The sequence below is a fragment of the Cynocephalus volans genome, chromosome 6 (assembly GCF_027409185.1).
Source record: "Cynocephalus volans isolate mCynVol1 chromosome 6, mCynVol1.pri, whole genome shotgun sequence".
NCBI lineage: Eukaryota > Metazoa > Chordata > Mammalia > Dermoptera > Cynocephalidae > Cynocephalus > Cynocephalus volans.
Window position 1 is genome coordinate 113,556,069 of NC_084465.1, and position 138,767 is coordinate 113,694,835.

The window sequence follows — 138,767 nt, forward strand, 5'->3', positions numbered from 1 at the left end:
AAGCTGGCTGTGACCTTGAATAGGTCATTTAATCTCCCTGTGACTCATATTCCTTTTCTGTAAAATAAGGGAAAGAACCTTCACTCATAGTTTTTGTGAGAAATTAGTTAATATATGTAAAGCATTTAGGACTGCGCCTATTAGAACCATTAACTATTATCAATACAATTACATAAATGTTTTTTATTCTTTTTTACAGTTACATGGTAGTCTATTATATAAGGGTACTTCAAAAGGTTCGTGGAAAAATGGAATTAAAAGATAGTACGAATCTTTCAATGAACTTTTTGAAGACCCATTGTATAAAAGTATCATAATTTATTTTAAACATAATTGATAAACAATTAAATTTTTTCTGGTACGTTATTATAAACAGCACAGTATTAATTAAGATATCCTTTCCCACACTGGTAAGTACATCCGTAGGATAAAATCCTAGAATTGGAATTGCTGGGTCAAATGTGTATGTGCAGTTGTTATTTTAATAGATACAGGCAAATGGCCCTTCATAGGTATATCACAGATTCTCATATATATTAACTTAGAGAGATATAGAAATTTAAAAATAAAACAGACCCAGGTAAGCACATCCGACGCAGGGAGAGGGAAAGTGACTCCCACAGGCAGCCAGTGGCGCAAACAGCATCAGAACCCATGCGGATGTCTGGACTTTGAGTCATTATATTGATGCTGCAGTTTGCTTACTTAATGGTAGCACCTTAATTTCTAATTTCTCATTCTTTCCGACTTTTCCCTTGAGCTATTTTCCTACCCTGGACTGATCATGTGCTCTGTCAAGGGACCCTTGGACAATTCTGACCGTCATAAGGATTGCCGAGTGACCGGTCTCCCTTCGTCTGCGAGAATGCCGGACTTGGTAAAGTGACTCGAGGGGAGCAGAGTTCCGCCAGCCACTTCCAAGAGATCATTCGAATTACGAAAGGTCAAGGGCTCGGATTCCCTTATCGGCCAGCCGCCATAAAAGGAAAAACAAAAAACAAAAAAACAAGGTGAGCGAACTAAAGTATCTGACAATCTGCACTCTTCCTCGGATCAGTTTTGCAAACGGATGGTCGATTTGCAATACACCTTTTAGAGGAAAGGAAGCCCGCGTCTGGGCGGCAGAGTCGTCATTGGATGGTGCGGCTGTCAATCATCACGGGTATAAATAAAGGAAGCCGGCGCTCCTCCCTTAGGGAGGTCAGGAGTTTGTCGCGTGGGTTGATCCGCCTTGCGCGAGTCGTGTGGGGAGACTGCGAGTGGTGGTTGACTGTTACTCCGTATTACCTTGAGTAGAAGGGAAAAGGGTCCTCTCCTCCCTCCCTGCCAGGCGGGCGCGATGGCGGAAGCTGCGGCGACGGGCGCCAGCGGGGAGGCGGGGGCGGCGGCGGAAGGCTGCTCGGGCCCGGCGGGCTGGTCTCTGAGTGGGGGTTTCTCGAGCTACCGGCCCTTCGAGCCCCAGGCGTTGGGCCTCAGCCCGAGCTGGAGGTTGACGGGCTTCTCCGGCATGAAGGGCTGAGGCTGTAAGGTCCCCCAGGAGACGCTGCTCAAACTCCTGGAGGGACTGAAGCGGCCGGACTTGCGGCCCCCGCTGGGCCGGGGCCTGGTTGGAGGCCAGGAAGAGGCGGCACAGGAAGCCGGCCTGCCAGCCGTGCCGGGCCCCAGCCCGCCCTTCCCAGCCCTGGGCATTGGGATGGACTCCTGCGTCATCCCCCTGAGGCATGGGGGCCTGTCACTGGTACAGACCACAGACTTCTTTTACCCCTTGGTGGAAGACCCCTACATGATGGGGCGCATAGCCTGTGCCAACGTGCTGAGCGACCTCTATGCCATGGGCATTACTGAATGTGACAACATGTTGATGTTACTCAGCGTCAGCCAGAGTATGAGTGACGAGGAGCGAGAGAAAGTAACACCACTCATGATCAAAGGCTTTCGAGATGCGGCTGAGGAAGGAGGGACTGTGGTGACTGGTGGACAAACGGTGGTCAACCCTTGGATTATCGTCGGTGGAGTTGCCACTGTGGTATGTCAGCCAAATGAATTCATAATGCCCGACAGTGCAGTAGTTGGGGATGTGCTCGTGTTAACCAAACCCTTAGGAACCCAAGTTGCTGTCAATGCCCACCAATGGCTGGATAATCCTGAAAAGTGGAATAAGATAAAGATGGTGGTTTCCAGAGAAGAGGTAGAGCTGGCCTATCAGGAAGCTATGTTCAATATGGCTACCCTAAACAGAACTGCTGCTGGATTAATGCACACTTTTAATGCCCACGCGGCCACAGATATCACGGGCTTTGGCATTCTAGGACACTCTCAGAACCTTGCCAAACAACAAAGAAATGAAGTGTCCTTTGTCATTCATAATCTGCCAGTCATTGCCAAGATGGTTGCCATCAGCAAGGCTAGTGGGCGGTTTGGACTTCTTCAGGGAACCTCAGCTGAAACCTCTGGGGGATTACTGATTTGTCTACCAAGGGAACAGGCGGCTCGCTTTTGTTCTGAAATCAAGTCTTCCAAGTATGGAGAGGGTCACCAGGCATGGATCGTCGGCATTGTGGAAAAAGGAAACCGCACGGCCCGGATCATTGACAAGCCTCGAGTTATTGAGGTCCTACCTCGTGGGGCCACTGCTGCGGCTCTTGTTCCTGACAATTCCAGTGCTTCCTCTGAGCCTAGCTCATGAGATGGAATAGCACAAATTGTTTGGCACTTAGAGGCTTTGTACAAGATCATGAACAATTCTCAAGAGTTGATTTTAAGAAATTTTCAAAGAAGGCTGCCTGCATAGTGGTACCAGCTGCTGTTTGTAGATGATTTGAATCAGCCCATCAAAAACTGAGGCTACGCACATTCTGAGGCCAGAACTAACTTTTGAACTTTGGGAGAATGTTTATTCATCTCTTGGACAGGAGTGGAAAAACCTCTGTTTCCTCCTTCCAAAGCCAGATGAGGCTATTCCAGTTGGAAGGATTTTTCTTTGCACTGAGTTAATTAATTTCTGCACAGGGAGTGAGATTACTTATTAAGGTTACATTACACACACCAAAAAAAAAAAAAAAAAAATTGCAAAATGAAAAAACTTTATATCAGAGGCAAATGAGTTTGGACCAATACTGTTGGTAATATAAATTGTTAAGAGAGCTCTTATAATGCTTGTCAAATTCTTTATTAGATTTTTCCAAAGTACTGGTTCTTTCCCGCTATGGACAAGAATTGAGCAGCTTGTCCAATGACTGGGAAAGGAGGACCTGCAACCATCTGACTTGGTCTCTGTTAATGATGTCTCTTTCTCTAAACCCCATAAGGACTGGAAGAGGCAGAGTAAGCCCCAGAGCCCAGGTCTTGGTGGTTATTAAGATGTTAAGTCTTGTGCTGAAAATTCCTGGTGATTTAATAAAGTAATTTCTAGCTAAATAAATAAAAGGGACTTTATTGAAAAACTCTTCTGGCTATTGTCTGGTTCCGTGGAATTCTCAATCTTTTACAGTCTTATAGAATGAACCAGTTGATACATTTAGAGTTTGGCAAAGTGGAGATTTGAGTGTTTTTCCTGATAAACTCCGATTTCAGTTTGTACCTTCCCCCGATATGACAGAAAAGGGCTCAAAAGTGGCATAAACTCCAAGAATTAGAGGATGGGAGAGGAAATAGCAAAAGAAAGGTGACAACAATTCTTGCAAGATGGGAGGAAGTGGAAGAGGGGTAACTGACTTAGCAAAATAGAGGAAAACTTCAGAGTGGGGAAATAAGAAACGAGATAAGCTCTGGAGGTGCTTAGGAAGGTGGGGTTATGGGGTGGGTGGAAAGCCTATATGCAGGATAATTACATCTTTATAGTTCTCAAGCCTTTCCCCCAATTTCACATAGCTGGGTGACTGCCTCTCACCTCTGCAGGTAAAATGACTGGGGACTGTCAGGAACACCAGGCACAGAAGAGGACAAGGAGCCTCATGGAAAAGAATAAAAACGGCTGGTTATATCAGTTAGTTAGAGGATGGTGTTGATAACACCAAGTCAAGGGTTCAGATTCCCTCGCTGGCCAGCTGCCAAAATAAAAATAAAAACTGAAACATGAGACTGGCCCAGCCCCCCTCCTCAGCTTAGCTATTAAAACATTGGCCTAAGGGCTGGCTGGTTAGCTAAGTCGGTTAGAGTGTGGTGCTGATAACACCGAGGTCCAGAGTTTGATCCTGTACCCCCCAGCCACAAAAAAACCCCCAAAACAAGAACCAAACACTGGCCAGCTTATACCACCCCCTGCCTGGCACAGGTGAAAGGTTGGAGAATACTCTGGAGAAAATGAACATGCTCAGAAAAAAGATGTATAAATATAAATATTTAGGAGATCCCCAGTGAAAATCACTGAGCCATGAAGCCTCCCAGTTGAGAAGCCTCATTCAAGGACATTAAGATTTTTAGTGCCGTGTTCTTAGATATGAGCAGTCAAGGATTGCCAGACATTTGAGGCAAGACTTGAAAGTAGTTGAAGCAACAGAAAAAAGAAACTCGGAATAAAGAGACAATGTAGGGAGTAGATGAGAAAGATAAAAAAAGAGAAAGTATCTACAAAATGACAATTGATAACGCACTTAGAATATCTGATAAAGCTAAAATTTTAAAATTCAGTAAGAAAAAGTTGAGGCAATTTATCAAAGTAGAACAAAAAGACAAAAAGATGCACAATAGAAGAGAAAAATGTATGAAAATAAGAGGTGAGCCAGGAATTTCAACATCTAAGAGGAGTTCTAGAAAGAAGTAAAGCAGATGGAAGAAAATGATTATTGAATAATAGAAGTTTTCTAAAACTTATTAAAAGTAGTAAGTTACATACCTCTTGAACCCCCAGCATAGTGAATTTTAAAAGACCCACACTAGGGCCAGCACGTGGCTCACTCAGGAGAGTGCAGTGCTGATAACACCAAGGCCATGGGTTCAGATCCCTATATAGGGATGGCTGATTAGCTCACTGGTTGAGCGTGGTGCTGACAACACCAAGCCAAGGGTTAAGATCCCCTTACTGGTCATCTTTTTAAAGAAAATAAATGAATGAATAAATGAATGAACGACCCACACTGATTTTATTAAATTTCAAAATGCCAGGGATAAAGAGACCCTAATAATAATACTGTAATAACAAATGTTTATATATTATGTGCTTAGTGGCAGGCACTTAGTGCTTTATATGTATTAATTCATTCAATCTTCTGATAAGCCCATTTTGCAAATAAGGAAGCTGAGGTGCCTGGAGATTAGAAGTTCGTCCAAGGTCACACAGGCAGTCTTCCAGGCAGCCTTGATTCCAGAACCTGTGCTTCTTTTTTTTTTTTTAAAGATGACGGGTAAGGGGATCTTAACCCTTGACTTGGTGTTGTCAGCATCACGCTCTCCCAAGTGAGCTAACCGGCCATCCCTATATGGGATCCGAACCCGTGGCCTTGGTGTTATCAGCACCGCACTCTCCCGAGTGAGCCACAGGCCGGCCCCTCAGAACCTGTGCTTCTAATCACTATGATCTCAAAGAAAGGTTTGGGGATAAGTATGATACCAGACTTCTCAACAGCGAATTGGAAGCTGAAAGATAACGAGGCAGTTTTCAAAATTCTGAGGGTAAGCGATTTTCTATGTTGCATTCTATACCAAGACATATTTTTCAAGCAAGTAGAATAAAAATATCTTTAGACATTCAAGGTATCAGAATGGCTTTATCCTATGCACTCTTAAGAAACCACTGGAAGATATGCTCCAGCAGAACAAGGGAGCAAACAGAAAAACATGGGATCCAGGAAATGGGACCCAGCACAGGAGGTGAGGGTAATAGCTGTACAGCAGGATTAGAGAGCAACTGGCCCATACTAGACCAGGAGCCTGGAAAGCTTCCAGGAAAGAAAACAATGGAACTGATGTTGTATTGGTACATTTAATTGTGTGAAAAAATTGTATTGGAGGGATGATGGAAGATGTAGACAGAATTGGTGATAATCATACAGAAAACTAGTTAATAAAAAAATAATAAAGCAGTTATCAACTCCAGTTAAAGATAACCTTGTAGGGCCGGCCCGTGGCTCACTCGGGAGAGTGTGGTGTTGATAACACCAAGGCCACGGGTTCGGATCCCATATAGGGATGGCCGGTTAGCTCACTTGGGAGAGCGTGATGCTGACAACACCAAGTCTAGGGTTAAGATCCCCTTACTGGTCATCTTTAAAAAAAAAAAAAAAAATTGTCCCATTCCTTCCAGCATACACATGATGGGTCCTTGGAGGCCACCTAGGCCAGATCTCTATTATACATATAGGGAAACTGAAGCTCGGAGAAGAGAAACAACCTTCCCAAGGGCATTGGTGGATGGATGCCCCATCACCTGATTCCTAGTTTCCCATCACACCCTGTTGTCTCTGGGACCTCTGACCAGTAGAAGTTCCCCCCCCCACACACACACCACCTGCCCAGCTGTCGGCCTCTACTACTTTGTTCTACAGGCACCACCACCTCCTCCACTCCAGGTTTTCCCAAAGAGCCATACTGAGATCAATTACACCAACTTGGCTGTAGAGGGGAAGGTGGCCAGACTCTGAGCAGCAGAAGGGAGTGCGCATGCGCTTGTTCTCCTGTCCTGTCCATCCATCTGTCATTACACATTTATTGGCTTGCACTGGTGAAATGCCTTTGGTCTGAAAAGACTAGGGTGCCCAGTCTCTTGGGAGGATAGGCATATAAAGAGCTAAACACAGACACCAACCAAAAGACAAGACCCAACACACTGAGGCCCTGATTAAAGCAGGGAGGTTGGGTTGCTGAGATGTGTCTGAGGAGAATGGAGAAAACTGACTAGATAAGAGGTGAGGGATGGGGAAGAGCCTGGAATGCAGAGTCCAGATGAAGGGGTCAGTTATACGTTCATGTCTATTCCCTCTGTTCTGGGTTTGGCTGGTCTTCAGAGGGTGATGCTATGGAGCAAGGAACTCGGATGTCCCTGCAGGATGCTTTCCAAGAGCCTTACAGCTCAGCCAGGGATCTCCTGGGAGGAAGGCAGAGGCAGTCCCAGAGAGTGTCTCTTCCTTCCTGTCAGTCTCCAAAAGGACCATCTGACCTGTGAGCTCCAGAAGTCCTGGTCCCTGACTCTTCTAAAATCTAAGACATAGAGGACTCCTGAGAAAGCTACTTTCCAAGTGGTATTTTATATTCTAGTACAAGAGTCTGGGTTCTTGTCTGGAGAAGCTCAGCAAGGAGGGGGCTGGGGACATCTGAAACTTCCAGTTCCCAGATCCGTAAAGTAGCCCGATGCTCTAGAACTTTAGACTTGTATGTCCATCTTGAACTCAGCATGTCCCAAAGTGAATTAATTATCTTCCCTCTCACCCTAGGTCTTCTGTGTCTTCATTTCAGCAAATGGCAAAACTATTCATCCAGTTACTTAAAGCCAGAAACCCAGAAGTTACCCAGGACTCCCTCTTTTCTCCCATTTCCCATATCCAACCTTCATGTTGCCTAGTCAAGTGGCTAATTCAGTGCTCTCATCTTCCCCAGCAGCTCACAGCATACAAATCAGATGTCCGCTCATTCTGACTTTCCTCTCTTTGCCTCCATAACACCACACTCCTCCAAATTGACTCCTGTTTCACTTGCTCTTATCTGCTCAACTGCTAAATGGTGGAGTATCCCAAATCTTAGTCTTGTCTATTCAGATTCTTCTGTTAGTTATTCTTCTCCAGTTCCACTTTAAGTACTGTCTAAATGACTGAGACTACCAGATCTGAATTGCCAGCATTGATCGCTCCTCTAAACCTTAGATTCATAAATCCACCTGCCAACGTGACAAGCATCTTTGACTTGCTTTGTCCTAAATCAAACTCCTGATGCCACAAGTGTTCAATCCTGCACCTCATCTTACCTGTCCCGAAATGAGTCACCATCCATTCACGAAGTTGCTAAACACTCAAAACCTGTGAGCTGGAGTGGCTGGTTAGCTCAGTTGGTTACAGCGTGGTGTTATAACACCAAAGTCAAGGGTTTAAATCCCCATATGGGCCAGCCACCAAAACCAAAACAAAACCAAACCGCAAAAATCTGTGAGCCATGCTTGATTTTACGTTCTCCCATCCCCCCTCTTCAAAATCAATGAAGCCTATAGATCCACCTCCAAAATATGTCCCCAGAACAAACACTTCCTCATCTTCCCTCACCATCGGCCTGGCCCAAGTCACCATCATCTCTTGCCTGGACAACTGCAGAAACTAATCCCCGTGCTCCTCTTGCTGTCCTTCAGTTCATTCCTAATGCAGCAGCCTGAGGGCTCATCCATACAAAATATGATCATACCACTCCCCTGCTTAAAACCCTCCAAAGGGTTTCCATAACGCTTAAAATCCAAATTAAAATAAAATTCACGATTAATCTGATCTGAACTCTATTTACTTCTCCTATACCATACATACCAACACTCTCCCTCTGGCTCACGACATTCCCACCACACTGGAATTCTTTTTCTCTTTAGAACACGCCAAGCCTTTCCTGCTTTAAGTATTGGTTGTTCCTTTTACCTAGAACTCTATTCCCCTTGATTTTTGCTCAGCTTAAATGTCACTTTCTCTAAGATGAGTAACAGAAAACCCAGGGAAAGTGGCTTACCAATAAAGGGATTTATTATCTTATATTACTAAATTAGGGCATTTCTGGAACTTGTGAAATAAGTGGCTCAGCAATGTCATCAAGGATCAAGGTCCTTCCTATCTTGCTGATCTGATGATCTCAGCCTGCAGGCTTGCTCTCCTCTCAATCCTTCCTCACATACCCATGTCTAGAGGTGGAAACAACCCCTGTCTCTCTCTCTTTTTTTTAAGGACTAAGACCATGTCCCAGAAGTCTCCAACAGACTTCCTCTAATTTCTCACTGTCAAGAACTAGGCCACTTAGCTCAGTTGGTTACAGCATAGCCTTGGAATGCTAAAGTTGCAGGTTCAGATCTCTGAACCAGCCAGGTGCAAAAAAAAAAAAAAAAAAAGAAAAAAGAGAACTAGGTCAAATGCTCACCCATAAACCAATCAATGGGCAGGATTATGGGACCATAATGACCAGTCAAATGGAGGAGTGGTAAACCCCACAACAAAATCAAGATTTTGCAAGAATGGAGGCAGGGAAAAAGGGTGGTTAAGTAGGTAAGCAACAGTGCTTACTACATCTTCACTGGACCGTGAAAGATGTCCCCAATCACTTTTCACAGTGTTTGAAATACAGTAACATTAAATTTTTTTTCCATAATATTTCTCACCATTTCAGGCAAAATAATGTAGGGGCCAAGGGAAGATATACCCTTCAACCCCCTGAAGGTTCTCTGAAAAATCACCTGATAAACACAGATTAATGTGAAGAGGCATACAAATTATATTTTATTTTATATTTTATTTGGCAGCTAGCCAGTACAAATTGTTATATCTTAGTTATACATGACACAGGAGCCTTCAGAATGAAGACCCAAAGATATAGAAAAAATTGTTCATATTTATGCTTAGGTTCTCTGAAGCAGGCACAGCCATGTAGAAGTGTGATTGGACAAGAAAAGTGTGATCTAACACTCACAGACTGAGGGGGGAAACACAGCAAGGCCTGTCTGTTTGGATTTTTCTTGGCTTCTTTGTGTAGCATTCCTTCCTCCAGGGTATGTGGTAGGCCTCTTTCTGGAATGGGGGTCTTATGACCTACAATCAGACAAGCTAGGTCAGAGAATTTCTTTATGTCCAGCTCCAAGACAGTGACCCGCTTTGGGGAAGAGGAATTCTAAATTCTATGGCTTGCCATAGAATGAGAATGAGAATGGGGAGAATGAGATCAAAAGACAGGAGAGCAGGAGAAGGTCAGAGGAAAACTTTGCTTTTGAGGCTGTTTCTGAGGCCTTCACTTTGGGGTGTCATTTTCTGAGCCCCAACAATAGCATAGGGGCTAACAACACAGACTCTGAAGCAAAACTGCCTGGATTTGAAACCTGGCTCTACCACTTCACTAGCTGTTAAATTTCTTAAACTCTCAGTTTCCTTATCTGTAAAATGGGGATGACAATAATAATATTACCTACCTCGTAGGGTTGCTGTGAGGATTAAATGAGTTGGTATAAGGATTAGATATGGAAAATGCTTTAAACAGCTACCAAGTTCCAGTTCGTTCCTGAGGCCCAGCTGAATCCTGGAGACACTCTTGTATCCTTGTAATAAATTTCCTTTTCTTGCTTAAACCAGTTCAAACTTATTTCTGTTTCTTGCATTCAATTTTAACTGCTGAGTAATATCCATCATATAAATATACCTCAATGTACCCATCCTTTTATTGATAGACATTTATTTTCAATCTTTCACTATTGCAAACAACTTGTTATGTGTATCTCTTTGTAAACATGCGCTAGTTTCTCCAGAATATTGGCCAAAAAAGAAACTGAAGCCAAATACATACAGCAAAGATTTATTGAGTCGATATGCCAGTTGCAACCAGGGAGACACATAAATCAGGCAGCCATGAAAATGTGGTTTGAAAAGGGCCAGCAGAGCTAAATTTTTTTTTTTTTTTTTTTGATAGCTGGCAGGCATGGGGATCCCTACGCTTAATCTTGGAGAAGAGTTTAGCATTTTATAATCACAAGAAGGGGGAGAAATCAGAGAGAGGACTGGCTGGTTAGCTCAGTTGGATAGAGCATAGCGGAGCGTGGTGCTGATAACACCAAGGCCCAGGGTTCAATCTCTACACCAATCGGCTGCCAAAAAAAAAAAAAAAGAGAGAGAGAGAAATCAAAGGGGAGAGATCGAAGGACAGCTCTCCTAATCTTTATGGCTTTCTGGCAGCCATTATGGCTGCTTCTAAGTAAAATGGTCTTATTATAACACTTTTCAGGACAGGTGGAAGTGACTGCTGGCTTATTCCAAATCTCCCTGGGTGCTGTAATTTAGCTGACCTGGTCAGAACAGATTTTTTTTTTTTTTTTTAATCAAGAGTATGCCTAGAAATGGAATTGCCACACCTTTGGGATCTTAATTTCTTTCTTTCTTTTTTTTTTTTAAAAAAAGATGACTGGTAAGAGGATCTTAACCCTTGACTTGGTGTTGTCAGCACATGCTCACCCAGTGAGCTAACCATCCATCCCTATATAGGGATCCGAACCGTGGCCGTGGTGTCATTAGCACCACACTCTCCCGAGTGAGCCACGGGCCGGCCCAGGGATCTTAATTTCTAAAACCTGACTCTCTGCCCTTTCCAACACTTCCTTATTCTTTCACTTTCACCAAACTGCAAGTCTCTTTAAACTCCTGGAGAGCAGAGATAGTGCCTCTAATAAGGATACAATAATAAATAATTCTTGCTGGCCAGTTAATTCAGTTGGGTACAGCATGGTGTTATAACAGCAAGGTCAAGGGTTCAGATCTTCATACCTGCCAGCCACCAAAACAAATAAATAATTCTTTACAACAATAACGCTGTTCTTGGGTTTCATGAAGATCTCTGCTCTTAGGCCGGCCCGTGGCTCACTCGGTAGAGTGCGGTGCTGATAACACCAAGGCCACGGGTTCGGATCCTATATAGGGATGGCCGGTTTGCTCACTGGCTGAGCGTGGTGCTGACAACACCAAGCCAAGGGTTGAGATCCCCTTACCGGTCATCTTTTTAAAAAAAAAAAAAGATCTCTGCTCTTCCCATGGCCAATAACTCAGTACTTCTCAGATTTGAACAACTCTGATTCATCATCTCGTACATTCTCTATCTAAGCGAGCCTGGCATTCTCACGCGTGGGGTGTAGGAGCCGTGATATTGACCCATGAGGCTGGGGCGGTGGGCAGGGGCCAGGCCGTAACGGACCCCGTATTTCAGGGCCATGTACCTATACTACGCTGAGGGCAGGGAGGAGAAACGACTGATACCCTTCCTTAGGACAGGAATGGGGGAGTAACCTTGTCAACCACAGGCAACAGCTGGGGAAGGGAGCCGAAGTCGGACTCAGACCTGGGTCCTCGTAGTCCTATCTAACCTCGCTCCACTCTTTCCCTTCAATCTCAGCCAAATTGTGTGGGGCTGGTCTAGATGGTTCTCAGTGTCCCTGAGAAACTTAATATCTAGGAGCAGGGCCCTTCATTTATAGAGTTTATCCACCGAACGCGCCCTGCCCACTTCACTTTGGTTTCATTTGGCGCCCAAAAGGGAAGTGACGCCCCTGCACTCGCCCGCCCTCTGCCCTTAAGTCTTTTCCCCAGGTCGAATTGGTACCTGTACCTTTAAGGTGCTTGGCCTAGGCGGAAGAATTCGAGGGCCTGAGTCTACGACCCTCGTTTGAAGCTCCCTCAGATTGGTCCAGTCTGGGCGAGGGGCGGGCTGTAGAAAATTCCACATAAGTCATTGGTCTTTCCTCCGGCTCCGCCCCGTGAAGCAATCGAGAACGCCCGTGATTGGTCAGGGGCTCTGGAGGCGGGCCCGAACGTTGCGCCCGGTTCTTGTACGGTATCCGCTATAGCTGGGTGGGTGGCATGTCTCGGGCGGGTGGGGAGACGCGTGAGGGCACGCGGGGAGAGAGCAGTGCTGCTGCCGGCCCGTTCAGCTTCAGCTCGGAGCCCACGCTTGAGGACATGTAAGCAGTCCTTGCCAGCGCGGGATGGGGAGCGACTCCCTTTCTCCCTCATTGGGGAGGGTCCCTCCACGTGGTGAGGAAGAAGGCTAGCAGCGGTGCTCCTGTCCCGGCTCTGCTGGCTGGCCCCGGGCGAGCCTTCTAACCTCCTCATCTGCAAAACGGGAGTGGCAGTGCACATCTGAGGGAGGGGAAATTGGGTGAGGCCCCCTGAGTAATATTAGGACCATTCTTTATCCTAGCCCTGGGGAGATACCGGAGTCCGATACTGCCTCTGACTTCCAGGAGTGGGTGGTACGACAGGGACAAATGAAGTACTGAGAGGTGGGGGACATTATTTCTTGTTGAGGGAAATCAAGAAAGGCTTCTTTAGGAAGTGGCCGTGGAGTTACAGTCTGTAAGATAAATAGACTTCAGATGTGCAGAGATAGGGACATTGCAGGTGGAGGAAACTGCAGAAGTAAGGCCGGCCCGTGGCTCACTCGGTAGAGTGCGGTGCTGATAACACCAAGGCCACGGGTTCGGATCCTATATAGGGATGGCCGGTTTGCTCACTGGCTGAGCGTGGTGCTGACAACACCAAGCCAAGGGTTGAGATCCCCTTACCGATCATCTTTTTTAAAAAAAAAAAAAAAGAAAGAAACTGCAGAAGTAACAGCAAGAGATGGAATAATGAAGGTGGTATTGTTAGGTTTGGCTGGCGGGTAAGGTTTGTACAGGGGTGCGACCATTTAACAGATGAGGAGACCAAATCCCATAAAGAGGAAATGATGGGCTGGCGGGTTAGCTCTGTTGGTTAGAGCACGTGCTGATAACACCAAGCACCAAAGTCAGTTTCGGATTCCCATACCGCCCAGCCCCCAAAAAACAACAGAAGGAATGACTTGCTCAAGGCCATCTGAGGAGTTAGTTGCAGTATCCCCTGGTCCCATGCCCTCGTTACGTTATCACTGGGGTACCTGCTTGGGCCCTGCATATCCTCCTGCAGCCCCTAACCCTAGGACTTGGGCTTCCACCTCTTTGTCCTGTTCCAGCCGCCGCCTCCATGCTGAGTTTGCTGCTGAACGAGACTGGGACCAGTTCCACCAGCCTCGGAACCTCCTCTTGGCCTTGGTGGGGGAAGTAGGGGAGCTGGCAGAACTCTTGTGAGTAGATGGAAGTCTTCCTGGAAGAGTCTGTGGTGTGGGGGAAGGGGAGGGGCGCATTTAACTGATCATCAGACATGGATTCACTTTCCCTTCCTCACTGCCTGGCTCTGTGCCTGGTGCTGCAGATGGCAGAGATGACTCACATGTCCCTACCTTCTAAGGGCACCCAGTCTCCTGGGAGAGACAGGTGTGAAAATAGCAAGGCAAATCCAGGTCTAAGGAGTGATGGCAACAGCCCTTTACCTCTGTCTCTGGGGCTGAAAAGAAGGTGTTCTACAGAAGACCTGCCTGTGGCATATGAGACAGGGGTCACTACATTTGCAAAGGTAGTGAGGCAAAGTTAATTTCAGCGAGAATCTGATACTCCGTCAGTGTAAGCTTCTCGGGAAAGATCAGGGATTTCGTGTCCATTTTGTTCTTTGTTGTGTCCCAAGTGACTGGCATTAGGCACTCCACAGGTAGCTACTGAATGAGTGATAAGGCTGTGAAGGAGAGGGATAGGGGATAAACGCAGAAAGTTTGGGGCTAGAGAGTGATGTAGTTTGGACAGAAGACCTGACCAGATTTGAGTGCTGGAAAGATTGCTATGTCTGCAGAGTGAATTGGAGAGAATGGGGCAAGGGAGACTAGAGAGGAGGCTGGAGTAGACCAGGCAAGAGGTGGTGAGACCTAGACCAGACAGGGCAGTCACTGAGGGGTGAAGATACTAGGGCACAGAGAGGTGTGTGAGGGCAAGCCATTCATTCATTACAGATTTATGAGCATCAGCTGTGTGCTAGATCTTCTAGAATCTAGAGATAAGGCCTTGAAGAAGGCACATAAGGTTCTCACCTTCACAGTGGAAGGAGACTGACAAATAAGTAAACTAATTTAAAAAGATCTGTAATCGTGGCAAGTTCTATGAGGAAAATCATACAAGGTAATGAGAGAAGGTAACAGAGGGAGGTCTTTTCTGAGGAGGTGATGTCTAAGCTGAGACCTGAATAACAGGAAGGAGCTAGCTATGGGAACCTGGCGGGGGAGGCAGAGGGAGCAGTAAGTACTAAGTGCATAGACCCTGTGACAGTTTTGCCTGTTTTCAAGGCAGAAAATGCTGGAGTGGCTTTAGATAGGGAGCGAGAGAGTAGTGGATGAAGATACTGGAAGAGCGGGGTCAGCTCATGCAGGACCTTGGAGGCATGGTCAGGAGTTTAGATTCATTCTAGGCACCATTAGGGGTTTAGGGAGGCTTTAGCAGAGAAGGAACAAAATGTAATTTGTGCTTTTAAAAGATTGTTATGGGCAGGAGTAGAAGATGAGTTAGTGGGGAGATGGTTAGGAGGCTTCTGTAGTGGTCCAGGTCTGAGGTTTGGTCTGGGGTGGTAGTGGCTAGGGTTGGAGAGAAATAGAATTGGGTCCCAAAGCTTTATCTCAACAAGTAAAATGTTCTCTTGGTCACTTCTTGACTAAGGTAGAGACACAGAGGTCTGGGTTTTATCTGTTAGGGTCTCTTCCCCACCCTGACTCTTCCCAGGACCCAGATGGGTTGAGTTGTCATTGGAGCAACTTCCTAGGAGGTGAGAGTTCATTGCTGCAAGGACTGGGTTAGAGCCCATTTTCCCAGGTAGCATCTCTGTGTGTGTGTGTGTGTCTGTGTTCTGTTCCCAGTCAGTGGAAGGCTGATGAGGAGCCTGGCCCCCAAGCCTGGCCTCCCAGGGAACGAGCAGCCCTTCAAGAGGAGCTTAGTGACGTCCTCATCTACCTAGTGGCATTAGCAGCCCGCTGCCGTGTGGATCTGCCCCAAGCAGTGCTCTCCAAAATGGACACCAACCGACGACGCTACCCAGCCCATCTGTCCCGCGGCTCCTCCCTTAAGTACACAGAATTGCCTAACGGGGCCATCTCTGAAGACCAGCCTTTGGGGCCTGCAGACCTTGCCCGTGAGTCCACAGGCCAGGCCTCAAACTAGAAACATGGGTGCACAGAACCTGCAACTCAGCATGGCATCTGAAGAACAGAGGGTGGCCCGGCCATGAAACCTTGTTCTAATCCTTTCCTAATAGATCATGGGCCCTCCGGCCCCACTTCTTGAGGTCTGAGGCCCAGGAGCCTCCAAAAGATAGCCTCCTGGTGTTTTCTCTCCAAGTAAAACAGTTTGGGGCAATAACTTCTACATTCTTCCTGGGTAGCCAGGGAGGCTCTCTCAGCCTCCTGGAAGGGGTACCGAGGTACCTCAGGCTTCAATACCCATGTATCTTTATTGTACCTCCTTCCTGCAGGGCAGGGTCCTCTGGTTTCTAGCAGATTCCCAGTAGGATCTCATGTACGAGACGTCTCCTCCTCCTTCTGGGCCTGTACAGGAGATTGGAGGCTATATGTCGTATTGGTTAAGAGTCCAGATTCTGGAGCCAGGCTGGGTTTAAATGCTGTCTTTGACATTTATGAGCTGGATTAAATTAAATTACTTCATCTTTCTGCACTTTGGTTTCCTTATCTATAAAATGAAAATAACAGTACCTACCTGACAGGGTTGTAAGGTTTAAGTGAGTTATTAGAGTGCTTAGGACTGTGCCTAGCACATAATAAGTAACTGGCAAGTTTGCAGTTACTGTTAGTCTGTTCGCCTTTTCAACTCAGAACTCTCAGGGGTCCAGTGCAGGAAATCAGGGTCACACATCAGCATTAGGTCTCTGATGTGGGGCAGAACAGGGCTTCCTGTCCTCTTGGGCTTGGGCCCCTTGGTAAAAGTGAACACCCACCCCCCACTCCAAGGCCAATTTCTGTCCTTCCTTTCCACCTAAAGATACTGTTGAGTGTGTGATTTATACATTGTGTGGCCTTGGGACATCTCTTCCCTTTCTGAGATACCTATGGCCTGCTTCCCTCACAGGTGGGGGTAATGCTGGGGAAAAGACCTTTATGCTTTCAAGGATTTGTAGTGGTCACTGACTTACCATCCCTCTGAGCCCATTTCCACATCCGTAAAATTTCCCCTTACCAGCCTCACTGTCTTACTCCTTTATCCAATGATCCCTCTTCTTACTTCCCAGGTAAAACAATCCATCAGATTGGAACTGCTTCAGCTTTATGTCCCAATTCCTCTCCCTCTCCAGTGACAATTACTAATCACTTACTAACCTCATTTCATTCCCTCGCCTTTATCAGTTATCTCCTTCCACTTTTAGATAATCAGCTTCTCTTCCTTTTCTTTTTTTTTAATTTTTTTTTATTTTATTTTTATTTTTAAAAAGATGACCGGTAAGGGGATCTTAACCCTTGACTTGGTGTTGTCAGCACCACGCTCAGCCAGTGAGCGAACCGGCCATCCCTATATGGGATCCGAACCCGGGGCCTTGGTGTTATCAGCACCGCACTCTCCCGAGTGAGCCACGGGCCGGCCCAAAGGGAGAACTGCCGAAACCCGGGAACGAATCTTCCTTTTCATTAGACTTTCTCACCAGCACATAAATCATATCTGAGTCTCTTCCCTATTGACAAAACCCATCAAACCTCCAGCTGCTTCCCACATGCTTTTCACAGCAGGTCCTCTTGAAAACGTTGTCTACACTCACCCATGCTGCTTCCTCATTCTCCCACTTATACCCTGACGCACTCTGGGCTGGTGCTCACCCCCACCCATGCTACTGAAACTACTCTCCCCACTTACCCTGCACTCATGACAAATTCAGCGGACACCAGAGCAGCATCTGACCCAGCTGACCCTCCTTGTGACCAGACACTTTCCTAATTTTCTTCCTACCTCCGGCTGTTCTTTCAGACTCCTTGGGTATCCTCTTCTGAACAACGTAGCATGGACTCCCGAACGCATCTCTTATTTCCAATCACCTTACTTCCCCCTCCACACTTAACCTCTCACATGTCAAGATTGAGCTGTAACAGTTGCTCCCACTTCAGCTCCTTTCCTGCTCCTCATCCTATGCCCCACTCAGTGACACTGTCCTGCAGTACCTGAGCTAGAAAGTCAGTCCCATCTCTCCCTCAAACCCTGGTCCACTGACTCCTATGAATTCTCACTCAAATCTATCCTTCCGCTTTAATCCCTCAAGGCTTCTTTGTTGCCTTGGATCCTTTAACTTGGCTTCCAAGGTCCCTCATAGTCTGTTTCTTGACCTCTTCCTTGCTTTTTGTCCCCACATTCCACCCCAAGGGACACCTGCGAGCTGTAATGAGCCTGGTATGCAGCTTAGGGGTTCTCTCCATACTTCCCCCAACCCCAGCTCTTGACTGTCCAGACCCAGGTTAAACATCACGTCTGAGAAGACTGGAGACCCCTCCTATCCAGCAAACCTCAGCATAGCTCCGGTTGACACTGGACTGCGATTGCCTGTGTACTTGTCACTGGCTGTGTCTATCTGCAAAAATAAAGATAGGAGATTTATCTAACTTTAGGATGTTTTGAGGATGAAAATGAGCAAATATATTTACATAATGAAGCACTTAAAAAACCTTTAGCAAAGTGCTATAAAGTTTCACTAGACTGAGCTCCATGAGTTATGCGTCACTCACACTAAAGCTCTGCAGAAAGTAGTGCCTGTTTCGGCCTGTGGCTCACTTGCCAGAGTGTGGTGCTGATAATACCAAGGCCACAGGTTTGGATCCCTATATAGGGATGGCCGGTTCGCTCACTGGCTGAGCGTAGTGTTGACAACACCAAGTCAAGGGTTAAGATCCCTTTACCCGTCATCTTTTTTAAAAAAGTGCCTGTTTGACCAGGAACGTGTCATATGCATAAATCCTTTCATATCTAAGGTTACAAGAACATAACCAAGGGCAAAGTATGGGACAATGCGCCCCAAACCCGTTACAGGAGCCCCTTTAGATTTATAGCCCTACTTGGTTCCATGTCACCTAAGCTTGGAGAAAACCCCAATCTTCCTCCTCTCCCCACCCACCTCACTCACAGGCACGGGTGGGGTGAGAATATAATACTTTATTAACTAACACAGGCCGAAGGAATGTCGTGAGGGGGAGGTGGGCACTGTTTCCAGGGACCCCGGCAGGAAGTTCTCCCCATCCCAGGGCAGCCAGGCCTGTTGTCCCACCCTTTCCCAGACCCGGGTGCCAGGCGGGGGAGGAGTCGTCGTCCAGGTGAGCGCAGCCGCCTCCCCGTCGCGCTCCCAGCGTGCGCCTCCCCAGCCGGATGCTCGCAGCCCCGCAGCGACAAGAGCGGCGGCTCAGCTGCCCTCACACTCAGGGCAGCGCTCGGCGGCATTGGCGTCCGTGGCGCCGGCGGGCAACTTGAAGTCCCGGCCGCAGCCGGCGCAGATATAGAGGCGACGTCGCATGTGCGAGCGACGGTGGCGGATGTAGTGCGAGCTGAGGCGGAAGCGGCGGCCACATTCCGCGCACGGGTAGGGCCGCTCTCCAGTGTGCGTGCGCGCATGCTCCGCCAGGTTGGAGCGATGGCCGAAGCGGCGGCCGCACACGGGGCAGCGGTGCGGCTTCTCGCCCGTGTGCACGCGCCGGTGCTTGGCCAGCGCTGAGCTCTGAGCGAAGCGCGTGCCGCAGTCGGTGCATGCGTACGGCCGCTCGCCCGTGTGCGTGCGCCGGTGGCGCGCCAGGCACGAACTGCCGCCGAAGGCGCGTCCGCAGTCCGGGCACGCGTACGGCTTCTCGCCCGTGTGCACGCGCAGGTGCTGGGCGTAGTTGGAGCTCTGCGCAAAGCGGCGGTCGCAATGCACGCATGCGTACGGCTTCTCGCCCGTGTGGCGCCGCCGGTGCTGCCGCAGGTTCGAGGCCGCCGAGAAGCGCTTGTCGCACTCGGGGCACTCGTAGGGCCGCTCGCCTGTGTGCGTGCGGCCATGCTTGGTCAGCGCCGACTTCTGCGAGAAGCGACGACCGCACTCGGTGCACGCAAAGGGCCGCTCCCCGGTGTGCGTGCGCGCGTGCTTGGCCAACGTGGAGCGGCGCGCGAAGGCGCGGCCGCAATCCGGGCACGCGTGGGGGCGCGCCGGGTCGGCCGACGGCGCTGGCCCTTCGCTCGCGACCTGCAGGGAGAGGGGGAACAGGTCAGCCCTGACCTATAGGCCCCGGAGCCGGAGACTTGCCTCTCCACCTGCTGCCACCTCTGAGCCTCAGTTCCCCGTCTGTGAAATAGGACAAGCAACAGTGCCTGCCTTATAGGGTGGCTGTGCGCATTAAATATGTGTAACGCTCGTACCAAGTGGCATTCTAGCTATTTTTATTCAACAAATATTTATTGAGCGCGTGCAATGTGCTAGACTTTGTCCCTAGGCAGTGGAGATTCAGCATTAAATAAAAAAGCATTAAAAAGAAAATTCCTGCCTTCAGGAAGAATGGATAAGGAGTTATGGCATTGGGGGATGCTGCAAATTAGGGTTATCAAGACACCTTACTGATATGGTAACATGAGCAAAGACCTGAAGGAGGTGGGAGGTCAGGCTACATGGACATCCCCCAGAAGAGCAATACAGAGGGAACAGCAAGGCCCTGAAGCAGGTGTTCGCCTGCAAGTGCTGAGTTCCAGGAACGGCAAGAAAAAGTGGTTAGAGTAGAATGCATGCAGAGGAGAGTGACTGATGGGGTGGTGGAGGGGATCTCTTAGCTTACGGGTTTTGTAGGCCACAGTAAGAACTGTGGCTTTTAATATCAATGAAATGAGGAACCATTAGAAGAGAGGTCAGAGGGTTTTGAGCAGAGAAGTGACCAGATCAGACACTTTAAAAGGCCCTCTCAGGCCGTTGGGTTTGAAAACTGAAGGAAGGAAGGGAGAGGGCAGAAGCAGGAGCCCAGTAAGGAGGCTACTAGTCATCTGGCAAGAGAGTGGAGGTGGTGAGAAGTGGTTGGTTCTGGATACATCTGCAGTTTGAGACAACAGATACAATAACAGATTAGATATAGGGGTAAAGAAAGGAGTCAAAATGACCCCAAGGTTTTTGAACTTAGCAACTGCAAAGGTGGAATTGCCATTTAAAGTTGAGGATGGTGGGAGGAGCAAAATGGGAGGTGAGATGTTTTGGGACTGTATGGCCAATCCCTTTGACACATCCGGAGCTCAGGAGGGAGGCCTAGGCTGGAGATGTTAATTTTTTACAGCCTTGAGACTGGATGAGACCATTCAGGGAATGGGCTGAGAGAACTTGGGGCAGCATGAGAAGCAGCCAGCAACATGGACAGAGCAGGAGCAGCCATGAGGGAGGAGAGCCAGGAGAGTGGCATCTTGGGAGCCAGGCCAGGACCAAGTCCAGGCCCTTTAATAAACTTTCAAGAGCCAGCATCTATCATTTTTTAAGCTGTAAAGAAAAAGGCAAGGGTAAAAGCCAAATGCTATTCTGTGCCCTGAAATGAAAAAGTTTGAAAATGAGCCAGTTTCATGAGGTCTGGGCTTCCAGAGGGAAAATCAGAAAAAGAAATGCTTTGTAAGAGGTAGGTGAAGGGAAAACAGTCAGTAGAGTGAAGAGGAATACTGAGAGCACATTGCTCCCTTCTTAGAAAAGAGAACGCTCATCCCAGCAAAACTGATGTTGAGTATTTACTGTGGGCCAAGTAATTAAGGACACTAATTTATCACCAAATGAGATAACTGGCAATATTAAGGACAAGGCTTCTCCCATATTTGATCTCCATATTCTATCCCCATTTTATAGATGAAGAAATAAGTTAAGAGAGGGTAAATGATAGCTGGAGATCAGTGGGGCCTTCCCTTTCTGAAGCCACAGAAGGGCAACTTCAAGGCCCTCAAGATCCTTTGTCAAAAGGCAGTGGCTTTAGGGCCAGCCCGTGGCTCACTTGGGAGAGTGTGGTGCTGATAATACCAAGGCCAAGGGTTCGGATCCCTATATAGGGATGGCCAGTTAGCTCACTTGGGAGAGCGTGGTGCTGACAACACCAAGTCAAGGGTTGAGATCCCCTTACCGGTCAACTTTGAAAAAAAAAAAAAAAAAAGGCAGTGGCTTTGAAGTAACCAACTTGGAAGTTGGAAAACGGAAATTTGGGAAATTAGTGACCAGCCAAAGGGAACTCTGGTTTAAACAATATATATATAACAATAATAACAGTGATAACATCACAGTGTTAACTTTGACAACACTACTTTATGTACTTGATCGTATTAAATCCTCTTGTCACCCCCTAGTCAGGTGTTATCTCTTTTGATAGTTGAGAAAGCTGAGGCTCAGGGAGATTACATTCACATAACCAACAAGAGTCAGGACTCAGAATGCTCACCCTCCACCAATAGGCTACATTCTTCCCTGAACTCACACAGCCAAGACGTAACAGAGGCTGGACTCCAAGTCCCTGGCTCTCTCCAAGAGGGATTCAAGGTTAAAATACAACTTGATACTTTAGATCGGGAAACTCCCCACAGCAGGTCTGGCACAGTCTGAATTCAAGGTCACACTTTCCAGTCTTGCCCTGGTTTTGACTTCTATTGAGTTCATTCCAACATGTCAGCCATTGTGGAGAGAACTTTTCTCATTATATCTACATTTTTATGGCCTATTTTTCCTTGGCACCCTCTTTAAGGTGACTTTGGCCAGCCTGAGGGATTCACTGACTTATGAAAAAGAATTCTCCACACATGCATACTCAGTGTCTACAGCCCAGGAGGAGGGGCTCTGGGTGTCAGAGGAACAGTCTTGGTAAGAGGGGCTGAGTCCAGTTCATTAAGGCTCTGGGCAAGTTAAGTTACTCCCCTTCTCTGCCTCAGTGTCCCGAGGAAGGCTAGATAGGCTTGGTGAGATCAGAATTTTCCGTCTTGAGTTATGCATACCACAAGATGAAAGAGGATTCTGGGTGGCATGTGAGCAGACTTTATCTTGTAATCATTTTGTATTACTTTCATGGATATTAGAAAAACAACAGATTATGCGAAACCCACAGTTTTATCAATATTACTGTTAAGATAAAGGTAAGTTTATTTAACAAAACAATGTGAATCTACTTGAAGAAAAGCACTAATAAATAAATAATGTGAATACAACACTGGAGCAATAAACATGTGACTGAAACTTGGCAAATACCAGACTAGGTGATCATTAAAGGCCCTTAGATGTCTTAAATTCCACAACTATTAGATTCAAAAATTAGAATGGTATTTGCACTGTAACAAGAGGGTACTGTGGAGACACAATATATATAGTGTATTAATATAATAATCCAGGTATTTGAAGTTAGTCATTTCGTCTTCCTGCTTAAATATTTTTTTAACCAGGGCAACATCCCAGTTTCCTAGGCAGTCATTAGTTTTTTTTTTTTTGACAGCTGGCCGGTACAGGCATAGAACCCTGGACCTTGGCATTATCAGCACCACATTCTAACCAACTGAGCTAAACAGCCAGCCCAATTCCTTTTTTTTTTTTTTTTAAAGATGACCAGTAAGGGGATCTTAACCCTTGATTTGGGGCTGTCAGCACCACGCTCACCCAGTGAGCTAACTGGCCATCCCTATGGGATCTGAACCCGTGGCCTTGGTATTATCAGCACCACACTCTCCCGAGTGAGCCACAGGCTGGCCCTCAATTCCTAATTAATAATAATAACTACCATTTACTGAGCACTCACTATACGCCAGGAACGATGCTAAGTGCTTTTTAACCCATGTTTTCATTTTAAATTCTCGCAACCTTTTGGGTTAGGTAGCTTAGTTTTGCTTTATAAATAAGGAAATAAGACTCAGAAAGGGACTAAGAGGCTGGTCGGTTAGTTCAGTTGGTAGAGCATTCTGCTGCTAACACCAAGGTCCAGGGTTCAATCCCTCTACTGGCCAGCCACCAAAACAAACAAACAAACAAAAAACACAGGAGAGACTACCCAAGCTACCCATGCAGCTAATGGCAAAGCCAGGGCTTGCTGTCCAGAATACCTCTTCTCATCACCATGATGCAATTCTAATCTCACTGATAATAGTCTGAGGTCACCTACACAGCATGTCTCCCTCCCCTGAACCCTTTCAGCGGTCAGAATCTTCCTTCTTTTTGGTACAAAGTATAAAATACGACCCCTAGCCTCTAGTTCCTTGCTATAGGAAGTGGGGCCCATAGACCAGCGACAACAGCATCACTGGGAACTTTTTAGAAATGCAGAAGCTCAAGCCCCACCCCAGATTTACTGAATCAAAATCTTCATTTTAACAAGATTCCCCAGGTGATTTGTATGCATGTTAAAAACTAAGAAACCTGATCCAGAAGAGAGAAGAGCTACTCCTAATGAAAGTAGGTGGGCTGACGCCACATGGGCAAAAGCTCAGAGGTAAGGGTCAGGTTTGCTTGAAGTTGGGGCACGGGCTAGCTGTTGAGCACTTAGAGATGAAGCCAGAAGTACATGAGATCAGGTGGTGAAGAGCTCTGCATGACAGGCTTAGGAGCTGAGACTTCATCCTGAAACAAAACCACTCGGGTGCAAGCCAGGGAGAGAGGGGTTCGGATGTGCATACAGCCTTCTGCGCAAATCTTTTCTGTTCCTTAAAGACGGATTGGATTTTGGCAGGCACAGAGAGAATACTCCAAACGCTGAGGGCGGCATAATTGAGGCCTATTCTGGACAGTGACTGGTGATGGGACTGGATGGTGGCTCAGAGTCACAGATGTCAGCACTGAAAGGCGCTTTCGAGATCACTATTTCATAGAGAAATGAGGCTCAGGGAGACCACACAGCAAATCAGTGAGCTAACAGTGCTAAATGTTCATGGGATATATGTTTATAATCCCCAATACCACCCTCCTCCCACAAGTCCAGTCACCCAGATGACACTTCTCAGACTGGCATTCAAGGACCTTATTTCATTATTTCATTTTAGAGATAGAAAGCCGAGGCAAAATTGGTAAATGGAGTTAGGATTTGACTGTTACATGATTCCATTTACAGTCTGGCCCTACATACCTATCATAACTAGTCATGCCAAGCCGTTTCCCCACCTCCCAGCCAGTCCAATCAGGGTTTCCAAAGATCCCCTTCTCTGCATCATTGCTGCGTCTACCTTAGAGCAGGCCACCAGCCTTACCTGTCCTGGTCCCCCCACAGCAGCCAATGGGTCTTCTAAACAGAAAATCCGATCATGTCCCTCCCATGATTTAAGGCTTCTGATGGCACCACATAACCTAAGGCAGTTTGTTCAAATTCCTACCCTGACTTTCAAGGCCTTTTACTCTCAGGTCCCTCCTACCTTTCTAGTTTCATCTCCTCTGAGCCTTTGCTTTTGCTGTTTCCTCCTCCTGAAAAGCCCTTCCTCCTCCTCTTCTGCTTGCGAAACCTCCATTAAGCCTTCAAGACCCAAGTCAGAAATCATCTCTGTGAAGCCTTCCCCACAGCCTTGAGTTGTTTGCCCTCAGTGCTCTATTTATGCCTCCCTGTGGGTTTCCCTGTTCAACCTCAGGGTTCGGCCCAGAAAGCCCTTTGATAAAAATGAGTTGAGGCTGGCCAGTTAGCTCACTTGGTTAGAGCATGGTGAGATAACACCAAGGTCAACGGTTCGGTGCTTGTATTGGCTAGCTGCCAAAAAAAACCCCAAAGGGAAAAAAAAAGTTGGAAAAATTACCAGGCTGGCCGTTTAGCTCACTTGGTTAGAGCATGGTGCTAATAACACCAAGGTCCAGGGCTCAGTCCCTGCACAGGCCAGCTGCCAAAAAAAAAAAAAAAAACCACCACACAAAAAACAAACAAAAAAAATGGGCAGGCCGGTTGGCTCAGTTGGTTAGAGTGCAGCCTTGTAACAAAGGGTCACGGGTTCAGATTCCTGTACTGGCCAGCTGCCAAAAAAAAAAAAAAAAAAAAAAAGTCCAAAGGATGACCTAATCCAAGGTCCTGAACTTTAGGGAGAAGAATAAACAATAATAGCAACTATTTACATAATGTTTATCATGTGCCAGACATGGTTACTCTTTACATCCATTAACTCACTCCATCCTCACAACTCCAAGAAGTAGGTGCTGGTATGATTTCCCTTGTACAAATGAAGAAACTGAGGCATAAAGAGGTCAAGAAATTTGCCCAAAGTCACACAGTGACGGAGTTTCTGGAGAGAGAGAGAGAGACAGAGAGAGAGAGAGAGAGACAGAGAGAGAGAGAGAGAGAGAGAGAGAGAGAGAGAGAGAGTGTGTGTGTGTGTGTGTGTGTGTGTGTGTGTGTGTGTGTGTGTGTGTGTGTGTGTTTCCGTGGCCAGTACAGGGAACTATGTTCTTAACTTATGGGCCAAAGGTGGAGATCAGGGAATCTACAAGGCCAGAAGAGACAGGCTGAGCTAGGATTAGTGGCCAAGGAGGTGGGAGAAAAACAACTAGATAGTCATTTATACTGGACGGGAGGCCCGAGGAGCCAGCCCCCACCCCCTAGGACCCACCACGCCCACTAGGGGGCAGCAGAACTTTCTTTCCCTGAGAACTGGGCCCTGAAAGCTGGCCCAGCAGGAGCCCTCCAAGCTGGACTCAGGGCTGCACAGACTCGGGGCAGCCAGAGTCCTGTGCGGTTCTGGGAAGTGGAAACATACCTGGTGGCAGTTAGGATCTCCAATGGGGAAATGTAAGTCATATTCTGATCTCAAAACCTTCAAATACCCTCAGGATAAAACCCAGACTCCCCGTGTGGCCTGCCAACCATCCCACTCTCATCCATGTTATCATGACTGTACCACCTGTCCTCACACTGTTCACAGTGCCCCACTCACAATTCTTTTTTTTTTTTTTTTTTAAAGATGACCGGTAAGGGGATCTTAACCCTTGACTTGGTGTTGTCAGCACCACGCTCAGCCAGTGAGCGAACCGGCCATCCGTATATGGGATCCGAACCCGGGGCCTTGGTGTTATCAGCACCGCACTCTCCCGAGTGAGCCACGGGCCGGCCCCCCACTCACAATTCTGAGCCTCTAAAAGGGCTATTCCCTCTGTACTACTGGTCTCAGATAAGCCACACGTTTACTAACTTTGAGAACTTGAGCCAGTTTCCAAACTGCCCTAGACCTCAGTTTCCTCACCTGTAAAATGGAAATAAATGCTAACTACATCATAAAATCGAAGTGCTTACAACAGTGTCTGGCACGTAGTAAATGCTGTGCAAGAGTTAGTTATTGTTACTGCTGTCTAACCTGACCTCTCTCTCACCCTTAAGTCTTTTTTTTTGGTGGCCAGCCAGTACACGGATTCAAACCCTGACCTTGGTGTTATCAGCGCCACTCTCCTAAGTGAGCAAACCAGCCAGCCCTCTAAGTCTGAATTAAGTTCCCAACTCTGGGCTTCACCACCTCCCTGTGCCCGCACCCATCACACAGGATTGTAACTGCGGGCTTACTCATCAGTCTAACCCTGCTAGGCATCCAGCTCCACAGAGATTCAAGGATAGAGTTCACTCACTCTCCAGCACCCTGCACAGAATATGGCACACTGGTAGGTGTGACATCTGCATGATGGAAGCCTGGGCAGTGGGGCAGAAGATGGGCCGAGCCTGAGAATCTACATTGAGATTCAAGGGAAAGTAGGGGCAAGATCCCTGGCTTCAATCTGAGAGAGGCTGGGCCTGGCACAGGTTTGGGGGCAACGGGCTCCAGGGTGTATGTGACACGTACCTCCTTGTTGTCCACGGGGATCTTGAGTTTCACCACCTCATACTTCTCCTCACCCTCGTCCTCTTCACCCTTCACCAACAGCACCATCTCCTCCTGCATTTCTTCCTCCTCCTCCTCCTCTGCCTGCTGTTCGCCAGGCATCTTGGTGTCCTGAAGCGAGGAGCTGGGTAAGAAGCTCAGGATCCACCCTCCACCATGGCCCTGGCCCAGGCAAGGCGGTGCAGCCGTGGCTTCTCCCGCCCTGCCCTGGTCTCCGAATCTGGCCCTTTCTCGTCCACCCCAGCCCGGCCCCACGCTCCGCCACTGCCCTGGGACCAGCTCCGGATACACCCGTTCGCCCCACTCATCCCAGCGTTCAAGGCCCTGAACAGTTCGAATCTCCAGCCCCCGCAAGTAGCCACCCTCCCCGCGCTGAGTCACTCCCCGGCGCTTGGGTCGGCGACCCGGAGCTCTAGGGCACGGGCTGGAGGCGGGATCGCGGCAGAAACTCTGGGGGGTGCGCACTCACCAGCCGGAGGTTCGGCGCTCGCGCTGCCCCAGGCCTGGGCGCCTGGCGGTTGGGCACTCTGGGAGGCCCCGGCTCGGGGGCGGGACGGGGCGGGACCGCAGGGACGGCCGGTCATTGGTCCGAGAGCCCAACCCCGCCCCTAGGGGGAGGGGCCCGGAGGACCCAGGCGTCCGGCCCAAACTGCTAGGGGAGGGCGGAGAGTCCAGTTCCGGCTACCCCCCGCAGTCCCCCTACTCCCAAAGGCTCGCAACCGCCCCAGTCTGGCGTTCAAGTGCCGCAGTCGGGTTCCAACCTACCCTCACGGCTCTCCTGCCGCGGCCAGGCGAGCCTGCTCCTCCCGAAATAGGCCACGTGCGCTCCCGTCCCGGCCTGGGCCTCTCGCTGGCGCCCCGCCTGGAGGGCGGACCCTGTTGCCTCCTTACCTCTTCCCTTCCCTCTTTTCTCCTCCTCTGGCGTCTTTCTCCTTTCACGGCGTTGCCTTCCCGGTTTCCTGGCCCCTGGGATATCTTACTCCTTGAATACATACTTCCCAAATTCACAGCCCCCTAAACTACTGCTAGCTGTTCAGTGTGTGGCGTGCCTACTTGCGCCAGCATTAGGCAAGCGTTTTACACACCTGTGCTCTTTTGAGCCGCACGGCGATAGATATGCCCATTTAACAGATGAGCTCATTGAAGTTCAGGGAGGTAAACTGATTTGCCAGAATTACACAGTAAGGGTGTCATAGCATCCCTGACAACCAGTATCCTAGGTGGAAAATTAGTAGCCCAGGGCCAAATCCAGTTCACGGAAGTATCTTGTTTGACCCTCAGGGTATTTCTGCTTTTAAAAATTAGATTCAGGGGCCGGCCCGTGGCTCGGGAGAGTGTGGTGCTGATAACACCAAGGCCACGGGTTCGGATCCTATATAGGGATGTCCGGTTAGCTCACCGGCGGAGCGTGGTGCTGACAACACCAAGCCAAGGGTTAAGATCCCCTTACCGGTCATCATTTTAAAATAAATAATAAATAAAATAAAAATTAGGTTCAGAGTTGTACGGTTTGCTCAGTTAGCTAGAGGGCGGCCTTGTAACACCAAGTCGAGGGTTCGGTTCCCCGTACCAGCCAGCCGCCTAAAAAAAAAAAAAAAAAAAAAGTTTCAAAAGATGAGAGGTCTTCTGCAAATTTTAATTTCCAACTTCTAACAGATGGGATAGTTCATATAGAAATCTGTGTTTCCCACTTCTCTCTCTCTCTTTTTTTTTTTTATAGATGACCGGTAAGGGGATCTTAACCCTTGACTTGGTGTTGTCAGCACCACACTCAGCCAGTGAGCGAACCGGCCATCCGTATATGGGATCTGAACCCGGGGCCTTGGTGTTATCAGCACCGCACTCTCCCGAGTGAGCCACGGGCCGGCCCCCCCACTTCTCTTGAAAAGGCCAGCCAGCCACCAAAAAGAAAAAGAAAAAGCAGATATCCAATTCTTCCATTTTATGAAGGGGGTAACTGTTGAGGGAAATAACGACTGTTGAGGCAGAAATAATTTTATAAAATTTATTTGGAGACAAATGTGAGGGTCGACCTGGGAAATACCATTTGACAAAGTCAGAGAAGTGCTCCAACTTTTATTACAAACAACGAAGTCTTTATAGACAGAAAAGGCTGAAGAAAGCAGAAACAAAGAACAAAAGTGGGCGGATTGGTCATTTCAAAGTTACTTTTCTTGTAAGGTGGGGACAGGGAGACAGAACAATAGGAAAATAACTGATGAGTTAACATCAGGTTACTTCAGACTATCTCTTTTGTCTTAGGGCTAAAACAGAGTGAACTTTATTATCATATATATCAAGATTTAAACTGGCCTGTTTGGGAAATTGGCTGTTACCTCTTTCTCCTGACTTGTGGGAGAGTCAGACCACAACATAAGTGACCTGGAACTTAGCAGAGGTGACTCCATTTTGATTTGTAGTCTGGTCAGTTGGGGTGTAGTACAGGAACTTAATGCAAAACAGTGGTCTCATAGATTTTTTTTTTCTTTTGGCAGCTGGCTGGTACAGAGATCAAACTGTAGACGTTGGTAGTATCAGCACCATTTTCTAACCAACTGAGCTAACAGGCCAGCCCTCTGATAATTTTGTTTTTATATTTTGGGTTTTTTTTTTGTTTTTGCAGCTGGCTGGTGTGGGATTCCAATAATTTTTATTTAACACAACTCAGATTCAGAAATGATGAAGGAAAAGAGAAATAACATTCAGTGAATGTTTACAATCCATATGTTGTCACTTTACAATAGCCCTGTGGGGATCAATAATATCTCCATTTGCAAATGAGAAACTAAAACTTAGAGAGGATAAATAATTTGCTCAAACTCGCACAGCTGGTAGCAGCAGATTCAAAGCTCCTGCATTGCACCAAATTATCTTTCAGGAATGAGGACTGGCTGGTTAGCTCAGTTGATTAGAGTGTGGTGCTGATAACACCAAGGTCAAGGGTTCCAAACCCCACACTGGCCAGCCACCAAAAAAAAAAAAAAAAAAATGGAATGAGGTTACAGGAGGAAATTGGTGGCAGAGCCAGGACTGAAACATGAGCATTGAGCTGCAGAGCCCAGGGCATAATTTGGATGTTGGGATTACATCTACTCAAACTTTGGCTCTTCCCCAGAGCTGGGAGAAGGGGCAAATGCCTGGATACACAACATGCCAGATCCCCAAAAGCCACTTTGTGTTCATTCTTTAATCAGGTATTTATTGAGTCCTACCATGCGCCTGGCAACATTCTAGGTATTAGAGATGCAGTAGTGAACAAGACAGACAAATATCTTGGCTCTAGTGGAACGGCTAAGGGTGTAAAAAAATGTAAACAACTAAATAAGTAAATAAACAAGATAATTTCAGATAATGATAGGTGCAATAAGGGAAACAGGGTAAGATGATCCAATAGGGAGTGGATATGGTTTGGGGGCTTCTTTAAAGTAGGCAGAGAAGACATTGCTGAGGACATGATATTTGAGATGAACTTTGAATAGTGAGAAAGGATTAGCCATTTGAAAATCTGGAAGAATGAGACAGAACTGCAGAGGCCTCAAGGCATAAGGTTGGCATGTTTGAGCAACAAAAGGAAGGCTGCGTGGCTGGATCCCAGCAAGCTAGCAAAGGGAAATGTACTAGGAGAGATGGAGGAGAGGTAGACAGGGTCAGATTATAGCTGGAATCCCACCTCTAGCAAGAGCAAGGTCAAAGAGAATTAGTGAAGGGACTTGGCCAGGGGCCTGCCTCTGGGGGCAGTGAAAGTCTTGACAGAAAGGAGACTCCTGCTGTTTAGAACAGGTAATTGCAAAGAAAAGGAAAAGGGCTTCATATATTTGCTCTACAAACATGGACAGGTATCTACTCACAATCAGATCTAGTTCCTGTTCTTGAGAATCTCATAGTCTAGTAAAAGAGACTGTAATTTAAAAAATATATATATGTATATATATATGAAAAGGATAATAGGTATTCTGGCAGGAGAACATTGGAGTGGGTGAATAACTCCCTTGAGGGGAGTGGTATGGGTGCAGGCCTCACCCAGAAGATAAACGATAAACGTGAAAGGCCTTCAAAGATGAGTGGGAATTTGCCAGATTGACAAGGAGGTAGTAGTTTGCGGGATTGTAAACGCTTGTAAAGAGCATAAGAGCATATCAAGTTTCAAGGACACCTATGGGTGCCATGCCCCTGCAAGGACTGGGAGGCAGAAAGTTAAATTGGGGGGCTAGCTGGTTAGCTAAATTGGTACAGCGTGGTGCTGATAACACCAAGGTCAAGGGTTCAGGTCCCCCCCATGCTGGCCAGCCACCAAAAAAGAAAGTTGAATTTGGAAAAGCCTTTATCTTACTCCTCATTACTCTGCCTCTCACTATTTGCCTTCGACCTCACTAGAACTTTACTTCAGTTCTTGAATCCCCAAGGACTTGGTGCATCGCTTCACTCTGCCTAAGACACTGCATCTTCCATCCCGTCTCCCACCTCCTCCTTTCTTAGCTTACTCTAACTTAACGTTAGGTCTAAAGGTTGTTGTGTTTTTTCGGCGGCTGGCAGATACAGGGATTGGACCCTGGCCCTTGGTGTTAGAGCACCACGCTCTCACCAGCTGAGCTAACCAGCCAGCCCTTAGGTCTAGAGTTAATTGCCACGTCTTTGGAGAGACCTTTGGATCACGTAGGACTCTCTCCTGCATTTATGTTTCCTGGATAGTCCTTACTACGCTTCTAATTATTTGTCAGTGTTTAGCTTCTGCATAAAAACTGAAGGCAGGGACTTGGTCCTATTTTACTTCTCGCCCCAGTACTCAGCACATAGTAGGTCACGGTGTTGCCTAAAGGACTAGTTATCCTCAAGACACTCTCCCTGTGCTATGTGCTCAGGTGGGGGTTGTTGAGAGGGGGATTCTCACCCAAGCTGGAGGCTTAGGGAAGGTTTCAGGGAGATAGTAATGCTTGAGGTGTTTTGACAGGAGAGGTTAACGGGGTGGGGGAGCATTACCACTAAAGGAAACAACATTTAGGAGGCAAAGAGCTGAAACCACACAAGTGGAAGACCTTGAATGCCAGCTAAGGGGTTAGGCTTTACAGAGAGGGCATGGGGAGATATGGCAGGGTTGTTTTGTTTTGTTTTGTTTTTTTGGCGGTTGGCCGGTACTGGGATCCGAACCCTTGACCTCGGTGTTTATCAGCGCTGTGAGCCACCGGCCAGCCTTTTTTTTTTTTTCCGGCTGGCCAGTACAGAATTGAACCCTGGACCTTGGTGTCATTGGCGCCATGCTCTATTCAACTGAGCCGACCGGCCAGCCTTTACGGCAGGGTTTTTAATGGGGGAGTGACATGGCCGGATGTAATTTTACAAAGTCCGCTGCAGGTTGGTTTGGAGGCCAAACTGGTATGGAAGGGAGCCAGGGAAACCAGTAGGGAGGATCTTCCAAAAGCGCCAAAAGGGCTCCATTCCAGCCAATGGGTGCGTGTGCACCTGGGGGCAGAAGCCGTCAAGAACCCCAGCCCCATAAGCCCGGCCCGTGGCTGACTCGGGAGACTGTGGTGCTGATAACACCAAAGCCACGGGTTCGGATCCCATACAGGGATGGCTGGTTCGCTCATTGGCTGAGCGTGGTGCTGACAACACCAAGCCAAGGGTTAAGATCCCCTTACCAGTCATCTTTAAAAAACAAAAACAAAAACAAAAACAAAAACAAAAAAACCATAGCCCCGAACGCAAAGTTCTGGGGTCTCGAATGTGTACGCAACTGGGCAAGGTGGGAGTATCGGCAGGAACCGCACTCACCAACTTTCACTGGTTTCTAGGGAAGCCCGGCGATGGTTAAGATCTCGCGAGAACAACTATCCAGGGACTATTCCAGCGCGAGGGGTTGCTGGGACGCTGGAACACGCGAGCTTGCAAAGTAATCCTGTATTTCATTGCTTGGATGGTGAACCGCCCTGGTCTTTTTTGTCCCTGGCCAGTCAGTCCAGTTCCTCTTCCCCCTTCCTCCCTGTTGAGGCTTTCTTAGGAAGAAGCTAGGAATTGGAGTCCTGCTCCGGGGGACGCACGGGTCAGCAGGAAATGCGGTTGCCTGTTCTTGGGGATGAAGAGACATCCCTCTTTACCCTCCCTTTGGGCTGTGCAGCTCCATGGCTTGTTTCACCATATATAAAAGAGCCGGAGGCTGGCGGGTTAGCTCAGTTGGCTAGAGCGCAGCCTTATAACTCCAAGGTCATGGGTTCGGATCCCCCTACCGGCCAGCCGCCATTAAAAAAAAAAAGAGAGCCTCTAGGAGGCAGGTTTTCCCAGAGCCTTTGCGGTCGATGCATCAGCGATGGGTCTCCTGTACCAGACGGGTCGGCAACGTCTCGCCGTGTAGCCGTCGCCATAGCAACAGCGCCCACTGAGCACCCCTCTTCTGCATCGCCTGCCCTCCCTCCGCGGTGTCGCGCATTTTTCCTTTTAAGGGTCGCCCCTCTGGCGTAGGTGGTGCCTGTGGGCAGCCAAACCTTAGGCCTGGGGCATCAGTTGATGGACCTGGTGGCCCTTTTAAAACCGGATGTCGGAGCTAGAAATACACATGGCTTGAGGACTTTGCCTGTGGCGACTCCTCTACTCCTTTTTCAACCCTTGCCACGGGTGCATGCACACGCGCATGCGCGCACACAGAGTCCACGCCTCAGACAAAAAGCAGTTTATTGGTAAGGAGACACATGGAAATGTGGCTGTCGGGCCTTAACGGTTCCCTGGCCTCTCAGGCCTCTCCTCGCTCCAGTCCTGCCTTCTCTCCCAGCCATCTGTTCTCTGCTGATGTCCACCAGGGCCTGGGCTTGGCTTCCCGACTGGATGCCACGAGTGCTCCTTCTGCTGCCTCTGGTCTATTCTGCCAGTGTCCAGGTGTCGGGGTGGATCGGGGTCCCTTAAGGGCACATAGGTCTGGGCTCTGTCCAAGAGTGCCCCTCCTGGCTAAGACCCCATCAGGTGGTCTGAGGTTAGGGGTACGTACTGCCTATCACACAGCAACTTTCCCCATGAGGATGATCAGTATGCCGCTGCCTCGTTCTATCACTTTAAATTCCAACAGTCCCATTTCTGCACCTCCTAAAGTCAAACAAACCCTGGTCCAGGGTGTTACTCTCTCAGGGAAAGGTTGGGAAGGGTCAATTCTTCACAGATAAAAGGCAGCAGGAATTTAGGGTTCTTTAATAGTCCTCAGGCTAAGACCAGTTTATCCATTCAACAAGTATTTATTAAGTGCCTACTGTGTACTAAGCAGTGTTCTAGAAGCTGGGAGTACAGCCCATACTGGCAAAGTCCTGACTAAGCCTAGCCAGGACAGTTTCCTGAGCTTCAAGGTTATTGTCTCAAATCTCTATTTCTATCTATTCACTCCTTTCTCCCGTTTCTTACCCTTTTTCTCCCTCCCACCACCTCCAAGCCCTTTCTTCTGTGCTTAAGTAGCAGAAACCCTCCCTTTGGCCTCCAACCTCCCTGGACCCTATCATTCCAGTCCTGCTGGTGGTTCCTCCTTGAGGGGCCTTGCCCGACCATCCCCTATCCCAAAGGGCCTCAGGACCAGATGCCCACGCTGGTGCTTGATACGGGCAGAACTGTCACCAAAACCCTTGCCACACTCTGCACACTTGTATGGCTTCTCCCCAGTGTGTGTGCGCCTATGTTTGACTAGATCTGAGCTCCGAGGGAATTCCTTCCCACAGAAGCCACACACATGGGGCTGGCTGGATCCAGATGGCTGGGCCCGCACTCGGGGTCGAGGGGCTGTGGGTGCTGGGCCAGGTGGGTTATGTGGCCGCAGGAGAGTGGATGGTGGTGCTGGCCGGGCCCGTTCCCCACGGTGGGTGCGGAGGTGCTTGACTCGAGCTGAGCTGTCAGCAAAACCCTTGCCACATTCGGGACAGAGGTAGGGTTTCTCCCCGGTGTGCACACGATGGTGTTTCACCAGGTCAGAGCTTCGGCGGAAGCCCTTGCCACACTCAGGGCACTTGTGGGGCTTGTCACCCGCCAGTGGTGGGGGTGGTTCCCCAGCCTGTGGGCCCCCAGGCTCTGGTTCCAAGCCAGGCAGGCCAAAAGGCCCATCACCTGAGTGTGAAGGGCTTCGAGGCGTCAGCGGTGGGCTGGTGCCAAGAGGTGGTGGGGGTGGGCTGGGGATCAGAGGGGGCAGAGGGTAGCCTGGGAAGCTGAAGTCCTGGGGCTCCATGTGAGTGAGGCGGTGGCGAAGAAGGGTGGAGCTGAGGCTGAAGGTGCGGTCGCATTCTGGGCAGGCGTGAGGCCTCTCGCCACTGTGCGTGCGGAGGTGTTTGACCCGGGCAGAGCTATCAGCGAAGCCCTTGCCACACTCAGGGCACAGGTAGGGCTTCTCTCCTGTGTGCACCCGCAGGTGCTTTACCAGGTCTGAGCCCCGGGCAAACTCCTTTCCACACACGTCGCAGCCAAAAGGCTTGGGCCCCAGATGACTGCGCTGGTGGCTCAGCAGGCTGCAGCTGAGCACAAACCTTTTGCCACAATCAGTGCAGATATATGGCTTGTCCTGGGCCTTGGGTCCCTGTGAGGCTGCAGTTGCTGCTCGTGATGGCTGCCGTCGGGGCACCACTGGCCGGGGGAGCTGCTCCCCGCGGTGTGTCCGCTGGTGCTTTATGCGGGCAGAACTGTCGCCAAAGCCCTTGCCACAGATGCCACACTTGTAGGGCTTCTCACCCGTGTGTGTCCGTTGGTGTTTCACCAGGTCAGAACTCTGTCGGAAGCTCTTGCCACATTCGCCGCAAATAGTGGGGCGCTCACCAGCAGGGATCCGGGGACGAGGAATCTTTGGGGGCCCCTGGGCTGCTGGCCGGGCTCTGTAGGGCTTCTCACCACTATGAGTTCGCTGGTGTTTAATACGGGCAGAGCTATCCCCAAAGCCCTTGCCACAGACCCCGCACTTGTAGGGTTTCTCCCCTGTGTGGGTCCGCTGGTGTTTCACCAGATCTGACATCTGTCGGAAGCTCTTGCCACACTCACCACACACAGCAGCCCGATCGCTACTAGCCTGGCCCCAGCGTGGTTCTCCCAGGAGCTGGGGGCCTCTGTCCCGAGGCTGAGGCTTGCCTAGCCCTTCTCTCTGGACCCATAAGTCATCCCAGGTCTGAATGCCTTCGGGTTTGAGAGAGGCATTTCCTACTTCATGACCTGGGGCCAAATCTTCCCCTTCTTTGAACCCCAAGTCATCTTCCTGTGGGGTATGTTCAAACTCATCAGGTTGAGAAATCTCCACATTCTCACTCCCTAGACCTGGGGAAAGAAAAGGGAGTTGTAGACCGTGTCCTTTAGCTCAGTCCCTATTTTTGATAGCAACCTCCCAAGGAAGAATTCCTTGTCAATTTGTGATCAAAAGGATCTCTCGCTCGGGGTGGCCTGTGGCTCACTCGGGAGAGTGCGGTGCTGATAACACCAAGGCCACGGGTTCGGATCCCATATAGGGATGGCTGGTTTGCTCACTGGGTGAGCGTGGTGCTGACAACACCAAGTCAAGTGTTAAGATCCCCTTACTGGTCATCTTTAAAAAAAAAAAAAAAGGATCTCTCTCTTTCCTCTGAACTTCTGGAGCACTTATTGTCTGTGCCTCTCAATAATAATAAAAACTTGCTTTTACTATGCCCTTAACATATGCCAATCACTGAACTAAGCATTATTGAATTCTTGTAAACAATCCTATGAGATAATACTATGACTATCCCCATTTTACAGAAATGGAGACTCGGAGAATTTAAGTCGCTTGCTCAAGATTATAAAGGTTAGAATGTAGCAAAGCCAGGTTTTTAACTCAGGTCTGTCTGACATCCAAACCTGTGTTAACCACACTATGTTGTCCTTATTTGTATTTTGTTTGTTTTTGTTGTTGTCTCTATTTGGAAAGCCTGGTATTTGCTATTTCTGTTGTATCTTGTTATATTAGCCCATTCCGTAATCATCCTGTGTGTACCTGAAAGACCCAGACACATATCCTTCTCTTAAGATGCTTAGGGGTGGTAGGAAATAAAAGAAATGAGATAAAGTATCAATAATTATAATTTGGGGTTCACAATAACTGTGTTATCACAACAGAGATAGGAGATGAGGAGTTAAGGACTGGCATTCACTGCAGAGGAAAGAGAAAATCATGGAAAGGAATGGGGGATAAAGCTAGAAAAGGATGGTGGGACTAACCCAAGCATGTAAGGTTTGGGTCGAACACTGGGCTAAGGCTTTGAATTAGTAGACAGAGGGAAGCTAGGGAAGATTTCTGAGAAGAGAGACAGGATCAGATCTGGACTTAGATCAACCTGGCAGCAGAGCGCATCGCTGGAGAAAAAAAGGCGGAGGGGAGGCTATTGCAACTGCCGGGATAAGCTAGAACGAGGCCTGAAGTAGGGCAGAGGCAGTAGGGATGGCGAACACTGTGGGAGCCGAGGAGCGAGTCCTTGAGAAGATGCCCTTCCCGGCCTGGCGCACAGTAGGTGCTCAGAAACGCCGGCTCCCTCCCTCAGTTTCCGCTCCCCTCCCTCCCTGAAGACACACACTGTCCGGTTCTTCTGGGTCTCGGCCAGGCAGAGCCCAGCACCGGAGTCCCCAACCAGCCATTACCTGTCCAGGGCGGCGTGCGGCCGCGGCCCTCACCTGTGCGGGCACCTCTCAGCGGCTCCCTCTCCTCCGAGCCATGGAGATCTGGGCCCCAGGGCTCCACGGCGCGCTCCATCGTCGGCACGCCGCCCTGAGCAAGGGGACAGACACATAATCCTGCGGTCACACAGCCATGTGCGGCCCGCGGCGCCCTGCCGCTGCCCTCTGCCGGCCGGCGCGGGCACCGGGCAGCGTTGGGTCCCGGGCGCGGGGCGCGGGTCCCGGTGCCCCCTGCCCGCACCGCCGGCCGCCCCTGCACCTGCTGCTCCTCCCGGCACGCAGCCGCCCGCTCACCTCGCCGGCCGCCTCGGGCTCCGCCACCCCAGCGCCCTCCGTAGCTCCTCGGCGGGTGCAGGTGCCGAGCCGCCGGCGGCTCCGGGATGCGGGCTCCGAGCCAAACCCAGAGGGGGCTCGGACCCAGGCGTCCCGGGGGCGGCTGCCGGGGGCGGGGACGGGAAGCGGAAGCGCCGGGCCGCACGGAGGCGCTCTAGGAACTGGGAGGAGCTGGGCGCCTGTGGGAGTCTCCCGCGTCGGCCGAAGCTCAGTGGCCGGCGGCGGCTGCGTGCCGCCGAGAGGGCTACTCTAAGCCGAGGACGGCGGCCCGAACTCGGTGGTATTAACCGTGTGCCTCCTGGTCTGCAGCTGAGCGATTAGGGCCGACGACTCTTCCTAATTGTGGCTACCTGCAGCCACCCGCGCCGACCTCCGGGGCTGGCTGACAGCGCCAGCCACCCCGGCCAGGGAAAGACAAAGATCCAAAGACGGACCCAAGGAAAGGGGTGGGGGAGAGACCAAGGCAGACAAAGGGCGGTGGAGACCCCAGACGGGGCGGGGCGGGGCGCCGAGACACGGAAAACAAAGCGGGGCTGGCCCGAGAGGCCGAGGCCGGGGAGGCGTGGGGGTTGGGCGGGGGGAGATCAAGGCAGGATCAGAGGCTAGAGGTGGATGCCAGGTAAATGCTGCAGGGAGAGGCAGGCAGATGGAACCAGATCTGGGCCCCGGAACAGAGACCTTGAGCCAGAGACTCGTAGACAAATCCTAACATAAGAGCCCTGAGTCAGAGAGGACGCAAAGGTGGAGAGAGATGGAGGCACAGCGGCGGATCAAAAATACAGGAGCGAAAGATTGGCGGTTAGAGACAAAGAGATGTAGAAAGAGATAAGAAGTAGATATAATAAAGCCGTTGAAGCAGAGTCAGAGGAGCAATAAAAAAAAAAAAAAAAAAAAAAAAAAAGACAGGGAGCTGGAGAGAAACAAGCCCAGAAGCAGAGAACAAAAGACACCAGTCAGTGAAACGGGCAAGAGACAAAGAGACAGAGACACAAAGAGGCTGCCAGAAAGACTAGGGACAGGTCGACAGCCCTACAAAGGCCAAGCCCATGGAGACGCTAAAGAATTAAGCCCTTTTCCCCATCCTGGTGATGCCTTGGCTGGGGCTGTGTTTCAGGGGACTAGGCCCCAGGAGCAGGATCCCCAGTATCTGTACTCTGGGAAGGCTTGCCCAGAGTGCCTGGGGGTGTCTTCATTCAGCCCCTCTGCCCATGATGGAGAGGGGTACCTGTGATGTGCATTAGTGATTCACATTTATGAGCACCTTAGTGCTAAGCCAAGAGTGTGGGATAAAGAAATGAAACGTGCACGATTTATCCTTGAGGTGCTACTAGTTTAAAGGGGCAGGCACACAAATCATTACAAATAGAGAACTGTGAGGGCGTGAAAGAGTTACAGGGACCGATTCAAGATAGTGTAGGAGGGCTGGCCAGTTAGCTCAGTTGGTTAGAGTGTGGTGCTGATAACATCAAACTCCAGGGTTCGATCCCTGTACCGGCCAGCCGCCTAAATAAATAAATAAATAATTTGTTGGAGTTAATAAGCACATCACCATTAGTTTATATCAACCCCACGCTTAATACATCGACCAGTCAGGAGCCTTTTCTGCAGGGCAATTTGTTAATATGCACAAGTGACTTAAATGTATGACTTCCTTTGACTCAATAATTACCCTTACAGAAATTAAGCCCGAGGAAACGGTTGGACAAGACAGGTGTACAATGAAAACACCACAAACCTGTTCATCTCAGCTCAGCATTGTTTATCATGGAGGAGAATGGGAAAATAAATGAATAAGAATAATAAAGAATGGGAATCAACCTAAATACTAAGCATCTATAAAAATGATTATGTAGATGTGCACTTATCATAGATGGGACTTGCCAGTTAGCTCAGTTGGTTAGAGCACAGCCTTGTAACACCAAGGTTAAGGGTTCGGATCCCCACACCAGCCAGCTGCCAGGAAAAAAACCCCAACAAACAAAAAAAGAAGGATGTACAGAACATATGAAGTGACAAAAGTGGGTTTCCAAAGTTATAATGTGACCTTATTTTTACAAGTAGATATGTATACATACGTCTAGGCATAGGAGCACATCTAGAAAGGGAAACACCAAAATGGGGTTATATCAGGGTGGTATTAAATTTATATTTTTTCCCTTTGGTGGCCAGCACACACAGGGAACTGAACTCTTGACCTTGGTATTGCAAGGCAGTGTTCTAACCAACTGAACTAACCAGCCAGTCCACACTTTTCTAATTCATTTGCATTGTCTAATTTTCCTATGAGAACATATGTTAGTTGTATAATGAATAAATGAATATATTTGATGTTTTCTTAAAGGCTGTTAAATAACTCAGGGAAGAGCTGATCAGAGTCTGAACCCAGGGGAGGGCAATGGGGTGAGAGGTGTGGAGAAAAGAGGACTAATTTTTCTGAAGCATAGGCAGAACTTGGAAACCAATTGGACATACTGGGAGGAGTTCAAGTTTTAGCTGAGACCACAGGCTGCTCAGCCTGAGATGTGGAGGAGGAAGGGCTGCAGTGGAAGGGAAGGGGTATAATCCTCTCTTTCCTTTGCTTCTTTCTCTTTTGGGGGGTGGGGGACCCCTTTCCTTATTTCTAAGTACTCTCTTTCTCCCCCTGCACTTTGAGCACAAATGCTGTGTGTCATAATTACTGTGGCTGTCTTTCTCCCCAGAGGGCCTCGACCCTGACTGGATTCACCCTGTCTAGATCCTCAGCAACTAGTCCAGAAGAGCAGTCACTAGATTTGGGCTGGCAGCACCGCCACACTCCTCAGCTCACGTGATGGTAATAACTAGCATTTTGTGTGAGTTCATCTCATATGTCAGGTGCTGTACTAAGAGCTTGGTGTGTATTAACCCACATAATCTAAATCATGACCCTATGAGGTAGAACTATTAATGGTGTCATTTAACAGATGAAGAAACTGAGTCACAGAGAAGTTAAAGATGCCCGAGGTCCACAGTAAGGTCACACAGCTCTTAATAACTATATAGGGCTGGCCAGTTAGCTTAGTTGGTTAGACCAAGGTGTTATAACACCAAGGTCATGAGTTTGGATCCCCATACCAGCCAGTCACACACAAAAAATAAAAAATACAAATGCTTCTATGTTTCCACAATCATATGTACCTTGCAAAATCTCTGGAGTTCAGTATGGCAGGAGCTTCCAATCCCATTTTATAGATGAAGGAAAGAAAGGCCCAGAGCGGTGACCTTTCTAAGGTAACATGAGGGAACAGTACTAGAAATGAGGTCGAAGTAAGGATAAGATGTACACATGGCAATATGGATAGATCTTAAAAAATAGATCGAAACCAAAAAGTTAACAGAATGATACATGTATATACACATGCATATACATGACCATTTGTATAAACATATACTGTTTATGTACATTAAAATGTACCTTCTGTATAGTACACATTTTTCAAAATGTATACAAACAGGGCCGAGCCTGTGGCGCACTCGGGAGAGTGTGGCGCTGGGAGAGCAGCAACGCTCCCGCCAAGGGTTCGGATCCTATATGGGAATGGCCAGTGCACTCACTGGCTGAGTGCCGGTCACGAAAAAGACAAAAAAAAAAAAATGTATACAAACAGAAAAAGTACACATTAAACACATGACAGAAGTTGCCTTATGGGGGGGAGGTGTGGGGTGGAGTTGGTCAGTTGGGGCTGCTATAACAGAATGCCACAGACTGGGCGGCTTAAACAACAGACATTTATTATCATAGTTCAGGAGACTGGAAGTCCAAGGTCAAGGTGCCAGCAGCATTGGTGTCTGGTGAAGCCCCTCTCCTTAGGTTACAGATGTCCTTTCTTCTGTGCATACACAGAGAGAGAGAGAGATGGTGTCTCCTCCTCTTCTTATAAGGACACTAGTCCTGTTGGATTAGGGCCCCACCCTTATGACCTGGTTTAACCTTAATTACCTCCTTAAAGTCTCTATCTCCAAATACAGTCACATTGGGGGTTAGGGCTTCAACATATGAATTTGGGGGTGGAGGGAGAGACACAATTCAGTTCATAACAGGGGCTAAAAGGGAAATAATAAATAAAACCAAAAGGAGTAGAGAAAGAAAATGGGGTTGAAGAGGTAGGTGTAGGCAGGATCCAGATCCAGTAGGACCTTGTAGGCCATGGTAAGGAGATTAGCTTTATAGGCTCAGAGAGGTTAATTTACATGCCCGAGGTCATTCAGCTCATAAATGCTAAGGCTAGGGTTTGTATATTTAACTGATTGATTCCATAGCCCTTGTCATCCAAAACCACTCTGGGTCCTGATAACAAGGCTGAAATGTGTGTATTTCATGTTACCATGAGGTAATTGGAGTTCTGAGAGGTCAGATGACTTGCCCAAGGTCACAGAGCAAGGCCGTGGTAGAGGTGGGGTTTAGGGAGTTCTTTTGGACTCCAAATCAAGGCTTTTTAAAAACATGTTCTGCATCCTCCGAGCATTTGTCCCAACTCACTTCATTTACTCTCTTTTGTGCATTCACGTATCTGCTTTATTATTTATTGGCACCCTCTTTGCACAGGCCTGTACAAGACACTGGGGATGTAGAAATTAGAAGGATATGATCCCCGCCCACAGAGAGCTCAGGAGCAGAAGAGACAGCCAGGAAAGCAAATGGAGGCTTTGGGCGGCCTCTGAAGGGTGCTGGGGAGTCTAAAGGAGGGAGAATGACTCTGCCCAGGGTAGTTGAGGAAGATTTCACAGAGGAGGCAGAGCCCTTTGAATCAAACCCTTGATGGGTAAAGAGAGTTCACCTAGTGCAGAGAAAGGAAAAGCTCAACGTGAAAAAGAGCCAAGGGTGTTTGGATGAGTGAGAGAGGGGGTGATAAGACCAGCTGGAGGAGGCTTTGGCTGCCAGGCCGGAACTCAGACTTGATTCTGAAGTCACTGGGGAGCCCCTAAGGGTTTTGAGCAGGGGAGTTCCGTGGCCAGGATTCTGAAGGAAGGTTTCTCTGGAAGTGGTGTCCAAAGACCTGGAGTCCTTTTAAGAATCCATTGAATCCGATGCATGGAAAATTGATGGCCCCTCCCACCCTCAATCACATTATGGCTTTTGGTCCACTTAGACCCTAGGAACTTTTTTTAACCATCTGTCATAGTCTTTGTCTCACCTGCTAAAGAGAGCAGTCTGCTTCTGTCTTCTCAGCCCATACCCCAACTCTCACCATGGTGAAGGGGCTACAAAGGGGCTTGGAATAAAGGTGTGTGGAGAATGGAGGGGTTGAAGCTGTCTATAGGGGGGATAGGCAAAGGGATCCAGGAGGTGAGAACCCCAGGTATTCTTGGTCTTGGCCTTCCCCACCTCTCTGGGCCTGTGCCAGTTCAAGCATCTCAGCTTCCTACACTGCCCGCCCCTTGTTTGCCGCACTCAACTTCCTGCCCTACCAGAGGAAGTGGGGAGCGATAGCAGGTGCAGGAACAGCTAGCAGAGCCATGGTGAGTCCTTACGCCCAGGAACCCAGGCGTCTCAACCCCCAGCCCCCTACCCTTAGGGTCCCCAGACCCAGCTCGACCCACAGTAGGCTGATTTTTTCCTAGCCCCTGAGCTCAGGTGATACTGGGGGCCCCGTGTGCCACTCCCAACAGCCTCACATTGTGCACCCTCAACAGGACAAGGAGTACGTGGGTTTTGCCGCCCTCCCCAACCAGCTGCACCGCAAGTCTGTCAAGAAGGGGTTTGACTTCACACTCATGGTGGCAGGTCTGGGGGATTGGGAGTGGGAACTGGGGAGGGTAGTGTCCTCAAGAGACCCTGGCTGTCCCCCCACCTGACCAGGTGGGACTGTCCTGTCCACAGGGGAGTCAGGCCTGGGGAAATCCACCCTCATCAACAGCCTGTTCCTCACCAATCTCTATGAGGATCGGCAGGTGCCAGAGGCCAGTGGTAAGACCCTCCCCACCCTCTCCAGGCAGTGCCCTCTGCCCCCTTCCCGTATCCCCCAGGTTGCACAATTTTCCTCTCCATCCGGGGACTTAGGCAGCTCACTGCTTTTCTCTGAGATGGTTTCTTCCACTGAAAAATGGGTGGGGGCAACTGTGATACTGAGAAAGGAAACGAGTCCTGCCTCAGACCCCTCCCCAGCTCCCTGACCTCTCCCTGTCCCCATAGCTCGCTTGACACAAACGCTGACCATTGAGCGCCGGGGCGTAGAGATTGAGGAGGGGGGCATTAAGGTGAAGCTGACCCTGGTGGACACACCTGGCTTTGGGGACTCAGTGGACTGCTCGGACTGGTGAGGAGGAGGGGCAGGGACAAGGGCTAAGCCTCTCAAAGTAGCTACTCTGTGGACACCAAGGGGTCAGTTACAGAGGTGGTCTGTCCTGGCTCCCTGACTCCAAAGGTGGTGCCCACTGCTGGGGGCCCTGTGCATCCTGATGTCTCACCTACACCCCTGCCTGTTTCCCATGATGTCTCTGGTTGTAGCCAAAGAAACTACTTCCTGCTCCCACAGTCCTGGCTAGGCTTGTCCCCTGTGGCCTCTGATCTGTGACTGCAGGTCCTCCCCTTACACCCCAGCTGGCTGCCGGTGGTGCACTTCATCGAGGAGCAATTCGAGCAGTATCTGCGGGATGAGAGTGGCCTGAACCGGAAGAACATCCAGGATACCCGAGTCCACTGCTGCCTCTACTTCATCTCACCCTTCGGCCGGGGGTCTGGGGGGGCACCCTGGGGGCTGGGGCATTTGGGAAGAGCTGGGGGTCTCTGTGCCCCAGGGCTGGGCCCTGACCAATCCCTGGGCACAGGCTCCGGCCCCTAGATGTGGCCTTCCTCCGAGCGGTGCACGAGAAAGTCAACATCATCCCAGTGATTGGCAAAGCAGATGCCCTGACGCCTAAGGAAACACAGGCCCTCAAGCAGAAGGTGAGGGTGGTGACTTTTGGCCCCAAGTGAAGCCAAAAGTCATGACTAAACCTGATCTCAGCTTTGACTTCTTTGATCTTGGGGTGGCCTTTCTGCAGTGTGATGTGTCAGGCAAGCCTGTGGGAGAAAGTTTCTAAGGAAGGTGGGCAGTAGACTGCCAGAAGTAGCCATGCCTCTGCAGGCTCGGAGGAGGCATATGCAGCCCCTGGGCTAGATGCTTGGCTAAGGCCTGTCTGAGGGCAGGGGCATAGACAGGATGACCTCCACCATTCTTCTGGCCCCAGGATGCTGATCACCCCCCACCCTGCTGTCCTCAGAGCCTCTCCCCACTGTTTCTTTTTTTTTTTTTTTTTAAAAGATGACCGGTAAGGGGATCTTAACCCTTGACTTGGTGTTGTGAGCACCACGCTCAGCCAGTGAGCGAACCGGCCATCCGTATATGGGATCCGAACCCGGGGCCTTGGTGTTCTCAGCACCACACTCTCCCGAGTGAGCCACAGGCCGGCCCTCCCCAGTTTCTGATCTGTCTCTCTCTGCTGGTCTCCTCATGTCTGCCCCATCTTAGAATCTTGTCTCAGTGTCTCACCATCTATGTCTGTGAGACTGTTTTTGGTCATCCTGTATGTCCATCTCTTACCATCTTGTCTTTTGTGCCGCTCTGCATCTCACTGTTTCTGGCCATGCCATGCTTGTGTGGCTCATGGCCTCTGTGTCATGGACACTGTCTCCACATCTGTCTCCTCTGAGATCCGGGACCAGCTGAAGGAGGAGGAGATCAACATCTACCAGTTCCCTGAATGTGACTCTGATGAGGATGAAGATTTCAAGAGGCAGGATGCAGAGATGAAGGTGCCAGAGGCAAAGGAGGAAGGGGAGGAGGGGAGGTGGATGTGGAGGTTGAAGCTGAGAAAGAGGTTTCTGCTCACAAGGGGCCAACGTGACCCCTGCCCCCGCCCTCTAGGGAAGCATCCCTTTCGCAGTCGTCGGTTCAAGTGAGGTGGTGAGGGATGGCGGGACCCGACCCGTGAGGGGACGCTGCTACTCCTGGGGTACCGTGGAGGGTGAGTACGGCCAGGCATGCGTCCTGAGGCCAGCAGTGAGCCTAGGCCGTCTCCGAGCCAACGCACCCAACGTGTGAATTTGGGGTAGGCTCTGGTCCCGGGAGTCCTAGGAACCAAACGAGGGGTACTTGGGCTGCCGTGGCAGCGGGACTGTCAGCCGACCCGACCCTGGGGTGGGATTAAACCTTAAGCTCCCTGATGCTCGCTGCTCCGCCCCCCAGTGGAAAACCCACATCACTGCGATTTCCTGAACCTGCGACGGATGCTGGTGCAGACACACCTGCAGGACCTGAAAGAAGTGACGCACGATCTGCTCTACGAGGGCTACCGGGCCCGCTGCCTACAGAGCCTGGCCCGGCCAGGGGCTCGCGATCGAGCCAGCCGCAGGTGAGAGCAGGAACCGACTACTTGGTGCTTCCAGAACCCCGTTCCCCACCATGACCTCGTCTCCCAGGCCCGTCCTCATCACCCATGACCCCGCCTCCACCGCCTAGACCTCTCCCTCAGACTTTGTGCACCCATTTTACCTCCGACCCTAACCTCACGGACGTGGCTCCTCTTCCTACACCCCAACCTCACTCCAGGCCCTGCCTCCGGGCTCTGCCCCACACCTCGGGCCCCGCTCCTGATTCCTGTCTCCTTCCAATACCCCCAGTAAGCTTTCCCGCCAGAGCGCCACAGAGATCCCACTGCCCATGCTGCCTCTGGCCGAGACGGAGAAGCTGATCCGCGAGAAAGACGAAGAGGTGAGCGTGCACCTCGCTTCCCCCCGCAACCAAGGCCCCAGGTCCTCTTCGAGGTCCTTGTCTGGCCTCGCCCGGTCCCACCGCCTGCAATCTTTCCCCGCACAGCTGCGTCGCATGCAAGAGATGCTGGAGAAGATGCAGGCCCAGATGCAGCAGAGCCAGGCTCAGGGCGAGCAATCGGACGCTCTCTGATGCCCCCGCCCCGCCCCGCCCCGGCCTTACCTCGGCTCCGCCTTCATTCAGTCACTGTCCAATCCCCGGGCTCAGACCGCCCAGCGCCTGATGCTGGAGCCCCAGCCGGTTGGCCGCAGCCGCACTGGCTCCGGGCAGGTTCTCCGACAGAGCGCTTCTGCCCAGTCCAGGTGTTTGCAGCCTCGCCCTCGGCCCCGCCCCGACTCTCGGCCCCGCCCTTCAGCGTCCCTCTTCCTCTTCCCGCATCGCCCCTCTTCACCCAAGCTCTGTCCTCAATAAAAACCGAGCTTCCCTGAGGCCACGCGAGTCTTCTTCCACGCGGGCCACACCATCCATTCATCCGTTGGGCACTCCCCTCGGGCCGGCAGAGTTTCCGCCCAGCCTCCCACACAAACCACGGAAGGCGCCGCCGATAAGAAACAAAGACCAGCTGAATTTTATTGGGAGTCTGGGTAGGGGTCAGACTGGCTGTAAGCGTTGGCTAGCAGAGGCCCACGAGGGTCCCCTACTCCTGGTCCTTGGCGTCTCCATGCGTAATGACGTAGCAGATGTTCTTGTAGTCTACGTTGCCGCCCACGTCGGGGGGGAAGGCCGCCCACATGTTCTTGATCTAGCGGGAGACGCAGGGGCATCTCCTACCGCTCCTTGAGCTCCTCCTCCCCAGTCCCTTCGCTACTCCCGGCCCCTCTACGACTCACCTCCTCCTGGGAGAAGCGGTCACACTGCGTGGTAAGCAGCTCCTCCAGGCTGAAGCAGGTGACACACGGAGAGTTGACACTGGGTTCGTGATTCCTTTACACTCCCTCCCACCTCATCCCCGTCGCCACCCCAGTCTTCCCTGAAAACCCGGGTCACCCTAGATACCTCATTGGCCTCCTAAACACTCTGGTCTCCCCGCTTTTTTTTTGCTGAGAAGATGTAGCCCATTTCCACAGTCCTACTTTCTCTGACAGAGCCTAACCCTTGGTAGGAACTTACGGAGGATTTCTGTGTGGGAGCAGCTGAAAGGGGCTACTTACAACTTCTTCTTGATGGTGCCCTTCCCCTCGGGGTCCAGGACCTTGAAGGCTCCAGTGATCACATCCTCAGGGTCAGCACCTGGCGGGTCAGAGGGCACGTGAAGCTGAAGGGTCTGTCTCTGAAGGGTCTGGGAAGAGGCAGCTGTAAGCTTAGATCCGGGACGCTTCACTCACCCTTGAGCTTCTCCCCGAACATGGTCAGGAAGACAGTGAAGTTGATGGGACCGCTGGCCTCCTTCATCATGGCATCGAGCTCCTCATTCTTCACATTGAGGCGGCCTGGAGGGGGATTTGGGGTCAGGTCTGTGCTTCCTATAAATTCAGATCATCCCACCCATTTCTAAGCTGGATAGACTGAGGCCCAAGGTAGAGCTGACAGGGCTGGAATCTAAGGCCACTGAATTCCCCGGACTCTGCAGCCCTGCATATTTATGAGTGGGTGGGGGGGCTCACCCATGGCTGCGAAAGTGTCCCGAAGGTCCTCTTTGTCGATAATGCCATCACGGTTCTGGTCGATTACGGTGAAGGCCTGTGGAGGACAGGGGTGGAGTGGGGGTAGGTCCCCCATGGCCAAGCTTCAGCATCCCTACCCCCAGCCAGATCAGATTCTGGCCCCCAGCCAGCTGTTCTCTTCCACCCCAAGCAGGGCGGGGAGGAAGGAATTCTAAACTCTCCCTCCCCCTAAACAGGTGCACATTCCAGAGAGCAGGGTGTGAGAGGCAGCAGGGGGTGCCTTTGGTCAGTCTTCAGTCTCCCCCATCCCCTCACCTCCTTGAACTCCTGGATCTGAGTCTGGTCGAACATGGAGAAGACATTGGAGCTTCCGCCCTCTGCTGCCCTTCTCTTGGCCCTCTTGGGTGCCTGGTGGGGGTGGGTGGGTGGGTTACTGTTATGCAAAGGGGTCCATGGGCCAGTCCCTACACCTCTCTGGGGGCAGTGATTAGATTCAGGATTTTTTGAGTCCTTTCTTTTTTTTTTTTTTTTTTTTTAAAAATGACCAGTAAGGGGATCTTAACCCTTGACTTGGTGTTGTCAGCACCACGCTCAGCCAGTGAGCAAACCGGCCATCCCTATATGGGATCAGAACCTGGGGCCTTGGTGTTATCAGCACTGCACTCTCCCGAGTGAGCCACGGGCCGGCCCTTGAGTCCCTTCTAAAGCAACTCTTCTGTCCTGGACCTCCCCTTCTTTGGGACATCTTTGCTGAGAGGGCTTGCTTTGAGGGGCTTGCTTTGGTTGCATCCCCCAAATTCCCATCTGTAGCTCCCCAGTCCCCATCCCTCCATCCCACCCAACAGGTAGAAGCTTCCTTCTCTTCTCAGTACCCCGAGCCTGCCTCCTCTGAGCCCCAGACTTGCTGTTTGATCCTGATCCATTCATTTACCCTGTCTGAACCTCTACTTTCTCATTTATAAAACAGGAATGAGAATCCTTGTCTGGAGTGTCCCAGAGGACTTTAGGAAGTGGAGTACAGGAAGGGGTGGAGCAGGCTTTGAGAGGGATTAGACCTCTGTGAGTGGAGTATCTGGGCTGATTATGCTTGGTTGGGTCCTTTAGGCCTTCTCAGTCTGTCTGTTCCCATTAGTGATATCAAGAAAGTGAGGAGTCATCTTTTTTTTTTTTTAAAGATGACCGGTAAGGGGATTTTAACCCTTGACTTGGTGTTGTCAGCACCATGCTCTCCAAAGTGAGCAAACCGGCCATCCCTGTATAGGGATCCGAACCCGTGGCCTTGGTGTTATCAGCACCACACTCTCCCAAGTGAGCATGGGCCGGCCCTTGAAGAGTCATCTTTTTACCTTTTGTTGGACTGGGAACCAGCTGCTTTCTTTCAAAGGGCGAGGCTGCTCTGAGGTCTAAGGGATCTGGGGCAGGGGCTGGGGGATTCTCACTCACCATGTCTTCAGTCTCCTGGGGCAAGGCACTGGCTCTGGCTGGAAAGAAGCAGAGAGTCAGCCTAGAGCAGTCCCACTGGGGTTATATAGTCCTGCCCCAGGGAGCCCTTAACATACCAAGGTAACCTTAGCCCTGAGGGTGCCCACCCCAGATACCAAAATAGCCCAGCTTACAGCTTCTCCTTTCTTGGAGGGTCACAGCAGCTGAAGCCCAGAGAGGGAGGGAGGAGGGAGTGTATCTTGGGATGCATGTCTCACTAGGACCTGGGCAGGAAGGGATGTACTTTCTCCCAAAAGGGGGCTAGAATCTGCCAGAGTTCAGAAGGGGCCCAAGGCAAGGCACAGTTCTTTTTTTTTTTTTTTTTTTTTTTAAAAGATGACCGGTAAGGGGATCTTAACCCTTGACTTGGTGTTGTGAGCACCACGCTCAGACAGTGAGCGAACCGGCCATCCGTATATGGGATCCGAACCCGGGGCCTTGGTGTTATCAGCACCGCACTCTCCCGAGTGAGCCACGGGCCGGCCCAAGGCACAGTTCTAGGAGAGAGATGAACCAGGCTCCTGTAGCCCTGAGTGGGGTGGGCCCAGATTTAACCCCAGTAAACATTTATTGAGCACCTACAGTCTGCCAAGGACTGGGTTGGGCTTTGTGGGTGCACTTTGGTGAACACAATCTGCCAACCCTTGCACTGTGGAGTTCATAGTCAAGTGTGTGTATGTGTGAGGTGGTGGCAGAGCTTAAAGAGTGACATCTGTGGAAGTTGGAGGATCAGGAAGGTCTTGTACATCCCCTTCAAGGAGAGGGGGGATTTGTGAGGAAAGATGCTTTGTGCTTTAACTCCTGGGCCTTGGTTTCCCCTGTGTAAAATGGAGATTTAATTCCCATCCCACAAAACTGCATAATAATTAATAATTAGGCCCTGCCTTGGTGGAACTTACAGTCTAGCCATAGAAAAAGGAATAAATGCAGAAATGACATACCAGCTGGTCAGGAGCCCAGAAGCAGAGGGCACAGCAGCAGTCCTGTCCTGGAGTATGGGAATGGCTTCATAAAGGACAGCAGAAGTGAGTCAGGTAGAGGTGGAGGGGTAGGCATGCTAGGCAGAGGGCACAGCATGGGCAAAGTCCTGGAGAGTGAAAGATCAGAGGTGTTTAAGTTACCAGAATTGTGATGGGGCTGGCACAGAGAATGCAAGGGGCTGATGACCAGACACTGGAGGGCCTTCAATGCCAGGCTGAAGGCAGGGACCCTGGGGAGCCTTGGAATAATTTGAAGCAGGAGAACCTGTTCTAGTATGAGTCTAGAATCATTTCTCTGAGTGCTGGTGTGGAGGCTGGAGCTCAGAGGAGGGGAGGCAAAGGCACCAAGAGGGAAGCTAGCTGGCCAACTCCTCCTAGATGGCTGGCATGGCCAGTGGTTTCTGTCTTCATTCTGAGCAAGCACCAGCTTGGCTGACTGTGTGACTGTGAGGTACCCTTTCCTACCCCTCTGGGCCTCAATGTCCCAGTCTCCTCCATGCAGCGGACATCTGAAGAAATAGTGGCTGAAGAAGGCTCTGGTTGGCAAGGATGTCCATTTCTTCCTCCTCCTTCTCCCTCCAGGACCTGATGTCCTTAGGAAGGTACCTCCTCCCTTTTCCCCTCCTCCAGTCTCATGCCAATGCCTCTAAGACATTTTCTTTTCTGGGCACTGGGGCCCAGCCACCTGTTGTCTCTAAGAAGAGAGAAGGAGCCACCCTAAACTTAGCAGCTGCCCTTTGCCTCCTGCACTGGCCTCGCCCTGCCTCAGACAGCAGCTGCTTTGCCTTATATGGTTACCCTGGGGGGTCAGGCCAGGGAGGAGCCCACTTGTTATTGGGTTCTGGGAGGGGCGGAGGACTCCACAAAGAGTAATAATGGGGGAGTGCTCAGGAAGTTAAGGTCAAATGGAAGGTGGGGAAGTTGAAGAGAAGGAGATCAGACACTGAAGGGGAGTTCACAGGATTTGGGTCTGAGGTGGGAGTGAGAAGCCTTAGAGAACTCAGAAACCAAGGAGGAACTGAGAAGTCTGACTGGAATCTCAGGATGGTGGACGCTGTATGGAAATTGGTGCCCTCTAACTCTGGGACTCAGGAGAATGGGGGTCGGAGAGTGAAGGGGGTGTTTAGAAGTGGGAAGGCTGGAGCTCATAAGGTCAGGTTTTTATGTTCATGGTCTAAGGGCAGCCTGGGCAGCTCATGAGATTGGGGTCTGGGTTCTTAGCAGAAAACAAGGAGCACAGAGAGATGTGGCAATAAGGGGAGAGGAGTTGATGAGACTGGGGTCGCGTGGGATACCGCAAAGAATAAGAACATAGATATGGGGAGTTCATGGGGAGACTGGGATCCCCACCAGAGGGATGAGGTCTGAAGAACTGGAGACTGGGTTCTGGGAAGGAGCTCAGATAGATGGGAACTGAGGAGAGAGACTCGGGGCTTGAATTTCCCTCAAGAAAAGGGAGATCCAGGGTTGGCGGGTTAGCTCAGTTAAGAGCGCAGCCGTGTAACACCAAGGTCAAGTTTCGGTTCCCGCACTGGCCAGCCGCCAAAAGGAAAAGAACAAAAAAAAAAAAAAAAAAAAGAAAAGAAAAAAGAAAAGAAATGGAGATAGGTTTCTTCTGGCTATATAGTCGCCTGGGCTTGGGGTACTAGGGTTGGTTAGGGGACAGGATTGGAGAATTAGAGACAGAGTGAAGGTCCAGAGTACTGGATCAGGAAACCGGATCTGTGGTGGGGCTCAGGGTCCCATAGAACACTAAAGTGGGGGTGCTCAGGAGATGAATGGAGAATGGGGGCCCAGAAAGGACACAGGAGGGGCAGCGCGGCTCTCTTATTGGCTAATGCACGCGGCCCCCTCTCCGCGCTGTCCTCAACTGTCACCACCTCTCGCGCTTGTCTCCGGTTGTCACCGATATCCCTGAGCTGGCACCGCCTGCTGGCAGCGTCCCTGTCCTTTCGACGCTACCATTGGCTGAGACGGCTATCTATCTTCCCCTGTTGCTAAAGTTGGGGAACGTAATCATTGGCCGACGAAGCAAATTAATCGCAAGTTCGGCCCGCCTCCCCTCAGCTGTCATTCCTTCCTGACCATCTTGAGAGACCTCAAGAATCCCTCCGGTCTTCCTACTGACTGCGGTTTCTGTCTGTCACCGCCCAAATAGACATCACTGTCTGTCAATTTGGCCTCCGCCTACTTCCCTTTTCACTGGCTCCCTACTTAACCATTCCTATGGGTCCGGGGGCCCCAGGCTCCGCCTCTTACTCGCCTTCACCTGCCTCTCTCTCTCCGCCCTTCCGCGGTCGCTCCCTCTTCAGCCATGCTTATTGGCTAGGAGGTGCAGCCTCACGCTTTTCTATTAGTTCCTTTCTTCGTCCTGCCTCCTCCTGCCCTTGCTCGCTCTCTGATTGGTCTTATAGCCCTCTGTCTTCTCCGTTTCCTCTTTCCAGGTTACCCAACCCCCGTTCGCGCCGCCAACCCCGCCCACCCTTCCAATGATTGGCAGAAGTCCAGTTCCCTCTGTCCGCTTATTCGTCCAAGTCCTCTGACGAGGCGGGAGAAAAAAGGGGCGCGATGGGACGGCCTGCGCGCAGGCGTGGAATGCCAGAAAGCTGGCCGCTTAGCCGGCTCCGCGGCGAGTGCGCAGGCGCGAGGTCGGCGGCTCGCCCCAAGCGGGAGGGAGGGGGCGGCGGCGAGAGCCTGCGAGGGGGTGAGAGGGCGCCAGGGAGACTCCGGCGAGGGGCGCCCCCCGACCCCTGCCCCGCCTCCGCGGGCCCGGCGGCTGCCCGTGTCAGCCCCGCCCCCGGTGCGCGCCGAGCCGCGCCCTTCGCCCGCTCCCCGTCCCTGGCGGGCTGCGCCGGGCGGCCTGAGGGGCGGCGCCTTCCGCGGCCTCCCCGGCGGGGGCATGTGAGGGGCGGCCCGCGGCCATGGAGACGGGCCCGGCGCCCCTGGTGGCCCCGCCGCGCCGTCACGGCGCCCCCGCGGCCCCCTCGCCGCCGCCCCGGGGTTCCCGGGCGGGGCCCGTTGTGGTGGTAGCTCCGGGACCGCCAATGACTACGGCCACTTCTGCCCCTGTCACCCTGGTGGCTCCCGGGGAGGCGCGGCCCACCTGGGTCCCCGGGACGACCCCGGTCCCGGCCGTCACGGGCAGCACGGTGGTAGTGCTGACTCTGGAGGCCTCACCCGAAGTCCCGAAGACGCAGGTCCCTCCCTGCCCAGAGCCCCCTATGCCCGCGGCAGTGGCAGGAGCCGAGATGTCGATGGCTCTGGCCCCCGAGGCAGACTCTCCGAAGACGAAGGAGGCTCAAACCTCACCTGCCCCAGGACCAGGGACCCCCACCGGGACCCTCACCAGGACCCCTTCCAGAACGGCTCCTGGGGCCCTGACCGCCAAACCCCCGCTTGCCCCCAAGCCGGGAACCACGGTGGCCTCAGGAGTGACTGCCCGGGGCTCAGCAGGACAGGTGACAAGTGGACATGGAGCTGCAACAACACCTGCATCAGCAGGACAGACTCCTGAAGACCCGTCCGGCCCTGGCACAGGCTCTCCAGGGACGGTCGAGGCTCCAGTAGCTGTTGTGACGGTGACCCCAGCTCCAGAGCCTGCTGAAAACTCTCAGGACCTGGGCTCCACGTCCAGCCTGGGACCTGGTATCTCTGGGCCTCGAGGGCAGGCCCCGGATACTCTGAGCTACTTGGACTCCGTGAGCCTCATGTCTGGAACCTTGGAGTCCTTGGCGGATGATGTGAGCTCCATGGGCTCAGACTCCGAGATAAATGGGCTGGCCCTGCGCAAGACGGACAAGTATGGCTTCCTTGGGGGCAGCCAGTACTCGGGCAGCCTGTGAGTACCCAGTGGGTTTGCCTCAGGGAAGCAGAGGTTGGGGGAGGGGGCCACGACACACCTTGCTTGAACTCTGGCAGCCCAGACTTCTCTGAGGTTCCTGGGGCTGATTAGTGGCAGCTGTCATGCCTAGAGCATCCTGAAGTTTCCGTGGCATTGGTGTGTTAGTGAGAGTTTCAGACCAGGATCAGGAGATCTGGGTTTAAGGCTAGACGTTGCCTTTGGCTCGTCATGTGCCCTTGAGCTAGTGGTTTCTCTATTTCTGTGCCTTAGTTTCCTTCTCTCTGAATGGGAAGGTTGAATGAGATGATACCTAAGGTCATCCCAGCTCCTTGATGTGAAACTCTAGCTACACATCAGCTATTCTGGAGGGTTGGTTGGGCAGGGGTTCTGGCAGAGACCCCTGTTAGGGGCAGAGTCTGGGAGGGACGCAGGTTCCTCCCCTATCCCATAGGTATAGGTCCCATGGAGTAGTGAGAAGTCTGAGTGATGGAAGGGAGACCCTGAAAGCAAGGTGTCTCTGTGAAACACAGGGGGCAGTCTTGTGTTTTCACTGAAGGAAAGCGGGTGGGGGAGGCCTCTTCCCCATTTCCTCATCTCCCCAGCCGGTCGGGCTTATTCTTTCCTAATTCCCTCCGGGGGGCCTGAGTCACTTCTCAGTGGGGGTGTGATTGCCTTTGACTTCTTCCTTCCCTCTCTCTGGATCCTGCCCATTGTTCCTATGCCCCTTTTAACCTGCTGCTCAGTTCAGCCTACGGCATCACCTGAGCTCCCAGGTGCCAGGCCCTGGGCTGAGTACTAAGGATAAAGTAATCCTTTTTAGGAGCTGATCATCTAGAGGGAAAGACATACTTAAACGGTTCATTGGTTTCCATATAATACTTTAGGTTTGGCCTAGACATCATCAAGAAGGTTTTGTGAGCACCTAGGGAAGGGATCTTTTGCCCAGACTGGGAATTTGGCTGAAGCTGATCTGAATTGTGAAGAACACGTAGGATTTAGTCACGGCTGTGCGTGTGGGGTGAGGGGAAGCCCTGTGGGAGGGTATTACAGGCAGCGTTTAAAAGCCAACAAATCAGAAAACCTTTGACTGAGCACTGACATTCACGGTTCTGTGTGGGGAAGGCAGCTAAAGTTGCATGAGGACTCAGTTTATAGATGAAGAAGCAGAGCGTTTGAGTGGATTGCCCCCCTCAGATAGTCTGGATCTGTGTGACCAGTCACTCTCTCCTCAGTACAAGTCTGTTCTAAGGAACTTGGGTTGAATTCGATTTTAGAGAGTCCCTCTTGTGTGCCAGGCATTGTGCTTGGTGTTTTTTCTTTGCTTTGTAATTTTGCCCCTTTAAAATCTATCTTCCATGCCAAAGGAATCTTCTGAGGCAAGGCTAACTGTGGCACGTGTTACCTTAAAAGCTTTTAGCAGCCACTGTCCACAGGGTAAAGTCCAAGCTCTTTGGCCTGCACAAAGCTCTGCCACCCTCTCTGGTCTTCTTTCCCACCACTCCTCACCATGCACTTTGTGCTGTGGTCCTGCCAAACTAGTTCATCCCTCCCCCTTCATATTCAGGCTGTCCTACCTGCCAGGAATGCCCTTGTTCCCCTTCTTTGCCTGCTAAGTTCTACTGGGTCCTTCATGGCTTACTTAAGATGTCCCCTCCTCCAGGGAGCCTTCCCTGAGAGCCATTGGCCACACTCCAATTAGGTACCTCTTCTGTGCATCTTTTTCATTGCATTGCTCATACCATAGTGCAGTTATCTCCCCTCTTAGACTATGACCTTCTTGAAGGTAGGAAAGATATCTTGCTCTTTCCAACCCTTAGTAGAGTTTGGAACTGACTTATGATAAAGATTAATGAGAGGGCTGACCCGTGGCTCACTTGGGAGAGTGCAGTGCTGATAACACCAAGGCCATGGGTTCGGATCCCTATATAGGGATGGCCAGTTAGCTCACTTTGGAGAGCGTGGTGCTGACAACACAAAGTCAAGGGTTAAGATCCGCTTACCGGTCATCTTTAAAAAAAAAAAATTAATGAGAGGTGCTCTCTGTTTGAGTTTCAAGAACAAAAATAAACTAATATTTTGGGCTGGCTGGTTAGCTCAGTTGGTTAGAGTGTGGTGCTGATAACACCAACGCCCAGGGTTTGATCCCTGTACTGGCTAGCTGCCCCTGCAGCCCCCCAAAAAGAAGCTAATATTTAATGAGCCACTTCTATTTAACAGTCCTTTATATACAGTTTCTCAATAGTCTTCTTATAACTTCGTTATGTAGGTGGTGGCATCCCTTTTTGTACCTGACAAAGAGCCTCAGGTTGTCACTTTCCAAGACTCCACAGCTTCTGAGGGACAAAACTGGGACTTGAGCTTAGGTCTGTCTGATTTCTAAAACCCAAGCTCGCTCTTCCATTCCACTCACCTTCTGGTACTGACTCCTACAAGCAACTGTTTCAGACTGATGGGGCCCCTTGAGTGTGAAGCTCTGACAGAACAGTGGGCAGACAGGGCAAGGAGAATTTCATTTGGGGCCGTCCCCGTGTCTCACTCGGGAGAGTGCGGCGCTGGTAAGTGCCGAGGCCGCAGGTTCCGATCCTGTATAGGGATGGCCGGTGCGCTCACTGGCTGAGCGTGGTGCATACAACACTGTGCCGAGGGTTGCGATCCCCTTGCTGGTCAAAAAAAAAAAAAAAAAAAGAATTTCATTTGTCTGGGTATCTGGGGTGATGTCAGGGAGGAGGAGGTAGAGGAAATTGCAGGTGACCAAGGGATCTCAAGAGCCTGATAGGACAAAACTCAGTTGCTTCTAAGGAGACAGAGAAGTACATTTGTTCTGTATTTTATTTTATGGATAATAATTGCTATTACTTACTGAGCCCCCTTCTATGTGTTATTTCATATAACCTCTCAACAAACCCTTTCGGGTAGATATTGTTATTCTCTCCATTTTACAAATGAGGAAATTGAAGCTTAGAAAAGTTAAGTGACTTGCCCAAGGTCACACAATGAATAAGTGGTAAAGCTAGGACTTGGATCCAAATATACTGCAAAATGTGGCTTTTAAATATTCTGTACTCTCTCTAAATTTAGATGTGTCACAGTAGGATTTGAACATGATCTCTCTATAAAGATCCAATAGAGAAGGAAGTCCTTTCAGTGTGGTGAACTAGGGCTGTGGATGGCCAAGTGGCCAGGTATCCTGGTGTTTGGTAGCTTACAAAATGTCCAGTGTCTCATTTGAGCCTGGGGAGGTGGCTTCCCCTAGCAATCCAGATTTTATACTGCTGCTACTGACCTCTTCCATGCTCCCCTATCCTGCAGAGAGAGCTCCATTCCCGTGGATGTGGCTCGGCAGCGGGAGCTCAAGTGGCTGGAGATGTTCAGTAACTGGGATAAGTGGCTGTCACGGCGTTTCCAGAAGGTTTGAGAAGGCTGAATGGTGGGCAGGGCAATGCACAAGGAGGGGGGAAGAGGGTAACCCTGTGCTCCAGGGAAGCCTAGGAAACTGATAATATCTGCCCTCTGGATCACAATGGGGATAGGTGGTAGGTGGGCCCTGCGGGGAGAAGTAGTAGCTTTAAAGGTAAACAGCCAGGCCAGGTCCAGTGGAGTCAAGCCTATGGGATGTGGGAGGAGTGTCCTAGGGAGCCTGAGGACTGCTGGGGAAAGCTTACAGGCTGTGCCAGTCCTTGAAAGCTGTCTCCTACCTGCCTCTTTAGGTGAAGCTGCGCTGCCGGAAGGGGATTCCCTCCTCCCTCAGAGCCAAGGCCTGGCAGTATCTGTCTAATAGCAAGGAACTCCTGGAGCAGAACCCGGGCAAGTTTGAGGTGCGTGCAGCTCCAGGGTGTGGGATGTGTGGCTCTGTCTGTGTGAGGGGTGTCAGTTCCCCCAGATCCTGAGATAATCCCTGCTGTCCCACTGCAGGAGCTGGAACGGGCTCCTGGGGACCCCAAGTGGCTGGATGTGATTGAGAAGGACCTGCACCGCCAGTTCCCTTTCCACGAGATGTTTGCTGCTCGAGGGGGGCATGGGTAAGGTGGCCTGGCCATGTGGGTCAGTTGGCAGACGTTTGTTGAAGGCTCCAGGTGGATATGGGCTTGGTTGAAAGCAGTTTTTGCCCTCCAGGACTTCTAGAAGAATGATCCTTAATAGGTTGAGTGTCAAACTATGTCAAAGGATTTGTCCCAAGAGGGAGACTCAACTCTGGTATTGTGTGTGTTTGGGGGCCCCATCGGGGCTCATTGAAGAGGTCGTTTTTGAGCTGAGTTTTATCTTTTTGCTTTTGTTTTTTTTTGGCAGCTGGCCCGTATGGGGGATCCAAACCCTTGACCTTCATGTTATAACACCGTGCTATGTCCAACTAAGCTAACAGGCCAGCAGTGCTGGGTTTTAAAGGATAGATGGGAGCTAGAGCAGGGGGTAGGGTTTTCCTTTCTGGGGCATTATGTAAGCCGTGTCTGGGCAGTGGGGTTGGGTAGAGCTAAGGCTGGAAAAGAGGTTTTGGGCCCGATCACTGAGGGCCCTTAAACACTGTGCAAGTCACTTGGATTTTTCTTCTGTAGGCCAAACTTCCTCAAGATGTGGTATATAGTATTTACCGCTCCCTAGTAGTATGCAAGATGATTTTAGGTGACTCTCAGATGGACATTTTTTCTCAGTAAGTTTATCCTTTAACAAATATTTGTTGAGCACCCGCTACCTGCCAGGCACTGTTCTAGTCACAGATAACAGCAGTGAAAAAGAAACAAAAACTTCTGCCCTCTGTGGGGTTTATTATATTTTGGTGGGAATGACAGTAAATCAGATAAAAAAGGAAAGTATGTTGTATGTGAAATGGTATTAAGTATCAAAGAGGAGTTTCTTGTCTTGTTTTGTTTTTTGGCGGCTGCCTGGTATGGGGATCACAACCCTTGACCTTGATGTTATCAACACCACGCTGTAACTGACTGAGCTAACAGGCCAGCTCAAAAGAGGAGTTTAAAGCAAGAAAGGGGAATAGGAAATGTAAGTGAAGATGGGCTTACAAGTGATCTGATCTGAATTAGGTTTTAAAAGGATCATTCCAGCTGCTGTGTTAAGATGAGACTATAGGGAGACAAGGGCAGAAACAGAGCAGTTAGGAGACTTTTTCTGTAATCTAGGAGAGCGATGATGGTAGGTAGACCAGGATAGTAGCACTGGAAGTATGGGGCGAATGGTTAGATTCTGGATATATTTTGAAGATAGAGTCAAAAGGATTTGGTAATAGGTTAGATGTGAAGTGAGACAGAGGAGTTAAGGGTGATGCCTAAGGTGTTTGGCCTGAGAAACTAGAAGAATGGAGTTGTTATTTACTGATACAGATGGGGAAAACTGGGGGAAACAGACTTGTGGGATATATCAGGAGCTCAGTTTTGGAATGTAGAGTTTAAAATGCTTATTGGAGATGTATGTTGGGTATACGATATATACAAGTGTAGTTTTCAGCAGAGAAGTTTAAACTGGAAATAAATTGGAAATCGAGAGTTGTCAATTTATAGAGGGACTAAATATCACCCATGGGACTGGATGAGATCACCAAGGCAGCATGTAGACACAAAAGGAAAATATCGAAGGATTGAGCCCTGCAGCTCCAACATGTTGAGAATGGGAAAGTGAGCAAGAATCAGTAAAGGAGACTGGAGTGAGAAACTAGAGAGGTAGGAGGAAAACCAGAAGTGTGATTTCTGCAAACAGAATGAAGAGGGGTTTCAAGGATCAGCTGTGTGAAATGCTGTGGGTAAAGTAAAGTTAAGCCTAAATTGACCTCTGGACTAAACAGCGTGGAGGTCATTAGTGACCTTGATAAAAGCAGTTTTGTGTGGAGCAGTGGGTAGAAGCCTGACTGGAGAAAGGGGTCAAGGAAATTGAAGACAGCGTGTATACTCTGGAAGAGTTTTGCCAAATAGGTAAAGAAACGGTGTGGTATTTGTAAAAGAAAGTGAAGTCAAGGGACTTTTTTAAGTTAGAAGGAATAAGAGTATGTTGGTATGCTGATGGAAATGTTCAAGTAGAGAGAGAAAAATTGGTGTTGCAGGAGAGATGAGAGGGTTGCTGGAGTGATGGCCAGTATAGGCGAGAGGGGATAGGATCCAGGTCCAAGTGGAAAGGCTGTGCTTGGCCAGGATCACAGACAGTTCACTCATAGCAACAGGGAGAAGGCAGGGACACAGAGCAGGCAGGTGGGTGGATGTAGCATGGGAGCTTGTGGAAGTTACATGTTTATTTTAATATGTATTAGGTAAAATAACTAGCATATCAAACCTGTCATTTCATGGCTGCTTTTGCAAAATGAAGAAAAAATTTTAAGTAAATAATAGTAGGAGTGGTATGCAGATAGAACACAAATGAAGAACACACTTGAAGGACTGGCTTTTGGGAAAAGCTGTTATAGGCAGTGGTCAGGAGTATGTGTGAATGGAGGCAGGGAGAGGATCTGAGGGATCACTACTTTTTTCTGGGCAAGAGATGGGAGGTCTAAACTGTGAGTTGGCCATAGTGGTGAAGATAGGGAGCAGACATGAAGGGATTCAGGATGTAATGTTGCTTGGACTTGGTGATTAGCTGTGGGGCGGAGAGGAACGCTGTCTTTTCTGATGTGGGGCTGAGTGAAGTCCCAGATGTGGCAAAGGGGCACCCTTAAGGAAGGGGAGCGGGTCTAGGGCAGGGATGTTATTCTTCTGGATGCATAGACATGAGAAAGGTCTGAGGCACAGCTGACTTCCAGGCCTTTACCAAGAGCCAGGACCCATTGGACATGCTGGGGAGAACTGATGAGAACCAGTGAGATAAGGCCAGCCCTCCCCGGGAGAGCTCCTGCTCTGGGTGATACACACATTTGGACAGTGCTAGAGGAGGGCTGATGCTATGGGTGTTGTAAGCTTCCTGGAGAAAATGACCTTGAAAGTCTATGAGATGGTGGCAGATAGAGGGTGAGAGCACAGCCTCCTGTGCTGGGGAACGGTAGGGAGCAGGAGGGTGGGGGGCAGCCAAGGGTGGAAGGCTGGAGCCTGTAACGCTCTGATTGTGGGCTAAACCTTTGCATAAGCTTGCAAGGCAGGATGGGAAGGTGGATACAGCAGTGTGGTGGTGAAGCTCTGAGGTGACTCTGGAATGGATGTAGGAGGGGTCTGGGCTGCGGTTGTTGGGAAGAAGGTTTGGTTTGAGGCAGAGAGCTCCCAGTGGCTGTGAATGCCCTCATGGTCTTCTGCATTCTCCACAGGCAGCAGGACCTGTACCGAATCCTGAAGGCGTATACCATCTACCGGCCTGATGAAGGCTACTGCCAGGCCCAGGCCCCGGTGGCTGCGGTGCTGCTCATGCACATGCCTGCTGAGGTCAGCACATGTGGTCCTGGTCGGGGAGGCGGTGGGAGGATCTTGGCCTGAAGTGGTCATGGGGAACTCCCTGCTTCTCAGGCCCCACCCCGCCTCCTTGTTCTTGCCCTTCACAGCAAGCCTTTTGGTGCTTGGTGCAGATCTGCGACAAGTACCTCCCAGGTTACTACAGTGCAGGGTTGGTGAGTGTCTGGAGGCTGGGTGCATCCAGGGCTGGGACTTTTCCCCAAGGCTACAGGGAGATCCTTGCCCTGACCCACCGTGGCCCTTCTCTCCCTTTCCTCTGGGCCTCTTCCCACTAAGATGAAGATTCCCCTGTCAGGGCCGGTTCTACTCTGAGGGGCCACCATAGGCTGGGCCCTGTTCTCATGGCTTGTCCCACCCCCAGGAGGCCATTCAGCTGGATGGAGAAATCTTTTTTGCGCTTTTGCGCCGGGCCTCCCCACTGGCACATCGGCACCTGCGGCGGCAGCGCATCGACCCCGTGCTCTACATGACAGAGTGGTTCATGTGCATCTTTGCCCGCACCCTTCCCTGGGCTTCAGTGCTGCGCGTCTGGGATATGTTTTTCTGTGAAGGTATTTCTGTGGCCACCCAGGCCAGGAGGGGGCTGGGCTCTCCATTGTGGCTGCCGAGGGTCCTGTCACGTTTCTGGTGGTCCGTGGACAAAGGGTACTTTTTGGCCGAGGCTTCATTGTAAGCAGCCTGGAGGTGGAGAAATAGCCTGATCTTGGCTTTGCAACCAACCTAGAGCCTGCTCTCCTTCCCAGGAACCTGAGACCCATAGCAACTCATTTCCCTTCTTGGGGCCTCAGTTTTCTCACCTGTAAGGGTGGCAGTATTTGGGGATGGGGGCTGAGTCCCTCCTAAATGGGCCAGGCTGAGGTCCTAGGCCCATTTCCCCCATGCTCTCTCCTCTCTAACCTTGCAGGCGTTAAGATCATCTTCCGTGTGGCCCTGGTGCTGCTGCGACACACGCTGGGCTCAGTGGAGAAGGTGCGCTCCTGCCAAGGCATGTATGAAACCATGGAGCAGCTGCGCAACTTACCCCAACAGTGCATGCAGGAGGACTTCCTGGTGCATGAGGTAGGCCTTGGGACTCAGCACACCCCTGTCTGCTCCAGTCCATCCCCACCCTCCTCTTCATGCTGGTATCCATTTTCTCTCCTTCTAGGTGACCAATCTCCCTGTGACAGAAGCACTGATTGAGCGGGAGAATGCAGCCCAGCTCAAAAAGTGGCGTGAAACCCGGGGGGAGCTGCAGTATCGGCCCTCACGACGACTGCATGGCTCCCGGGCCATCCACGAGGAGCGCCGGCGGCAGCAGCCCCCCTTGGGCCCCTCGTCCAGCCTCCTCAGCCTTTCTGGCCTCAAGAGCAGAGGCTCCCGGGCAGCTGGAGGGGCCCCCTCCCCGCCCCCTCCTGCCCGCAGAGCCAGTGCTGGGCCTGCCCCAGGGCCTGTGGTTACTGCTGAGGGACTGCATCCATCCCTTCCCTCACCGACTGGTAGCAGCACCCCCTTGGCTCCCAGCAAGGAGACCCGGAGGCAGGAGAAGGAGCGGCAGAAACAGGAAAAGGAACGGGAGAAGGAGCGGCAGAAACAGGAGAAAGAGCGGGAGAAGCAGGAGAAGGAGCGGCAGAAGTGGGAAAAAGAGCAGGAGAGAGAACAGCAGAAACAGGAGAAGGAGCGGCAGAAGCAGGAGAAGGAGCAGCAGAAGCAGAAGGAGCAGCAAAAGCAGGAGAAGGAGCGGCAGAAGCAGGAGAAGAAGGGCCAAGGCCGGAAGCTCTCGTTGCGTCGAAAGGCAGATGGACCCCCAGCACCCCAGGATGGCGGGGACAGGCCCTCAGCAGCTGAGGCCCGGCAGGACGCTTACTTCTGACCTCTGCCCTGGGGCTGGACCGCATTGCCCCCCTTTTTCCCTCAACCAAGAGCAGACCTGGCTTAGGGTGCTGCCCCCAGTCCCCTAGCAGATGGTCCCTCTTTCTGAGGAAAGTGGCTTGATTCCCAGTCTCCTCGCCAGCTGCTGCTCCCTTCATAGCCAGGACAGCCACAGTGTATGGGGCAGCTGTATTCCCCGGGGCAGCCATGAACACATTTGGGCCCTCTCACCTCCAGTCAGGCCCAGCTGGGGTCTCTGTCACTCCTGCCCCAATTCCCTCTGGGGTCTCCTCCCAGGTGCTGTCCTGATTGGCCTCTTGTCACCACAGGGTGGCTCTTGGCAATGGGAGTCGCAGTTTTCAGATTCTTACACTCCCTTTCCTTCCCCATGAGGTGGAGGTGAGTTCCTTTTCCCTTCCTCAGCCCTGCCTGTGTCCCTCATTTCCAGGCTGGGGGCCACAGCTCTCCTTGCTCTACTTCTGGACATCTCTGTGTAGTAATTATGTACAAGGACTGGGTTGGCCCCAGGGTGGGGTGCTTGCTCTGTCTTCTGTCCTTTGGTTCTCCTTCCGTAATGCTCCTGCACTTGGGTTTATTTAAGGGGACATGCACTGGAATGGGAACTGTCCCCCACTTCCTCTCCCACCACCCTGCTGCTCTCCCTCTACCTTCCCCCCTTGCTCTTTCTTCTCAGGCCTCCCCTGCCTTGTCTCACCAGGACCCCACTTTTCACCTTGTTTGCTTCCAACCCTCAGCCCCTATCTGAGTAAGGGTTTTCCCTTGAGCTCCAGGGGGTGGAACCCAATGTTTACATTCTCTTCTGTCTCTGTCCCCACCCCATGTGGCGCTTTGAGGAACCGGAAAAGAACCTGCTGTTGTACCTGTGCCTGTCTTCTGCCTTGTTATTTGATGAGGGGATTTGAAATAAGGACTAGGGAGGGAGGGGGAGAGCCAGGACCTCCTGGGTCTCTACTGAAGCAGTCTGCTGATCTTGGCAGGTAGGTACCTCTTGGCCTTTGGTCCATCTGAGTCACACATCAATACTGGTTGAGCTCCTGCTCTAGCTTTGCTTGGGATCTGCTGCCTCCATTGTCATTGGCCTCCTGGAGTCCTCCACACAGCACCAGCAGCACCTGGATCGCCTTCCCAAAGTGTTCATGCAGCTTCTGGAAGCCTGAAGGGGGACTAAGAGTGGCTAGAAAGCCACAGTCTTCTGGGGGTGAGCTGGGCTCTTGTCCAGCTTCCTGGCACAGCTCCTGGTACTGGACCTGCAGGGGGGACAGCAGCAGAGCCAGCCGCCTCCAGCTACCCCAGCCAGTGCCCACAGCCAAGCCTCCAGCTGTTCCTGGTTTTCTGCAGCCAGCTTGTAGGCCTGCCCACCTGTGCCCTCCACCCTGTCGGTCAGGATGGTAGAGGCATAGGGATTGGTTGCCTTAAGGCGTGGCTCCGCCTAGCAGGATGAGGCCCAGGGGTGTGTGGTCTGCCTGGTGTTCCAGGTAGAAGGGGTTTCCCCAGAGGATGAACCAGTGGTGCTGGTAGCTGGTGTTTCAGGCACCCTTCTTTAGCAAGATGCCCTCACTGGGGCCTGTGTCCTGAACCCATGAAAGAAACTGAGCACAGACTTTTTGTGCAGTTTCATGGTGATCCAATATGGGGGGAATCCCTGGGGGAGAGAGGAAGAGTGACCCATCTGGTTGCCTGGGAGTAGCCCCATGCCGCCCTTTTCTGGCCCCAACAGGCTCCTCCTGGGTGGTCTTGGCTTAGGAGTATTCAGGCTCTGAGTGTTGTCTAGAGCTAAAGGGTCCCCACAACACAGGGACTGACCTCTCTCACCTCCCGACCCCTCCTTTGCTTGGGTCAGATTGCATCACCTGGGCTGGGGGTCGCTGGGCCCCGTTTGCTAAAGCGGTGGAGGGGGGGGTTCATCCTGCAGCTGTGGTTCAAGAGAGCCACTGTTACCCTTTTTCAGGCCTACCTGAGAGCAGGGCACAAGCGGCTTCTGGCCTGAGTACCGGACACAGGTGCCAATGCCACCTTTTCCGTGATGGCTCTCCTATCTCAGAAACCAGGAACCAGCCAAGGGGGTAGGCCTGGGGCAAAAGACTTCCCCTGGGTCCTAAAGGGAACTGGGTTCTGAAAGTGCCCCAAGAGCGTCAGGGGACCCAGGCGGGCCATCAGGAGACCCGGGCTTCCCCTAGGGGAGAAGAAAAGCCCACACCTGTCAGACCAGGGTAGGGCTGACAACTGGACAATAGGAGTGGGAAGGCTGGACTTCTATGAGATGGTGAGGGGCGCAGAGTCCTTGACTAGTCCTAGAGGAAGGGTGACTGGAACCCTGGAAAGAGAAACGGGGGTATGAACCCACTGGCGCTGCTTGGACTTTGCCCTTCCATCCTGATCTTGAGCGCCCCTTTAAGTAGAGTACGATCCACCTCCTCCCCGGAGCCTCCGCTGCTGTGTGCGGGACTCGAAAGCACCTCAGGCCATCCCTCTCGGGCGATTACTGGCTAGGCGTTCCTACGTCCCTTCTTACGGCATTGTAGCCCCAAGCGGCTAACGTCACTTCTGGCCGGGAGGGAGTAGGAGTGCCTTCCCTCGCTCACCGCGAACTTCCGCCCGCTCTTCCAGTTAGTCCTCTAACCGGAGTGAAGCTACTTCCGGTCTCTCTTGGCGCCTTCCGCAGCCCGCTTCCGGGTTATGGCGGCAGGTGCCCCGGATGTAGCCCTGGAGAAACCATCTCTGCTTTTCTTCTCCTCACTCCGTGGATCCTCAGGTGATCGGGTGCGACTGTCAAATCCCTGTGGCTCTGCCACCTCTCTAGTTTGTACACACAGCCCGGGACAGTTGGAGGTCACCAGGTGGAATTGGGAGTTCGGCTGAGGGGAGGTGGGGGATTGGCCTGGGCTCCAGGTCCTGTGTCCGCCCAGGCCCGCTGGCTTCGAGGGAGCTGGGGGTTGGGGAGCGGTTGTCAGCCATCCGAGCCCCGTCGCGCCGACTGCGGGAGCCGGATGTGGGGTGATCACGTGGGGAAGCCTGTCTTTTTTTCGTCCAGGGTGGTGTTACCCATAGGGTCACCTGAGAGATCTTCCGCGGGTCCGCCCCTCCGTTTCCCCCCCATTAATTCTCTAGGATGCCGAACTAAGTCCTGCGGACCTCCTGGCTGCTAGCTCCTTTTCCAGCCCCTGATTTATGCTCCCTCCCCTCCCAAACTGGCACATATCAGGAAAAATGTTTGTTGTACGGGGGCCTCTTGCGGGGAGTTCCCTTCTCACCCAGTTTCCGTACTCTGCATCCTTTTCTTCAGCTCAGCTTGAGGAGGGTCCCTCTGTCCCATCATGCCAAAGAGGAAAGTGACCTTCCAAGGCGTGGGAGATGAAGTTGATGAGGACGAATTCAGTGTCCCCAAGAAGAAGGTGAGAGATTGTGTTCTGGGGAGGAGCGAGTGAGAGAGGAGCTAGAAGCCTGAAGAGGAAGAAAGCTGGGGGGACAAAGAAGGGGTGTTTTTCGGGTTCTTTGAGGAATGAGTTTGGTGGAGGATTTTAAGTTTGGGTACAGATTCTGGAGTGTTTGGGAAAGTAGGCAGTAATTTGCATTTCTCAACTTGCTGCTCGTGTTCACAGCTGGTGGACCCTGTGGCTGGGGCAGGGGGTCCTGGGAGCCGTTTCAAAGGCAAACACTCTTTGGACAGCGATGAGGAGGATGATGATGAGGAGGGATCCAGCAAATATGACATCCTGGCTTCAGAGGATGTAGAAGGTGAACTATACCCAAGAATTGACTCTGCTGGGGGGACAAGTAGGGGCTTCTGGAGATATGGAGCAAGGGAGGCTCCTGTCTCTTTTTTTCATACCTAGCATGGAGCAACTGTGTCTTTGATAAAGGTCAGGAAGCAGCCACACTTCCCAGCGAGGGGGATGTGCGGATCACACCCTTCAACCTACAGGAAGAGATGGAGGAAGGCCACTTTGATGCTGATGGCAACTACTTTCTGAACCGGGATGCTCAGATCCGAGACAGCTGGCTGGACAACATTGACTGGGTGCGGCCCAGGGACTAGCATGGCTGGGGCCTGGGAGTGGCACAAGGGCTTGGGCCTGGGCCCCTGTGGCAGTTTGTAGGAAGTAACTCCCCTAATTTCCCGTTATAGGTGAAGATTAGGGAGCGGCCACCTGATCAACGCCAGGCCTCAGACTCAGAGGAAGAGGACAGCCTGGGCCAGACACCAATGAGTGCCCAAGCCCTTCTGGAGGGACTTCTGGAACTGCTGTTGCCCAGAGAGACAGTAGCTGGGGCACTGAGGCGTTTGGGAGCCCGAGGAGGAAGCAAAGGGGCCAACAAGGGGACTGGGCGGCCCAGTTCCCCCCAGCGCCTGGACCGGCTCTGCGGGTTGGCTGACCAGATGGTGGCCCGGGGCAACCTTGGCGTATACCAGGAAACGAGGGAACGGTTGGCCATGCGCCTGAAGGGGTTGGGGTGCCAGACCCAGGGACCCCCTGATCCCACGCCCCCACCCTCCCTGGACATGTTTGCTGAGGAAGTGGCAGAGGAGGAGCTGGAGACCCCAACCCCTACCCAGAGAGGAGGTGAGCTTAGAAGGCAGGAGAGGGGCACTGTGGGCAGGAGGCCGGGCACTTGAGACCCACGTGGCTTTGCCCATTATTTCAGAAGCAGAATCGCAAGGAGATGGTCTGGTGGACGTGATGTGGGAGTATAAGTGGGAGAACACAGGGGATGCTGAGCTATATGGGCCCTTCACCAGCACCCAGATGCAGGTAAGCCCCTTTCTCTTCGTTCTGCCTTGTCCCTCCCTACCCAACATTGCTATCGGTCCTAACCTAGTTCTGCTTTCTTTTCCTGCAGACCTGGGTGAGTGAAGGCTACTTCCCAGATGGTGTTTACTGCCGGAAGCTGGACCCCCCAGGTGGTCAGTTCTACAACTCCAAACGCATTGACTTTGACCTCTACACCTGAGACTGAGGGCCCAGTTTGGTGATCCCTTCTTTCCTGGACTTTGTGGAGGAGGTCCCCCTTTCTCAGGCAGTGAGGATATTGGAGGCCACTTTTCAGTTAATGTCCCTTTCCCAATAAAAGCCTTTAGTTGTATAATAGGGCCTTGGCTGTGCTGGTGGCCAGAAGCCAGGGGCCTTCACAGCCCCTTTTGACTTGCCTTGCTCCTTGAGGGTTTCATCCCATGAAGTTCCTTCGTGGGAGTTTCTCTCTGGTGTCTTGAGCCACCTCAGCCTTATTTACTGTGCTTAGAGGCAGAGTATGGGCTTGTTGGGTGTCCTGTGGCCTCCCCCCTGGAGTCTGTGTGCCATGTAAAAATCCTTCTACTCACACATTATTCTCCAGTCTTCTCTGGAGGTTTTTGTTTTGCTGTTCTTAGGTTTTTGGCTTTAAGGACTTCAGATTCTCTGTCCTTGCAGCCACCAGGGCATAGAGCCCCAGAAGTGGAGATTTTAAGCCTGGAAGTGTTAGGACATCTGGAAGGCTTTGGGACCCTGTTTGCGTGAGAAGGAAGCCTCATACTCACTGGCTCCCCACCCTCTCAAGCTCCCTGGACATCAGACAGAAGTGGGATGCCTGTTTTAAGATCATCCAAAGTCCCTACAATTCTGAGAGCCAGTATCTTCCCTAATCTGGCTCCTCCTCTATCCCTTGCCATGGTCCCCGCAGCCCTTAGGTGAAGTGCAAACTCAATGTAGGCATGCGTAGGGTCCTTCAAGGCTACCTGGGCCAACCATGCATTGTATGGGTACAGAGAGGGGCAGTGACTCACCGGAGGTGACACAGTGAATCAGAGAGCTGGCCCAGACACAGTGGGCTTCTTTCCCAGATCTTGGCACAAAGTCTTTTCTGCCAGGCCCTTTGAGGCCCTGTAGCTCTCATTTCCCACTGTGCGCCTGGCAGGGCTGGTGCCTTGAGGAAACTGAGGTACGTGGGCGGGTCTCCTTCCAGGAATCCAGAGTCTGGTGGAGGGGACATGGAGACAGTTATATTTCTGTAGTCTGGACCTAGCACCCTCCACCCCCACCAGTGCTGCCTTATGCTGCTCCTTAGACTGATTTCTTACACTTTCCCACCTTAGCTTCCTGTTGGAATCTCCTGGGAGCTGTAAAATCCTCCTCCTTAGAGATTCTCATTGAGTTGGTCTAGGTTGCAGCCTGGGCTTTGGTCTTTTAGAAGCTCCCCAGGTGTTGGCAGTGTGTAGCCAGGTTGAGACCCCATGACTGAGGTACACCCGGGGACAGAGGCCAGTCCTGGACCCTGTGGTGGTGGCAGAGCTGAGCACGTGTGTGGCCAAATCAGTTACATTAGTTATAGGGGGTCTGAGCACCACAGCCGCAGGACACATGGGAGCCCCAGGGCAGAAGGAGCCAGGGTAGGAACTAGGGAAAGATAGGGGGCCCAGCCAGGTGGGGGTACTTGATCTTCTGGCAATGCCCACTCTAGTGCCAGCCCAGACTGGAATTTTGTTGCCTCCAAGAAGCCATCAATGGTAAGATACCTTACCTTACATGTCTCTAAGAAAGAAAACCCCCTGCCAAGTACAGTTGCAAAATTGATTAAAAGATGCATCTTGATTTCAGAAATGTTCACACATGAAAAGCAGGGGTCTTAGGACCAGTGAGATACAGTGTTCACTTTTATATCCCCTTGTATCTCTGGGAGTGCTTAGTATTCAGTGAGTGGATGGACGCAAGGGTAGTTCCCCCAGGATGTGCTACAGGCACCTCAGACTGAGCCCACCCAAAGCTGACCTCCCCTCCGCTCAGCCTCCTCCTGAGTTCACCTCACTGGTGCCACCCTGTGGTGGGAAGAGTATTGGCTCCCAAAGATGTCCACATCCTGAACCCCAGAAGCTGTTAAGCTTACCTTACGTGGCAAAAGGAACTTTGCAGGTGGGATTAAGTAAGATTTTGAGATGAGATTACCCTGAATTGTTGAGGTGGGCCCAGTGGGATCACAAGGGCCCTTGAAGTGAAAGGGAGTCGGGAGGGTCACACTGCTGGCTGTGAAGACAGGAAAGGGCATGTGCCAAGGGTGTGGGTGGCCTGGGGAAGCTAGAAAGTTTCCTCCCCAGAGCCTTGCAGAGAGATGCAGCCCTGCTGATGTGACTTTAGCCCAGTAAAAACCATTTTGGACTTCTGACCTTTAGATCTGTAAGATAATAAATTTGTGTGGTTTTAAGCCCCTAAATTTGTGGTAATTTGTTATAGCAGCAACAGGAAATATTTAATACACACCCATCCAGCTGAATGCCTCTCCCCTTGTGAACCACCAGTAGTGCCTCATTTTCCCTCCCTGTGGCCATGTCCCTGTCTCCCGCCTGTTTCAAGCCCCTGTCAGCACTTCGGAGGGAAATAACCTATTTCCAGGGTGGTCTTTAGAGCACATCTGAACACATACCACTCCTCTGCTTAAAAAAAAAAAATGTATATAGTTTATAACTAATTATAGATTATTTTTATTTGAGTAAGCTTTTAATATTTTAGAATAGTTTTATAGATTTCAGGAAATTTACAAAGATAGTGCAGAGTTCATCCAGTTTCCTCTATTGTTAACATCTTATAGTGAAATATTTGTCACATCTAATGAACTATTTTTTTAACAGCTCTAATGAAATATAACCCACCCATTTAAAGTGTATACTTCAAAAAGTTCACAATTCTTTGGTCTTTAGTATATTCACAGGGTTGTGCAACCATCACCACAATTTAATTTTAGAAACTTTTTTCGACCATAAAAGAAACCTGACCCATTGGCAGTCCTTCTTACTACTCCCTGCCCCCCTTCCCCTCCAGCTCTGCAACCACTAATCCACTTCCTGTCTCTAGTTGCCTATTCTGGGCATTTCAGATAAATGGAGTAATCCAAATGTGGTCTTTCATGTCTGGCTTCCCCTTAGCTCAGTGTTTTCAAGGCTTGTCCATGTTGTAGCATGTGACAATATTTCATTCTTTTTTATTGTTGAATATAACAGTCCATCGTATACATGAATAGTACATTGTATTAACTAAACTTCACATTTATTTGGATTTTACTAGTTTTCCTTAATGTCCTTTTTCTGTTCCAGGATCCCTTCTGGGATACAACATTACATTTAGTTGTCATGTGTCTAGCTTCCTCTGGTCTGACAGTTTCTCAGACTTTGTTTCTGCTTACCGTGAAAGTTTTGAGGAGTGCTGGTTAGTTATTTTGTAGAATATTCCTAAAGTTTGGGCTTGTCTCATATTTTTCTCGTGATTAGATTTGGGTTATGGGTTTGGGGAGGAAGATCATGGAGGTTAAGTCCCTATTTTTTCTTTTTTTCTTTTTTGACTGGCAAGGGGATTGCAACCCTTGGCTTGGTGTCATCTGCACCACCACGCTCAGCCAGTGAGCGCACCGGCCATCCCCATACAGGATCCGAACCTGTGGCCTCGGCGCTGTAAGCACCACACTCTCCCCAGTGAGCCACAAGGCTGGCCCAAAGTCCCTATTTTTTTCAATTAAAACCTTTAATAGCTCCCCATTGCCCTCAAGATAGAGTTCAAAAGCTTGGAGCTGACTTGGAAGACCTTCCCCTCCAGTCCAGTCTGCCTTTGCCTTCCTGCTCTCTTCTCCACCCACACTCCAGGCTCCAGCCTGCTCCTGAAAAGGTGGTTTCAGTTCTCCAGGCCTGGCTGGTGATGCCTCTCTTTTTTATCTGGAAAAGGCAATTATCTGTTATGACCTAGCCCTACATCTCCTTTTCCTCAAGGCTTCCCTGATTCCCACTCCCCACTTCCCAGCTTGGTGCCTGCAGCACAGGGGTTTGACACATACCTGAAGCAGCTTCTCCCCGTCTGTCTGCACAGTTAGTCCACTTCAGTGCTGACGATGAATAAGGGAATGAGCCAATTCTTTCCTGGTCCTATGTGTCAGGGGATAGCCCCTTCCTGAGACAGACCAGAGGGCAGGGGCCTTTGGGGCTGTTTGTCATTGCTGCCCCAGAAAGAGGTGAGGAGGCCTGGATGGGCAGCCCATGGTGTCTAGACCCAAAAGTCTCAGAGGGGACAGGGCTGGGGATTATTAAGGCTATCCCAACTCCAGGGGGTGTCATTGAGCTATGGGCAAATTTACAAGGAGAGCTTAAGGTCAAAGCTGCAGATGACATCCCTGCGTTTTGGACACCTGACCCTCTGAAATGCAGCCTCTTGCCTTTGGCCAGACCACTTTCCAGAGGAGCAGCAGGAGTGAGGGAAGGAAGATGAGTCTGGACACTCTTGGTTGAGGGCCCTGGTATCAGGCTCTGCCCTGGGGAGACAAGGACTGAGGAGGATGCAAAAGGGGGTTCAAATAAGCAGAGGGTCAGGCTCCACCCAGCCTGAGAAGTTAGGGGGGTCTTGATGCCTGTGACACATCTGCCACCCCTTCCCACATTACACATGGAGTGGCCCAGTTGCCCAGACCCAGGCCTGATGGCCCATTGTGCTGCTGCTGAACCCAGCTCCCAGGTGGCCGGGAGACCTGGGTGTGGGCAGCTTGCCTGCCACTGTGCTCCCAGCCAGAGCCAAGCTGGAGACCTGGATGTGTCCAGCTTTTCCTGACACTGAGACCTGCGAGGACTCTCTCAAGGGTAGACTTAGAAGCAGGTGTTTTGCGCAGGGCCCGAGTGGGGATAATGCTCTGTGGAATCAGTAGCAACTTCTGAACCCCCATGGAGGCCAGGCTGCCCTTGGTCCTTTTTGGTCATTCTCCAGGCTCAGGAGTGTGCTCTTCAATGGTGGGTTCTGTGGTGCTAGGTCACCTTCAGCACCCTCTAGGGGCTACCTCGCCACACATATCCAGTTGGCTGGCTGGGGGCTGCAGCTAGCCTGTCCCTACCAGGCTGTGTTCCCCCAGAAGCTTGTCTGGTCCAAGCTACCCATGTAAACACCATGTGTGACAAGCCTGTAAACCCCAGGGGCAGACCCTGGGGCTCTGAGATTGACCTTGGCAGCCTCTGGTCTTCCTGTGTGATGCCATCAAGCTTGCTCCCACTTTCCTGGTTCCCTGCTTGACACACACACGCCTCTGCCCTGCAGCCCCAGCACCCTGTGTGGGCACGTTTCTCTGTCTCGAGGCTTCATGCTGCCTCAGACACTGCACATCTGCCCTCTGGCCTCATCTGGCCCAGCTTTCCCGGGCTCAGAATCTAAACACATCTCCACTTGATAAGGGAAAAGGAGGGCGTCTGGCATTATATTAAGTACCTAAATAAGTTAGGAATATTATGTTTGATCTCCCCAACTACCTAGTTACATATTTTTCCTGTTTTGCTGGTGAAGAAAATGAGGTTCAGAGAGCTGAGCTGGAGCAACCTGCCCAATGTCACATAGCCTAAAAGTGGCCAAGCCAAAATTTTAATGCAGGTCTGTGTGACACTAAAGTCCAGTCAGAATTTTTGGTGAAGTATCTATTCATATTTGTGCCTATTTTAAAAATTGGGTTGACTTCCTTATATTTTTTTTTGCAAGCTAGCTGGTACAAGGATCCAAACCCATGAACTTGGGGTTATAAGGCTGTGCTTTAACCAACTGAACTAACCGGCCAGCCCCTAACTTCTTACTGAGTTGTAAGAGACATTTATGTATTCCAGACTATTATGGTATTTGAAAGGTGGGGCCTGACTTTAAGTGGTGATTAGATTTGGGGGATTACGTCCTTGTTAATGAATTGATCCATTCATGGAATAATAGGTGTGGTTCTTTTTTTTTTTTTTTTTTTTTTAATAGATGACCAGTAAGGGGATCTTAACCCTTGGCGTTGTCAGCACCATGCTCTCCCAGTGAGCTAACCGGCCATCCCTATGGGATCCGAACCTGTGGCCTTGGTGTTATCAGCACCACACTCTCCGAGTGAGCCACCGGCTGGCCCAATAGGTGTGGTTCTGATGGCTTTAAAAGGAGAGCAAGTGACAAGGTTAGTCCCTTTCTTGCTCACCCATTCTGACCATGTGATACCCTGCGTCCCTGCAGAGCTATGAGAAAGAACAAGGCCCTCACCAGATGTGTTCCCTTGACTTTGGACTTCTCAGCTTCCGAAACTGTAAGAAATAAATTCTATTTTCTTTACAAATTACCCAGTTTCTGTTATTCTGTTATAAGCAACAGAAACACCCTTTTTTCATATCAAATCAAAATCCAGTGTTTTACACTTATACCACATCTCAGTTCAGACTAGCCATATTTTAAGTTCCCAAAAGCTACATGCGGCTAGTGGTTACCATGCTGGACAGTGCTGGACAGATATCCAGAAAGAGGTTTGCATATATATGCAAATTAAGTACATGATAAAGGTGGAATTTCAAATAAGTGACAAAATGAACCAATCAATAGATAGACTGACACAACTGGATATCTGTATCAGGACTGTGGTATCTTGCCCATATTCCTTTATCCTAACCACTTCAGTGGCCCAACTTCCACCTGCCAGCACAGGCCTTTCTTTGACTAAGGGCTTTCTCATGTCTCCAGAGTCCACTTTGTCATCTGTTCAGGGAATTAATGCTCTCAGGAAGAACCTTCAACTGATGACTAATGAGGTGGCAAACCAATACCCCAGTTCTCTCGACTTTTGGGTGGCATAGATCATGCACTGACTGCCAGTGTCCATAAAGATTGATAACATATTTATTTTTAACTGAAACATAATTGATTATACATATTTGTGCAGTACAGAGTTGAATATCAATAAGTTGTGTACAATATGTAATGATCAAATCAGGATAATTAGTATATTCAGTATTACAAAACATGATCATTCTTTGTAACCCTTAACCAATTTCTTGCTAAACCCCCTCCCTCTTCCCCACCTCTAGTAACCACAGTTCTATTCTCTGCTTTTGAAAGTTCAACATATTATTGTAATTGTTTGTTTGTCCATCCATCCTTCCTTATTTATTCATTTATTTTTTAGCTCCCACTTATGAATGAGGACATGCAGTATTTCTCTTTCTGTGCCTGGCTTATTTCACTTAACATAATGTTCTCCAAGCTCATCCATGTTGTTGTGAATGGCAGAATTTCATTGTTCTTATGGCTCAGCAGTATTCCATTGTGTATATATATCACAGTCATCCATTGATGGATGTTTAGGTTGGTTCCATATCTTGGTTATTGTAAATAGAGCTTCAATAAACATGGGAGTACAGTTGTCCCTTCGATATGATGATTTCCATTCCTTTAGGTATATACCTAGGAATGGGATTGCTGGACCGTACAGCAGTTCTGTCTGTACTTGAGAAAGCTCCATACTGTTTTCCATAATGGCTTCACTAATTCATAGTACCACCAACAGTACAGAAGAGTTCCCCTTTCCCCACATCCTCACCAGTATTTGTTATTCTCTGTCTTTTTGATAATAGCCAGTCTAACTGGGGTGAGATGATATCCAATATAGTTTTGATTTGCATCTCCCTGATGCTTAGTGATGTTGAAGATTTTTTCATGTTCCTGTTGGCCATTCGTATGGATAAACATGACATTTATTGATGCCTTCTCTTCCTTGTCCCATTTCCCCAATCCCTTACAATAGTGTTTCCTCTCCCCTGCCAAATAAACTACATACACTTGAATCTTTGGTTCTGCTTCTGTGGGAACCCAAAGAAAATATCCATTTTGGGGGGAAAAATAGTTCCTGTCTTCACATTATGCAGAAAATAAATTCCAAGTGGATTAAAGACTTAAATCTAAAAATCAAAATTATAGGGCTGGCCTGTGGCTCACTCGGGAGAGTGCGGTGCTGAGAACACCAAGGACGCGGGTTCGGATCCTATATAGGGATGGCCGGTTAACTCACTGGCTGAGCGTGGTGCTGACAACACCAAGCCAAGGGTTGAGATCCCCTTACTGGTCATTTAAAAAAATAAATAAATAAAAATAAAAATTATTTAAAAAGTTGAAAAGACATTGTAGAGGATAAAGCATTTACAATTTAGGAGTAGGGAATTGCTCCCCATAAAATGAATATACAAAAAGAATTGCTACAAATCAATCTGGATTTGGCAGTCAACGTTTTCTTGACAAATACAGAAAGAGCACATGCAAAATGGAGACAAGCAGAGATGGAGAGTGCTGGCTGCATTTCATTATGTCCTAAGTCCAGACACTGAGCTTGAGCCCCTGACTGCTCCAGCTCTTTCTGCAATCCTGTGTGCTTCCCCAGTAGCATTTCTAACTTCATAAACTAAGACATTCTTGGCTTTTCTTAATGCTAGTTTGATTTGGATTTTTTCCTTTGCCACCAAAAGAGTACTAGGACCTTTGAATCTGTCCTCTAAAAATACTCTCCCATAAGTGTGCGAAAACAAAAAACGTACGTGACAGCATTGTTCATAATAGCTCAAAATTGAGAACAACCTAAAATTTCAATAATGGAGGATCAAATAAAGGTACATCCAAACTCTGGACTACCATGCACTGTTAAAATAATGAGGTAATGGGCCGGCCCGTGGCTCACTCGGGAGAGTGCGGTGCTGATAACACCAAGGCCCCGGGTTCGGATCCCATATACGGATGGCCGGTTCGCTCACTGGCTGAGCGTGGTGCTGCCAACACCAAGTCAAGGGTTAAGATCCCCTTACCGGTCATCTTTTAAAAAAAAAAAAAAAAAATAATGAGGTAATGAGTATGTGAGGTAATGGATATGTTAATTGGTTTGATTCAGCTCTTCCACAGTGTATACATATTTCAAAACATCATAGTGTATACCATAAATATACATCAATTTTGTCAATTAAAATAACTAAATTAGGTAAATCTATATGCAATAACATAGAAAGAACTCTAAGATATATTGTGAAATTTTAAAATGCAAGTCATAGGATATCACCACCCCATTTATGTAAGATCCCATTTATTATCTCAGTTTTTAAAAAATGAACTATGTACATCAGTGTATGTATAAAAGTACTGAAAAAGAACTGGAATGAAATTTATTATTCTCTTAACGTTTGTCTCTGGAAGAAGGAATAAAGTGAGGGAAAGGAAGCTTCCATTCTTTTTCTCCTTGGGTAGGAACATTTATTCTCCTTCTTAGAGGATAAGGGATTTCTGTGCTATTCCCCAGGAAGAGACAGTACTAGAGTGGTTTTTCTGCCTCTCACTGTCTCCAACACCCCCCCCCCCAACAAAAACAAACAAAAACACTTAATTTGTCTTCAAAGGAAGAAGACTGGCAAATCTGGTGAGAACATGTAAGGACATTTCTTTGGTGAAGTCCCCGGAACTAGTAGATGGTGTTCCTTTGCTGAAAAGACGGGAATAGGTACCACTCTCTGTGGGCCTGCCTAGTTTCCAAAAGAGCACGCTCTTTTCCACTGCCTTTCCCTCCCTAACTTAGAAGTCTGGGGCAGGGGCTGCTTCCTCAGTTGGCAGAGGTCTGGATTTTACAGTCCTTTTGAAAATATTGTGAAGATTACAAGGACCTTTGGAAATTGTTCCATTTAAACTTTCTGGACAAGAGTTTTTCAAGTTATAATTTTGAATATATTTCTCCAATACTTCACTTTTTAGAATACATTCAGCTCACTTTTTATGAACTTTTGAAACTTTAAGGTGACCTCAAACTAAGGCAATTGTCATTTGTTTATATCCAATGGCCTCGAGTAGCTGGTTAAATATTATTAAAAAAAAATTCAGTGCCCCCCAAGAATATATTTTTCAGGAGATCTAAATTATTTATATAGCACTGAATAATTATAACATTCAGTCATAACTAGAATGAAGAGTTAGAACAAAACGTATTTTGCCTGATGGCTCTGTTTACCACCTATTCTTCCTCTATTCAATGACATGAGATTAAACCACACAAAATGGGACCAAGGCTCCATAGACTGAATGGGAACAGGACTGAGCACAAGTAAAAAGTTGATACTTAATAATTCTGTTTGAAAATACCAATTTTAAAAGGAGTCTTTAAGAAGAGATGCCTTTTAATAGTAAACTTTCTTTAAAAAAGAGAAAAAGGTCAATAAACTGCTTGTAACATAGAAATGAGCGATCACCAGAAAAAGAAAACATACATTTTTAAAGTTCATTTTATTTTAATTAATTAATTTTTGGCTGCTGGCCAGTATGGGGATCCAAACCCTTGGCCTTGGTGTTATAACACTGCGCTGTAATCAACTGAGTTAACTGGCCAGCCTGTATTAAAAGTTCAAATGGTATAGGGCCGGCCCATGGCTCACTTCATAGGGACGGCCGGTTAGCTCGCTTGGAGAGTGTGGTGCTGACAACACCAAGTCAAGGCTTAAGATCCCCTTACCGGTCATCTTTAAAAAAAAAAAAAAAACAGTTCAAATGGTAAAGGATCTTAATGTAATGCTAAGGGTCTTTGGCTATCATTTCCTTAAAGATCACTGTGGGGAGGTTGGAATTTGTTTTTATTTCCAGGCAGCTAGTGCTTTACTCAAATGCTACTAACAGGCAGGATTATTTGGACTTGAGCCCCAGAAACATTCACAGGATTCTTAGACTGAGGATCAAGAACACAGCTAGAATAACCAAAGGAAGAAACAACCCAAATGTTCACAATAAATGAATGACTAAACAAAATGTGGTATATCCATACAATGGAATATTATTTAGGCTTAAACAGGAATGAAACTCTGACACATGCTACAACCTGTATGAATCATGAAAACATGCTCAGTGAAATAAACCAGACAAAACAAGACAAATATTGTATGACTCCACTGAAATGAGGTACCCAGAATAAGCAAATTTATAGACACAGAAAGTAGTATAATGGTTACCAGAGTTCAGGGAGGGAGCAATGGAGAGTCACTGTTTAATAGGTACAGACTTGCAGTTTAGGATGATAAAAAGTTGGGGACAGATGGGCTGGCTGGTTAGCTCAGTTGGTTAGAGTGCAGCCTTATAATACCAAGGTTACAGGTTCGGATCGCCATACCAGACAGCTGCAAAAAAAAAAAAAGTTCTGAAGGCAGCCGGTGGCTCACTTTGGAGAGCGTGGTGCTGACAACACGAAGTCAAGGGTTAAGATCCCCTTACCAGTCATCTTTAAAAAACAAACAAAAAGGGGCTGCCCCGTGGCTCACTCGGGAGAGTGCGGTGCTGGTAACACCAAGGCCACGGGTTCGGATCCCATATAAGGATGGCTGGTTCGCTCACTGGCTGAGCGTGGTACTGACAACACCAAGTCAAGGGTTGAGATCCCCTTACCAGTCATCTTTAAAAAAAAAAAAAAAGGTTTTATTTATTTCTTTTTAATGCCACCTTTAGCAATTAAGGAACCAAGAACCAGTACTTAGCTATAACTTTTCACTAATATAACCTGAATGACACCAGGTCTTACACGTGTTTTAATCTTCCAGCACCCTATACACAAGCTTGAAATGAGCTCATTTTTAAGCTATTTATTTTCTTGGGTTCCAGAGAGCTTTTATATTTTTCTTTTTTTTTTCTTTTCTTTTCTTTTTTTTTAAAGATGACCGGTAAGGGGATCTTAACCCTTGACTTGGTGTTGTCAGCACCACACTCACCCAGTGAGCAACCGGCCATCCCTATATGGGATCCGAACCCGTGGCTTTGGTGTTATCAGCACCACACTCTCCCGAGTGAGCCACGGGCTGGCCCCGAGCTTTTCTATTTTTGACACTTCTCCGACCTTACTCTGTTGGGAGTCGTGGGACTTTTTAGATTAAGTATTAAGACCTGAGCAAACAGGTTGACAAACGTGACAAAAGGGAAGAAACTGGGCCGGCCCGTGGCTCACTCGGGAGAGTGTGGTGCTGATAACACCAAGACCACGGGTTCGGATCCTATATAGGGATGGCCGGTTAGCTCACTGGGTGAGTGTGGTGCTGACAACACCAAGTCAAGGGTTAAGATCCCCTTACCGGTCATCTTTTTTTTAAAAAAAAAAAAAAAGGGAAGAAACTGGAGAGGGTGGGAACAGCTTCAGAGGATGCACCCACCTCCAGGTCTGCTATTAGCGAGCACGAGTATCGCAGTCGTAACTACCTGACAAGTAGATAAAACTGGAATTAAGATCTAACACAGACCCTAATCTAGCCACTTTCTCCACCAAAACAAAAGAAAAACAGGAACTCCTCAGAAAGTGGTTGCACCTGGGGCCATGCTGCACGCTAAGCTGCTGGGGGAAGTTACTGGAAGAAGGTCCTTTATCCTTTGCTCTCCCTCAGGATCTCGCCTCGCTCAGGAAGCCGGGGGCGTGGAGAGAGAAAAGTGGAGACATCCTTCCCTGACCCGGGTCCACAGTCTGAACAAGTAACTTCACCACACGCAGCGACTGAAGGTCCCAGGCTGTGCGCAGAGGGCGAACACACGAGAAACCGGAGGAAGGCGCGGCAGGAGAACCCTGCGCACGCGCGCCCCTCCTCACAGGCTCCCTTTCTCCTCAGGGCGGGGCAAAGGCGGTCTGACTTTCCCGCCCTCTCGCCCCGCCCCCTGCGCCGCCCGCGGGAAGGCGTTGCCAAGGGGACCCAGCACCGCCTCCCCGCCCCGCCCCGCCTATGGCTGCACCGCCTGCCTGGTAGCCCGTGCGGACCTTGCGACGGCGACAGTGGGATCCCATGGAGCTTTCAAGAAACCCCGTGGGTACGACCAGGGATTGGTGGGGGCTGGGCCGCTGCAGGCATTTCTTTTGGCTGGGCGTCGTGTGCGACACGGTGGCGTGGCGGTGCTGTTCACCGGCGTCTTCGCCAACCTGGACTTCTACGACCCGCTGCTCTACCTGGGTTCCATCATCATCTTCCTCAGCCTCTTCTTGTGGGTCTCCTGGTACACCGGCAACATCGAGCTGCTTCCGGAAGAAGCCTTGAAGGGGAGCCCCCGGGCGCCCTTCCGCTCCGTGGTGGCATCCCTGCTCCGGAGCGTCAGCCACCGCTGCTCTTTGAGCTTCGGGAACTTCTCCGCCTCCTTTTTGCGGATCCCGCGACGGCGGTTTCGGCCGCGCCTCCAGAGGATCCTTCCAAGGACGGCTTCCCTGGTTATGACTGTCACGGGCCAGGTAGAGGAACAGCTGGGACAGGAGGACAAAGGCAAAGAGAGCGGCGACCCTCAAGACTTTTGCAAAGAGAATCGGGGCGCCAAGCCTGAAGGTGACAAAAGTTCAGAGGCAGTTGGCTCCCCAGGTCGACGACCACGGGCCCATCTGGTGTGGCCTGTGTTCCCTCTCCCTCTGGACCAGCCTCTGCCTTCCGCTGTCCTGGCCTCTGAGAGCCTGCCTGTAGTCTCCTAGCCATTTTTACTTGTAGGAGCCAGCCTGTCATTTCCGTGGCCCCGACAAGCCAGCCTCCAGTTACCCTTGCCTCCACGACCCAGCCTGTAGTCCCCATGGCCTCTGAGAGACACCTCCGAGTCCCTGTGGCCTCTGGAAGCCACCCTCTGGTTCTTGTGGCTTCAAAGAGCCATGTCCATGTCCCTCTTGCCTCACAGAGCCAGCTCCAGAATTTTCCTCGAGCCTCTCAAACTCAGCCTCCACCTGTTCTGGCTTCTGGAACCTGGGCTCTGGCCACCCAGGTTCCTCTGATGACTGTGGACCCGCAGGTCTCTCATGCCGTGCAGGACTTCCAGGACCTGCTTTCAACCCAGCAGGCCACCCAGAGCACCTCTTTAGTCCAGGCGATTGTTGTAAATCAGTCTTGGTGGCTGGAAGGGACAGGACTTCCGACCCACTTCACAAGCGGTTGTCGGGGATGTGGTCGCTGCGGCCTCTGCGGTCACCACGCTGGGCGCCTCGAGGACTGGGTGAGATGCGGGCCGCTGCCTTCTGCATGTCTGGGACCAGGTTGCGGGAATGCATCTGAAAAGGCCCGGGACAGAGCTAGTGGAGTGTGGCAGGGGCAGGGGGAGAGGGTCGTCTCGGGTTCCCGGGAATGAGCACATTCCCTTTACGTGAGTAGTGGAGTTGGGAGCGGTCTGGAAAAGTGAGTCTGTCCTCTGTTCCAGAGGCCCTCGTTCTCCCCACTGGGCTTCCTCTCAGCGTCCCAGGCCCGGGGCTCCTTTACTCCTCTTCCCTCCAGCTTCTTCGTCTGGATTTGGAAGGGGTTCCTGGGCTGTTTGGGTTATCAGCCGAATGCCTCACTGATTGCAAATTGATTCTTAAATTTTTTTGTTTGAAGTTTGTTGCGACTGGTATTGGTTTATCCCTCTTTATCTTGCTCCTCTGCTTTTAAAGTTCCTAACCCCCATAAAACACTTTGGGGTTTAACTTTCAGAGTCATTGGTGGGATGCTACGTTTTCCACTAACCTTCTCTGTTTAAACGAAGCCAACCTTGTAAAACACTTAGTATAATTTCGTTCACAATATTTATTGAGCTCCTATTTACTGTGTTAGACACTGGGGACAGTAGTCTATCCAAAGAGACTAAGGTCCCTCCTTGCAACAGAGGTTACAGTCTAGGGGGAAAGACAATAATAGGCCAATAAATAAATGAACAAGATGATTTCAGATAGTGATAAGTGCTGTAAAGAAATACAACCAGGTAATGGGGAAGGGTAGGGAGGGGATAAGTACTTCAGATTTCTGTGGGGAAGGCCTCTCTGACATTTGGGCTTCAACTTGAATGAAGACAGGAATCCAGCCATGTATAGATCTGGGAAAAGAGTGAACAGCAAGTGAAATAGGAATCAGCTTGGCAAGTGTGAAGAACAGAAAGGACACTTCTGTGGCTGCAGTAAAACAAGTGGTTGGAGATGAGGTCAGAGAGGCAGGCAGTGGACAGATTAATGCAGGCCCTAAAGACCACAGTAAGGAGTTTGGATTTTTATTCAAAGTGCAGCGTGAAGACACTTTTTGAAAGATCTTTAGGTTACTAAGTGAAGAATGGATCGTTGGGGGATAAGTGTGGTAGCAGGGAGACCCATTAAGAGGCCTTAGCAGTAGCCTAAGCACTGAACAATGTTGGTTCCGTAATTGTTGGCTATTATAGTTTTTATTATTCTCTGTCATGAATTTAATAGCTTGGTAATCTTGGTTCTACAGCGTTTTAGATATGCTTGCATGAGAGAATGATATCTTCAGTTTTCCCCCAAGAAAAACTAGTTCGATGGAACTGTGGCAGAAGTCTTGCTGAAGTACAAAAAGGTAAGACATTTGTTTTTTGTCAGTCAGAATACTATAGTTGTTATACTATAGGCTAGTAGATATAAAATGAATTTTAGATATCAATGTTGAAGTCAAATATTTAATACCATGATGTTGTCAGCTAAACTGCAGTAATAGTGTCCTTGCTGAGGTTTCACCTCTTCAAATGCTTTATTTACTAGTATTTTTTAAAAACTTTAGCAAGTGCTAGAATAAAAAACCATTAGAACATTTTATTTCTTAAGGAATTACCTAAGCATTACTTTGGACAATAAATCAGCTCTGTTAATAGAGGTTTTTGTTTGTTTTTGCATTAGTTTAGAAGTGATACTACTAAATCTTGGGCCAGCCCGTGGCTCACTCGGGAGAGTGCGGTGCTGATAACACCGAGGCCACGGGTTCGGATCCCATATAGGGATGGCCGGTTAGCTCACTGGGTGAGCGTGGTGCTGACAACACCAAGCCAAGGGTTAAGATCCCCTTACCGGTCATCTTTAAAAAAAAAAAAAAAAACAAAGAAGTGATACTACTAAATCTCAGCAGTAGAGGAAAAATGTAAATGCACATTTATATATAATATCCATTTATATCCACATGCATATATGAATGGATACTATCTTAGTTCCTCTTGAATTAGATCATTACAGAGATTTTTTCCTCGTGCTTCTTTAGAATTCTTAGGAGTATCAACTATCATATTCAAATGTCAGTACACAAGTATTGCTAAATATGAATGGCTTTTTAGTTGTCATTTTCTTTTTTCTAAGCCCCCTGGCTTCACTAACATGAAGTTTTAAAACTTTTCCAGTTATGAGTTTATAATTCACAATTGATATGTGTTACAAAGTTCCTTTTGTAATTTCATCAGATGTTAAAAGTCCTGCTGTTGATGTGTAACAGGAAACCAAAGCAAGCATAACTTTTTTTTTTTTTTTCCTTCTTCTTGTTAAGGGAGAAACAAATGATTTTGAGTTGTTGAAGAACCAGCTGTCAGATCCAGACCTAGGTAATTAATTTTGTGTTTGGTTATTAGCAAAGTTATTGCCACTTTGTACAGACATCATTTTGCACTTTTGGTCCTTTTTCTTCCTCCAGAACTTGTTCTCTCCATGATGCTTTTTTTTACCTTAATCCGGTAGTTCCCAGCCAGGGGCAGTTTTACACCCGAGGGGACATTTCACAATGGCTGGAGATATTTTTGGTTGTCATAACCAGGAGGGAGAAGTGCAACTGGCATCTAGAGAGCAGATGAGGAGAATGCTGCTGAACATCTTACAGTGCGCAGGTGGCCCCCACAACCAAGAATGATCCAGCCGCAAATGCCAGCAGTGCTGAGGCTGGCAAACCCTGCTCTACTCATTCCTTCCTACTACCTCTTTCCTATGTGCTTCATGGAACTCATGTCTCTCCAGTTCTAAAGCAAAGTAAAACAAAAAATACAACAAAAGGTGACTTAGCTCTATACTGCTACTCTTTCAGCATTTCCAAGTTCAAGAGATATAGTAGCAACTCAATACATTTTGTTTTCCTTTTCTTCCTTTACTGCCCAATTTTGGAAAGAATAGTCTTTTAATATGGCAGTGGTAGTCAGATTGCCTGAGATAAAATCCCAACTTCATTGTTATCCTGTGTGATCTCAATCAATTGTTTAACCACTCTGCCTCTGTTTTCTTCTCTATAAACCAGGTTTTTAAACAGAGATTTTTAAAGAGGATTAAATGAGTTAGTATATAAAAGCACTTAGAAGAGCCCCTGACCCAAAGTAAGGGCTTTGTAATTGCTAGCTGTTCTGTTCTTGCTGAAGGTCTGCGCTTTCTCATTTTTTCTTCACATTTAAGTCCACAGTTCTTATCACTGCTGTAATTACCCTGACAGAGGTTACCAGTGATTTGTTACATGCTGACTTCAGTGGACTCTTTAAAAAAGCCTCACAGGAATTCTTTGTAGTATTTGGCACTGTTAGCCACCCACTTCTTAAAACCTCCCCTTCAATGTCTCTGATCCTCCTGTCTGCAGATCGATTATCTCTAATCACCCTTTTGATAGGTTCTTAAATTTGGTGTTGATTGGGTTTTCAAACTCAACCCTTTTCTCACTCCACAGATTCTTCCTGTGTGATCTCCTTGCGCCCTAGTGGCTTTGAAATCTGTGTCCTGATAACTCCCAAATTTGTATCTATAACAGATTGTTGTTGTGGGCTTCAGACTTGCTTCTTAACTACATGCTAGATGTATTTGCCCAGAATTGTTACAGATGCTCCAAATTTAGCATGTCTTAAAACAAACTCATTATCTCTTTCCTAAACCCCTCCTTCTGCAGCCTTCTTTATGTGCTTAACTGTTTATTGCTTACCCAGTTCTTGAGCTAGGAACCATGAAGTTTTTCCAGACTTTCTCACTTCTCATATCTGTTCATTTATCAAGTCCTTTGGGAAAAAAATTCCTTCACGTTTTCCCATTTTGCTGGTGCTCTCTTGTCTGAATTCTTCCAGTAACCTCTTTAGTGTTCTCTAGGTTCTTGTCCTCTTCTGTCTCAACCCTCTCCGCCAACCAAACTTATCCTCAACAGTGTAGCCTGACTCATCTCTCTAAAGCACATGCCAAGCATGTCATTCCCCTACTAAAAAAACATTGTACCTATGAAAGAATAAAGGACCAGGTTCTTAGCAAGGCCTGCAACATTTTTTTCTGTATTCAGTCTCGCTAGATACTTTATTCCCTGAATCTGCCACTTCTCATCTTTATGCATGTATATTTTCTTTCTGTATCCATTTACTTGCCACTTATTTGAGCATGGGCTCTGGCTACATTACTCGCTATGTGGCCAAGGGCAATTTACTGCACTTCTTGGCTTCAGTGTCCTTATCTACAGAATGAGTATGAATACTAGTACCCACCTCATAGAATGGTTGTAAGGATCAAATGAGTTAATAATGTATGTTAGAATAGTGCCCTGCACACAATAAGTGCTATATTAGAGTTAGCTATTATATTACTGTTGTTACTGTGATCTACAAAACTCCTACTCTCTTTGAGACCCAGCTGAAATGTTATCTTCTTTAATGAAGCTTTCTCTGGTTCTCTCTAAGCACATGGTTGTTCCTTCATTCAGTCCTTTCCCACACTTCCAGCAGATCTTTCTAATTCCACATCTGGCCTGCAAGGCCCTCCATGATCCATCTGGTTCTTTTTTGCGCCCCATATCGATCTGTTGTCTTCCTGGCCATATATAGTTCAGCCTAACTGAACTACCTTCAGTTTTCTGGAAACATGCTTTTCCCTTTGTAAGAAACATAACCCCCAGAAATTACTCACTCGGTTACTGTTTAAAGACAAGTGAAGCATCATTTTCTCTTTAAAGCTTTTCCAGATCCCTGCCTTCTTTCACAGGTACAAAGAGCCACTTTCTTTGTGTTCCACTGCATTTTATATGAGCGATTCTCATCCTTGGTATCTTGTCATACTAGCAATCACACCAGTTGGGTCTCTCTTAGTTCAGAGAAGTGTTGCAAGTAGTTTGCTTTTAATAATATTTCAGTACTAAAGCACCAAAGTCTATGACTGGTTTACTTTTTATTTTTATTTATTTATTTATTTATTCATTTTCTTACTCTTTTTTTTTTAAAAATTATTATTATTATTATTATTTTATTATTATTTTTTTTAAATTTTATTTTGTCGATATACATTGTGGCTGATTATTGCTCCCCATAGACTGGTTTACTTTTTAAAATGGAGTTTAAATGTTATCCTTGTAATTTTGTTGCACTTTCTTTTAGCGTAAGAGGGATAGAATAACTCTTACTCATCTTTATTTGCATATAACTTAGCTTGTCTTTTCTGTGCTGCAAGCCTCAGTGAACTACATGAATGTTGTTCTTAAGGGTTGTGGACATTATAGGGCCAGCCCATGGCTCACTTGGGAGAGCGTGGTGCTGACAACAAGTCAAGGGTTAAGATCCTGTTACCAGTCATTTAAAAAAAAAAAAAAAAGGGTTGTGGACATTATGAATTTACCACAGTGCCCTGTATCACGTGGCGCTGGGTGTGTGTCTCTGCGTGTGTGTGTTCTCCTGGTGGTGTCGTTGCGTGTATCTGCAGTGTGGGTCTGTGTGTGAGCCTGTCCATGAGCCATAGACCTGAGTGCTCTGGTGAATTCGGGGGTGGTCTGCTTGTGTGTCTCTGTGCTTGTAGTGTCTGTATATTTCCCTGTGAGCACATATGTCTGTGCACCCCAGCATCAGGCAGATACTGATGGGACCTCTCCATTGGTGACCCCTAGGGGTAGGTGAGAAGGGGACACTATGTACTTCTATTCTCAGGCTGGGCCCCTTCTGCCCCTGCTCCTCCCAGCCTCTGGTGGCCCCCTGGTGGTCCTGCCTCAGCCCCCAAGGATGTGGAGTGATGCTCAATTCACAGGACCTCAGACCAGGGTGGTGGGGAAGGCTTCAGGTCCAGGGGTTATACTGAGAGATGGGGGGTATCTGGGGAGGACTCTGGGCTGGGGTCAGTCCTGGGCCCTGGGAGGGGAGTGAGTGGAGATTTCTAGGGAGGGCTGGAGGACAGAGCTCCTGAGTCCCTGAGAAGGTATGAGTGTGTGGGGCGCCCATGGAGAGAGCTTGGGGGGCAGGAGGATGGAGAGGGCTCTGAGGTCCCTGGGCAGAGCTAGGGGAGTCCTGTGGGACTCCTGAGTCTCCAGAGGCTGGGTCCCTCACTCACCCATGACAGGTTTAGGCTGGAACACAGGAGCAGCAGCAGCATTATTGGGGGACACAAAGGCAGAGGGACCATTGCAAGGGGGTAGATAGGGGATGGTCTGGCAGGTAAGTATAGTCACCAAGCCAGGGATGACCACCCTAGATGCACCCCAGCCCCAAGAGGCTCTCCCAGGGTCTCACCCTTCTGCAGGGCCTGGGCAGAGACTAGGTGCCTGGAGCCATGCCTACTGCCCCCTCTGGACCTCTGTGTCCTGGCTATTGAATGGATGCTCAGGGCTACTCCAGGGTGCTGGGGCCAGAAAAGAGAATGTGGCCTCAGTGTATCTCAGATTGGGGATTAAGGAGAATTGCAGAGCAAAGGCATTGAGCCTGGTGAGGAAATGGGGAGCAGAGGTTCCAGCAGAGACATGATGGACATGTAGCATGAACAAGAAAGAAACCTTCATTTCTATAAACCTTCGCTGTTTGAGGCTGATTGCTACCTATGTAATATCCAGCCCACCCTCACTGGTATCCACCATCTCTTCTGCTCTCTATGAGGCAGCCTAGTCTACTGTTGAGAGCATGAGCTTTGTTGTCAGACACACATGGGTTTGAGTTCCAGCTCTGCCTGTTATTACCTGTAAGCTCAGGCAGTTTACTTTGAGTCTCTGAGACTCATTTTGGTCTCTGTAAAATGAGTTGCTTATACCATCACAAGTTGTGGAGAGGATTGGATAAAATAGTATCACATGTGGAGCACTGAGTGCAGGACTGGGCACAGGTAGTAAGTGCTCAGTAAACGTTAGCCACGTAGCTTTGTAATATGCACTGATTGTAAACATTCAGACAATGCAGCAAAGTACTACGAAGGAAGAAAATGTTAACTTTTGACATATGTATCTCTTCACACTTTATTTTTAAACAAATAGAATACTATTATGTATATTCTCTCAACACCTGCTTTTATCTTAATAATATATGTTGAGATATTTTTATGTCAAAAATAAAAATTCTGTACCATTTTCAATTACTGGATGAGAGTCAATTTCATGAATAATCATTAATCTATTATTCAAAAGTTTTGTAGGTTGTACACAACATTTAAAACAAATGAAGTAGGGCCGGCCTGTGGCTCACTTGGGAGAGTGTGGTGCTCATAACACCAAGGCTGTGGGTTTGGATCCCATAGAGGGATGGCCGGTTAGCTGACTTGGAGAGCGTGGTGCTGACAACACCAAGTCAAGGGTTAAGATCCCCTTACTGGTCATCTTTGAAAAACAAAAACAAAAAACAAACAAACAAACAAAAAATAAATGAAGTAAACATCAAAATGTATTATAAGGTGTAAGGATAAATATCATTCTCTTAACTTTTCTTTGTTATATGTATGTATATGTGTATTGGGTTGCAAAACAATGTATTTGTTCTTGCATGATTCTTACTATGAATCATGTTTTAAAAAGTTTGGAAGCTGCTAATTTGAATTTCTTTTTCAAATTTTGCAGGAATTTATATATTTATATTTACATAACTGTTTTGAGTATCTTTGGACACTTGTCTGATTTTCTTCTATAGGCTAACATGACAGCAATGGAGTCCTTTTGAGTTCCTGACACAGAATAAAGGTTCCCGTCTGATTAGGTGGGCTCCACTCCATTCCTAAGCCACTGGAATAGAATAAAGAACCTTGAAAGAAACCTTCCCTTATAGTGTCAATTAATTTTTTTTTTGCAACTGGCCAGTATGGGGATTCAAACCCTTGACCTTGATATTAGCAGCACCACACTCTCCCACATGAGCTAACTGGCCAGCCCTAGTGTCAATTAATTTTTGAGAAAGGTGTTAAGACCATTCCATGGGGAAAGTACAGTCTTTTCAACAAATGATGCTGAGAATCTTGCATGTTCACTTGTAAAAGAATGAAATTACACCACATATAAAAATTAACTCAGAATGGACCAGAAACCGACTGGTGGGAATGTGGAATGGTGCACCCACTTTGGAAAACAGGCAGTTTTGCAAAAAATGAAACAGAATAACCATATAATCCAGCAGTTCCACTTCCAGGTATATAACCCAAAGCAGTGGAAAAAGTGACATGAACAGAAACTTGAACACCAATGTTCATGGCAACATTATTCACAAGATTCAAAAGGTGAGAACAACCTAAATGCCCATCAAGACATGACCAGATACAGAATATTTTGTATATACATACAATGGAATATTATCCAGACTTAAAAAGGAATGACGTTTTGTTACATGCAATAACATGGATGAACGTTAAAATCAATATGTTAAGTGAAATAGCCAGACATGAAAGGGCAAATATTGTATGATTTCACTCATATGTGATACCTAAAACAGGCAAATTCGTAGACTCAAAAAGTAGAGTGGCCAGGTGCTGGGGGTAGTAGGAGTGGGATGTTATTGTTTAACGGGTACAGAGTTTCTGTGTAGGGTGGTAAAATTTTTCTGGAGATGGATAATGGTGATGGTTGCCCCACACTGTGAATTTACTTAAAGCCACTGAATTGAACACTCGAAAATAGTGAAAAAAGTAGATTTTATGTTACAGTTTACCTCAATAAATAAAAAAAAGACAAGTCTCAATGGCAGAGTATCAACATTTCACTGTAATGAGAGCATCTGAAATCAGGGATATAGGTGTGGGCATAGGTGGGAACATCTTTAGAAAATAAAGTACATCTTGCCCCAACCTCCGCAAATGCCATTACTTTGGACACCCCATTCAGTTTAACCAGAATCTCTGCAATCGGATCCAAGCATCAATATTTTTATAACCCCCCTGAAATAATTCTAACATGCAAGCAGCTTTGAGAACCACACACATAAATGGCATATACATACAAAAGAATATAATTTCCCTTTTATCCAACCTTAAAGTTGTGCTGCTGAGAATTAAGGTTAAGGCCCGCATGTTTGGTTTCGGGCAATAGCATCACAAGAGCAGCAGTGCCTCCTGGGGACCATAGTGTGAGGACAGCAGTGACACCATGAAAACTTCCACTGACAGTGTCTTTGGAAAAAGGAGATGGAGTCTGAGATTGATTTCAGGATCTGGATGCTCTTCCATGGCCAATCTTGGAAGCCAATCTTGGAATGTCCTCTTTGTGGTCACTATTGATCTGCCAGGCCTAGAATTTGTTTGACCAAGAGTTACAGCAAGTTTCCTGACAGCCCATCCCAATTTTATGTAATCCCTGGATTTCTCACTTAGGGTTCAGGGTCCAAAAGATATGGGTTGGATCCTGGTTGACATGGAGAAGACGCATAACAACTCCGATCTGCAGTTTTTCCCTGTGTAAAGTAGAAATAATAGAGCTCCATGCGGGCTCAGTGAGAATAAGTGACTAGTTCACACCCTGTTGCTGGTAACTGGAATATAGGCCCATTCAAGGCCTATATTCTTAACTACACGAGATCATTAGAACCCAAGTCTGGTGGTTCAGAAGTAAGTCTTCTTTCTACCCCATAGGTTAGCCCATTAGTCCTAGATAGTTTAGGACAAGAAGGGATCTGGGAAAAACCTGTGAGTTTTGAGTTTAGTTAAAACAGGCTTCACTGAGTTGAATCAAATAAAGGAAGATCAGGAGAAGTGTCAGAATGCAGAGTTCCCTGCAGGGATTCTTAGGGCCAGGACAGCGGCAGATGGGGTGCCATTATCTCAGCACATGAAGAGTCCTATAGGCCTGGTGGGCTTGATCCTGATGCCAATGTTTCCTCCAGTGTTGGGCAGTAGGATGTTGCCCTCATCGTCAATGATCTAGAGCAAGAGGCCTATGAATCCCACCCCGCAAGATTCCCCAGACCTTCTGTTCCATGCTAGCATTGTGTGGCTCATTCACAGGACCCCAGTGGGGATAAATGGAGATAGTAATGCAGGAACCGGGTCAGAAAATAGACTAAGACTGTTAAGTCTTTGAAATCAGCAAATATGAAACTCAGGTCAAGGGTCCGTTTGTTTTATGGGTATGTAGATATCACCAATGTGTCTGCAAACTAGAAAACATTGATCAAGAAAAAAAAGAAGCACCAGTTGGTAGAGCTGCCAGTGCTACCTCCAGATATTCTTTCCCATTCATTGTGTGTGATGCCTCTGGTTGCCCTGGTGATCTGCTTAGTGCCCATGAAAATGCAGTTCTCAACTGAAACCTGCATAGGAAATCAGAGAAAAAATAGAGAGGAGGAATAATGACTAGTCAGAGAATAGTGGCTGGTTCTGCCATCTGGTGTCACACAATGATTCAATCCCTAACCGCTCCCTGCCAAAACCTTAAGACCAGACTTGCATGTCAAAGAATGTGATGGCCTGGCTTGATCTTCAATCCCCGGAGGACACCGCAGCATATTCCTTGTTCACAAAAGAAGGGGGATTGGGGTTGGCCATGGAGTCCAGGCTCAGCTCACAGCAGCAAGAGTCACACACAGCCTCCCCTGCTCATGCATGTCATTTGATGCTGCACAAAGAGCCCTTGTGGGGAAGCTGGAAGGCCTGGATCCCAGGCTCAAGGCGTTGACCCAACTCTACTTAGCAGACTTTGCTGCACTCAACATGGGCTGGGCATGAGTTAGGTGCGGGGTCTACAGAGTCCAGTGCGGCAACAGAGAATGAGGAAAAGGAGTAACTCCTGGGGCGTGGGCATACAATGTAGGGAATGCAGTATCCACTGTATGCCAGGCATATGCCAGTTCACTAGGGGAAGGCCACGAGTCTGCTTAACAAATACTTGGGGCCCTTGAACAGTGAAAGGAATCTGCCTCAACTCTATCTCAGGCTGTGCTGGGATGGTTTAGATTGTTTGTGTTGTTCTCTCTGCTAGCTCTGCTCCAACGTCATTTGTCTTCCAGAAGAACTTTATTCCTCCTTTATGGTTCTCCCAGATATCATTCTTTCTACAGCTGAGTGTTTTACAGACCCAGGTTTGAACCTTGACCCCACCACACACTAACTGTACCAATCAATTTCTCTTGATCTCCTCCTTCATTACAAGGACATAATTGTAACACCTCACAGAGTGCTTGTGAGTGAGTGCATAGCGCAAAGCACACACCAAGTGTTCAATGAATGACAACTACCAGCTGTCACTCAGGCCCCAAGAAGAGTCAGTTGGAAGATTCCCCTTCTGTAATATTTCCCCCTACTTCTATTGTAGACCACAAGGTATTATAATTATTTTTGCTTGTCTGTTTTCCTTGGTAGATAACAAGAATAGAGATCATCCTATTCACCTCTGAGGTCCCAGCAGCTGGCACAATACCTCTCTAAAAACAATGATGACCACAGTAACTGCAGAGTGAACAGATACTATGGGCTGAACACTGGCTAAGGTCATGAAAAATGTTGCACAGATGAGTGAGTAGGTGTGAAAGTACTTTGAGAAATAAAGCACCGTGTATTGTTGCAAATTGTTTGCAAAAAAAAAAAAAAAAAAAGAGAGACAAGTATATCAATTGGAAAGAAAAAGTCATTTTGTTACAGGGCCCAAGATGGCATTCCTCTGTTAGCTCCAGGAATAACGCGGAGGTGGGTGAAAGCAGGACTCTCCAGCATTGGAAATGAATTTAAAATGTGTTGGATTTGTCAGCACCACGCTCAGCCAGTGAGCGAACCGGCCATCCGTATATGGGATCCGAACCCGGGGCCTTGGTGTTATCAGCACCGCACTCTCCCGAGTGAGCCACGGGCTGGCCCCTGCATGTTTGTTTTTAACACTGAAGTCTTCTATAGGTGTTCCGTAGTGTGGCAAAAAGAGCTTAGATTTTTTAGACAGAAGTGGAGCATCCTGGCTCCATCTCTTACGTACACTTCTCATTTTATTCTCACATCTCTGAGTGGCATATGGTTTAACTCCCATTTTACAGAGAAAACTGAGATCCAGAGAGCTTAAGGCACTTATCCAAGGTCATACTTCAAGGACATGGATGAACCTTGTCTATCTGACTGCAAAGTCTGCTTTTTAGTCTCAGTTATCCTCAGCCACTTTCATAAGTTTTACCATATCCACTAACAGTAGTATAATATTGTATCTACTAACAGTATATTCTGCCTCACGTTTTTTCTTTAAACACGCTCATCTTAAAATTAACACAAATAAATTCCTTTACTCTCCTACTATAAGTGAAAAGTTAGTATCATGTAACATGAATAAAAGATAACCATAAAATACAGAGAGAGACACAACAGACTGATAAAGTAGAAAGCATATACACAGAGACACACAAAGAAAGCAGGATTATCGTATTCAATTCTGGGCATCTGCTCTGATCTGTTAGGATCTTTGAGCCTGAGCTCTACTACACTCTCCTTATTGCAAAGGGAAGTGCATGAGAGTGAGAGAAATATTAAAGACAAAGTAGCGGCAAAACAAGACTTGCTGCTTCACTTGATCAGAACAAGTGGAAAGGAGTCCAAAGTGGGCGTATGTGTCTCACTGTGTGATTTGGGATCAGGAATGTGAGACACCTCAGGGCAAGGCTGTCTATAGTTCATAACACTTGGTCATAATTTTTTTCCCCTAAGGCTTCCATGCTAACAGTGTAAATTTTAGGTCTTGCAAAATTCCCAGGTCGAAATGTCCAAATCAACATGTCTTATAGCCTTAAGTCTCATTGGGACACCCAAGGGCAGCCTGGGATGCCCAAGATGGACACTGGGACAGAGCAAGCTTCACTTTTTCCAGTTGACTCCACATGTTTAGCAAAGTCATGTGCAAAGTTGAAGTATTCAGGCACCAGCTGCCTCCCCAGGCTAATGGCTTCCCAGGTGGCCACGATCTTCTGAGTGACAGGTAGAGATAGTGTCTGCCCATGAGATCCGCAGAATTCCCAGGAGCTCCTCAGTGCCTGGGGAACCAAACCTCTCAGCCATAGGTCCATGTTCTCTGTCGCCTCCGTCCTGTCACCAAAGAGAGGAGACTGGGCATCGTCCTGAATTCTGGGCTTTGGGAGGAAACCTGAAGCTGGGGAGGAGCCTGTGGTCAGCCCTGATGGTGACCGTGGTACATACTGACTTGTAGAACAGAGTCTTGGCCTTCAGTCTCAGACTGGCTGTGCGATGTTGGTTATTTCTCTTCTCTAAACCTCAGGCCTATCCCTTCTACCTTTCACTGCCTGTGGGGCTCTGTGGGCCTGAGGTCAGTAACTCAGAGCCCACTTCTCGAAGTTTAGTCCTTCAGCGGGAATTCCTCTAATATCCCTGGACCAATCCTGAACTAGCCTGACAAAGCCTAAGAAAGCTCTTGGTCAGCATTGTCCACTAGAAATATAATGTGAACAACACATGTAATTTACAATATTGTAGTACTTTAAGTACTTTTATTCTAGTGAGAAAAAGGTGAAATTAATTATAATAATACATCTTATGTAACTAGATATATAAAAAGATTATTCCAACATGTAATTAATATACAAAGAAATTATTGAAGAGATATTTTACGTCCCATTTTTGGTACCAAGTCCTCGAAGACCGATGTGTATTTCAGATTTACGAGCACATCTCAATTTGGACTAGCTGCATTTCCGGTGCTCAGCAGCTGCAGATGGCTAGTGGCCCTGTATCGCATGGTGCCCTTTCAGTGTCTTGCTACTGACAGCGAGCATGGTCTTTAGAGCAGCAGCAGCAGCAGCACCACCTGGAGCTCGCTGCAACGGCGGAAGCCCCACCCTGCCCCACACCTGTGGAATCAACATCTGCACATTAGTTAAGGGGATCCCCAGATGCGTCCTAGACACATTAGGGCTGCGTCCCCAGTTTCAGTTCTCTTCTGCCATGTACCTCTTGGTAGTAATAACGATAGAATATGGTAATAAAAACCAACAATAATAATGTTTCCCAACAAGAAAAACAGCAACAACTCTCATCTCTCGAAAGCTTACTGTGTACCAAGCACTTTGAAAGGGCTTCATTAAATCCTTGTAACAACTCTATGTTGTAAATGTTATTTTCTTTATTTTACGAATAAAGAAAGTGAGGCTTGGATGAAAAAAGTGACTTCCAGGTCTCACCTCCAAGAAAGGCGCAGGCTCCACCTTTCGCTGCTGCCACCAACCCTGAGACTATGGCCTCAGGAACTCCCTTTCTGTGATCCTCTCCAAACTCTTCACCTCTCCTGAACTCTGTCCCAAGCCTTTTCCTCTGCCTCGCACTCCTGGATTCCCCAGGCCCCATGGCAGCTGATAAATAAAATCCCCAGTCCTACTTCCCAAGTTCTCAAGGCTATTTCAGGCCATGCCCCTCTTGGCTTCATCACTAAAGGCTTCAGGGGCAGCTGACACTGGAAGAATTTCTTGTCCTTGAACCCAGGAAATGCAAAAGGCATCTGTGTTCTGCTTTGGCTAAGCAGCAGGCCTGAAAGCCTGTAAACATTTGGTTTCCTTAGAACCCCGGTGAAGTTGCTGGCTCTGCCTCCCACAGAAAGCTCTGGCCCAAACACAGCCAAGAGAGGGCAGAGCCAGAAGCCAGCAGAGGACACAGTGACTTCAACTGGTCTGTGCACTTTGAGGCAATGAGAGTGGCCCCTTGCCAAGTTTTTCTCAGGGATCACAGTGGCTAAGAGATTAAACTGCAACTCCTTTGCCCCCAACTGGTGGATGTGTTTCCCCCAAATTCAGGTCAACACCTATTCTGAAAAGAGAACAGGAATTTTACTATGTTTTAACAGAAAGGATACAATAGTGATAATAATATAAGTCAGACCTTCACCTTTTTCTGCTCAAACCGCCCCAGTACGTAGAGATAGAAAATAGATGAGTGGTTGCCTGGGGCTAGGTATGTGACCAGGAAGTGGCTTCAGGGGAACGAGAGATTTCTTTGAGGTGATGGATTGTTTTGAATTTGGATTGTGGTCATGACTGCACAACTCTGTAAATTTACTACCAAAAAAATTAATAATTACACAGTGCCTAAATAAAGCTGTCATCCTACAGCTCCCTGTTTCACTCAGAGTGAAAGTCGAAGTTCTGACAACAGCCTACAAGGTCCCACACAATTTCCTGTGATCTTCCTCTGCTCACCAGGCTCACTCTCTCACTCTGCTCCAGCAGCACTGGTCTCCTTGCTGTTTATTCTCTGAAGTTCTGGCTCACAGTGGGCTGCGGGTAAACTGTGAACAATAGCTAAAAGTGTCCTGACTTGTAGTATTTGCCAGTGCCTGCAGTATAACCACTCCCACCACGACCAACTTCAAGTTCCCGAGGTTTTAACCTGCGTGCAAGGTCCATGAACACTGGCAGTTGTCTCTTGTGTGCCCCTGCAAACTGCCCCAGCAGGGCACAGCTTGCTGGTCTCTGTGCCAAGACTGTCCCTCCCACATGGTTCACCACCTTTCTACCTTCAGGTCTTGACTCAGTGTGCCTCGGTGACCACTTTAACTAAAACTAGAAGCGTCTCCATCTGACATCTCCTACCCTCTGTTCCCTGCCTGATTTTCCTCCTTAGCATTGACCACTTTCTAACATTCAATATTTTTTTTTTTTTTTTTTTTTAGAAAGATGACCAGTAAGGGGATCTTAACCCTGACTTGGTGTTGTCAGCACCATGCTCAGCCAGTGAGTGAACCGGCCATCCCTATATGGGATCCGAACCCGAGGCCTTGGTGTTATCAGCACCACACTCTCCCGAGTGAGCCACGGGCCGGCCCTAACATTCAATATTTTTAATTCACGCTATTACTATCTGTCACCTCTCCCCTCCATACACACACACTAGGACATAAACTCCACAAGGACAGATTTTGGGCTGTTTGTACTACCGTATCCCCAGCACTCAGAACAGTGCCTGCAGCATCGGGAGAGTTCAATAAATGTTTGTTGAGTCAATGAGTAGTAAGTAACTAATATTTAGTGAACATTTTCTATCTGCCAGACATGGTGCTGAGACCTTCCACGTGCAACAAATATACATTGATTTCTGACAGTCTGGGCACAAAGTGTGTGTGTGTGTTGTTGTTGTTTTATTTTTCCAGAATCAAACCAAACCTGGTGAAGTTCCCAGTCACCACGACCTGTGGGAACTTCAGGTTGGTTTAATCTTCACAGCCTCGGGCTGGCCCATGGCTCACTTGGGAGAGTGTGGTGCTGATAGCACCAAGGCCATGGGTTCCGATCCCTATATAGGGATGGCTGGTTAGCTCATTTGGGAAAGTGTGGTGCTGATAACACCAAATCAAGTGTTAAGCTCTGATGGAGTTTGGATGTGTTGTCCCCTCCAAAACTCATGTGGAAATTTGATCCCCAATGTGGCAGTGTTGGAAACTGAGTGAGTCATGGGGGCGGATCCCTCATGAATGGATTAATGCTCTCCCTGGGGGAGGGAGGATTAATGAGTGAGTTCTCGCTCTATTAGTTCCCGCAAGAGCCCGTTGCTTAAAAAAGACCCTGGCACCTTCTCTCTCTCTCTTGCCTCTCTCTCTTGCTTCCTCTCGCCATGTGATCTGCTTGTACCCGCAACTGCCTGCCACTTTCCTCCATGAGTAGAAGCAGCCTGAGGCCTGTGCCAGATGCAGCTGTCCCAGAATCGTAAGCCAAATAAACCTCTTTTCCTTATAAATTACCCAGTCTCAGTCTTCTGTTATAGCAACACAAAACGGACTAAAACAAGCTCCCCTTACCGGTCATCTTTAAAAAATAAATAAATAAATAAATTCTTCACAGCCTCTTCCTTATCCCTAGAATTGGACCAAAGTCCCCCTGATGGAGGAGGGACATGGATGTCCCATTGACAGGATGCTTAGGCATCGATTGCCTGTCTCTGCAGTAACTCAGCATCACACTGGGGATGTACCCCTCTCTGTGCTTTGTTCCCCTGTAGCTCTGTCTCACCAAGGGAGGCCATTGTTGCCAGGCCAGTGTGGCCCATTTCCACGTGATCAGCTCCTCCCCTCCCTGCCAAGCTTGACCACAGGGAATCATCCTCTTGGCCCTCAAGTCTCACTTGCTTGGTACCCAGTCTTCCACTGGGTTTCAGGGAAGAAACTCATCTCTGAATGTCCAGCCAGATCTAAAGATACCATCTCTATCTCAGAGAGGTGGATGGACTGCCTGCCTGTTCTTTAGGCAATCTGGTCTCAATATCACCACTGTCCATCAGTATTTAACAAAACCTGGGCAGCAGACAGCTGAAGGCTGAGAGCTCTGACTATAACAAGGACGATACTGATAATGTTAACTGCCTTTCGTGTATTCACTCAACAAATATTTCTTGAGCACCTGTTACTTGCTGGGCAAAGTAAATTATATGGAATTTGGAAGGTGATTAATGCTAGCAAGAAAAATAAAGGCTGGAAAGAGGGTAAGGAAGACCTGAGAGGGGGATGGGGCAGTTACAGTTTTGAACAAAGTGGTCAGGAAAGGCCCAACTGTGAATGTCACGTTTGAGCAAAGCCTTGAAGGAGCTAAGAGGGTGAACCTTGAGTCTCCCTGGTGAAGAGCTTCCCTGGAAGAGGAACCTACAAGTGCAGAGGCCCTGATGTGAGACCGTGACCGTTGTATTTGAGGACTGGCCAGGAGGCCAATGTGGCTGGAGCAGAGGGAGCCAAGAAAGAGTACTAGGAGATGTGGCCGGATGGGCAAGGGTGTTTCCTGCCTCCCAGATTTTACACTGTTCACTTTGCATATATCATCCTATTTAACTCTCACAGCACTCTTGTGAGTTGCATGCCATTTCACAGGAGAGGAAACTGAGCCCCCGAAAGAGGAGGTGACACGCTCAAGGCCACACAGGTGCTTAGGACAGAGCTGGGATCCCAACTCCAATCTACAGACACTGAGTCAGGCCCTTCTGTGACCCACCCAGTGCTCCACAGTAAGCTATGTTTCTGGCCTTGCCTGCAAATGCCAGCCCCTGCTGTCCTCGCAGCAGGGGTTGCTGGGCAGGGTCACCTGTTACTCAACAATGGCCCATTCTTCTCCAGGGTCATCCCTGGTCCTCCAGAACCCCAGAACTCAGAACATTGCTCCTGAGGCTGCTGTGGTCTCAGTGTGCCCAGCAAGGGACTTCATTTCTGTCTCTGGATTTCTTTGGAACACCTGGCTGCCTCCAGGTCTGCTCTGATCACCAGGGGAAGCCAGGAGTCTGCTCTGTGGGCCACGACTTCCCTTCTGAGTGCCTTGGAGTTTGCTGCCCCAACCCCAGCTCAGCCCCGGCTTCCCACAGGTATGAACTTCACTGAAAATCTCAAATCTGACCCACAGGCCCTGCCCTGTCAGCCTTCCCTGTGCTAGGTGTCAAAAATTTAAGTGTGGATTTGCTATAGATGGCTACACACTAGGATCCACTAGAAGGCTTTAAAAAAAAATGATACCCAGGCTCACCCCATCTTAGACCAATTAAATTAGAACCTACTGGGTTTGGGCTTAAGCATCAGTATTTTATTTTAACTCCCCAAGAGATTCTAATATGTAGTCGTGGTCATGAACCACTGAAATAGACCATGGGGTTTGTTGTGAGAATTAAATTAGGTCATTCATTTATTCATTCATTCAACATTGATTGAGTTCCAAATCTGGTCCAGGAACTTTTCTAGGAGGCGGGAAAATGGCTGGGAGCACGTCATTTACATTTGAAAGTTTTAAAAAAAACATAACAACGTACGCTCAGAAATTATAAAGCAGACAATAGTGATATGGCCGGGAGTGCTGGCAGTGTAGGTGGGTGAGAAAGAGTAGCCTGGGAAGACCGCACTGACCAGCTGGTATTTGAGCTGGGATCTGAATAACTACTAGAAAAGGCTGTAGATGTGGGGGAAGCGTGTTCCAGGCAGAGGCAAAGGCCCCGAGGCGGGTTACAGGCAGGTAGCCTGAGGAAAGGGAAGGCGACCAATGTGACTGGCCCACTGTGAAGGAGGAGAAAGAATGGAGGGGGAGAAGGTCAAGCTGGGCTGAGGATGGGGTCCAGAGCTGGTGAGGCCTGATAGGTCCCAGGGGAAGGTTTGGATGGTGTGTGTGGTGGCCAGCCATGAACCTTTGAATAAGAGGAGTGATGCGATCGACTTCATGTTTATAAAGAAAATCTCTTACTGCTGTGTGGGCATGCACTGGGGGAAAGCAAAGAGCAGAAGCAGAGGGATCTGTGAGGAGGTACTGCCCCATCTGGAAAGGAGACGTGGTGGCTGGGGTCTCGTCCCACAAGGATGCCGGACGAGAGAATGCACAGTCTGTGCATCATGGCCACTCCCCCCTGAGTGGGGGTTGACATCAGAGCTGGACTTGGAATTTGTAGGGCCGGGCAGAGTGGGGCCAGAGGGGCCAGAGGGGCCAGAGGGGCTGCCAGGCCAGAGGAGCAGGTGCAGGGAGAACAGAGGTCCATAGTCCTGCGAACAGAGGGGCAGGGGCTGAACCAGAGGGGTCCAGAGTGCGAGGGGAGCTCTGGGATGATGCAAAGCTGAGCCGGGGTTTTTGGGGGTGTCTCAGGAGAAAGAGTAAGGTGGGAGGGTGGGAGAAGAGCACTCAAGGCCATCCCTCCCGACCCCTAGAAATGCAACCTGGTCCCTTCTTTTTTTTGTTAGTTTGTTTATAAATAAGATGACCGGTAAGGGGATCTTAACACTTGACTTGGTGGTGTCAGCACCACGCTCTCCCAAGTGAGCCACAGGCCGGCCCTCCAGTCCCTTCTTTTCTTCCTTGAGTCAGATGGCAACTTTGGAATGAAGCTTTCCATGGTTGCCCTATTTAACGTTTCAACACCCACCCCCACCCCCACCCCCACCCTCACCCTCACCCTGTCACTTTGGAAGCTTCCCTCTTCTTCTTCTTCTTCTTTTTTTTTTTGACCGGTAAGGGGATCGCAACCCTTGGCACGGTGTGGTCTGCACCACACTCAGCCAGTGAGCGCACCGACCATCCCTATGTAGGATTCGAACCCGTGGCCTCGGCGCTGCGCTCTCCCGAGTGAGCCACGGGGCCGGCCCGAATGCTTCCCTCATCAACCTTTTGTCCTCAGCATGTGTCGTCAGCTGACGTACTATTCATACCTATTTATCTCAAGGGCTTGTGTCCCGCTCCTGGAATGCGAGGACTCTCCTCTGTCGCGTTTGCTTCTCTATCCCTAGCACCTGCATCGTGACCTTAAGAATGTTTGATGAAAGAATAAATGAATGAAGGAAAGAGGGAGTGGACAGGAGCTGCGATGGTTCCGCGAGGCCAGAGGGAAGGCCGGGGTCGGACCCACTCCAACTGCGGAGGGCTTTCCTCACCAGCCGGAGGGCTTGGTCTCCACCCCCTAAGTCCTGGGGCACTGGAAGCCCAGGTTGGCAGGAAACCTGGTACCTCCCATCACCCCTTCCCCACGAATGTATCGGGAATCCCCGAGGAATTCTCTATCAAGGCCTGTGGGGAGAGCGTGGGGCAAGCCCTCCACAGACCCCACTGGCCTGGCTCCTGCTCAGATGCTCACACGTCCACCCAGGCTGAGCTGGGCCAGCAGCAGCCCCCTTGAAGGTTCTGCCCCTGACTCGAGGCCACCGGCCCAGGACCCCCTCTCCTTCAGCGAGCGCCAGCCAGACCTCTCAGAGAGGGTCTCACATCCTTGAATTTCCAGGTTCCTTCCCAGGAGGCCCCCTGGCTCTTTTGCATCTCTGGCCCCCTCCTGCCAAGCAACGATTGTGGGCACCACGCAGGTTAGGCAGGGACAACCAATGAGGCTCAGGAAGATCTAAGTGGCCCTTGCTGCCTTATGTTTCCATGACTAAGAGGAGTTATTCTAGTAAGAAAAAAAATGCTTTTTCTTTGGCGGCTGGCTGGTAGGGGGATTCGAACCCTTAACCTAGGTGTTATACTACAGCGCTTTAAGAGACCAGCCCTAGTCTAGCAGATTTTTGCAGAATGAAAACTAACTCTCTAGTACTTGATGTCTCCATCTAGGCAAAGAACTTTTAGGTGACAGTTTTCCTTGCAAGTAAACGAATCCATGAACAGATAAGCAAACAAGTAAATTAGTTCTAAAAACAGTAGTTCCCATCTAATAGTCACCACGCTGTACCAGAGTCAGCCAGGGCCGACAAGTGGCATGCTACCTGGTGGATCCTGGGACCTGGTGGGTCATCAGGGACCCTGGAGGCTGGGCCGGCAGGAGTGAGCCATCTGGCTGAGACACAGACTTGAACGATGTGCATCACTCAGCTTTCCAGAAAACCAGGCTGTCCCCCCCCCCCCCCCCGCCCTTCGTCCTTATCTCGACTCACTTTGTGGATTTCATTTGACTGTGTGGTTCTCAAGCTACAAACTGCAGGTAGAATAACCTGGACAGGCTTAAGAATCGCAACGCTCAATGACAGTACATGGATCTCATTGGATCCGATTCAAACAAACTTAAAACTTATGAGACAGTCGGGGTAATTTGCACACTGTCTGGGTATTGGATGGTGTGAAGATATTATCGTTCATTTTGTTAAGTATGATAACAGTCTCGTGGTTATAGGTTATTTTTAAATTTTCTTATCTTTTAGAGATTCATAATGAAATATTTATGGATGAAATGAGTTGATGCCTGGGAATGGCTTCAAAATAACTCGGGGCAGAGAGTGGATGAGAATATAAATGAAATAGGATTGGTCGTGGCAGTAACTGAAGTAAAGTGACGGGTAACTTGGGGGTACATTACACCATTCTCTTTATTTTTGTGCATGTTCAAAGTTTCCCAGATAGAAAGTTAAAACAAAACAAACAAAAGAAGCATCTGCAGAGCTTTTGAAACGTAGCTGTCTGGGCCCCTCCCTGAGCAATTCTGAATTAATTGATCTGAGTGAGATTTGAGCATCAGTGTTGTTCTAGAAGCTCCCCAGAGGATTTTAATGTGTTTCCGGGGTTAAGAAGAGCTAATCAAGTGCCAGACAATAAGCATAGTCTGATTCATTTGTGTTTAAAAATGTACATTGAAAAGTATTTTTGTCTAGGCATTTTCAGCATCTGTAAGGATTCATTCAAAACTGCTAACAGTAGCTTTCTGAGCGGTGGGATTACGGAAGAGATTTTTATTTTCCACTTGACTGATTTTTATTGTATTGTTTGGAACTTTTACAAGTGTGTATTGCAGTTATGACTTTTAAAAGAAAATATTTACACTTGAGAAAATTTGTTCAAGAATCAGATGGCGTACAATGCAAGGGAGTGAGCTTCCCGTCACGGGGGCATTCAAGCAGGAGCTGGGGGAGCATGAAGCAGGGGCATTGTCAGCAGAGAGATTCCTGGGAGGCTGTGATGGGGGGTGGCACCAGTTATTTCAGATCCAGAGGCCCACGCCAGGACTCTACAATAGGACCCCGTCTCTGCAAAGGTCTCACTGGCTGGGAAGCCTTTGGGCTAGAGTGGCCTGTGTTTGAGTCAGCGTCCTGCTGCTCCGGGTGGGGCCCTGCTGCTCTGAGCTTCCCCAGGCCATCACCACTGGTCTTGACATGGACCTACTACCTCTTCTCTGGTGCTGCTGCCAAGCTGCGGGCACTGCTGGGAGGCAGTGGGCAGAGCTCAGTCCACATTCACCAAACACCGAATAGCAGACGAGGAAGGGTGGGAGTAGTGACGACGTGGGGCTTGCCACCTGTGCTGATAAGGGCTCTGCTCCTTCTGCTCCTGCAGCACAGCCATGGAGATGCTCTGGACGCCCCTGCTGCTGGTGGCCTCTTGTGTCCACACTGTCCACAGCTCACCAGAGGTGGACGCCAGTGTTCCCAGCATCAACATATCCCAGCCCTTGCACATCCTAGAGGAACGTAACCTGCTGGTGCTAACGCCCGCTGGCCTGACCCAGATGCTGAACCAGACCCGCTTCCTCATGGTGCTTTTCCGTGAGTGTCCCCTCCGGGGTGTTGGGTGACAAGCAGGGTGAGGCCTGCCTCCTTGCTTTTTGGGCCAGAGGAGTTTTACCTATTGCTAAACACATGAGAACGCATTATTAATTTTAAAAAATACATATATATATGTAACATTCTCCCCATTTCCAGATGAGAATACTGAGGCCCAAGGAAGTTAAACAGATTGCAAGGGACTGTGCTGCCACTTTCACCTTGGACTTGTACGTGGCTCCTCTGTCCCACTGAAGACAAGGAGCCAGGTGTTACCCTCAGGTGTATACCATTCTGAGCCTCAGTTTTCTCCTCTGTAAAATGGGCATAAACATAATGCCCATGCTGGATTATTGTGAAGACTAAATAAGATGTGCTAAGTTCCTGGAGCACAACCAGAGAGCTGTAAATGACAGCAGTTGTGCTCAAGGACGTTGTAGACTGTTGCCTTAACCAGCTGAGCTTTGCATGTCTGCTTTGTTCTTTGGACTGTTGTTCTTGGCGTCAGCAGAGAGTGGGGTGAGAACAGGCTGCTTCCCGAGATGCTGGCTCAGAGCTGTGCCCTGGGACACAGCATAAGGGATTTTCATAGCAGCCTTCACCACTGAGCACTCACTGTGTGCTGGGCACTGTCCTAAGCACCTCATGAAGTGTCAAGTCATTTGATCCTCACAACCTAGGGTGGCGGGCACTATGCATTGCCCTATTTTATAGCTGAGGAAACAAAAACTCAGAAAGGCCAAGTGATTTGCCCAAGGTCACACAGCACAAGTGAGGACCACAGACCCTGTAATGTACCACTTTCCCATGGAAGGATTTGGGGATGCAGGAAGCAGATGTGAGCACTGGATTCATAATCCTGCCATCAGAGCCACTCCTGGAAAGTGGCTGGCTCCATGTCAATCCCCAAGGCCTGCTTCCAGGATGTGCCAGGCCTAACCAGCACCCAGGTTTCTGCAGGCCAGGCAGAGCCTGAGGTTGCAGAGCTGAGCAGGGCAGGGGAGGGCAGGGTGCCTTTCCCATCTTGGTTTCTGCCCCTTCCCAAGCCACCGTCCACCCATGTCCCCCTTCCCTCCTGCTCTCGCTGCTGTTCTGGAACAGTCCTTTCTCCCTCTCTCCGTTTACCCCTCTCTAACCATAACCTTCTATAGTCTCATTTTTATTTCCAGTCCAACCGGTACAGTGTAATGTGGCGAAGGTCAGCTTTAGAGGCTAAGGTCCTACATTCAAATGCTAGGCTCTGCCACTCACCAGCTGGTGACCTTGGGCATGTGATCTTGAGCACTCTGAGCCTCTCTTTACCTGGCTGCAAAATGGGGGATTCAATAACATTATATAATATGTAGGGTTACCGTGGAGATTAGGTGGGATAATATGATTAGCACAGGGGCTGGTGCAAAATAAGAGCTTAAGAATATATTGGCTTCACTATCATTGTCATTGCTGGGTTCCTCATCTGTACAGCAAGGTAATAATTCCTCCCTTGCAGGCTGTCGTGAGGATAAAAGTGGGCTCAGAGGGGTAGGCCCCAGCTCCTAGCAAGCACCCCACAGGCAGAAGCTACTGTGTCTTATTCACCCCATTTTGAGACAGCTCTGCTCGGTGCCAGACCCTGGGTGGGGTCTGTGGTGGTCCCAGAGAAAAAGAGTCTCAGTTTCTCTTCTTAAGCACTTTACAGTTTAAGCCATAAATGTCACAAGTCACGAGAAACTCTTTAAAATGCTGCTATGGGTCAGGTGTGTCCCCTGAAAGCTCATGTATTGGAAACTTGACCCCCATTGTAACAGTGTTAAGAGGAAATCCAATCTTGGTCTTTGAAAGGTGGGCATTCAGGAGGTGATTAGATTGTGAGGACTGTGCCCTTGTGAGAGGACTGATCCATTCACAGAGTAATGGGCGTGGTTCTGATGGCTTTAGAAGGAGAGCGAGTGAGAAGCTTAGCTCTTTCTTTCACAACCCACTCTCACTATGTGACACCCTGAGTTGCTGTAGAGAGTCACCCCACCAGGAAGAGGGCCCTCATCAGATATGTTTCCTGGACTTTGGACTTTCCAGCCTGTGAAACTGTAAGAAATAAATTTTACTTCTTTATAAATCATTCAGTTTTAGATATTTTGTTACAGGCAACAAAAATGAACTAATGCAAATGCTATGCATGCCATTAAAATAATCTAAGCTCTGTACTTTGGGTGCCCCGAGGTGCAGAACTAGTGGTTAGGGCTTGTCCTCAGAAACAATCTTTCCAGCTGCAGCAGCTGAGCAGCCCGTCCGGCATGGCCACGGCCCCTCATGTCTTAGACTGAGGAAGGGTGAGTTCATGGTTCATTGTGTCTTATAACTTAGTGATTGACACTGAACCTGGGGCTACAGAGAGGGCTAATCAATTTTACATTCTTTAATTGCATTTGATAACAGCCAATTTAAACACTTTAAACTTCAAGCCTTCCCACTAGCAGGTATTTGAAAGCAGTGAACTCAACCCCAGCAGAGATTTTGATATCTAAAAGAGAAACTCAATTAAAATTATTACATTTGAATCTTTGATTTCTGCCAATACACAATTTAAATCAAAATGAATTCTCAAAAACTGGCAGGCCTTCTGAAGTGACCTTTGAAAAAACTAATCGCTTGGGGAAAGCATTATAAAAGCTTTTTTTCCAAGGACAAATGGGCTCTTTACAAAAGGAATTTTCAGGCATTGCCCACAGGGACTGCCTCAGTAATTCTCAAATCCTCAACTGCTGCTCAGTTTCTCATCTCTCTGAGGAGGCCCAAGAGCCAGTGGTCGGTGGGACCTTTCTTCTCAGATGTCCCTTGCATGTCTCAAAGCCACCTGTATCCAAAACAGACCTCAGCATGTTTGATTTGGTCCCAACAACCTGCTTCTTCTCAGGTTCTGCTTTCACAAACAGCTCCACCATCTGCCCAGTGGCAAAGTCAGAAACTTCAAGGTCATTCTTGATTCTTGCATCTAAACCATTAACATGTCCTGTTGATGCCACCTCCTAAATCCCTCTGCCATATCCAGTTCTCCTTGCACGTCCTTGCCTGGACTTTGGGGTTTAAGCTCCTGTCAGGAGGCCGTGCCCGCCCTCACTCCCAGTTAGACTGTCCGGGCCTCCCACGTGCTTATGCAGCCCTCTATGCTTCTCCCTTCCATAGCATTTGCCATACGGTATCAAAACTGCTTTTAAACTTGCATGTTTCATGGGGGCAGATCTTACTCATCTCTTGATTCCTAACATCTGGCGTTGTGCTTGGAACATGGCAGCCTCCACAGATGTTGAGTGAATGAATGAATGGCCCATGGTTTTTTCCTTCAAAATTAACTTGAATCAGTCAAGGAGAGAAGGAAAGACTATCTTTAGTAGGGAGAGGCCAAGATAAGATTTATTAGGAGCTGTCTAGGGTCATTACTACTCTTCCTTAAGGCAGAGGTAACTCTGCACCAGTCTACCAACCTCTCTCCAGCCCGTCCCCACTCATTTCTCTGCCTCTGGTAACCACTATTCTACTCTCTATTTCTCTCTTTTTCATTTATTTTTCTTAATTGACCCACAATAACTGTATATTTTTATGGAGCACAATATTAACACAACATATACTTTATTTCTTTATTTTGTTTATTTTCTGCCTTCTTCAGTGACAGCAGGGATTTTTATCTGGTTGTTCACTGTTATATCCCCAATACCTGGAATAGTGCCTGGCATATGGTATATCCTAGAAATGACTTGTTGAATGAATGAATGAATGAAATGAATGAATCCCCATGACTATTACTGTTAGGTCTTATCCATCTAGTGCTCAGATCGCAGCATTCCAGCTGCCACAACTCCTTTCTCTCACTTCCATTTCAGACACTCAGGGGCACTGGACTTTGTATGAAACCTCTAAAAGCTCCAACATTTGGACAATCATTCCAAGTGTTTCTCTCGCCCTGAGCTTCTGCCCTTAGAAACTCAGATTTGGATGCTGTGTCAATCAGGAACCCTGAGCTCAGCATGGCCAAATCCACAAGGAAGCCGGGGAGAGGCCTGTGGACCAGAGTGGCTGGCAGAAGGCCAGTTCCTGCCACTGCTGATGATGGAGGGTATCGAAGGTGATGATGGTGATAAAGCAGGCAGTGGAGAGGCATCGATCTACAAGAGAGGCGCAAAGTCCCCACTTCCCATCCATTGATTGGGAGTTTAATGAAAACAATCATTCACTTTCAGGTTCCACTGCAGGAGCAGATGGGCTGCCTGGCAGTGGGGTGTGTGCCAGCTGTCCCGGGGCCCAGCTTTCTGGGCTGTGCTTTACAAAAGACCTCTCTCTTAGACTTGGAACATGCCCTCAGCAGTGGAGGTGATTTGCACTTTTTCCAAGTGCTCCAGATGGAAATGGGGTTTGAGAAAGATAAGAGTTCTGGCTTGAAAGGGAATCAAAGAGCCCCTGCCCTGGCTTGGTCTACCTGCCTCAGACACGGGGCAGTGCAGGACCCACAGTCTCACAATGTTACCACGAGGAAGAAAGGCAGACTTGAGCACCTTTTAGTCCTCTACCATTTAGGCCAGAAATTAAGCCAGAAAGCCCACTGCCAAAGTCACTTGCTGGCTCCCTGTAGCTGTTTCCAGAAAAGGTCTACACCCACCACCACCTCACTGCCCAGCAATGTGAGAGGCCAAGGAAACCAGAGCATCAGATCTCTTAATGGAGAATGTCAGGTCTCTCTCCAAGGGAGTGTTCACATAGGAGATAGGGAAGCATCGTCACCACCCCCCCACCTGGCCTTCCTTACCTGTGGCAGTCCACCAGATGGCGCTTATGAAATCTCTCTCCCTCTCTCTTCCCCCCACCCCAGTTTCTGACCACAGAAATTTTACAATAATAATAATAGTAAGAATAATGCATTATGTCCTTTCCATGTGCTGGGCATTATGCTAAGTGTTTTTTGTTTGTTTGTTTTTTTCTTTTTGTGACCGGTAAGGGGATCGCAACTCTTGGTGCGGTTTCACCCGCACCGTGCTCAGCCAGTGAGCTCACTGGCCATTCCTATACAGGATCCGAACCTGCGGCAAACCCGCGGCGGGAGCGCCGCTGCGCTCCCAAGCGCTGCAGTCTCCCGAGTGCGCCATGGGGCCGGCCCTATGCTAAGTGTTTTACATGCCTAGTGGAGGTTAGAGAGTGGAAACTCTGCCACTGGACTGAGGGAGTTGGGATCCTGGCTACAGCTCCACAGTGGTATGGTCTTGGGCAAGTAGGTCATTTTGTTGTGCCTCAGTTCCCTCATCTATAAAACTGAGATAATAATAATAATACCACCCCACGCAGTTATTGGAAGGAGTAAGCGAGTTAAAACTCTTGGGAAATAATAAGCAATATATAAACTGTTTGTTAAATTTCATTTAACTCTGACAACTCCATGAGGTAGCTGCTATTATTTTCCGCATTTTACACAAGAGAAAAGTGGAGCTTAGAGAGATTAAGTTTCCCAAAGTTGTATTGTTTCCAGTACTACTGAACCTAAAAAACCCTGATGGACATCTTCCAAATTGTCTAATTTCGTGAACCACTGTGTCTTACATCCTGTCACATTTATGAAAACTTACCCATTATCAGCTGAGCACTAGAAAGGCCCAGGAACTAAGCAGCCTGCCCCAGTTTCCAGTAAGTCCCTTTTTATTTCTATCTGAGACCTCGTCAGAGTGGTCTTTACAGTCCATACTTCCATAAGTATCCTGGTCACTGCCATTTAACAAATCCCTAAAACATTCCAAACTTTCCCTGGTTTTCTTATCTTCTAAACTCCTACCAGCAGCTAGGCTTTTCCTAGCCCCCTTCTTCAAATTCTTCCAGCCTTTCCTCAACACCCAGTTCCAAAGCCACTTCCACATTTTCAAGTATTTGTTGTAAGTAAGACCCCACTTCTGGTACCAATTTTCTGTGCTAGTCCGTTTCTGTTGCTTATAGCAAAATACATGAAACTGGGTAACTTATAAAGAAAACTAAATTTATTGCTTACAGTTTCTGAGGCTGAGAAGTCCCAAGTCCAGGAACACATCTGGTGAGAGCCTTGGTGGTGGCAACAGTGACCCAGGGGTCTCACATGTCAGAAAATGATGGAGCAGAGAAAGAGAGACTCTCATGTGCTCTCTTTTTAAAGCCCTCAGAACCATGCCCATGAACTAGGGCATGGTCCTTACAATCTAATCACCTCTTCAAAGTCCCATCTTTCAATTATCATATAAAATTTCCCACCCTCAACAATTACAGTGAGGATTAAATTTCAGTGACTTTGGGAGGGTCATTAAATCCACTGCACAGGCCAAACAAAGAGTCCACCTTGTGAGATGGGGAGGGAGAAAAAGCTCCTGCGAGTTTTGTCTTTACACTGGCTCTTTCAGACAACCCATCCTCAAAGCAATCCAGGAACATGGCTGAGGAGCTGGGCAAAGCCGTGGAGATCATGGGCAAAGGCAAGAACGGGCTCGGTTTTGGCAAAGTAGACATCACCATGGAGAAGGAGCTTCAGCAGGAGTTTGAGGTTAAGAAAGCCCCACAGTTGAAGCTGTTTTTTGAGGGCAACAGGTTGGAGCCCATCAGCTGCAAAGGTAATGGTGCTTGTGTGTCAAGTTTATTTCATGTTCATGTAAAGCCCACTTGACAGTCAGAGGGTGGAGGTTGGAGGCTCTGCTCCACACAGCCTCTCAGGCTCCTTCCACCCTGTGGCTCTACCCTTCTCTAGGATATTGGAGCCACCTGTTCTTGTGTCTGTGTCTGGCCAGCAGTTGAGGTGAGGAGGCAGAATATCACCTCCTTGGATGGTGTGCATGGCCCTGGCCTGGAAGTGGTGAACATCACTTCTATTTGCATTCTATTAACTAGAAGTCTGTTATTTGGCCCCACCCAACTGCAGGAAAGGCTGAGAAATATAGTTCGGTTCTGTGTCCATAGGGAAAATTGTGACATGTAGCTACCTCTGTCACAGCCTGCATCTCAGCTGATAGGCCCTAGAAACACCAAGAGGTGGGAGCATGGAGTGCATGGCTTATAAACTACCAGAGACCAGAGACTAAGTTCCTAATTCTACTCCTTGCCCCCAGTCTTCTACTTTAGAATGATTTTGACAGGGTACTAACCAAGGAAGCACTAGTTAGTGAAAAAGAAGACTTGGAGATGATAGAGCAAGACAGTTTGGAATGCAGCATCTACTAAACACTTTCACTTCTATCATCATTCATTAACTCATTCATTCATTTATTTGACACCCATTTATTGAAAGCCTACCACGTGTCAAGCCCTATCTTGATGTTGAGGATGTTTGGAAGATTATGTGCCTCCATATGGCACATGATAGGCCCTAATTTTTTAAAAAGTTACATATATGACTGCATAAATGGATGCAGATGGACAGATGGATAGATGGATGTAATAATGCTGATAAACATGGAAGTGCCCAGCACTGCCCCTACTACACTGGTAGAATGTTCCATTAGATATGTGTTGAATGATTGAGTCTCAGGAAACTGGGACTGCCTTTCACAGGGTCTGCTATACAGCAGCTTCCAGTAAGCCTAACTGAGTGTTGTTGCAAGAACCAAGTGGCCAGCAAGTGCTGCCAACACCTGCATGGGCAGCAGGATGCCTTGCAGTTCTCAGAACGGGCACAGCAGGGCATGAGAGACACAGGACGGACTTGCCAAGGATGGTGCTGCAGAAAAGAAGCTCAGGGCGGTTACATCAGAGACCTGGCAGGTCTGTGGCTCCAAACAGGCTTGTGGGGAGGGCGGTGCATGTAGGGGGATAAGAGGAGAGATGGCGAGAGAGGGCAGGAGCAGCGAAAGAAGTGGCAGAGACCGCTGCCTCCTGTGGATATTGAGTGATGACCCTCAACATCAGGGACCCACTGATCCCAAGCAAGGAGCCCTTTGTGATGTGTTGGCTTTGGGGAGGGCTATGAAGAAATGAGAAGCCCAAGGTTACTTCGCCGATGTCCATATCTGCTCATGCAGTGGCCCAGGTGCTGGGATGTCCTTCCCTCCTGAAGGACAGGTGAGAGCTGACTCCAGTTAGAGGCAGCGAGGTGACTGTGGATACTTCCAGACCATGAGTGAAGCTGGCAGGAAAGGTCCCCAGTGCCTTTGACCCCTGAGCCTCCTTCGTGGTGGGAGCCAGTGCCTGGGACTTTCTCTGCCATGTGGGAATCTTTATCATCACCTCCTCCAGGAAGTCTCCCCTGACTACCCGGGTCGGGGTGCTGGATCCACTTCTGTGATCCCACAGCACCTGTGCTTCTCCCATCAAGGTCCTCACCTGCAGGTTTGTATCTGTTCCTTGTTGTCTACTGAGAGCATCATAAGGGCAGGGGCCAATCTCACTTCTGTTCTTGGCTCTTCTGAAGAGGCTACTGGAATCAACAGCACACCCCTCTGGGTCCAAATCCTTACTACATGCCTGAGGAACAATCACTTCCTCTTGTCAAACCTCCATTTCTTCTTCTGTGAAATGGGGATGGTGAAAATATCTACACCCTGGGGTTGCCGGCAAGGCACAGGGCCTGACACATACTTGCAGCGTTTACTGTGTTCTGTTCTAGCCCCTTCTCAACCCAATGTAGGAGCTGCTATTACACAACAACCCAGTGTAGCAGGTGCTATTACAGATGGAGAAACTGAGGAACAGAAAGGTACCTCGAAGCTCCCCAGCTATTGAGTGGCGGGGTCGCAAATTTTTCTGAAAAGGGTCAGATAATAAATAGTTTAGGCCTTATGAGCCAGACGACCTCTGTCACAACTACTCAACTCTGCTGATGCAGTATGAAAGCAGCAATATGTCAATGAATGGGTGTGGCTGTGTTCCAGTAAAACTTTATTTATAAAATCAAGCAGTGAGCCAGATTTGGCCAATAGGCTATAGTATGTGGAACCCTGCTCTACATTGTGCTGTACTCTAAATAAATGGCAGATGTGTTTATTATTATTATTAAACTATTAGTTTCCTGACCCTAGTCCAGTGCCTGGAACAATTAGGTTTTTAATAGGTAGATTTTGAGTTTGAATGGGATGGGATTGCTATGGTAATTTGAATACATCTTTTATTTTATTTATTTTTTTTTAAAAGATGACCAGCGGGGCCAAGCCCGTGGCGCACTTGGTAGAGTGCTGCGCTGGCAGCGTGGCGACGCTCCCGCCGTGGGTTCGGATCCTATATAGGACTGACTGGTGCACTCACTGGCTGAGTGCCGGTCATGAAGAAACGACAAAAAAAAAATAAATAAAATAAATAAAATAAATAAAATAAAAGATGACCAGTAAGGGGATCTTAACCCTTGGCTTGGTGTTATCGGCACCACGCTCAGCCAGTGAGTGAACTGGCCATCCCTATACAGGATCTGAACCCATGGTCTTGTTGTTATCAGCACTGCACTCTCCCGAGTGAGCCACAGGCTGGCCCCTGAATACATCTTTTAGATCCAAGCTTCCTATTTCTCATTTTCTAAACTGAATGAGTAATGCCAGTTCTGACAGTCCCCTGCCTTGTGACTTTTACAAAAACTTCTCTTAGGAGGCAGGTGGGATTTAGTCCTTGCTAGGTCAAAGCTCCAGTCCTGTTCTCCTCTTAATCTCCAAGGACTGATGGTGGGAGATGTGGCCTTGGCCACCTCCCTGTAGGGAGAGAGGCTCAGGTTGCCCCCAGGGCCTCTATTAATGATGCATTCACAGCTTGTGCCTGTAAATATGCAGCCAAACACTGGCCCCGGTCAATCATTGACATAACATTCACACCTCAATTGTCACTGTGTCCTCTGTCTCAGGGCCAAGTGCCAGGGGAGGCACCATGCCCCGCGAGGACAGTGCCCAAGCTGCAGGCACTCAGAAATAAACTATTTGCCAAGTTCATAGCTACCTCAGTCCCATGGGGTCCAGGGGGTAAACGGATCTCCTACATCCCAGAGAAGGTGGCCGATATCAAGTTCCCTCAGGCCAGCTTACGTAAGGATTCATTCACCTCATTCATTCATCCTAGGATGATTTCTTGAGCAACTAGTGTGTGCCAGGCATTACAGGAGCTCCTGGGAACTCACACCGAGCAAGTTAACAAAAAATCATCAAAATAATTTCAGAAAGTGATACTCAGTGAAGAAAATAGAACAGGTCACAAGACAGAGAATAACTGGGTAGGGGTGGGGTGGGGTAAGAGAAGAGACACTGAGAGTTCAGTCAGCAGAGGGAGCTGCCTGTGCAGAGCTCAGGAAAGGCCGGCCGGCCCGGGCAGGGGCACTGGCGGAACAAGGCACGATCAGAACGATGCTTCTGATGACCTGAAATTTAACTCATTTGGAGGGTTTTGTCCATCTTTTTTGATATTTTCAGAATTTTTAAACCAATCCCTTTCAGTGCAATTACACCATAATTTTGCCAGCAAATGCCTTTAAGAAAAAGAGTGTGTTTCCATATTTGCCTGCTTTTTTCCTAAAGATGGCTGTGAACACTGTGGAAATGGAAACTCAGCTTCAGGCTGAAATCTCAGAGGAGGGGTGACAGCAGTGGGCAGGGGGAGTGCCATGGTCTGAAGGTGGCATGAAGCCTTCCCTTCCTCTCGGTCTCTTGAAGCCACCATGTAATCCTCATGTGAACTTCTATAGGTGTGACTCACTGGGGCTTTTTAAATAGCCTTATCTGTATGAGTGTCTCCTAAAGCCAAACATGGCATCTGCTGTGGCCGGAAATTCTACTCCTGGCCGTGTACCCAACAGAAGTGCATACCCTGTGCCCCAGAGACATGCACGAGAATTCATTTGTAGTGGCCCCACACTGTAAATGACCGGTGCCTGTCAGCAGAGAATGGGTAGACGGACTGTGGAATATTCACTCAGTGGAACGCTACGCAGCAGTGGGACGAATCTCCAAGTGCATTAACAGCATGGGTGAATACGAAGTTCAGGAACCGGCAGACCGTGCGTGCTGTTAGATGTTAGGATAGTAGTTACACCGGGTGAGGAGAGGAGCTGGGAGGAGGCATGACAGGGACTTCTGAGGGGCTGGTGATGTTCTGTTTCTCTATGTGGATGATAGGTGCAAAAGTGTGTTTGCTTTGTGAAAATTCATCATACTGCACATTGGAATTTGTTCTCCTTTCTGCATGCAGACATACTTCATTATAAGTTTTTTAAAGGCCTGATGTCCTTAGGAAATGCAGACAAAGGCACTGAAAGCAGAGTCCTTCTGCAGCTGACATGGCAGCTCAGGGAACGTTCATCACGCCCCTTCAGTCACTCACCCTGCCGCAGGGCCTTTGCGTTGGGGGGAGGGGCCTGTGCTCTGCCCAGACCTTCTCCCTCTCCTTGCCACCTCCTAGTTAGCACCTCTGTGCCCTTCAGTTCTCAGTGCACGTGTGGCTTCCTCCAGGGAGCCTTCCTTGGTTTCACAGCCTGTCAGGTATCTTTGCTGCAGACTCACAGACTTTTGCTTTTGGATTCTTCCTTTGGGTGTGATTATACACTATTCAGGTGATTATTTGATGACTGTCTTCCTTGACAGAATGACAGCCGCAAAATGGTGGTGATGTGTTCGTTTCTGCTTACTTTTACGTCCCCAGGACAAAGTGTGGCACTTGATAGCATAATAGGCACTTAGTATGTATTTGTCAAATGAAGGAATGAATGAATGAGTGAATGAATAAAGATCTGTGGATATAGTTCAAAGCAACTTATAGCACATACTGCTTTATCTCATAAACTCATTTAAAATGTTCTATTTTGTTCTATAGCAGACTTGGATATAAAATGATACTTTAATTACTTGCCATCATGTGAAGTTAATTATCCTAGGGAACATACTCCATCTGTATATAGCCTTGTGTACATTCGGGCTCACCATTTTATCTTCCCAGATATGGTATGTGTGTCCTAAAAAGCCTTAGAAGCTAAGCCTTTTGTGTGCTTGGCACCTCCTGTAAGGTAGCTGAAAAATGGAAGTCAGGATCCTATGACCTTGGAGGACATTCGGGTCTCAACTGAGAAATTGGAAGCACAGAGGGATAATGGGATATTCCCAAGGTTACAGAGCTAGCTGGTATTTTTATTTATATTTTATTTATATTTTTGAAAAATAAATCCATCTTCCTGTCGCCTTGGAGAGTGCATAAGAAGGAAGACTGGAAATGCTTCCTCTTAGCTTTGATCCCCAGGTTTTCTAGTTGGGTGGCTGTTGGCAAGTTGAACCTTGATTTCCTCATCTGCAAAATGGGGACAGTAAGAGTATCTGTCCCATAGGGTTGCTGTGAAAGTTTAATACATGCAAAACACTCAGCACAGTGTCTGGCCCTTGGTAAGTGCCCCATAACATTTAGCTGCTGTTGTTAATGTCCATGCCTTGGAGGTGGGGGAGAGGGGAAATAGAGGAACTGACCTTTGCCTCCAAGGGGTGGGAGCCAAAGACAAGATACTTCTACTCATTAAACTTGGGGAGGACAGGTCTTGCTCCAGTTCAAGAGGAAACTTCTATGGGATCCATTTGACTGTATCTCTCTCCAGGAGTGGTTGAATCTACTGCCTTGGTCGTTTGGTTGAGAAGACAAATTGGCCAGAAAGCATTTTTGTTCAACAACAGCCAGCAGGTGGTAGAGTTTGTAAAGTCCAGGCCCTTGGTCATCATTGGCTTCTTCCAGGTACTGAGGTCAAGAGGTGGGAGGGGGCTTTTCGACTGATAGGAGGTGCTGGGTCTGGGAAGGGGTGAGGTGGGGAGACTCTGCCACTTGGGTTGTTCCACACCCAATTTTCCCCATCCAATAAGCTGGTTTTCTAGGGGGGCTCCAAGGTTTAAATGAAGAAAGAAAAGATGGAAGTTGGAGTGGTAAGAGAAGCTGGCCAGAGAGATGGACAGGAATGAAAGAAAGGAGAGGAGACTGACATATTCATTCAATTGGTTTTAATAGTGTAACTCATCTTTTGGGGGGTCCATTGAGAACATTGTTGAATAAGGGAATGTCTTATTTTCTCATTTGAGAACCATTGCTTTTTATGCTTCTGACAGCCACCAGCCATGCTTGGGCCAGGCCAGCCTCTCTCCCTAAAGTCTCCCCAAACATCCCCATATGCTAAAACCAGTAACGCATTATAAACACGCACCCATTTGCAAATACGCCAACCCTCATCACAGGTGCAGCAGGGAAGGACAAACAGCTTGGATATGATAGTAAAATGTCTCACGATAGATTTTTATTAATTTTATTTTTTGTATTTATAGATAAATTGCAAATTATTTTTGCTTTTAGAGAATGAGTTCCTCGTGAGTCTTAGCTCACTCACTGTAAGCTGATGAATCCTCCCTGTCTCAGTAGAAGTCAGGACTTTGGCGTCTTGTTTACAAATGTGGAGCGTGTGTGCCTGTTCTTGTCATCCTCGTCTTTGACAGCATTTCTGGGCCCGATTTCCTTTCAAGCTGAAGAGTGAAGGCTGAAACTGGAGTCAATCTTGATACCAAGTTCACGTTTGCTACCAAATGTGTTCTAGTCAATTGCCTCTTCTGAAAGCAATAAAGGAACAAATATTAAAAAGTCTCAATCCTCAGGTTAAAAGAACCTTTAATAATTGGAAAAGGTCAAGTTTATCAATTCTCTCCATTAATCTCTGAGGATTTGCCTATGGTGGCTTTAGTCATAGCCAGAGAAGCCTTCTGGATATGAAATATTCATGAAAGGGGTTTTCAGTGACCCAACAAAACCCCAGAACTTAGAAAAGTGAGGAGACTGATTGACCACCATTTCTATCCTGCCCTTAGATAAGCCAGACGTCTCTGCTTCCTACCAAAGCCTCACCAAGCGTTCTTCCTCACACAGGACTTAGAGGAAGAAGTAGCAGAATTGTTCTATGACGTGATCAAGGACTTCCCGGAGCTCACGTTTGGGGTGATAGCGATTGGAAACTCCATTGGGCGTTTCCATGTCACCCTTGACAGCGTCCTGGTGTTTAAAAAGGTAGGACCTTGATCCTATTGCTAGTGAGGGTGTCTCTAGTTTAAATCAGGGGAAAGTTTATGTGTTGGGGATACAAATTCTGGTTCTGCCACTTTTGAGCTAAGCGGCGTTGGACTAGTTGACTTCTGTGAAATTGGAGTCTCCTGGTGTTTCTGTGGCCTTTCTAGCCATTCTCCACTGTAAACTCCTCCTCCTTCCTTTAACTGGTGCACCCCATTCATCAAGGCTCAGTCCCATGCCCTTTTTTCTTCTGGTCCATGCTTCACCTTTCACCATCAGCAATTAACATCTATACACCCATGACTTATAAACACCCATCTCCAGCCAGACTTCTCTCATCTCCAGACCTTCATGTGCATCACCAGATGTCACAACATGGCTAAACCCAAAGTCACAATCTTCTCAGCAAGTCCTCTTTCAGTGTTTTCTTTCTCTCAATCAGTAAATGGTGCCACCATCTCTCCCATCCAGTTAAGAAGCCAGAAAACCCAGGCACCATTCTAACACCTCCCTCTTCTTCGCCCCTCATAACCAACCTATCACTCCAATCCTATTGATTTTCTATCCAAAATGTCCCTTGAATTTGTTTATCTCTGTCTCTACTGCTACCATCCCAGGTCAAGTGACCATCACCTGCCACAGCCTCTTGCAACAGCCACCCAACGATCTACTCTTGTCCTCTAAAGAGCAGTCTTAACAAAATTCACATCTGATGGTCACTCCCTTTCTCCCCTCTGAAAGTCCTTTAATGGCGTCATAATAATAGGGTAAAGACTGAAACCCTTAGAAAGATCCACAGGGCCTTTCATGGATCTGTGCCCACTGAGTACCTTCCTCCTCTCCCTCTCTGGGATCTAGACCTGAGCCATCCAATATGGCAGCCACTAGTCACGTGTGACTATTTAAACTTAATTAAAATTAATTAAATTAAAATTTTAGTTTCTCAATCACACTAGCCACATTTCAAGTGCTCCATAGCCACATGTCACTGGTGGCTATGGTATTGGACAGCATAGATTTACAGAGCATTTCCATCATCACGGAGAGTTCTAGTGAATAATGCTGCTCTAGACACTGTGGCCGGTTCCTGGGGACGTGCCTTACTCTCTCCCCACACAAAGCCACATCTTTACAACAGCCGTGTTACTTACAGATATGGCCGAGAGAGGCTGGGTGACTTGCCCAAGGCCACGCAGGAGGTAGGTGGAGCGATACCCAGATGTGCTTGAGTTTCAGAGAAGACTCTGAGACTTTTTTTTGTTTTTTAGCCCGTGGAAGTCATTGAAAAGTTTTAAGCTGGGGAGTAAAATAAGCTGATTTGTGTTTTTGGATGGGACAGCATAGAGTCCAGAATAGATTCAAATACTTAACGGAAATTTAGTATGTGATAAAGATGATATTTTAGATTACTGAGGAAATATGTATTACTGAGTGAATAGTGTTGAGACAATTGGGTAGCCACTTGGGAAAAAACTGAACCTGGATCCATACATCACATCTTATCCCAAATTAAATTCCAGATTGATTCCTAACTCAAAAGTATGAAAAATAAAATCATAGAAAGAGTAGAAGATGCCATGGGATAGTTTGTTTTTTATAAAGCAAGACAGAAACCCCAGAAATGATGAAAAGAAAAATACCAATAGATTTGGGCCACACGAAAATTTATAAGTTCTGCAGAATAAACCCCATCAGAAAATCAAAACCCAAATAGCAAACTTGGGAAATACATTTGAGAGAGATCTGGTATATTTTAATGGGTAAGAGCATGAGCCCTGGAGCCAGACTGCCTGGGCTTGAGTCCTCCTCCGCCTCTCATGGGCTTAGCATCCTTGGGCTACTTCACTTCTCTGTGCCTTGGTCCCTCGTCTGTAAATGGGAGAGTTGATGGCGCACAGTTCAATGAGATGTTATGAAGATTAGATAAGTTCATGCATATAACATGCTTAGAACAGCGGCTGGCATAACGTGAGCTCTGCAGTTAGTATTATTAGACTACTATTATGACCAGTAAAGAGTCTGTACTTTATCTGGAGGACAACTTGGGCTATAAAGTATTTAAGTGAGAAAATGACATAGTCAGGCTTGTGTTCTGACAACATCACTCTGCCTGAACTTTGCGGGGTGGATTGAGGGCAGCAAGGAGAGAAGCTGGAAGACCAGTAGGAGACTCTGCAGGAGTCCAGGGGAGAGGTTTGAACCAGGGTGGGATTGGGGAGATGAAGGGAAGGAGATAGAATAGAAATTAGGAGATAGCTGCTTCTTTCTCCTTCCCGAGCTACAGAGAATTATATCATTCCCTGTGTTAATACAGGTCCTTCTGAGAAGCAGTCAGTCAGGATTAGACACACAAAATATTTATTAGGGAAAATGCCTCTGAAGGAAAACAGAGAGCTGTGACAGACTCTGAGAGCCATCGGACCATGAGGAAGGTCTGACCCGTTGAAAGGGAAGAAGGTTGGGGGATGAGTCTTTGACTGCAGTGGGGTTCTAAGAAAGTTCATCAAAATCGTCCATCAGGGAAGTCCTGAGTCTCCCAGGAATGGGCTTGCGTTAGTATCCCTGACACCCTCTGTCATTAGTGGGGAGTCGTGTGTGAGAAACTGCTCAGCCTCTGCACAAATATTTTGATGAATTTCAGAGCCTGACAACTAGGGTTGTGAATTACAATCCCTGTTGTAGATCTGAGATTTTCATGAGGGCCACATACCTATGTTCCACCCACAGGATAATATGCCCCGCCATTCATATTTAGCAGGTTCCTGGATTATGGATTACATCTGCCACCATGCCTCAGTGTGTTCCTTTTATCCAAGGGGAAAATTGTGCTATTTATATTTATTAAGTGTCAATATCGTGGAAGTGACTGCCCTCCAATGTTTTTCTTCTCTTGTCCAAGGGAAAAATTGTGAAACGCCAGGAGCTGATTAATGACAGTACCAACAAGTATGATCTCAATCGAGTCATAAAACAGCACCTTACAGATTTCGTGATTGAATACAACTCTGAGGTCAGTAAGCAAGGCGGTCCCCTGGAGAAGGGTAGCTGGGGAGGCTGTGTGTGCTCAGGATGACATGTTTTCATGTTAATTGCAGAATAAGGATCTCATTTATGAACTGCATATTCCGAATCACATGCTGCTCTTTGTCTCCAAAAGCTCCGAATCATATGGTCTCATAATTCAACATTATAAATTGGCATCGAAAGAATTCCAGAACAAGGTTTGTAGAGGGTGCCATTGCTCTTTCAGGCTCTTGGATGGGAATCTAAGATGTGCAGACCCTGAGACCATTTGCTTGCCATGGTTATTATAAATTAAGTCCCAAAATATCTGCATACAAATTTATTGATTTGTGCATGTAAGGCCAAGGATAGACATCTCCTTCAACCCCCTGAAGGTTCTCTGAAAAATCACCTGATAAACACAGGTTAATATGCAGAAAAAGCATAACAAATTTTATTATGTCACAGTTTTATGTGACATGGGAGCCTTCAGAATAAAAACCCAAATGTGAAGGGGAAATTGTCCATATTTATGCTTAGGCTCTGTGAAGCAGGCACAGCTGTGTAGAAATGTGAATGGACAAGAAAAGTATGGCCTAACCCTCACAGACTGAGGGGGGATTCCCAGCAAGGCCTGTCTGTCCCGATTCTACCTGGCGTGTCTGCGTAGCATTCCTCCCTCCAGGGTAGGGAGCAGAGCCCTTTCTCGAATGGGGGTCTTATGACCTACAATCAGACAGGGTGGGTCAGAGAGTTTCTTTATGACCATCTCCAAGACAGAGAGGCAGGGGGAAGATTAGAGTATACCTGTGACCTGCCTTGGGGAAGAGGGATTCTAGATTCTACGGCTTGCCTCAGGGGAGAATGAGGCTGAGAGACAGGAGGGCCAGAGAAGGTCAGAGGAAAACTCTGCTTTTGAGGCTGCCTGTGAGGCCTTCACTTTGGAGTATCACTTTTCTGGCCCCAACACATGTTAATGCTACATATTATTTACTATTTAATTTAAAATCAGTCTCCTCCATTCTTCTTGCCCAGTATCTCTTCCTTTTTTCACCAAACCTTTGCTCCTTTTTCACTCATCTTTTGAATAAATCTACCATGGGAACATGCTGGTTGGGCAGCTTTTTTGAGAGACTGCGCTCTGCTAAGAGTGGGTGATGGCAGCGTCTGGCTTGGATGTGGGGAAGGAAAGACCTCTCTGCATGAGGTCAGGGAAGGAAAGACCACTCTGCATGAGGTCAGGGAAGGAAAGACCACTCTGCATGAGGTCAGGGAGTCTGAAAAGCCTCAAGGTGAGGAGCAGCACAGATTTTTCTGGCAAGTAATTGCTGAGATTCTGACTTTTAACATTGCATAGTTACCAGTCCAAATTCTCTTCCTCTTACAAGCACATAGCATATTGTAAGCATATTATAAGACAATACATGTCTTAGTTAAGTTTCTTAACCTCAGTCTCCTCATGTGTAAAATGGAGAGTAGTAAGAATTAGACTATATGTAAAGCAATGAGCAAAAGTACAATAAATGGTGCTTATTTATTTTTACCATTATTATCATTACAAATAAATCAGTTTCTAAGTGCTGTACCTATATTTAATGTAGTTCCCACCACCCAGACTATGAGGGCTACTTACTTAATTTTTCTCTTTATTTTTATAAGAAGTATGATTGTGGCAGGGTTTTTCTTTTGAAGAAAATTATTCTGAAAAAAAAATTTTTTTTTTTTGGTGGCTGATTGGTAAGGGGAACTGAACCCTTGACCTTGGTGTTATAAGACCATGCTCTAACCAGCCAGCCCTTACTCTGAAATTTTTTTAAAAATTAAAGACTTTGGGCTGGCCCCGTGGCTCACTCGGGAGAGTGCGGCGCTGGTAGCACTGAGGCCATGGGTTCTGATCCTATATAGGGATGGCCGGTGCGTTCACTGGCTGAGCGCGGTGCAGACCACACTGTGCCGAGGGTTGCAATCCCCTTACCAGTCAGAAAAAAGAAAAAAAGAAAAAAAAAATTAAAGACTTTGAATCCTAAAATAAACATAGAGTAAAGCCATTAGAGTGTGAACATACCTAATATTTATACTACATCCCACCACATTATTTTCTGGAAAATTGTTCCAATCACAGAAATACCTCTCATAAATGTATTTCCTGGTTTTGTCAATGTTACACTCTAAGATTGTTTGACCTAATTAAATTCACTGCAATCTCATTGTTTTCCCTCTATTTTTCCTGTGCTATTGTAATCAATACTTAGCCATATTTTTTTCCAGTTTTTTTTTTCACTCTTTAATCTAGCTGGAATTTATTTTGGCATGTATCAGGGATGAAATTCTAAATTGCTGTTACTCCAACTGCTTGGCTTCCTAAATGCCATTTATTGATTATGATCCATCGCAGAGCCAGAGATAATTAGGTGGATTAACATTGTTCCAGTGGAACGTACCCCTGCATCTAGCTCGTTCCCCTCTCGACTCCAGTGCCCTGCGTGTGGAAGGCAGCCAGTACTTGTTGAACGTATACAAGGACAGTTTTAATAGGTCTGCTCGATTTTTCACAGTCTCCCCAGCACCCAGAAGAGTGGCGCACAGTGGGACCCTTCATCTTTTGGTGGATGAATGACCTGAAAGTATCTCACCCCAGGTGTCTGCAGTGACCTCTAACTTGTCTCCCTATTTCTGCTCTCTCTTTTTGGAAGTTAACAGGATCATTTTTCTTATAAAATATTTGGCAGAAAAATTTTATAACAGATTTGAAAATTACAAAGAATATATATTATGCATGTTAATTACAATGCATACCAATAAATGAGCACTGGTGAACCCACCACTCAACTTAAGGAGAACATAATATTCACTTTGGGGATCTAATTTCTTTCTTTTAAAAAAATTTTTAATTGACACATTGTAATTGTGCCCATTTATGGGGTCCGGTCTGATACATATACATGTTGCATAATCAGGTTACATATATGTGTCGCATAATAATCAGGTTATCACTCTTGCTTCTTCTCTGCAACTAGAGCAGTCTTTTAAAAATTATGTGAGGTCGCTCTCTGGCTTACCGTCCTGCAGTGGCCATCCATTGTGTTCAGAGTAAAGCCGGCTCCTCACTGGGCCTCTGACCTCCTCTCCCATGACTCTCCCTCATGGTGCTGAAGCCACCCTGCCCTCTCCTTTCTGTTCCTGGAACAGTGGAAGCTCTGTGTTTGTTTATTTTGCCCCCAGGCCTTTGCCTTGGCATTTTCCACTGCCTGGGTCACTGTTCGCTCACTCGTCACCTGGGTCCCAGCTAAAATGTCCCCTCCTCAGATTCTCTACCTGACACCGAGCCCCTACCTCACCTGTCTGCGCAGTCACTTTCTGTCACATCATCCTGTTTTGTGGTGTCGTTGGCACTCATCACTGTCTGAGTTTATTCTTTTGTCTGCTCATTTATCATCTGTCTTCTAGACTAGAGTGTAAGCTCTGTGAGGGCAGGAGTTTTGTCTGCTTTGGGCAGTGTTGTATCCCCAGTGCCTAGTGATATGCTTAAGGCATAGTAGGCAGTCCACGAATATTTGTTAAATGAATGAGTGAGTGAAGTTGTGGATTTCCTAGATAGAATAATTTTGAATAATGAGTTGGCGTGTGCTGAACATTTTCCACTTGCCTATACATACATTGTCCTGTTTAATTCTCACAGCAATGCTATAAGGTAGGTACAATTATAGTCACCGTTTTACAGTTAAGGAAACTGAGGCACAGACCAAGATAAAAGTTCAGGACTTCCTGACTTCCTAAAGTTGTGTGGATGGTGCGGGCCACATGATGCTGAAACCGGGCTGGTGGCTGCTGGCTGCTGGCTGCTGCCTGCCTGTGCACTTGGGTGCAAGTCCTCAGAGGCTCTCCATAGACCCCACTATTTGCATTCCGTTCATCCACAGCTTCCCACCAGTTTCTCTCCCTTGGTAAGGATTCAGAGAGACTGGTTTTGTTTGGTTTGGCAGATCCTTTTCATCCTTGTGGATGCAGATGAACCCAGAAATCGACGTGTCCTTGGGTACTTCCAGATCACAGAGGTCAACATCCCATCTGTCCAAATCCTAAACTTAAGCTCCGATGCCAGGTACAAAATGCCTTCGGATGAGATAACCTACAAAAACCTCAAGAAATTTGGCCACAGCTTCCTGAGTCACAGTGCCAAGGTGAGTTTGCTCTCGGATAAAGTTTATCAGAACCTCAAAATCATCCCTTTCTTGTAATCCTGCTGGCTTTGGTCACCTGAATGGAGAGGCAGAATAAAGGTCAACCTCATGGCTCAATATAAGGAAAGCCCCCCATCTCTCCACCTTGAATCTATCCACCTTTGACCTATTCTGAGCTTATAATTCCACATTAACTTTTTAGTGTAAAGTGAAGGCATTTTCTTTGCAGTAATATCCCACTGAAATGCAGGCACTCAGGAGGGCTAACTTATCCTCTGAAAGGAGGCTGTTATCCTCCTATCAGCCTCTACTGTGAAACATTTACTTGGTCGGAGGGTAGAGGGTTGCTTTGGGGAGGAGGGAATGGAACACACAGAGCAATCCAGATTTACCCCAGAGGCTTTAGGGACCTTTCTGTTGGATGGCATAAGAAGAGGGTCTGTTTTGCTAAAAAGGAGAGGCTGCAGAAACATAGCCATGTAACACATCATCACCCACTGTTTATATTCTTTTATTTTTTTCATTGTACATGTTTATAGGGTACAGTTTGTTGTTTCAATGCTTGCATACATTAAATAGTGATCTGATCAATTAGCATATCTATCACCTAAACATTTATCATTTCTTTGTGGTTATAATATTCAAGATCCTCTTTTCTGGCTGTCTTGAAATACACAATACAATATTATTAGCTATTGTCCTCTAGGGCACCAGAACTTATTCTTCCTGTCTAACTGCAACTTTGTAGCTTTGTACCAGTCTTCCAACCTTTCTCCGTCTCCCCCTCCCACCTCCCTCTTCCTGCCTCTGGAAACTACTGTTCTACTATTTCTCTCTCCCTTTTCTGTTTCTCTTTTTAATTTATTTTTCTTAATTGACCCATGATAATTGTATATATTTATGGAATACAATATATTTTGGTGCATTCATACTGTGATCAATGATCATATCATGGCACTTAGTATATCAATCACCTCAAACATTTGTCACCTCTTTGCGCTGGACACGCTCAACATCATCTCGACTAGCAATGCAAAGATACCCAGCTCTTTGTTGTTAACTGTCGTCTCCCTGTATCACTATAGAACCCCAGACCCCATCCATCCTCTCTGTCTGCAACTTTGTACCCGCTGATCACTGTCTCCCCATCCCTCTTCCACCCACCAGTCTCCAGTAAGCACTATCCTACTCTCTACCTGCGAGGTTAGCTTTTTCAGTTTCCACACACGAGTGAGGACACTGGATCCCCCAGTGTTTATTGAGCACTTGCTGTATCATCAACTATCTTGCTGAGTAAGGAGACTGTATTGTTTATTTTCCAAACTGGGATACTTTTGAGAGTAAAGGGGGCATTCTTTAAAAATATCCTGGAACAACTGTTGTAAATTGAGATATTCCAGGCCAAAATCTATGGTCACCTTACCCCTGAGTGTTGCCATGACCTTCTGTCCACTTCCCCGGCAGCCTTCTCAAGCGGAAGCTGTTTTCTCCTATGCACAAAATTGTCATGGGGCCAAGCAGTGAGGCTGGTGCCCTTCTTGCCACTTCCAAACTATGTCTCCTCCTTCCACCTTCAAAAACCCCAGATCCTCTGGGTCCTGTGCTTTTGGACGTTAGACTGCTTGCTCCTGCCCCTCTTGCTGTCCTCTGACCATCTCCGCTTGACTCCGAGGGCTTAAGCTCCTGGTCGCAGACTTGCTCTCCACCCCCACCTGCCATCGTTTCCAGAGCTGTCAACATCTAAAACCCTGGTCTCTCTTCTCTAAGAATCAGTGTGTCCACGCCATTCAGCCACCTGGTGTCATGGCCACACTCCACAGCTGACAGCCCCTCTGAATGCCTGATTTCAAGCTTCCCACCCTCTTAGTTCCCTTCTCCAGCCCCTGGCTTGCTACAGTTACTTGTCTTTCTCACGGCCTCCGATCTCCTGATCCCCTTCTACAATCTCCTAGCGCCCCCTCCTGAACTTGGATGGCACAGTTCGTCGCTCTAGTGATGATTTCCTTCACTCCGTTGTCCCCTCCACTCCCACCTCCTCTGCACCTGTGGTGCTCACCAGGCAAAATTCCAACTCATCTTGAACCCTCTTAATTTCTTTCCTATTTCCAGACCAATATTGGAGAAAGGTAACATCACCTTGAGGCTGGCTAGTTTCATGAAGTCACGAACCAAACTTCCCACGAACTCTCAGAAATGTTCAGGCGTCTCTATGTACATTTCTCCTCGTGTGTTCGTTCTCTTACTGTGTGAGTCTATTTCTCCTCGTACCCCCTCCCTCCTTCCTCTCTCTGCTGCGTGCTCTACCCAAACTGAGAAAACAGAAGTCTTCCTTCTGAGGCTTCCTCATTTTCCGTCACCACATCTACAACCCTGCCTGGAACGCCACTGTCCTCTCTCTTGTTTCTCCAGTTAGATCTGAGGAAGCGTCTGTCTCCCCCTCAAAGGCCAACACGTCCTCTGCTGCTCTTGGAACAGAGATGAGCGTCCTTCACAGGACCTATGACATCTCCCTGATCTGGCTCATTCCTACTTTCCCATCATTTTCACCTTTTCCCATCTCCCACGCCTAGCCACCATGCCGTTTATGCTGCCACTGAAAGAATCTTTCAGTCCTTTCTAGAGGTGGAGTGGGGGTGAGCGAGGACAGTGTGGGAACAAAGGCTGGTGAGCTGGGCAGAGGCTGTCCAGCCAGGGCGTCACGGGCATGTTAAGGATGGGGCGTCCTAAGAGCACTGAGACACAGATTTGCATGGTGAAAACAGAGCCCTGCTTGTAGAGAATGAAGGTGTGGAGGGAATTAGGAGATCCAGGGGGACCATCAGGAGGCTATTCAGTGATCTAGGTGAGAGATGTAGGCTGCCCGGACTAGGGCCGTGACGGTGCAGATGGAGAGAAGGGTGTGGATTCGAGAGATATTCAGGAGGCAATGATCGTAGGGAAACATATGTTCTGAGATTTCCAACACGTCCTTCAAAGAGCAGCAAGAGCTGAGTTTATTCTTCATTCATTCATGTGCCTGATACTGTGCACTAGGCAGTGCATACTCAGTGATGAGGGAGGGAAAGTCCCTTATGTCATTCCATCTAGTGTGACAGAGACACATTAATCAACCCAGGAAACAAATATGAATGATAAACCCGAGTGAGTGATACAAGGAAAAGTACCACATGTTCTGAGAACTGATGATAGTGGGACCTCACTAGTCTAGGGGAGAGTCAAGAAGGTCTTCCCTTGAGGTCACGCAGAAGGACACACGTGCATTAACTAGGTAAGAAGGAAGGGTGGGAGTCAGGGATGAAGGGGCCTTCCAGGCAGAGGGAACAGCATAGCAGAGGCCCGAGTGGGAGCAAGGGCAGCCGTTTGGGTGAAAGCAGAGCAGCAGGGCTGCGGAAAGCAGGGAGAATGGGGAAGGGCTCGGAGGCTGGCAGCACCCAGAGGGTGACGGAGGTTTTATAGGTCACATACGTGATCTTGGTTGTGATTCTTGAAGTAACCGGAAGCAGCTAATTTTTGAAAAAACAAACTAGTGAAGTCGTTAGAAATGTGAACCTCACTCTCACCTAAGAATCCCAAGAGTCATGTATGTAAGTGCTAGAATCCACCCCAGTTTGGAGCTCCATCTCCTCCGCAGCCCTCCGACCCCAATTCACCCTGGACAATCCAGAGTTGACTTCAAGCTTGTGATCTATCTCAGCATTTTGAACTCTTTCCCAAGGCTCTTGTGAAACCCAAACCAAAAAACACAAGAGAAAAGCTTTCGTTGTTTCCAGTCAGGGTGGGGAGCTCCAAATTTGAACCCCTTTCTAGAGACTGTTAGAGCTCTTGAATTTGCTTTCTAGGAACATCAATCCAGCGAAGAGATTCCAAAATACTGGGAGCAGGGGCTGGTTAAGCAGCTTGTGGGGAAGAACTTCAACGTGGTCGTCTTTGACAAGGAAAGGGACGTATTTGTCATGTTCTGTAAGTACCTCCACGGAGGCGATGGGAGGCACCAGGCCCCAACATTACTTATCCAGTGTTGCTCCTGAATTCCTGGGCACTGAAATCTCCAAAACCCATCAATACAGCATGCCAAGGATGGTCTTCACATACCCAAAGAGATCAGATCAAGATGCTGTCAGCTACGGTGCAGCTCTGTGCCCCCAAATCTAATTCTTGGAATGTACGGAATGCCTCACGGAATCCAGGCCTGTGGCTATTTACAGCAATAATGATGCTGACGGCTGCCACCGTCTGATTGGATGCTGCAGGGTATCAGGCCTAATTGCGTACATTATCTCACTTAGTCCTCACAATATCCTTTTGAAAGTAGCTGCTAATTGTTTGTACTCTACAGGTACTAAACAGGTCTCAGGGAGGTGAAGCAACTTTCCAGCGTCACACAGCTAGTAAGTGCTGGAACTAGTTGCACGGAGGCCGTCTGGCTCCAGCTCCTACACGCGTAGTTGTGTACAGAATCCCCTGCCTCTGGCTTTATATGACTATTGAATGGCCGACATGAGGTGGGGTCCAAACCCTTCATGTAAAGGACTTAGCACAGTGTTGCACAGTGTGAGCACCTGATGAATGACAACTGTCATTGCTGTTATTGTTCCTGTTATTATGATTATTTCCAGTGCTCCCCTAAGGACTGTCACTCTTCTCCCACTTTTTTGATTTATACGTGACAGCCACAGCCAGGGGCATTCTCTCCCATCCTGAGACATAGAAGGAGGTGACCCCAAAGTTACTTCAGACATCTCTTTTGTTTTAGCATTTAGTGAGCATACAGTGAGCCCAGCACAAGTTTGCTGTCTGCACACCTGCTCTAGTGAGGTGTGTGACACAAACGCATGAGGACAGTGTGGTGGCTTCCTCATGGCACAGATCAGGGGCCCAGCCTCAGAGAGGCTAATTACCTTACCTTGGGTCACACAGTAAGTAGCAGGGCAAAAAGTTCAAAACAAGCCCTGATGCTGTCACTTCTCTGAAGGTAAGACAAAGCTGGATTGCCTCATGCAGGCCTTTTACAATCTCACTGAAATGGACTCTTGGTGTTTAAATCTGTGTGGCTGAATCACCACGATCTGCAGCCTTTAAATGAAAGGCTGCAGCAGCCTTTCTGTACTTCCCTGACATCAGTTAGGAGACGCCATTTGATTCTGGTAAAAGGCAACAGCAGCCTCATTTTCTTGGAAGCAGGGCTGTCAGGTTTGCTCCCTGGGGCTGTAGCCATTATGCCCGGTCCTGTTCTGACCCAGGGCCCATCAGGCTCTGGGGGGTGGCCAGAGATGCTGCTGGCAGGGGGTCGTGGAGGCACCTGGTTTGTAAATGGGGGATGATCATCCAAAGGTGGTGTCTGAGGGCCTTTGAGGCCGTTCCTCCTGCAGAGCAGAGACTTTGAGCTCTGAGTTTCAGTGGAAGGATGAGATATTATATTATACTGTATTATACTGTGTTATACTTGTAATATAAGGGTCTTAAGTCAAACTAGCCTGTTTTCAAATCCCACTTTCTCTGCCTAATTACTGAATGACCTTGGGTGAGCAGCTTAACCTCTGTTGGATAACCCCTGTGCTATCACACACACACACACACACACACACACAATCACATACACACACACACACACAATCACATACACAAACACACGCACGCGCGCTTTTTGGCAGAGCATGAGGAATCATCTAGGTAATATTTATCTTGGTTTTCTCGTTTGACTGGAGTGGAATGCTATGCTAAAAGAAAGGAAACAAACAAACAAACAAAAAAACCAGACTAGAAGAAAACGTTAGCACTGATAGAGTGAGCGTGTGGCATGGCTGAGATGTAAAATAGCTGACGTGTGGTTAAGAAAGGGGGAGCACAATTTGCAAAGCAGCAGGACCAGGGCAGAGGCGGCGGTGGGGGGCGTCGGCCTCAGTCGTGGCTGCGGGAGCCTGAGCAGCGCCCTCTCTTGCAGACGCTCCCTGGTCTGAGAAGTGCACGGCGCTGTTCCCGGTGCTGGAGGAGCTGGGCAGAAAGTATCAGAACCACTCCACAGTCACCATCGCCAAGATCGACATCACGGCAAACGACATTCAGCTGATGTTCCTGGACCGGTACCCATTCTTCAGGCTTTTTCCCACCGACTCTCAACAAGTGAGGGGCTCTTGCGACCCATGTAACTAAAAGCGTTGATAAGTTTTCATCAGGGACTCAGTTTCTCCCTGTCTCCAGCTCTGCTTTCTACCAAACCAGCTTCATCCTCAGCTCCAGCCTCTATTGTCCTCTCAAATAGTCCAAAGAGTGTTTTCCAGTAGCTTCCATCAAAGTCCTTAGACTCACTGTAATTAGGTACCGCTTCGGTCAGCTGCTCACCCCTGACCCAATCATTGTGGCCAAGTGGATGTGGGTGTTGTGATTAGTCGGGCCTGGGCACAAGCTTCCCTCTAGTGTTGCGGCTGAGCTCTACCCAGACTGTATGGAGTAAGGCGGGAGGCATCTCCATGTGAATAAAGAGGGTGGGGCAGAGGAAGGAAGAAGGGACACTAGAGACACACAATCAGCATCTCTTTACCTTGGGATTCTCATCCTCAGCCATCACCAGGGTTGATGGAGCGGGCTCTCTGTGCCACTTTGGCACGTGGGGACAGGTGTCAATCAAAGAAGCACGAGCCAAGGCTCCTGCTCCTCAGAAGAGAATGGCTGAGCAGGGGAGAGAGAAGTCATTAGGGTCCAGGTCCCTCTCTAAATGTGATTGGAGTGAGGGGAGGGACAGATTTGGGAGGGAAGGTGTGGCTGGAAGTCTTCACGAGGACATGGGACTCTGAAGAATGGAAGGGGTTTAAATCCTGTCAGAGGAGGGGCTGCGGACTCTAGGTGGGAAATATGCTGTGGACAAAGCAGTGGCAGAAGGACGACTGCAGCACAGTGAAGCAGACGCCGTCCTCCTGGTGCAGAAGATGCACGCAGGGGAGCCAGGGAAAATGAGGCTGAGTGTCGCTGATCTGAAGTCATCGGGAAGGGAGTTTAGACAACCAGTGGGCAGTAACCAGCTTCTTAGCCTTCTGAGAGACTGAAAGAGGAAAGGGAACTAGAGAAGACTGAGCACCACCATGTGCAAGACGTGCTGCAAAATAATAATTCCCATTGTTGTTCTTATAGTGATAATCAGAACAGCAAATGCATACAGCACTCAGTGTGAGTCAGGCACTGTTCAGGGCCCTTTACATATATTAACTCATTTAATCCTTGTAACAGCACTGTGTGGTAGGTACTATTATTATCTCCATATTACAGATGAGGAAAATGAGTCATAGAGACATTAAGCAACGAGACCGCCCTGCTAAGTAACGCGGCCAGGGTTCAAGCCCCGGCAGTGTGGTTCCTCAGTCCGTCCTTTGATCCACTACATTGCAGCCTGTGATGTGGGGATTTTTATTATCCTTATCTTAGAGCCATGGTAATGGAGGCTCAGAGGTTAAGGAATCTGTCCAGTGTACCCAGGTTAGGAATTTGACCTGGGTTTACCTATGTCGTAGTCCACGAGCATCTGGCAGGAAGGGGCCGCTGTCCTGACCCTGTTCCATTTTCTCCCCAGGCTGTACCGTACAAGGGAGAACATACCATAAAGGGCTTTTCTGACTTTCTGGAAAGCCAAGTCAAGACCAGGGACACGGATGAGGGTGAGGTAAGCAGCAGCAGCAGCAGCAGCAGCAGCAGCACCCCAGGTTGTTCTGTCCCACACGGAATTGCCAGCAACTCAACGGATTAGAAAAGAGGTGCCGAGAGTCTGGAATTTTGTGCTCCCTGATGGTTGAGGATGGATGGACAACCATCTAGGTTGGGTGCCTTAACCAGTCACCTTTATTTCAAGGGCACCTACTGTGAGGAAGCAGATGTGTCAGACTTTACAAACACGGGAAGGGTCAAGGCTCTGAGGTACACACGGCTCCCAGGGCTGCTTCTCTCGGTTCACTTTCCTGAGACACCAGCCGATGTCTGGATGGGATCCTACCCTCTGGCATTATTCTCCTGATGGGTAGGCCCACAATCGTCCTTCTCCTCTGACCATACCTCAGGGAGGCCATCTGCTGAAAGGTGCCATCTGTATTAGTTAGGAAGGTGCCATCTGTATTAGTTAGGAGTCTTTCAGTTGCAAATGTCAGAGACACTACTCTTCGGTTTAGGCAACAGTGGGAATCTATCCCATACATCTGGTAGAGCATCAGGCAGGGGTGGGTCTGGAAGCACAAACTCTCTTTATCTTCCCTTCTCTGTTTTCCTCTGTGTTGGCTTCATTCTCACAGAAGGTCAAGATTACCCCACAGCTCCAAACTAACATCCTCCCAGCTTAGAAAGAAAGCACCTAGTAGTTCCAGAAAATGTCCTAGACAGGAATCTCATTAGCTAAGCCTGGGTCACCTGCCCAGTCCTGGACCTAGGGGTGGGACCTCGAGTAGGGGAAGGGTGCATCCCCCAAAGGTCCTCACACTAGAAGAGAAAAACCACAGGTGGGCACTTTACCATCCAAGCCAAATGGACCATTAGCGTCTGTGAGGACCCTCCAGGCTGAAGACTGATTCTCTGTGGACGCTTCCAGAAAAAGAGTCCTTGACAACTATAGTCACAATGATCACGTATTTCTTGTCTCTTTATTTCTTTATCTCCTTCTTCCTTCCCTCTCTCCCTCCCTCTCTCCTCTTCCTTAATAGCTATTGTCTGTTGAGCAACATGAAGTGACAGAAGAGGAGGTATTGGCTGAGGAAGAGGAGGCACCTTTTACAGAGAAAGAGTTACCTCGACAGCGGTTGCCTGAGCTGGAGAACGTGACCCAGCTGGGAGAGTCTGCTGTGCAGAAGGAAACGGCTGAAAAGAAGGTGGTGGTGGCTGAGCCAAAGGGACCTCCCAAACCAGGGAAGAAACCAAAAGTCAAGGAAGAACTTTAGCTTCTCCAAATCCAAGAGGGAAGATGCCCAGTTTTCAGGGTCTGGCATCATTTTATGAGTGGATTTACGCCAAAAAAAATTATATATCAGTGTGGTGGGGCAGGTGGGGGGCTGGATAATAAAGGCCCTGCATGTCTTTAGCCCCTGTTTTACTCATTACCTCTCTTTTCTGGTTGGTGCTGCCTTAGAAGAGCTGTTTGGCCTTGGAGTTCAGAAAGGCCTGCAAGGGAAGTCACAACAGCAACATTTAATGAGTGTTTGCAACATGCTGGTCACGCATCTAGTTCTCACAACATCACTGGAGGCTAGGTTTCGTTTTCCCCGTTTTATAGATGAGGAAACTGAGGCACAGAGCTTCTGAGCAACCAGTCAGGGTTACAAAGCTAGAAAGCTGTTGAGATACAATCCCAGGCAATTTCACTCCAGAGACTGTGGCTTAACCACTGTGCACCACCTCCTACCAGGTTGAGGTCCCCACAGTTTGGCTAAACCTTTCAAATGAGGTGGATTAATGTGTATATGCTGGATTTTAGCACAGTAAGAAAATGATCCAACCCCAAACCTGTCCCCAGACTTCTGCATTTCAGTAAGTTACCCACTCATTCAAGCAATAATGCCAGAATCACCCTCAATTGCCTTCTTTCCTTTTACTGCCATAAGAGCGACTTGTCAATGCACACGACCCCACCCACTTCCCCCCACATGACCCCACCTACTTCCTCCATGTGACTCCACCCACTTCCCTTCATCTCCACTGACAATCACCCGCCATTTCTCAGCTGCAGAATTCTTCTAATTGGTCTCTTTGCTGCCACTTCATAGCTACCCCAGTCTCACCACCCGAAACCTCTATATTCCGTACAGCTGCTGGGGCAATCTTTTAAAAAGCCATAGCCATAAGTGCTTTCAATACCTCCTGTTTTAACCCTGTAATGGCATCTGTATTGCCTTGAGAATAAAATCCAGTCTGCTTACCTGCCTCCAAGGTCCTGAAAGGTCTGGCTCCAAGGATGTCTCCTCCTCCCCCTCTCTCCCTCCCTTTCTAGGTTCCAGCCACATTTTCAATCTATTCTTTGAACAAGCCAAACTGACTCTCCCTGTGGCTATTCCCTCTGCCTGAATGCACTCCCTTCAGCCTGCGCTGTCTCCAGATCTTCACGCAGCTGTGTTCTTTCCATCATTAATCTCAGCTCACATGTCACCATCTCGAAGAGGCTTTCCTGGATACCAATATTTGAAAGCACCTTATTATAGTCATGTGTCGGCTAACAAGGATGTGTTCTGTGAAATGTGTTGTCAGGCAATTTTGTTGTTGTGCGAACATCATAGAGTGCATAGCATACCACGCATCTCCCCTGTGTGGTATAGCCTATTGCCCCTAGGCTGCAAACCTCTATAGTATGTTACTGTGTGCATACTTTAGGCAATTGTAACACGATGGTAAATATGTGTGTAAATAAATGTATCTAAACATAGAAAAGGCACAGTAAAAATACATAGTAAGGTCTTAGGAACCACTGTTGTACATGTGGTCCGTCACTGACCAACTGTCCTTGCTCAACATGTGATTGTATTGTGCTGTGCAGTGGTGTACTGCCTGCTTCCCCAGCAGCATGTAAGCCCCCTGAGAGGTGACAGAATCTGTCTTCTTCCTTACTGTTTTCCCAAGGCCTAGACCTTTGCCTGGCATATAGTACGTGCTCAAAAAATGTCCATGCCTCGAATGAAAAATTTTATATCAGACAGCACCCTGTCTCTGAGAGCTACATAATTTCATAGTCAACCAAAGGGAGAGGTGTTGACAATGTCATCCTCAGATCCAAGTTGAACTCTATTAGTTTTCTATTATTGCTTTGACAACTTAATACAAATTTGGTGGCTTAAAACAACACAACTTTATTCTTAGAGTTCTGGAGGCCAGAAATTAGGAATCAATTTCACTGGGCTAAAATCCCTTCCTTGCCTTTCCCCTTCCTGCCTTTTCTGGCCTTTGGGGGCTGGCACATTCTTTGGCTCGTGGTTCTCTCCTAGAATCACTCCAGCCCTTTGTTTCATCCTCACACCTTCCACTTCCCCGACTGACTCCTCCTGCACCCTCTTATAAGCACCACTGCGATCGCATACAGGCTTCCTGGATCACATTTCCATCTCCAGATCCTTAATCAGCTGCACAGTCCCTTTTGCCATATAAGGCAATACAGGCTCTAGGAATGAGGTTGGGGACATATTTGGGGGCCATACTCAGCCTACTACAGACTCACACTGATGATTTATGTCATCCATTTCAGCCAGGTGATAATGGGCCTTCTCTTGAGAAAAGGAGGAGGGTATTATTTTAGGGACTGAGGTCTCCACAAACCATCAGGCCCCTCCACTCTGCACCTGTCACATAAGGCAAAGGCTGTTTGTGCTTTTTCAGATCTCCAGAGCCAATCGCCTCCCCCTCAACCTGGCCTATCCACATCCAGAAGCAGAGAACAGCCTGGGGCCCTGGAACTCACCAGAGCCAGATGCCCTCACAGGGGCAGGTGTTAGTATTCAGGACACATGCAAGGTTCACCTGCCTCACCCTTAGGGCCATGTGGCTGCTGGGCAAGGTGGAGGTCCCTGGGGGCTGCTGGGACTAAATCACGTGAAACAGAGTCCCTGACAGGCCATGAGTCGGAGAATGAGTGTGTCACCTGCAGGTCCCCCAGGTGTAACTGGAGCCTCAGGAGGTGAAGGCTCCAGTAGAGGGAGCAGTATAGGTAGGTGGGGCAGGTAACACCCTCTTGGGGGAGGGGGGATTTTCTCCTTTGGCTCATTTTCTGCTCCTTCCCAACACACCCCAACCTCTCATTCTAACCTTCTTGTTCTGTTTTGTCAACTTTTCAAAACTCTTCGCCCCATAGCTTCACTCTCATGAAAAAGACCTAAAACCACTTGTCCCTCTAAGGTCCTGTAGTGGCTGAGCACGGAATGTTCTGTACCCCCAAGGGATGCAGTAT

General features: G+C 48.4%; 9 protein-coding genes across 14 annotated transcripts; 6 read left to right on the forward strand and 3 right to left on the reverse strand.

The window, feature by feature from the left end:
- Positions 1 to 719: 719 nt before the first annotated feature.
- SEPHS2 (selenophosphate synthetase 2) lies at positions 720 to 3,443 on the forward strand. Its single transcript, XM_063099410.1, has one exon. The coding sequence runs from the start codon at positions 1,340 to 1,342 to the stop codon at positions 2,684 to 2,686; it is 1,347 nt and encodes a 448-aa protein (XP_062955480.1). The 5' UTR covers positions 720 to 1,339; the 3' UTR covers positions 2,687 to 3,443.
- A 9,034-nt stretch (positions 3,444 to 12,477) lies between these two features.
- Positions 12,478 to 16,204, forward strand: DCTPP1 (dCTP pyrophosphatase 1). The gene is made up of 3 exons (XM_063100270.1): positions 12,478 to 12,601; positions 13,633 to 13,743; positions 15,394 to 16,204. The coding sequence occupies exons 1-3, from the start codon at positions 12,501 to 12,503 to the stop codon at positions 15,692 to 15,694; spliced, it is 513 nt and encodes a 170-aa protein (XP_062956340.1). The 5' UTR covers positions 12,478 to 12,500; the 3' UTR covers positions 15,695 to 16,204.
- Positions 16,205 to 18,656: 2,452 nt separating this feature from the next.
- ZNF771 (zinc finger protein 771) lies at positions 18,657 to 27,858 on the reverse strand. Its single transcript, XM_063100510.1, has 3 exons — positions 27,771 to 27,858; positions 27,263 to 27,412; positions 18,657 to 19,733 (listed from the first exon to the last, which is right to left on the reverse strand). The coding sequence occupies exons 2-3, from the start codon at positions 27,401 to 27,403 to the stop codon at positions 18,921 to 18,923; spliced, it is 954 nt and encodes a 317-aa protein (XP_062956580.1). The 5' UTR covers positions 27,404 to 27,412; positions 27,771 to 27,858; the 3' UTR covers positions 18,657 to 18,920.
- Positions 27,859 to 33,967: 6,109 nt separating this feature from the next.
- On the reverse strand, positions 33,968 to 38,347 carry ZNF48 (zinc finger protein 48). The gene is made up of 3 exons (XM_063100502.1): positions 38,219 to 38,347; positions 37,922 to 38,015; positions 33,968 to 36,556 (listed from the first exon to the last, which is right to left on the reverse strand). The coding sequence occupies exons 2-3, from the start codon at positions 37,998 to 38,000 to the stop codon at positions 34,770 to 34,772; spliced, it is 1,866 nt and encodes a 621-aa protein (XP_062956572.1). The 5' UTR covers positions 38,001 to 38,015; positions 38,219 to 38,347; the 3' UTR covers positions 33,968 to 34,769.
- A 4,254-nt stretch (positions 38,348 to 42,601) lies between these two features.
- SEPTIN1 (septin 1) lies at positions 42,602 to 47,160 on the forward strand. Its single transcript, XM_063101108.1, has 12 exons — positions 42,602 to 42,606; positions 43,621 to 43,735; positions 43,910 to 44,000; positions 44,097 to 44,183; positions 44,409 to 44,532; positions 44,817 to 44,951; positions 45,044 to 45,161; positions 45,909 to 46,010; positions 46,123 to 46,222; positions 46,444 to 46,609; positions 46,878 to 46,968; positions 47,074 to 47,160. Exons 1-12 carry the CDS (start codon positions 42,602 to 42,604, stop codon positions 47,158 to 47,160), a joined length of 1,221 nt encoding a protein of 406 aa, XP_062957178.1.
- A 413-nt stretch (positions 47,161 to 47,573) lies between these two features.
- MYL11 (myosin light chain 11) lies at positions 47,574 to 50,145 on the reverse strand. The gene is made up of 7 exons (XM_063099958.1): positions 50,076 to 50,145; positions 48,948 to 49,040; positions 48,633 to 48,708; positions 48,354 to 48,458; positions 48,180 to 48,258; positions 47,859 to 47,907; positions 47,574 to 47,770 (listed from the first exon to the last, which is right to left on the reverse strand). The coding sequence occupies exons 1-7, from the start codon at positions 50,076 to 50,078 to the stop codon at positions 47,666 to 47,668; spliced, it is 510 nt and encodes a 169-aa protein (XP_062956028.1). The 5' UTR covers positions 50,079 to 50,145; the 3' UTR covers positions 47,574 to 47,665.
- Positions 50,146 to 53,757: 3,612 nt separating this feature from the next.
- Positions 53,758 to 65,041, forward strand: TBC1D10B (TBC1 domain family member 10B). Of its 3 annotated transcripts, none has more exons than XM_063100575.1 (9): positions 53,758 to 54,932; positions 58,245 to 58,344; positions 58,643 to 58,750; positions 58,848 to 58,954; positions 62,164 to 62,278; positions 62,395 to 62,460; positions 62,667 to 62,856; positions 63,210 to 63,364; positions 63,453 to 65,041. In XM_063100575.1, exons 1-9 carry the CDS (start codon positions 54,016 to 54,018, stop codon positions 64,155 to 64,157), a joined length of 2,463 nt encoding a protein of 820 aa, XP_062956645.1. In that variant the 5' UTR covers positions 53,758 to 54,015; the 3' UTR covers positions 64,158 to 65,041. The 3 variants fall into 3 exon arrangements, with proteins under 3 accessions (XP_062956645.1, XP_062956646.1, XP_062956647.1); XM_063100576.1 differs by having other exon boundaries at positions 62,419 to 62,460; XM_063100577.1 differs by lacking the exon at positions 62,395 to 62,460.
- A 1,809-nt stretch (positions 65,042 to 66,850) lies between these two features.
- Positions 66,851 to 71,356, forward strand: CD2BP2 (CD2 cytoplasmic tail binding protein 2). Of its 4 annotated transcripts, none has more exons than XM_063100417.1 (7): positions 66,851 to 66,929; positions 67,461 to 67,569; positions 67,777 to 67,912; positions 68,038 to 68,195; positions 68,304 to 68,739; positions 68,822 to 68,928; positions 69,017 to 71,356. In XM_063100417.1, exons 2-7 carry the CDS (start codon positions 67,492 to 67,494, stop codon positions 69,125 to 69,127), a joined length of 1,026 nt encoding a protein of 341 aa, XP_062956487.1. In that variant the 5' UTR covers positions 66,851 to 66,929; positions 67,461 to 67,491; the 3' UTR covers positions 69,128 to 71,356. The 4 variants fall into 4 exon arrangements, with proteins under 4 accessions (XP_062956487.1, XP_062956488.1, XP_062956490.1 ...); XM_063100418.1 differs by having other exon boundaries at positions 66,855 to 66,937; XM_063100420.1 differs by having other exon boundaries at positions 66,900 to 66,937; positions 67,466 to 67,569.
- An 11,451-nt stretch (positions 71,357 to 82,807) lies between these two features.
- Positions 82,808 to 135,790, forward strand: LOC134380763 (protein disulfide-isomerase-like protein of the testis). The gene is made up of 14 exons (XM_063100894.1): positions 82,808 to 82,896; positions 84,135 to 84,236; positions 85,188 to 85,242; positions 105,526 to 105,734; positions 112,115 to 112,321; positions 118,246 to 118,379; positions 119,550 to 119,687; positions 122,587 to 122,697; positions 122,783 to 122,908; positions 126,674 to 126,871; positions 130,711 to 130,831; positions 132,813 to 132,991; positions 134,433 to 134,522; positions 135,547 to 135,790. Exons 4-14 carry the CDS (start codon positions 105,533 to 105,535, stop codon positions 135,778 to 135,780), a joined length of 1,740 nt encoding a protein of 579 aa, XP_062956964.1. The 5' UTR covers positions 82,808 to 82,896; positions 84,135 to 84,236; positions 85,188 to 85,242; positions 105,526 to 105,532; the 3' UTR covers positions 135,781 to 135,790.
- The last annotated feature ends 2,977 nt before the right edge of the window (positions 135,791 to 138,767 follow it).

Bases quoted from the DNA above. Each gene is read 5' to 3' on its own strand.
- DCTPP1 (XM_063100270.1), top strand. From the start codon at position 12,501: ATGTCTCGGGCGGGTGGGGAGACGCGTGAGGGCACGCGGGGAGAGAGC. The intron at 12,602-13,632 runs GTAAGCAGTCCT...GTCCTGTTCCAG, and splicing joins GAGCCCACGCTTGAGGACAT to CCGCCGCCTCCATGCTGAGT. The intron at 13,744-15,393 runs GTGAGTAGATGG...TTCTGTTCCCAG, and splicing joins GGGGAGCTGGCAGAACTCTT to TCAGTGGAAGGCTGATGAGG.
- ZNF771 (XM_063100510.1), bottom strand. From the start codon at position 27,403: ATGCCTGGCGAACAGCAGGCAGAGGAGGAGGAGGAGGAAGAAATGCAG. The intron at 19,734-27,262 runs GTACGTGTCACA...CTCTCCCTGCAG, and splicing joins TCCCCGTGGACAACAAGGAG to GTCGCGAGCGAAGGGCCAGC.
- ZNF48 (XM_063100502.1), bottom strand. From the start codon at position 38,000: ATGGAGCGCGCCGTGGAGCCCTGGGGCCCAGATCTCCATGGCTCGGAG. The intron at 36,557-37,921 runs GTGAGGGCCGCG...TTCTTTCCCCAG, and splicing joins GCTGAGAGGTGCCCGCACAG to GTCTAGGGAGTGAGAATGTG.
- SEPTIN1 (XM_063101108.1), top strand. The intron at 46,223-46,443 runs GTGAGTACGGCC...TCCGCCCCCCAG, and splicing joins CTCCTGGGGTACCGTGGAGG to TGGAAAACCCACATCACTGC. The intron at 46,969-47,073 runs GTGAGCGTGCAC...TTCCCCGCACAG, and splicing joins TCCGCGAGAAAGACGAAGAG to CTGCGTCGCATGCAAGAGAT.
- MYL11 (XM_063099958.1), bottom strand. The intron at 48,259-48,353 runs GTGAGTGAAGCG...CTGACCCGCCAG, and splicing joins GTTCGGGGAGAAGCTCAAGG to GTGCTGACCCTGAGGATGTG. The intron at 47,908-48,179 runs GTAAGTAGCCCC...CACCTGCTTCAG, and splicing joins GGCACCATCAAGAAGAAGTT to CCTGGAGGAGCTGCTTACCA.
- TBC1D10B (XM_063100575.1), top strand. From the start codon at position 54,016: ATGGAGACGGGCCCGGCGCCCCTGGTGGCCCCGCCGCGCCGTCACGGC. The intron at 58,345-58,642 runs GTTTGAGAAGGC...CTGCCTCTTTAG, and splicing joins TGTCACGGCGTTTCCAGAAG to GTGAAGCTGCGCTGCCGGAA. The intron at 63,365-63,452 runs GTAGGCCTTGGG...CTCTCCTTCTAG, and splicing joins AGGACTTCCTGGTGCATGAG to GTGACCAATCTCCCTGTGAC.
- CD2BP2 (XM_063100417.1), top strand. From the start codon at position 67,492: ATGCCAAAGAGGAAAGTGACCTTCCAAGGCGTGGGAGATGAAGTTGAT. The intron at 67,570-67,776 runs GTGAGAGATTGT...TCGTGTTCACAG, and splicing joins TCAGTGTCCCCAAGAAGAAG to CTGGTGGACCCTGTGGCTGG. The intron at 67,913-68,037 runs GTGAACTATACC...TCTTTGATAAAG, and splicing joins GGCTTCAGAGGATGTAGAAG to GTCAGGAAGCAGCCACACTT.
- LOC134380763 (XM_063100894.1), top strand. From the start codon at position 105,533: ATGGAGATGCTCTGGACGCCCCTGCTGCTGGTGGCCTCTTGTGTCCAC. The intron at 112,322-118,245 runs GTAATGGTGCTT...ATCTCTCTCCAG, and splicing joins GGAGCCCATCAGCTGCAAAG to GAGTGGTTGAATCTACTGCC. The intron at 132,992-134,432 runs GTGAGGGGCTCT...TTTTCTCCCCAG, and splicing joins TTCCCACCGACTCTCAACAA to GCTGTACCGTACAAGGGAGA.